This window comes from Micropterus salmoides, unplaced genomic scaffold (assembly GCF_014851395.1).
Source record: "Micropterus salmoides isolate LMB-PRFRI ecotype aquatic unplaced genomic scaffold, ASM1485139v1 Ms_hic_scaffold_13, whole genome shotgun sequence".
NCBI classification, from domain to species: Eukaryota; Metazoa; Chordata; class Actinopteri; order Centrarchiformes; family Centrarchidae; genus Micropterus; species Micropterus salmoides.
Window position 1 is genome coordinate 25,765,271 of NW_024040374.1, and position 143,554 is coordinate 25,908,824.

General features: G+C 41.1%; 7 protein-coding genes across 13 annotated transcripts; 3 read left to right on the forward strand and 4 right to left on the reverse strand.

Moving 5' to 3' along the window:
• Window positions 1-279: 279 nt before the first annotated feature.
• Window positions 280-17,898, reverse strand: nek1 (NIMA-related kinase 1). 4 transcript variants are annotated; one of them, XM_038716548.1, is made up of 36 exons: window positions 17,844-17,898; window positions 17,321-17,469; window positions 17,124-17,220; window positions 16,910-17,007; window positions 16,624-16,707; window positions 16,468-16,535; window positions 16,277-16,363; window positions 15,758-15,812; window positions 15,228-15,428; window positions 15,068-15,140; window positions 12,321-12,472; window positions 12,136-12,201; window positions 11,782-11,835; window positions 11,652-11,699; window positions 11,437-11,517; window positions 11,090-11,262; window positions 10,884-11,003; window positions 10,648-10,750; window positions 9,779-9,865; window positions 9,123-9,206; window positions 8,944-9,021; window positions 8,326-8,421; window positions 7,993-8,214; window positions 7,841-7,894; window positions 7,489-7,732; window positions 7,017-7,142; window positions 6,730-6,906; window positions 6,197-6,400; window positions 5,989-6,094; window positions 5,666-5,742; window positions 5,347-5,564; window positions 4,527-4,684; window positions 3,893-4,257; window positions 3,450-3,583; window positions 3,094-3,226; window positions 280-1,150 (listed from the first exon to the last, which is right to left on the reverse strand). In XM_038716548.1, exons 2-36 carry the CDS (start codon window positions 17,435-17,437, stop codon window positions 1,137-1,139), a joined length of 4,254 nt encoding a protein of 1,417 aa, XP_038572476.1. In that variant the 5' UTR covers window positions 17,438-17,469; window positions 17,844-17,898; the 3' UTR covers window positions 280-1,136. The 4 variants fall into 4 exon arrangements, with proteins under 4 accessions (XP_038572476.1, XP_038572477.1, XP_038572478.1 ...); XM_038716549.1 differs by lacking the exon at window positions 17,844-17,898 and adding an exon at window positions 17,628-17,720; XM_038716550.1 differs by lacking the exon at window positions 12,136-12,201.
• Window positions 17,899-18,490: 592 nt separating this feature from the next.
• On the forward strand, window positions 18,491-26,082 carry fbxl5 (F-box and leucine-rich repeat protein 5). Its single transcript, XM_038716553.1, has 11 exons — window positions 18,491-18,638; window positions 19,377-19,592; window positions 20,438-20,533; window positions 20,684-20,879; window positions 21,695-21,880; window positions 21,985-22,110; window positions 22,733-22,887; window positions 22,985-23,067; window positions 23,249-23,989; window positions 24,501-24,649; window positions 25,018-26,082. Exons 1-11 carry the CDS (start codon window positions 18,555-18,557, stop codon window positions 25,092-25,094), a joined length of 2,109 nt encoding a protein of 702 aa, XP_038572481.1. The 5' UTR covers window positions 18,491-18,554; the 3' UTR covers window positions 25,095-26,082.
• cc2d2a (coiled-coil and C2 domain containing 2A) lies at window positions 25,971-42,770 on the reverse strand. The gene is made up of 38 exons (XM_038716552.1): window positions 42,570-42,770; window positions 42,316-42,397; window positions 42,039-42,092; window positions 41,724-41,804; window positions 41,459-41,606; window positions 41,067-41,158; window positions 40,109-40,210; window positions 39,928-40,008; window positions 39,629-39,838; window positions 39,120-39,279; window positions 38,848-38,984; window positions 38,610-38,741; window positions 37,041-37,250; window positions 36,433-36,539; window positions 36,179-36,319; window positions 35,767-35,923; window positions 35,123-35,394; window positions 34,772-34,949; window positions 34,505-34,658; window positions 34,177-34,324; window positions 33,671-33,809; window positions 33,364-33,567; window positions 33,132-33,224; window positions 32,952-33,043; window positions 30,192-30,359; window positions 30,019-30,076; window positions 29,792-29,901; window positions 29,332-29,428; window positions 29,130-29,228; window positions 28,853-29,029; window positions 28,132-28,335; window positions 27,909-27,998; window positions 27,706-27,819; window positions 27,458-27,592; window positions 27,239-27,361; window positions 27,098-27,156; window positions 26,831-27,008; window positions 25,971-26,636 (listed from the first exon to the last, which is right to left on the reverse strand). The coding sequence occupies exons 3-38, from the start codon at window positions 42,042-42,044 to the stop codon at window positions 26,451-26,453; spliced, it is 4,842 nt and encodes a 1,613-aa protein (XP_038572480.1). The 5' UTR covers window positions 42,045-42,092; window positions 42,316-42,397; window positions 42,570-42,770; the 3' UTR covers window positions 25,971-26,450.
• A 741-nt stretch (window positions 42,771-43,511) lies between these two features.
• Window positions 43,512-48,778, reverse strand: LOC119901091 (complement C1q tumor necrosis factor-related protein 7). The gene is made up of 3 exons (XM_038716554.1): window positions 48,570-48,778; window positions 46,740-46,976; window positions 43,512-44,386 (listed from the first exon to the last, which is right to left on the reverse strand). The coding sequence occupies exons 2-3, from the start codon at window positions 46,966-46,968 to the stop codon at window positions 43,758-43,760; spliced, it is 858 nt and encodes a 285-aa protein (XP_038572482.1). The 5' UTR covers window positions 46,969-46,976; window positions 48,570-48,778; the 3' UTR covers window positions 43,512-43,757.
• A 1,062-nt stretch (window positions 48,779-49,840) lies between these two features.
• Window positions 49,841-68,007, reverse strand: cpeb2 (cytoplasmic polyadenylation element binding protein 2). 3 transcript variants are annotated; one of them, XM_038716555.1, is made up of 11 exons: window positions 66,045-68,007; window positions 64,250-64,519; window positions 60,573-60,663; window positions 58,295-58,345; window positions 56,889-56,912; window positions 55,016-55,189; window positions 54,814-54,903; window positions 54,467-54,585; window positions 54,247-54,361; window positions 53,836-54,017; window positions 49,841-53,540 (listed from the first exon to the last, which is right to left on the reverse strand). In XM_038716555.1, exons 1-11 carry the CDS (start codon window positions 66,990-66,992, stop codon window positions 53,313-53,315), a joined length of 2,292 nt encoding a protein of 763 aa, XP_038572483.1. In that variant the 5' UTR covers window positions 66,993-68,007; the 3' UTR covers window positions 49,841-53,312. The 3 variants fall into 3 exon arrangements, with proteins under 3 accessions (XP_038572483.1, XP_038572485.1, XP_038572486.1); XM_038716557.1 differs by lacking the exon at window positions 56,889-56,912; XM_038716558.1 differs by lacking the exons at window positions 56,889-56,912; window positions 58,295-58,345.
• Window positions 68,008-82,231: 14,224 nt separating this feature from the next.
• On the forward strand, window positions 82,232-93,600 carry ndnf (neuron-derived neurotrophic factor). Its single transcript, XM_038716559.1, has 4 exons — window positions 82,232-82,613; window positions 88,478-88,675; window positions 89,081-89,205; window positions 90,398-93,600. Exons 2-4 carry the CDS (start codon window positions 88,479-88,481, stop codon window positions 91,792-91,794), a joined length of 1,719 nt encoding a protein of 572 aa, XP_038572487.1. The 5' UTR covers window positions 82,232-82,613; window position 88,478; the 3' UTR covers window positions 91,795-93,600.
• A 7,457-nt stretch (window positions 93,601-101,057) lies between these two features.
• On the forward strand, window positions 101,058-133,159 carry prdm5 (PR domain containing 5). Of its 2 annotated transcripts, XM_038716560.1 has the most exons (16): window positions 101,058-101,309; window positions 102,061-102,144; window positions 102,713-102,835; window positions 104,255-104,423; window positions 104,571-104,748; window positions 105,281-105,373; window positions 105,503-105,624; window positions 106,328-106,407; window positions 108,417-108,501; window positions 108,594-108,751; window positions 109,199-109,292; window positions 112,192-112,352; window positions 115,188-115,281; window positions 124,392-124,477; window positions 129,577-129,681; window positions 131,627-133,159. In XM_038716560.1, the coding sequence occupies exons 1-16, from the start codon at window positions 101,211-101,213 to the stop codon at window positions 131,789-131,791; spliced, it is 1,896 nt and encodes a 631-aa protein (XP_038572488.1). In that variant the 5' UTR covers window positions 101,058-101,210; the 3' UTR covers window positions 131,792-133,159. The 2 variants fall into 2 exon arrangements, 1 of the variants encoding a protein (XP_038572488.1); XR_005444143.1 differs by lacking the exon at window positions 124,392-124,477 and having other exon boundaries at window positions 131,627-131,764.
• The last annotated feature ends 10,395 nt before the right edge of the window (window positions 133,160-143,554 follow it).

Consider the following 143,554-nt stretch of genomic DNA (forward strand, 5'->3'; position numbering starts at 1 on the left):
AAATCCTGATAGCTGACAGAAGAGCGAATGGTCAGTTGAAGGAAACAGTCTTGTGTCCTCACTATACAGTCTATGATCCTCACCAGTGGCACCACAGTCTGATGCTCTATGAAAAGCAGAATGCTTTTGTTTTCTATCACATCTTCACTTGAAGACTTTTATAAACATCTTTTTTAATGTAAAACAGATTATTTGCAAGCATTGATGTGTCCACGCTTAGCCATCATACCTTACAATGTACGTGGTGGTGAGGTAGAAAGAAATGGAAAATGAAAGTCCTCAGGTTCTTAAAAAAAGTGTTTATTTAATATAAAGATTTACAATATTTAATGTATAATCAAATAGGAATTGTTAACATCTGTACCATTGCGTAAATCGTCAGGACAATTCTCTGCGCAGAACATCAATCTGACCTGGCCCACTACATCACACCCACCACTCTAACGCCACAGTCTTGCTACAGTACCTTGGCGACATACATCAGTCTCACAGAAACATTATTTAATTTGGGTTAACTGAAACAGTAAGAAATGTGGAAAATGTATTAGATAATATTTAACTTCTTGTTTGGTCAAAAGAGTTGTAAGAAAAGGAGGTTCAAGTGGTTCTGAGTAGGTCATGGTACACGTGGTTTGAGGGTAACCTGGTTTACGTTTTGAAGCTATGGTTGAGTATTGTGTGACAATTAGAAAGAGAGTCCCTGAGAGGACCAGATCTTTGCCCACCAAAACGAAATGCCACTGTAGATTCCAACTGAGCCAACAACAAACTGAAACACAACCGGATTTATGTTATTAACCAGTGTGACAATACATGCGTTTCATTCATTTACAGACATAGACTTTCAGAAACATTTGACAGAACTTTGAAGTTAACTTTGGTTAATAAGAACATGTATTTGATAACACACTTTTGATGAACACTGGTGAGAAAATAGTGTCAGGTGCTGATAGTCAAAATTATGAAATACAGCCTAGAGTGTACTAGTTATTCATCATGCAAGTGTGCCTGAAACACTGTTAGATGTGGCTGCAACACTTCATGCATAGATCCTTCTGCAAATGATGTGCGTCATGGGAAGACATCAGATAGCTAGCAGATTGTCATAGCTTCCAGCAGCTCCGCTGCACGAAACATTATTCATCATTATCTAAAAAGAGAGAGAGAGGAAAGAGAGAATCATTTTGGGACATATAATTCATTGGAGAGGCAGAGGTCACTGGATAGACCATGTCTCTTAATAAGAAATTAAATACGAGAAGCAGATGACTCCAAAACGCAGTAACATGATAAAAACACACATGATGTTTAATCCCACTGGTGTTGTAGAGAACAGTCAGTCACACTAAAGCTTTAACTTAATTTAACCACATTTAACAACACAACAATCTTAAGCCGCAGTGTTGGTTATACGGTTCAGCACATGGGTCCAGATGAAACTACCTATTGGATAGATTGCCATTAAATTTAGTATAGACATTCAGGGCCCCTGAGAGTGAATCCTACGTACTTGGAGATATCCTGACTTTCTGATCCTGAGCTTTTGGAGGGATTTCCATGAAATTCATGTCACATTCATGTCCCTTTAAGGATGAATTGTAACTACTTTAGTGATCCTCTCATTTTCTATATTACTCTATTAATTAAACACCTGCAAAACTAATGACATTCCCATCAGCCTCAGAAGCACTTTGTGTTTAGGGCTAATAAGCAAATATTAGCGTTCTAAAAAGCTTAACTATGCTGATGTTGGCATTTAGCTCAAAGCACCACTGTGCCTTAGCTAGGGCTGGGCAATAGATTAATACTGATAATTATCACAATATAATTTTCCTTAATAACAATATAACAAATGTTCAATAAATGTTCGATTTATTTAATTTGAATCAAAAACGAAATGGCACAATTTTTCTCTTAAGATATTTATTTTGTTAAGGAAAAGGGACTGAAAAAAGATTTGACTTTATTTTACTGATGCATATTTGTTGAAAAAATGATTTGATCATAATTGTTTTGAATGTTCTATCTCAGATATGTTAAGCGACCCACTGTTCGTTATCAAGTGTTTGTTCTGACCATAAAGACCACAATTAACCGTCTGGTTTCTTCAACTTTCACTCAGGAGCACAAATCAGCCCTAAACAAAATAAATAATGGTTTGACATTTATGATGAACATTTATTTATCGTGATAACATTTATGGCTAAATCCCGCCCAGCCCTAAAATGGCTGTAGACTCTTAGTTTTGTTAACCTTATAGCTCAACATAAGATTTGGCAAACCACTGACCTTGCTTCCGTCTATAAGACAGATGTCAATCATATCTTTTCAGTTGACCTTGCTTTCTCCTTGATGCTTATTTTCCAAAACATAAATACAACCTGACATTTAATAGGTACAATTTCTTTGTTGACTATAGTGCATTATTACAGTGTATGGGTTTGTTCTTTGAGTATATTTTGACATATTTATGAGGCATCTAATAGTGTTACTGCTGTATGGATGGGAGCCATAAGATACACCTTTCACAGATCTTGTGATAGGTACTCCAGGGAGATATTTGCATCCTCGATGTCTTCTACTGAAGACAGTAAAAATAGAAAACAAAAGAATTGTCAAATAGAGATGTTCAGCGAGAACGTTTTTCTGAACACTGTTCCCATCCTGAAGGAAACCTGTCACACATAAAAGAAATATCCCCCCCACCATCTGCTGTGGCCCCAGTCTGACAACTGACTTGGCACAGAGCAAGAAAAAGCAGACAGAAAGTATTAAGGGTGTGTTTCAACATCTACTTCCCTTCACGACTTGGTAGCAATGTGAGGAAAGAGGATAGATAGATTACATTAAACACTCACTCACACAACTCTGTGCTGTGAGAAAACCACTGAGGACAATTCCAACACCGTTGCTGACAAGAACAATTAAAAGAGATATGCGTGTTTCTGTGGTTTACACAAGTGACTTATTACCAAAAGCCTAAAAAGTGACAAAAAATAAAGAGAAATCATCCATGCTTTTCAGAGCGACAGTGGAAATGATGAAAAGATAAACATATCTACAATCAACTAGGAACTAACTACTGTCACTAACCTTCTTGGTATGCGCCATCTGCCATCACTAGATGAAGGATGTTGGGATACAGATGCTGGTGCTCAGTTCCCAAAATGTTGAAGACCAAACTGGAGCCCAGGTCAATATTCTCATCTTCATCTTCATGTATAGCCTGTAATGCCCCCAAAACACACACACACACATTATTTATTTTATTTATATATATATATATATATATATATATATATATATATATATATATATATATATATATATATATATATATATATATATATATATATATATATATATATATATATATATATATATATAAAATCAATTGTTCAATAAGTCTTATGCATTTAACATTGACAGAGATACGAAATATGGCATACCTTAATCTTATTGTAAGCCTCAATGAACTTCTCAAAGCCCATCTGCTGCTCCAGGTCGAAGCGAAGTTCTTCCAGGCGACTGAAGATGCTGTCATGATGCACAGCCTCTCCGCCCTGGTCCTCTCCACTGCCATCTATGGTGCAGCATGATTTATCAGTTCTCATAATACTGAAGGTCCTTAGTTTGCAATAAGCACCTATTTATTACATGGCCACTTATTAAAAGGCATGAATCATCTGACATGAAATATTAATTTAAGATTTCTTATTTTACAAGCTGAAGTTGTTTCCAAGCTTTCTCAACACTACTGTGTAGCAAGATTAACAACCATGGCATGTAAGCAAAAGTGGTAAGTTAGTGTTTGGTCTTACATAACCCCCCCCCCCCCCAAAAATAACCCTTTAATACATATAAACATTATTTCACGTGACATTCCTCATACCTGAATGCCACTCTTCATTGAGCTGGCTGTTATTACTGTGGCTCTCCTCTCCCACACCATTGGTAAGCAGTTCCCCTGCTTCCTCATCACCAGGACTCCCATTTGAGCATTCCTCATCCTCGTCCTCCTCATCCTCGTCTTCCTCCTCATCCTCTTCTTCGTCATCATCATCATTGTCGTCGTCGTCGTTGTCATCTACAGCCATTCGAATGTTGTCCTGATTGATCTCGGCTGCTATCCTGTTGAATAGCTCTTGGTCTTCGCCCTCTGGTGGGTTTCCATTAAAGTCTCCTGCGCCAACCTCTTCTTGCAGCAGTCTCTCCATGGAGGCCCGGATGTCCCGCAGGTCTTCATCCTCATATGCACTACGGAACAGGGAATATTGTTATGACATCCAGTAGGCCATCAACTGGCTGTATTTACCTTTGCTCCGCAAAATGAAACATGAACATTTGCTAATGCGGTCTCTCAGGCCTAGAAAATGACTGACAGAATTAGGGTAAGGCAAGATATTGGTCACTGTTAAATTACCAGCCACCTTTAGACTGCAGCAGTTTATGATTTGCTAAAACAATACAATATGGCCCAAGTGCTTTAATTTTTGCTTGTGGGATTTCATCTGCATTTGCCTTACTCTTCAGTCTCTGACTGATCAGCATCTTTAGCTACGTCATCCAGGTCCTCGATTTCCAGGTTGTTGTCTGGGGCAACATTAACATCCCTAGTCACTGCAGAGTCCTGCTGAGGGCTGAAGAGACGACTGAGGTCTGGCAGAGAGCATGTCCGCAGCATCTGACAGCACAATGCAAACACAGCAACACGTACAATATTTTACAATATCTACACAGTGAGCAACTGCATGAAAAGAAGTCACAGCTGTGTTCAAAAAAATCTTGAGACAACCAATAAATAAAAATTCATATCTGTAATGGAGAGGCCAGTGGAATGGGCTCTGTGACACAAGAAATTTAGAAAATGTGATTTTCTTTATGTCAAGTAACTTTCAGAAAAGGCCTCAACAACAACATCCTAACAAAAAGCAAACTGACAAAATGTTCCACGTTTATATTCTATGTAACTCTTTGTGTATAAAACGATGAAGCAAGGGTTCTGCAGATCCCAAAGTCCCTGATGAAGGTTATGAAAGATATAGGTTGATGGATGCTCTTTCTGTCCTATCAGATCCACTGCAGGTTCAGACTATGTGATTTATGGCTCTGGCTCTTTTCCGGACCTCCACATTAATAAAGAAGACTGGAATCCAACCTAAAAATACCACACAAGCCTCCACATCACACCAGGCACAAGAACAAATGTGAATGTCCAGAACCCCTGCAACAGCCGTTCACCTGTTCGCAATCAATAATGTCATGGATCCCATACGATCATGTGATTAGACTATGCTATGTCATGTCACTGTTTTCTTTTTTAAGTAAAGCACAGCCAGTAATCACCTTGGGGTTGTTGGCGTCAAACATGCCTGTAGAGAGACCAATGAGGAGGGCGTCATGGTGTTTGGAGCGCAGGGGTGAGACAGAGCGCGAGCGAGAGGCCAGAGAGGAGGATGATTCATCCATGGAGGACTGGGCTGAGAGGACTGCAAGGGCAACAGTGCGTCGGTGGGCCGGGGAACACAACTTCATAAAAAGGGGCTCCTCGCACTGTGCTAAACCTGTTAAAGGGAGGGGCGGGATGGGAATAGATTTAATTAGGATGCTAATCACGCTGAAAAAAAAAATAAAGCATCTTTGACTCATTAAACATTAACCTCACCGGAAGATTCAGTTGGTTTTTCTGCACTCTTGTAAACCTCTTTTGTGCCTGCTGGTCTTGTGATACCCTCTGGTGGCCTACAAGAGAAATACACTCATAAATAATGTATTGTAATGTATTAAAAAATTTGTTGACTGAACCAGGAATAAAAATATTCCACATTTTATGTTTCTAATGGAGCTGTAACACAATGGTCTTGTTAACTTAAATACACTGGCTATATCTAGGTCAACTAAGTGAGTAAACAATGACTGACCCTTAATTTAAGTGTGAAAAGGTACAATTCTTTCTTAGTATAAATAGTTTAAAAGATCAATAGTCACATTGGCATTTGGGCTTCCAGCTCCCATGCCTGCTGCACAAGAGCAAGGGGACGTGAGGCCTGTTTAGGTGTCTCTTCCAAAACCACCGACTCCAGGTCTGCTGGATCTGAAAGAATTCAGACCAGATAGGATTGCATTATACTGAAAATATGATTAAAAATAAGGAGCTGAAATGTCTAATCAATATAAGGTTAAGTGTCATCCTAACCCTGAGTCTCAGTTAAGTTGGGTGGCAGCGTCACTCTTTCCACTACACCGGCAACAGACATTTCCTGACGTGAGGAATCAGTGGTGTCTGCACTCTCCTTCTGAACCTCTGTGCTCTGAACCACAGCAGATGGCGTTTGCTTACAGGGCAACACTTCTTTAGGTGTCTTCACAATCTCAGCAGCTGCTGGTTGGTCCGGCTTATCTGCGGCATATGTGGCATCATCAGTAAATATACTCCTACTCATTATAGTATCATAGGCAATCATATAGTGAAATTAAACCATCTAACAAGCCTCCTTCATGTCCACACAATGGCATATGTCTGTAAGCTTGCATGTTTTAGTCACATTTTGTTTGGCTTAGTTTGACAGTATCTTCCATCAAATGCGGAGAGGAGTGGCAAAAACAGTGACAAAACTCAAGATTGAAAATAGCTGAACAATTCTTTATGGTTGACACTATTTGTATGTCTGAGTACTGCTTGTACTTGGCCTCATTTGGATGGTAAGAAGATGAAGACTGAAGACCAACCAGTGCTAGAAAACTCTTCCTCAGAAATGGTGGCATTCTCCAGTTGCTGGGTGAGAGGCTGAAGCTCTGCCTCCTGAAGTACTCTGAGCACCTGAGAGTCTGGACTCACCCCCCACACCTTCCTAGGAGCTTCTTCCTGTAGCCCACAAATCTGTATGACTTCACCTGCAGTTTGCTCTGAGACACAGACAGAGACACAGACACATTTTTTTAGGTGCCCACTGCAGAGTGGTGTGATTTTCAGGAAATCTGCACATGTGTTGTCACTCAGGGAGAGGGTCACTCACCAATGGTGGTGATGCATGTCTGCTCTAGAGTTTGTTGGGCTACAGAGGGGACAAAGGGAACTCCTGCCTCCCACTTCTTCCTGTCTCCACCAGAAGATGGTCGATCTTCTGGAGACACTGAGGAGGCTGGTGAGAGAATGTTTGGGGGAAAAAAAAAATAATTTCATCAACTTTCTTCTGAAATCTTTAAAATAGAAGCAGTATGTATATAAATTCCTAGCAAAGCAAATTCAGTGAAAAATTTCTACAGCACAACAACTGGCATGAGGTATAAATATATTTTGTAAATATAACTTGTGATAATACATGTGCGTTAATAAAAATGCTTGCGAGTTTTGTCCTGCGATGGCTCCACTTCATTCATTCAAACCTTTATTTATCCAGGATAAATGAAACTCCTTGAGATTAAAAGTGGCAAGTGGCAGCAGCGTAGTTACAAATTTGTTTACACTTTTACACAAATTACACTTACTGATTGTTGTGGTTTCACAGGTTTCCTCCAAGGTTTGCTGAGCCACAGGAAGTACAGGCAGTTCTGCTGCATCCCACTTCTTCCGATCTCCGTTGGAAGATGGACGTTTCTCTGTGTCAGACTCGTTCTGCTGGGGTACAGGACTTGGTTCTGCAGGGGGTGGAAGTGACTCCTCCACCTCCTCCACTGGGCTCTGGGCTTTTAGGTTCTGGTTAAGTCTGCGCAGAATCTGCTTTTTCTCACTCTGTTAGGTGAAAAGGGTTAAGTAGTATTATCTTTCTAATTACTGAAAATGGGAAGAGCCAGTTTGGCACGTTGTTAATAAATGATTACTGACATCTCATACACCCACCTGGATGCCCGTAGAAGTCTCTGGCTCAGGCAAGCTTGTCTTTAGTGGAGTGGTCTGCCAAACACAAAATGCAAAATTGATATAGTTTAGGAATATATACTCAAAAAATACTATGACATAGGGTGTGATAGGCTTTGTAAATGTATACTAACTGCTCCAACTTGCTTCAGGGCAGCAGTCATGGATATAGCTGGGTTGGAGGGTTTGGATGCAGGCAGGGCTGGAGCTTTGGCAGCTGGGTCTGGCTGAACAGGACTTGGCTGTGGAAGAGGACTGTCAGAGGTAGATAATACTGCTGCTGCTGCTGCTGCTGCTACTGCCGACGACGCTACGCTCCCTGCTGCCATGCCAACCTTCAACCCCCGAGCTGCAAGCTTGCCCAACACACAAAAGATTAGACTTCACTTAAACTAATGCACCAGTAAGGCCATTTAATGATATTGACTGAAGAATATTAGCGGGGAGCAAAGAATGAAAGAGCTTACATGGTCCTCCCAAACTCTCTTTTCTCTCTCATATGCTTCTTTCCTCTTCTTCTCTAATTGCTCTTTCAGCACGGCAGCACGGGCATTTGCTTGGGCCTGGCAGGTACATATTCACACAAACAAAGAAGAATGAGGATACAGACAAACATTTTCTTGGGCCATAAACATAAGAGTTCCTACTCTGAAGGTTCAGTAAAGGTTAGCAGATATCATCTCAGTTGTTGTGGCATCTCATTAAAATAACTGTATTTATTCCTTATTTTCTTTACACCAGTTGCCAGGTAATTATAGAATTGATTATAGGATTGTACTGCTCGCCTACAGAGCTCATGCTGTTCAAGTATCTAGTGACACCTCTGACCTTCTAATCCTCATTAATCAACCAAAAGAGAAATTCACAGGCTGCGAGAGTCTGGAAGGAAGCCGTTGGTCATTCCTAAAATCCAGGCTTAGGCTTAGCTTGAATGACATCATCTTCCTCTTGTGCTGTTATTTTATTATCTGGTCAATTGTATCATTGTGTCAGTGGTTGGCGTGATCTTAGGTTACTATGGTCTTGTTATCATGTGAATGTTGCATATTGTAAAATGTAATGCTTAATTTTCAAGGCAGACTCACTTTTAAAGCCTCTATCTTCTTTTTCCTGAGCTCTGCCTCCTCACTGGACTCCTGGCTGTCAGAACCATCGCTGTCATACTGAAACACACACCAACAACAGCCAGGAGACAAAATGTCAGAGAAAACTGAAAACACTCATTAAAAGGGTGCTCTGAGAATCTGAGAGGGGAGGACTGAACCTTCTCTCCTCTTAGTCGGGCTTTGATCTGCTGACGCTCATTGAAGTTCTGCAAGCGGATCTGCCTCAGTCTTGACAAGTACTCCTGAGAAGAAATACAGCAGTGTTAGACACACCTGCACAGACACACACAGAGAAAGTAGAACACAGCATTGATACAATCGTACAAAAATGCATACATTACTTAAGCAGCACTTAAAACACAGTTTCACTTACAACACCAGTATGATGTTAGCACATGTATAATTATTATATTAACACCCATTCAGGCAGAATAAAAATAACACATTTTGCAGTTTATGATGTAATGTAAATATATATATTTATGTATTCCATTCAAAGCAAAAAAACTGCAATACACAACTCAAAACTGAGGTGGTGAAATGAGACATTATGCACAATAAACAAATAAAAACAATGGTATTTATTGTTGTGAATGACAGCAGCCATTATTGGGAGGCAAAATAAAGAGTAGAACAGCTTGGACTTGGAACACCACACGTTGTGCAAGGAGTGGGCATGGGTTTGAGTTGCTGGGTTGAATTATGGGCGAGTCAAAGGGTGTTTTGTGCAGACATGTGAAGGAAGACGAGCCAAGCCAGACGTGCTATGAGTGAGGTGGAGTGTGAGGCTGGGCGATCAAGCCTGGGCTCCTACCTCCTCCTCTTTGTTGGCTTTTGGTCTCCTGCACCGAACCGAACCAGCCCGGCTTCCATAGATTGCAGAAAGATTTTGCCGAGTACCCTGTTCACCATTCAATTTAACCACATTTTAGAAGGACGCAGCCCCTGAATCTAAGTGCCACAACAGTCATGAGCGAGGCCCGGGAGGCAACTTTGCTCTGATCAATATTTTTATATTAACACTGAATCAAATGACTACATATAAATTGAAAGTAGCCACTCATAGTAACGCAGCCCTGCATATTATTTCTAGCTTACTGTTTTGTTTTTACAGCAAACAGATTTATTTGATTCCAGTTGGTAAAGATAAAAACAGGCCAATAAATATTGGACTTCTGGGGTTCTTCTGCCCCCTAGTGGCCGGAAATCAATTCAGTTTTAAGATACAATTGTTTTAAAGTTGCATTCAATACCTTTTTACCACTAGCGGTCAGAAAAACTCTAAAACAGAGAGCAACACAGCTTTGATATACTATTACTTTATCCGGATGGATTTATGTGCATAGGAAACAATTGCTTACTCACACAGCCAGCAGAACCAAAGCAAAAGGGCATCAAATATGAGTCTTGCATATATATATATATATATATATATATATATATATATATAGCCCTACATGGAGCCATTTGATTCAATGTTTACATAAAAATTGCTTAAGGGAGCTTCAAGATTCATTATAGTTGCTAGAAAGACATCAGTGTCACTTTGTGCATAGAAAATCTATGCAAGGGGTCGTAATCACTATGATGGAGGAGCTTCAGTATTGAGGAATATACAGTATTTACAGGAATAAATACTCAATAGGTTACCCTTACAATTACAGTATAAGTCACACTACGTACCAGCTGTCCCTCAGCACGAACTTTGTTGAGCATGGCTTCTCTTCTCCTCTGTAAAAACTCCTCAACCTGATACGCGCGTTCACCAGCCATCTGACCACGGTGCCTGTAAACACAATACAGTAATTAAAACTCTTAGTCAATACTAGTTTTCACAATGTAAAAGAGAATGGACGTAAAAATTTCAGTCCAGATGTGTAGTGTTATTTGCTGATTAGGAGAGAAGCTGCTTGACTGACCTACTAAAATGGGCTTGTTTAGAAACGTGCTGCAGCCTCTGTAGTTCTCTCTTGATTGCATCAGAGTTTAGGAGTCGGGCGGGGCAGTTGGGCAGCACTGGGCCAGCAGCAGCCGGTACACTTTTTACGCACAGAGGCAAGGGTATTAAAACAATTCTCACACCACACACCAAAATCACTTAAAATACAGAGACATCTGGGTTTACCGAATGGGACTGCCTGGCCCCGCTGAGGATCCCTGCCTGCTGACGACTTGTGGTTTAGCCATTTGGTCCAGAGCGGCGTGGTAGTGTTCATATGAGCTTTTACTTGGGAGTGGGGCTGGAGTAGGACCCTGAACAGAGCTCAGGACAGCACCCTTTCCACCACCTACAAAACACTAAGTTCAGAAGACAAAGGTGGTTGTGAGTCCGAAGGAGGAGCTGTATGGCACAGAGTACAACTGATTTGTCATGTTATAACAATGCAATTCTAAAATATTGAAATACTTTGAATATAAAAAACGGCATGAGTAACACTTTGCATATTAAATAAGGAGATGGGCATCCAGTACCTTCCTCTCTGGGCTGCTACCTCCACTTGAACTCAAGACATGCTTCCAGCCTTGTTCTCTGGCTTGGTTTATACGATTGATCTGTTACAGAATACAGGTTCTTTCAGTTTTAGATGAAAACATACATCAACCATTTCCCTTTAATGCATACTACACTAAAGATTTGATACATAAAAGTACAGAAATAACCCACGAGGAACAAAATTAACACCCACCTTTTCCTTTTCATATCTCTTCATTTGGTCGGCTTTCAACAGGAGCATCTGAAGGCAACACAGATCAAGAAACTACTGAAAGTGTAACAACTATCAGGAACTCTACCAAGGGACTTAACAATGCACCCACCTGCTGTTTCCTTTCTTTCTCAAGCAACTCCATCCTTTTCTTTCTGATGCCGTCCTGCAGCATGAGGCAAAAGCACATCAATAAAAAGAAACCCGCTTTGAGGCAAGAGGCAGCAGGACTGTCTTGTCACTGAGCAGGTAGGTGAGGAGGGAAAGCTTGGTTAACAGTAGGCTACATCAGGCAATCCAAATGGCGGGAGTGGAAAATGGGAGTGTGTTTGGATCAATCATAATGATGGGGTGGGAACACTAACACATGCTGGTAGGAAGGGACCCTCATGTGTGAGTAAATGGGGAGAGAAAAGGGAGGGAAACCTCACAGTAAATTCAAGTTATGTGGGGCTCTCAGTTTTACCTCGTGTTTTTTCCTCTCTTCCTCCATTTGCCTCACTCTTCTCTTGGGGGCTCCTGGGAGAGGGGCCTGAGCAACATATGACACTGGGGTTCAGAGATCACACACACACACACACACACACACACACACACACACACACACACACACACACACCTCTACCAGTTTGTCATCAACAGTCCACTAACCGGTTTATGCTTTACTGCTGGTTTCCTCTCTGCAGGCTTTTTGGCTGCATCTGACACCTTCCTCACAGTTAAAGGCACTCCGTATTTACTGGCTGGTTTGGTTATTTTCTGGGCTGGGGCAAGTGGTATGGAGCCAGGGGCAGAACGCTTGGCTAGTCACACAGGTAAAAAAAAAAAAAAACATTTATCCAAGTCAGTATTCAACAGCAAATACAAACAAATAAACATGTGAAAAATACTGTATATTTTCCAGCAGTTCTAATCACTGGTCTCCACAGCACCATAAGTCAAGGAGCATTTATCATGAAAGCGCAATTTGGTAATGTTATTCACACTTTAGTTTAAATGCACTTGATGTTTCAAATCTCTGGCCTGCATTACAAAAGCATTAAATTAGAAGCACTGGAGGAATCGTAGCAGATTTTGAAGTCTCACCATTTAGGCCCTTCCAGCTGCTGGAGGAATTGCGTCTATAGAAAGCAATTCACTAACGGCTTGTTCTGGGCCTGCACCCAGCAAATACTTTCTGGCACAAGATTTACACAGAATTAGTGACTATATTCGGGACAGAAATTACTTTCAATTGGGAAGAATTCCTTTTTGGGCTTCTCTATTCAACATCTACAAATATTAAATCAAAAGATTTTTTGTAAAACTGACTGTGGCCGCTAGAAAAGCAACTGAAATGGCTGATGAAATCTTTGTAATGGAAAGAATCACCTCCTCCATGGGCTTTCAGGAAACTAAATTTGAGGGCATTTGGGAGAAGAGGAAAATGTATATTTCCCACCCCATATTCTATTTTTGTGTTATATAATTACACTGAAAAAAACTAAAAAGATGCTCTGTAAAGGTATCCAACTTATGGTGAGTGTAAATTGCTGTTATTATGTGATTCCATATAAAAGGTAAAAAAAAGTTAATGAAATAAAGTAAAAAAAAAATAAATTAGGATCCCTCTAAATTTTGGCCATAGTAACACTAACACTACTGGACTGCACACTTAAGGACACAGAGAAATAAAAAATACTTTTAACAACTTTTATTCCTGTGTCCTGGTGGTAACTGTTGACACATCTCTCCAAATATACATTTAATAATGTGTTTTCTCATCCTGTAAAATATTTTTGATGACTGATTCTGTATCCAATCAAATAAGATTTGGGGCAACTATCTAAACCAACCCATCACATAAAACAGCACTTCACCATTAGCTTGTGGGTCGTAGCAGCTAGCAGAGTTCACAGAAGGACGCGTTTGTTTGGATAGTTTGTGTACATTTCCAAAAGAGTGTGGTTTAGGTCTGGTTGATTCATTTCTCCCCCATCCTCCATCTATCTCCTGATCTAATGATAAGGGTGAGGGAAGGTGTGGGTTGAGGTCAACAGTGGTCTACACATCTGTGCTACGTCTAAGCTGTTAAGTCATCTAATCAAATCTGAGGAATTACTCAGGAATTGTAATGACTTTATACTCATTAAAAAAGTAATAATACTTAACTTATTACTGGATATTAAAAGTAATTAGTTAAGTAACTCGTTACATTACTATATTACTTTCACTTCCATTCCTAAAAAGTGATGGACAACCTGTTCAGCAGCTCATTTTAGAAATGAATCCACTTTACTGGAACAATAATTAACCTGAGGAGTCAGCCAAACTAAAAATATTACAGCCTCTCAAACCACATGATACTATACAGTACAGGCTGCGTATATATTTAAAAAAAACACAACAAAAACAAAACAAGTCTCCCCCAAATATTTGAGCAGCAAGGAGTACTCTTAACGCTAATGGCTGAAATAAAATTTTAAAAAGCAAGGCAAGCAATGTGCGTCTGTTTAACGCCACTCTCTCACAACGAGTGCATGCAGTAGCAGCCTCTCTACAAGTTTCACGTTGCTGCGCTGCTTTAGCAGATGTAGAATTTTTCACGGTTAAAGACCCAACACTCATAACTCATGACACATATACCATTTCCACAAAAATTATTTTACTGACGTTTAACAAGGACTTTAATACAGTGTATGTATAAAATATTACACTTTTACAAATCTGAACTGATTCTTTGCTTGTTTTTCAGTGTATTTAAAATAATGGATGCAATTTTCTTTCAACATACAAGGGTAAAGCCCCAGTGTGGAAAATGTTGGATTTGGTGGTTCCTAGTGGTAATAACAAAAAGGAAACTGCGGTGGACAGAATTGCACATAAGAGTTCCATGTGCACGGGTCAGGCTGCTTTAGGTGTGCCATGCTGTGCCAAGCGAAATACATACATTTGATGGCATACATTTCCACTACTGCCTCACAGCAGAGGATAGCTACGCTGAGCCGCGCTGCTGTGGTACTGCTTGGTAGCAGGGTTTCTGCTGTTGCAGCTTCACATTGAGCTTTCCTCTGGCAAAAAGGCGGGATGCTCAGAGAATCCTTAGCAGTGCTCTTTCTCAATAAAACTCAGAATCAACCAGATATAGACCTACTCTGCACGATTTGGTCAGCAAATCTGTTATATGAAATACTGAAAAGAGGGACAGTACAAACAGAAACAGCCACAGTGATCTGACAAGGGCTGCAGTCTCCAGGTTCTTACTGTGATTTGTGACTACTACACTTCCATCACGCCATTAAGGTGAACAACTTTATCTTACTGTGGTGTGTAGTGGAAAAACACTTGTGCTCGCAGCTGTTCACAGCATGGCTCGGCGTGACTGCCACCCCTACTATGAAAAATCCCTATAGGCTTACCTGGTGTCCCCTGCACCACATCCGCTTTAGGCTGCTTGTGAAGAAAAGTATGGCGGAATTCCTGAGCAATGATCTGGAATCGGTAGACAATAAATGTTTTTAAACTGAACAGGCTGCTTTATGTAATTTTAGTCTGTATCAAAGTGGCTGTGTGCTCCACCTGTGGTGTGAGGAACCTCTCTATCCTACAGGTCAGAAAAGGTTTGTCCAGTATGCTGCTGACCGAGGGCCTCTCTCGAGGGTTGCGTTTAAACAGCTGGGCCAAGAGAGAGCGCAGTTCTTGGGAGTAGTGAACAGACACGGGAGGGTATGAGCCGCGGATGATCTTCAGAACTAGGTTCTTCATGTTGCCAGCCTCAAACTGAGGAGAAATACACACAGAACATGTTTGTAACCACTGCAAAGAAATTACTGAGGGCAATCATAGTGGATCATAAGCAATGATGGAGTAAAGCAGGGGTTAGTAAGGGAGTGGCAGAAAGACTATGAAGACTATGATCAGAGTTACAGTTTTGATTATGAGACTCAAGAAAAAATGACAAATTCTTTGAAACTTAGTTTGTCAATCATTACACATACAGTACATACAGGGAGGAGATCAAAATCAGAATGGGAAAGAGCATCACAATGCTGCACAAGATACATTAAATCTACATTAATTAGTAAACAGCTCACACACAGAATACTTACTGCATGCTTAAGAGTACACATTTCATATAGGACACACCCTAGGGCCCAAATATCACTGCAGAGGGAGGGAAAGTAGGGAACGTGAGAGGAGAGAACATACAAATGAACAGGCAGGGAAAAGTTCTGGGGTAGTCAGTCACTTGCAAAGCTTTTCCTTTCTTTATCAGTAACTGGAGAAAAAAAAAAAGACTTAATTGCTTAAAAAACTCCATATGTAACATTGGGATGCTGCTAAAATTTACTTAATTTGTTGTGACTAAAGTGGCTTAGATTACATGTATACTTAAAATAGTTAAAGAGGAAATCAATACCAGCATCCTGCTGTAGCTACAGACAAGCAGGTTCATTCAATAAAGAGGAAACATGATACCTTTACATCATCCAGAAGCCACCACCTAATCCTGCATGACTCACAATTTGGCGGGACAAAACTTGTCTCCTGGATTACGATTAAATATTGATTTATACCAGAAATGAGACACACTAAAATCATGGTAATGCCGAACATCAAGTTAGTACCTCTTGTTGTTGTACGGTTTATTTTCGCAGATCTCTGGTGATAGGTAATATGGTGTTCCTATACATGTTCTTGCCAGTTCAACAGTGCTGAAAGTGAGAAGAGAATGGAAAGCAAATTATATTATGCTTCACTTTTCCCAAACCTTGCTTCATAGAGATCGACAGAGCTTCTCAGATGACATTTGACATACCTGTTCAGCACCCTGGCAATTCCAAAGTCTCCAAGCTGTACAGTCCCATCTTTTGTCAGAAATATGTTCTATATGGACATTATGAAAAGAAATGTCACTACATGGCAAATTAACTTCTTATTATCCCTGAGGAAAGATCTTCTGGAGAAGCAATACCTGCGACTTGATGTCCCTGTGGAGGATTTTTCGATCATGTACATGCTTCAGTGCCAAGCAAATCTGCACAAACCAATCTAAGATCTAGGAAAGGGAGAGGATGGTAAACCCACATTACATGGTATCACGTTCCTATCTACATCATTTGTAATTCTAATGGCTGAACAGCCCAATGAAAAAAAAACACATTAAAAGCAATATGACCAAATCATTCCACATGGTGTGCACTATTCACTGTCAACAGGCATGTCCTAAACCTTCATGATTGTAAGAGTTAGTGACTCACTTGCTCTTCTGAGAACAGTACTCCTTTCTGAGAGTTGATCTTCTTGAAGAGGTCTCCTCCCTCACAGTAGTCCATCACAATATACAGACAGCCCCCCTCTACAAAGAATTTGATATGGTATTCAGAAAAGTCATAATATATATTTTATTGTGTCAACTGCAAGAGAGTGCCTCTGAGGTTCTTAATGTCTAAAATCTTTGGACGGTGTGAATACCTTCAAAAGACTCCTTATACTGGACAATGTTGGGATGACTCATGTTGGCAAGTACTGCAACCTCTCTTCGAGATTCCTGCCTCTCTTTGCTTGACATCTGTCAGAATAAGAAACAGAGAATGTGAATGAGCAAGTTAGTAAAAAAAAAAGGTCACATGAACAGTTAAACTTGGGGAATATAATGCATAGGAGCTTACCCCAGATATGCCAATCTCCTTGATGACATATTGGTGTCCATCCTCTTTGGATTTCACAAGGACGGCCTTTCCAAATGACCCTTCCCCAATTTTCTTCACCTTTTCGTACTTGTCCATGCTAGTGGAATGACTGGCTCTTCATGCTGGGTCTGCAAAGAGATCAAGGAACATATTGCAAAGCTATGCTCGAGCTGATTAGGCTTTGATCATAAAGCTAAGAGTTTAATGACGGTAGTAATACTTCTGAAGCTATTGTATACAGTAATGTCAGCTCCATCAATGAGTGTTGTCAGAAAGAAAACGATACCTTGCTTCAGATGGGCTGTGATGCTGAGACAACACAGCTGATTTAGCAAGATAGCTAACGTTACCGTTAACTTTACATAGTAGCTAGACGAAGATAGAAGACCTCCCTACATAAAATATACGCCCCATGAATGCACGCAGCACTGAGTAATAAAATGAACGTAGCGCACTAGGTAGAGGTATGTAAACGTGATTAGGTGGCTGACACTTCGCTTACCATTAGTCTTTTTCGCTGCTGTCTCACAGAGGCTCTGGTACGTGTTACCGCCCTCGCGCTCTCTGTCTAACTACAGCTCTCTTTTTGCTGCATTTTGATTGGTCACCTTCACATTTGTCGATCGCCAATTGGTTTATATCACAGTCAATCATCACGGTGACTTGTGGTTGTCTCCACCCCCAAAAGAACTGTTGCTGTGGACATTTTCCATAGCAACCGCAAGCCAACCGTGGATCACGGAAGCCTTTTGAAGAATATCTAAGAACCAATATCAACAGAGTAAAAAATGTGGAAGTTTGATATAATGTAAACATGAAATATAAGAAAGAATAATAAGAGCATAGATGCAATATAATACAAAACGAATATGTGTGACCAAAACAGTACACATCAGGGCACCTACAGATGGCCTTGTAGCCATACACAAAGCACCTTATCAATATTTTCAAATCTAGGTGACTCTCAATCTAATGTGTCAAAACATGTTAGCTGATCTGGGTGTTCTGGGAGCGTATATGGGGCGTATCCCCTCGAATTACAGTGAAATTTATGTAATATTTTATTCAAACATTGATCCCAGATCAGTGCTTGAACTGTTTGCTCCGTGATAACCCAAATTTATAACGTATGGTCACATGACTGGCTCGCACACGCCTCTTTTTATCGCCGACTGAGCCGTACGCAGATGACGCACTGAGGCTCAGTGTGAAGATGGCTCCCTTTCCAGACGAGGTGGATGTTTTTACTGGCCCACACTGGCGAATGAAGCAGTTGGTGGGCCTATACTGTGAAAAGGTGAGCACAAATAAATGTGTGTCGCTAATGTGGAGGTTTACAAAGGAATATATGACTGTGTGTGGCTAACGGACGAGTGAACGCCAGCTAGCTAACAACAGCTAGCGTGTCCATAGGATTGACTTGAGTCGAAGCAGATTGAATAACGTTATCGGATGATAGCCTCACGACTACAGTGGTGTCGTTTTTGGTATTAGCACCGTGGCTCGACTTATGAACGTGAAGTTTGCGTTGCATGGAGCTACCTTACTTAGCCAGCACGTAATGTTATTGGGCTTCTCTTAATAAACTTTCAATGCGTTAACCCAGCGCAGGCTTGCTAACTGGGTTAGCTAAGTTAGCTTAACCAACCTGCAAGATAGCCTGTTATGCAACATGCTTTAAGTATCACAACGCAGTTTCTAAAAACTGTATGATATTTGAAATTTCCCGGCTATCTGTTAAAATTTCGCCACGTGCCAGATCATCTCAATTAACACTAACTAATGTACGGCGGGTGTGCTAACGGAGGCTAACGTTAACTACGTTATGTTACTGCTGTAATCTGAGCTGTCTGACTTTGCATTCTCTGTGGTAACGCAGCTATTGTGTTGGGAACTACAAAATATTGTGCACTGAATGTTACCAGCAGAAGAGCTAATTGTCATATATATGGTCATATGTAGCTTATGGATCTAAATCTAAACACAAATGACGTTACAGTTAATAATAAATGAGTTTTTCTTCTGTTTTTCACAGCTGTCAAAAACCAACTTCTCCAACAACAATGATTTTCGCTCATTTCTTCAGTCACTGTGCGCCACCTTTAAGGAGTTCAAGATGCATGAACAAATTGAGAATGAGTACATAATCGGCCTGTTGCAACAACGCTGCTGCACAGCGTACAATGTGCACTCTGACAACAAACTCTCAGAGATGTTGTCCCTCTTTGAAAAAGGGTTGCACAGCGTTAAGGTAAATATGCATTGATGTTTTAAAGAATAGTTTATTGTCATGCCATGGCCCTAAATTGCACTTAAAAAAACTGGCTCAGCAGAAAAAACCTAGGCTTTACTTAAAGGGAAAACACACATTCACTTCTGCAGAGCTCAGCTGATAGTTGATGCTCAATGGTGGAGCAACACTGTCATTAGATTAACTATTATGTTTGCCACACAAAGTTTGCAGTACCAACAACATCAGAATTGTTACTTTTCATATATACATGTATACATTAAATGTAGAGTAAATTTATGTTTAACCCTTTAGACAAATTGCAGCTGTTCTCATTAAAGTAGTTTTTGTCACTATTGTTATTAATTAAGAAAAGGGCCAGATGCAGAGAGAAGTCTGCTGAATTGTATAAAAAGGGCAGGGTTATTTTTGTGATCTGCTTATCAAGAGAGAAGAGTTCTCTCTCAGGCCATGCTCACACAAAAAAATGGGCTTTCCAGAAATATGCAATTGTGTAAATCTTATCTTCCGATCTGCCTTGGTCATTTTGTAAGATAGAAAGGAACTTTCAGTTGCTTTGAACTGCACTCTGTCCTAGGGTGTTTATTTTGTAGTTGGAGGACCTTATTTTGAATTCTCATCAGTTGTTGATTAGCCTGTGCAGAATATTAGGCCTGAGAAGGATATTAATCATGATTTCCATTTCTTATAATCTAGCGAATGAAAAATGAGCAGGTGGCTGCAGATTTGGTCATTCAGTTGTGAAAAGACTGAACTCCTAGATGTCATAGATGGGATTCTCAAGAAGTCTCAACAGCTCTGTTTTTAAGGGATTCCATGAATTAATCATTCTTGTGTGTTTTTAGAGTGAATATGAGCAGCTTAACTATGCCCAGCAGCTGAAGGAGAGACTAGAAGCTTTCACACAAGACTTTCTGCCCCACATGAAGGAAGAAGAAGAGGTATAAGATGTTCAAATGTCTTATGTTCATAAACAACAAAAGCGGAAACATAAAAAATAGACCTAAGAAAACATATTTAAAAACGCTTGTTCATACCGCAGTGAATTGCGCTGTTGCCAGCTGTTTATAAACTAAGGAGATTCGTTGCAGGTGTTTCAGCCTATGCTTATGCAGTACTTCACCTATGAGGAGCTCAAGGACATCAAGAAACAGGTGATAGCGCAACACTGCAGCCAGCAGCAATGGGACTGTGCCGCTGAGGTGCTGAAGGGCTTCAGTTTGTGGAGCCAGGCAGAGGAGCTGCAAAAAGCCTTTAAATACGCAGATCACGAGAAGACAGATTATGGTGAGTGAATATATTCCTCAATGTTAAAACAATTTTATGCAAGCAAGCTCAAAGTCAGAAGTAATTTGACGAAATGCTTCATGTTCCTCATACCTGAAGGGAGGTTCTTGCATTATGCAAGCCTTGAGTGAAGCATTAACGGTGTTCATTACCACCGCTGTGACAAGTTGAATTCAGGTTCTCAGTGTAGTGTCACAGCCGGTACATGAATGACTAGTTCTCCCATCTGTACTCTTTTAAATGTAGTTGCATTGAAACATCTGTCATACTAATCCAAACAGTATTAAAAATGGATGACAAATTTGATAGTTGTGTCATTTAACAAGTAAAATGACCATCCCAGCTTCCTAAAATGTGAAGATGTGTTAACTCTTTTCTTCATACCTTTTAAGTTTTTGAGTCAAAACAAACAATTAAAGGACATCACTTTGGGCTCTGGTTATTTGTGATGATATTTGTAATATTTTGGTCATTCTCTGAACAAAACTACTTAAAAAAAAACATTCATTGATTAAAAAATATATATTTGAAGCCCAACAGTATTGTCTAGGACTTACAGTGCAATAGGCTTTCTTCACTGCAGACACTTTGACATTGACTTTGTCATTGAAAAAAGGATTAATAATGGCTCCGTCCTATCTTTGTGTCCCAGTGAGTTGGGACAGTGCAGAGGCAGTTAAATGGAATCATCATTATGTTATTATTTACACCTGTGGTGACAAGTCATTAGCTTCAGGAAAAGAATCAATTGTCTTGGAAAGTGGATGGCATTTGTAGAAGGCGCATTTCATAAGCGGTTTTGCCCTTTTCCTCAGAACTGGAAAAGAACAGGAATTGTTCAGCCCACATCACCCAGCTTCCTACAGAAATCATGCTGAGGCTGTTCCACTATTTAAGCCCTGTAGATCTGTGCCGCTGTAGCCAAGTGTGCAGCTCTTGGTCAGAGCTGGCCAAGACCGGCTCTCTGTGGAGGCACCTCTATCCTGTACGCTGGGCCAGAGGTAGGTCGCTGATAGCTGGTGATTACCATAAGGAACAGAATATTGTTTACTAACCATGTAGTGGTGGTGCACTGCTGATAAACATTTGTGTCTCTCTAATGTAGGTGATTTTTATCGTGCCCCCCCTGGGGATCTGGACCAGGAGCCAAATGATGAGTGGGTAAAGAGTCGACAGAATGAGGGTCGGGCCTATCAGGAATGGGATGAGGATGCTGATGTAGATGAGTCTGGTGAGGTTTTGTCCTAAGTGACCATACTCAGTTAGTGATGAAAACACTAGCACTTGCAGTATGTATACTCATTATAGAAAGAAGCTAACAAAAAGGTATAATTGGGAATGTGCTATTGCTAGTTTGAAACCCCTTCAACTTGTATTTGGTAAAAATCGCCAGCGTGCCCTTAAAAACACAATGACCACTGTTTTTAATGCTCTGCAGTGTAAGACACATGTATTTGTTTTCACTGGTCAGCTGTAACAGAGTTTTATATTTAAAATTCCGCAGAAAAGTCTACATAAATGAATCTTCATTAACATCAAAAGACATGGGCTGCATTGAGATTGATTGATTGATTGAAAGAGCACAATAGTTTGGTTGATTGTCTTGTTTATATAGGTTAATAAAAGTGTAGCATGATAAAATCGTTTGGACTTTTAAGACTTTGCACTAAAGTCCATGAAAGTGTTACCTCCAGATTTGAGGCTGCACTCTGGCATGAAGGCAGTAAACAGTGTGCAGCATTAGCCATACACTGTGTCTAGCAGCCCATTCTTCAAAGATGATGAGTCAAATTAGTTATTTATCTAAACTGAGTAAACTGTGTCATCCTTGTTCTTGCTGGTTGTCTTTTCAGATGTGTCGAGCCATAGTCAGGGCTCCCTGGCAATTAGCACCGCTCAGCGAGAGAAAAGGTTTCTGAATGGCATTATCCAGAACCTCCTGCCAGCTGTGGGTCCATCTGTCAAATCCATTGTTCTTGCGTACAGTTCTACAGTGTCTAGTAAAATGGTATGCAGCTCAAATATGTATTTTGACACTGTTGGGCAATACCTGATTATGAGGTTTGTGTCAAGTCTGAACTGACATACTTTTGTCCTCTTTTCAGGTGCGCCAGATCCTCAGTCTCTGCCCCAATATTACTCACCTGGACCTGACCCAGACTGGTGTTACAGATTTTGCATTTGACAGGTAAATATTAAGTCATTACTAAAATATTAGTAAGTCATTTCTGATTATGCACAGTGGTCATGGGGTATCGTTGACAAAGGCTATGCACTGGGTCCACGTTAGTTTGAAATGTGCTCTGGACAGTTGTTTCTTTAACTCTGTACTCATCGGTACTATGTTCTTGCTATCCACCCTCTTTCAGCTGGTCATCTCTCGGAGCCTGTCTTTCTCTGGAGCACCTGGATTTGTCGGGGTGTGAGAAAATTACTGATCACACCCTGAAGAAACTGTCTTTTGGGCTGGGTGACCTCACACCTTTCACCTGCTTTGACAAACGCTCGGACCGACGCGCCAAGCTTCTGAAAAATTCCCCAATGCCCATCATGCTCATGGAAGAGAGAAACCTACATCCAGTGGGGCAGAAGCGGCAGGCCATCATTTTCAAGCAGGGTACTGGCCATTGGGGAGCTGCCTGCACCCCCACAGAAGTGTGGGTCCTGGACACCTCGGACCTTGCTGATATTGAAGATGCTGCAGAGTGGAGCCGTCGTGGTGGGATGTCTCTTCCTGAAGCAGAAAGCTTTGTCGAGGCACAGCTTGTGGGAGGCTCATGCTGTTGCAGGAGGAGCAGGAGGCGGGGGCACAGGACTGGTTCAAGTGCCTCATATTTGCATCAGCAGTATGCCATGTCTGGGGAAATGTTTTGTGGTCACTCCACCTGCTGCACTGGTGACATGGCCCTCAGGACTTTAAATGGGCCTGAATCAGGCACCACCACCACCACCACCACAAGCAGCACTGCAGAGTTTCGGACTAAATGCTCTTCATTTGGGAGCCTGCAGTGTCTGGAGCATGAAAACAGGACTGGCCAGTCAGAGGCAAAACGCACGCTGAGATTTCTCAGTCTCTCTGGATGTTATCAAGTCACAGATTTGGGTTTGAGGTAAAGATTATGCATCGCTGTTTTTCAAACCAACTACAAAAATGAACCAGCTTCATATGTAAACTAGCATGATTTTCACATACAAACCTGTGTTTACATGGATTTATTTGAGAGGTTAGTATCTTCAGAAACTGATGTGATGCAGTGAGTCATCGTAAATCAGCTAAAAAATGCCACAACATTTTGTCAGGTTGTTTTGATGCAGTTTCAAAACGGCAGTTAGTGGTAAGTGGCAAGTGTTGTTATTTTCAGTGCTAGCTGAAAACAGAAGATGTCATTTGTGCCAGCACTCTGCCACTTATGTTGGTAAACCTTTCTACCGAACACACTTTGGGTGAGATCCAGTATAAGTGTTGTAGTAATGCAGGTGTGCTCATTAAGTTATGTTTACATTAGTTATTACCTAAATACTGATTAAGGTTAAGACTGGATTGTCAGTGTTCATCTAGACATTCCCACTGCTGCCGTGCATGTCGCTGTGCCTGTAATGAGGTTGCACTGTGTGTTTCAGGGCTTTGTCTCAGCGTGGAGGGCTTCCTGTCCTGGAGCATCTTAACTTGTCTGGCTGCCTCTTCATCACCGAGAAGGGGCTGCAGGAGCTGGTGTCAGCCTGTCCTTCGCTCAATGATGAGCACTTCTATTACTGCGACAACATTAACGGTAACACTCAGAAGGGAAATTGTTAGGGGTCCCTTCCTCCGAAACACAAAAGTGTTCATGCTCATCTAGTAAGGTGCTTTGGAGATGGGCTCTGTTATGTAAATCTATCTATTGCAATGTGATAACTGTAACAAACATTACTAACCCCACCAGCATAGCATGTGTCCAAGTGTAAGTAACAGATGCTACTGAGGTGGAAGGTAAGTAGGCATTACAGTAGTCAGTATGATGCCTTCAGGTGTGTTTTTTTAAGTATTGGTGTAGATAGTGTGTATACTGTATAAGGAAGGGTACATGCATGTATGAGCTTTCACTTGTCCCATGGCATGCAGTTCATTAAATGACCACTGTGTGGCGTTTCTCTGCAGGTCCTCACGCAGACACTGCCAGCGGCTGCCAGAACCTGCAGTGTGGTTTCAGGGCCTGTTGTCGCTCCGGAGAGTGATCCTGCCTAGCAACGCTCTCCTGACACGTCACGTCTTCTTTTTATTGCACTTTATCCTGGGAATACCGGTTGCTGTATTTGTGTCACTTAAAAATGTTTCTGGATGAAACTGTAATTTTGCTCCTGTTATTTCCATTTCCATCTATATTAAATGGAAAAAATGTTTCAGAAAAGAAAAATGGAAAGGGGTGATAATGGATTTGAAGTGTCTGAAAATGTACATTCTGGTTCCTATTTTTATTTTGAAAACTTAAAAAACTAGGAGTGTAAACACCAAGTACTTTGTTTTCTGTAGTTAAACTTTGTTTGATTTTTTGACTTAAACTATGCTGATTTACATAAGTCTTCTTCTCCCTGTGCTGTGTTTAGTTGATTCATTTATAATCAGCAGTAGCATCAAAGTGATGTTTTATTTTTACCTTTAAACAAACTTTGTCAAGTATTGGAGGGTGACTTGGAAAATGAAACTGGATGTAATTGATCGCTGCCTCCCCTTCCATCAAAGCTGACTGTTGTGGACGGCTGTTATGTTGCTGATGGTTACAGGTCAGAATGATCTACATATAGTCCCAGTTGATGATCAGTTCACTGTCAGTGCCGCCATGAAGTTACTGACACACCAGTAGAGGATGTACAGACAGAATTGGTACATAACAACCATCCATGTCTTAAACATTTTGTGATACCGGATGTTCATAGTCAAACTTTTTGCTTTTATTCTCTTTAAAGCACTCCAATGTTGCGGGCAAGGAAATGGACCGATGTTCATGTAAGAGGGATTTTAATGCGCCCAACACTGAAGAGCTTTTAGAGAAGCTGAAAGGGGATTAAGAATAATGAACCTTAGATTGGGAGAAGCCTACTGTGTACTTCATCTTTGATCATTCTGCAACAGGATTTATTTGCTTGTTCGAAGGTCTTGCATAAGGAGTTCTATTGTAAATGTTAAATTCATAAACAGAACAATAAAAGTATCTTGGAGTTAAAAGCTCTAGTTCATTCAAATCATTTCTTAATTAACACAATTAAGTGAAGTAGAAATTGAAATGCTTGCAAACATATTTCAGTGTCAACACATTAAAAAAAAACTGGGAAACATTTAGATATAGAGCACAGTATTGTGAGCTATCAGTTAATTACATACATTTGTCCAACACAACTGCAATAAATCCTATTTTGGTGAAGATTATAATCCTGTTTTTATTGGTGTAGATTTTTAACTGTTTCTAGTGGTGGCGTCAACATAGATGAACAAAATATGTGAAACATTTGTTGCTGTGTATTGGATTGTTGTCATCAGCTTAAATAAAGCTAAAGCACACACTGTGATACACAGTGAGATGAATGTCTCTTGTGTCATGTGCGTACCAGTGAGGCCAGGTACACCCACACAGACAGGACATTATTAGGGTAGGGGTGCACATAGACGGCCAGGGCAAACTCCACGTTTGACGCCTGAACATTGTGAACTCCAGTGCTGTACACTGCCTCTATGATGGGCCGGATCTCAGAGAATGGCAGATGCAGGGGGAATCCTGAAATCTAAAAAGAAAAAAAGCCCTATAAGTGGGAATTTATGAGAGGAATTTATTATTAACGTGACACCATGTGCTTTGTGCCAGCTGGCTTTTTTCAGAGAAGAGAATAATATATCATTGAAATGATCCATGACCGATGACATCATTCAGTGAATCAGTCTAGTAACTTTTTTCCAGGCACTCCCATTTCAGACTTACCCTGTTGTCTCCCAGCAGGCTCTGCAACTCGTGGCGGTGCCCCTCAGCCACGTCCCGCCCCCCGCTCAGCTCCAGTTTGGGCAGGAACTGTTTCAGGGTGGTGGTGCAGTAGCGGTTCCAGCGGGTTGGGTGACGGGGGCGCCACTCCATGATCTTCTCCTTCAGCATCTTCTCAATTCTATGGAGAGTGAGATGGTAAATGCGTTTTGTCTGGTGTGGAACTGTAGCCAAACAAATCAACAGGACACAGTGTTAAAAGTAACTTGCCTGTCCTGAAGCTCTGCTGCAGCTACTTTGTTTGTGCGCTGATATACCAGCTCCTCTGGCTAAAGAAAATTAGATATGGAAGAAAATATTAAAAGACCACTGAACATATGACACGATTATCCACAAATGTTGAACACTCACTTGAACGCTTGACAGCCCTGGGTGAGGGAAGGACCGGGAGAAAAATGGCTTCCACAAGTTGGCTTTTGTGATGTCAAAACTCATCGTCATTGGTGACGTATACTGTTGAATGTTGAACCACACCTAAATAAAAATTCAGCAAAAAACTCAGTAATTTAGTGCCACATTATCAACTGGTAATTTGATGTCATGTAGTTGCTCTCTAATCGCTTCACTCACATTGTCAGCATTGATCAGGCAACCAACTGTTTGCAGTGGGCAGAAGGTGTCGTACTGTCCATAGTACTGCCCGCTGCTGGGATTCCAGATCAGGTAGCGGCTCTGCTCATAAGTCAAGACATATGCTGTGGGTCCCTAAGAAATAAAGAAAATCAAAAGTTTTTTCTTTTTTTCCTTTTTAATAAACCTCTCTGTAGGATCACCATATAACTGAAATCTCCACAGGTTTACAAACGCTTGTTACACACCTCTGGTATAGCGGTGCCAATAATAAGCAAGGCTTTCTTTCCCATAGACAGGAAGTAGTTGCACAACAGTACGGCGTGTTCTTCTTCATCTCCTGCAAGGAGGGTGAGGAATTGCTAAAAAGAAGAAGAGGAAACACAAGGCACTGTCACACGGGCATTTCTCTCCTCTCACAATCACAACACCTCAGAGAGGGTTTACTCACGTCACACGTCGTCCACAGGTCACACGCACCAGAAAACGAAACTCTGTCTGGCAGAGAGGGGATGAGCGAGACAAATCGGGCGACCAGGGCCTGTGTGAGGAAAATCTGAGTCAGTGTCACTACGGTATATCCAGTCAAATAAGAAATACAAGCAATTACTACCAAAGACAAGGGGAGTAACTGAGCAGCTTCTGTCTACATTCATTTCAATAAAGCAACTGACCGTGGCCTCCTGGGGGTTATTGGGGAATGCATCCAGTAACTCCTGTGGAGGGTTGAGTGGTCGAATATAACGCGTGATGAAGACCGTCTTCCCATTGAGGTCTATTATGGTGGTAATGCAGGGTCGGTCCGGGTAGCCCTGTGCTGCATCCCTCTCAAATTTCTCTGAAGCCAGCAGTAAACGCTCATCCTCTTGGCTGTCAAACTGCATAAAAAAGGTCAAAGGTTACAGCAGAGGAATACAGGTCAGCGCTATGAAAATGAAATCAACATGCCTTAAAAATGATGCGGCCATGAATGGGTGAATCAGGTGCACAAAAAAGGCTGAGTGTTACCTTCACTTCCTTAATCTATCACATGCGGCAGAGCAAAAGCAAATATGTGACACAAAACACAAGGAAAAATTAATATACTGATGCATAACCACCTACTTTTAAGGGCATGCGCAACTAACTGTTTGAAAACAAGGGATCCCATTTTCGCTACAGGGTGAGTAGAAGTAGTTTCTTGATATAGTCAAGTGACAAAATTCAGAATTTACCACTAAATTAAACCACTTTATAAACCCTGCTGTCCTCTGTCACTAGACTTGATCCATACTGTCCAGTCTTTTATGAAATAAAGCAAATGTAAACACACACATGAACTAAGACAAACTAGCACACAGTGATGCAGGCTGGGCGCTAAATAGCAGGCAGGATCAATCCTTAAGCATGACTTACCTTTTCCCTAATAGACTCTCCAGGCACCAGATGAGGTTCAATGGTGATGAACAGTGTGATAAATGCTCCCTCACTCAGGCTCCGCAGAGTGTCATAACCACCAATAGCGCCATGGCTCCGCTCCTTACTGTAGCCCAGCAACACTGCTGGTGTATTCAACTTGAATGTTCCATCAATCTGCTCGATGGAATTTTAAAAAAAGGGCAGTCAGTGTTTACTTTTCTGTTAGCAAGGCCACAACACCTGTCAATAAATCCACAACGACAAAGCCTCTCACCCTGGACTGAGAATAAATGGTGCTGAAAGGAATCTTGACAGAGCCCAGCCAGTGCTTCTCTACCTGAGTGTGTATTGATTTCCCTTTGTCTTTGTCATTCTGAGGAGCAAAAGGTGTTAGATAATGAAGCAATGAGCAAAATAATATGCAATTCAGCCTGTTCGGATACAATTATCGTGAGAGAAAATAATGTTTTACTCACCACTCCAGTTTCATAAACCACCTCATCAAATATGTTGATGAAGACTTCATCTTTGACTGATTGCAAACAAGCAGCGCTGTAGTCTCCATTTGGGGCACTTTAGAGAGGAACAGTTTTACATTTCAGCTTCTTTGTTAGTGTAACAATGTTAGGTGCACTTAGCTGCAGTATCTAGAAAGAGCTGTATGTTTTGAAGGTATGTAAGTTGGTAAAACTGATTTGAAATTGGCCACAAGTAGCACCCGATGACCGTAAAACACCAACAGCAAATGTAAAATAGCCTGGAGAGCCTTAGAATATTTTTTTCCTGGAGCCATTTCCAGTATTTTACTATGTGCTTACACTCCCCTCAATATTCTAAGAGCTGGGAGCTATTGCGTCAGCTTCAGGTAGAAACACATGCAAAGTGAACATTTACCACAAAAGACAAAAGTCAAGCCATGAAATACGCAGTTGTCACCTAAATGGTAGCTGCAGCTCCTCATTCCAGGAGGGGTTTGGTCCATCAGCTGTGGTTGTTTGAAGGACTGTGCGCTGGAAGGAAACCTCCACAAAGGGCCTCACTTGTACCTACATCACACCAATAACAAACACACACAAAAAAACCCAAAGACATCATTTAGATCACATGCCAATAAAGATCTGGCTGCCAATCAGCTTTAAAGTACAATTAAAGGTGTATTATACCTGGCTGAGGAGCCAATCACTGCCCTGGATGGCACTCTGTGACGACTGTCCTGGTTTACTAAAATAAAAACCCATTGACACAAAGTTCAACGTTCTGTCAGATCAGGTAAGGGTTAGGATTTTTACTCTTTCCTAAACTATTCTGAATTTGACGCGACACACTCGACACTCACTTGCTCTGGGGTCTGCGGATAGGGACATCGTAGGCCCGGATTATGTTGATCAGCAGTTTAATGTCGCCATCAGACAGATTCTGAGCCGTCACCTTCTTTCTTTCTATCCTCTGAGGTTTCAGCGGCCGCTTGGGTTCAGCCAGCTTGAAAAGGTTTAGTCCCAGAATCCTGATTGTCACAACAAACAGCTGTTATTATTCTGTCAACAACCTACAAGGGACTGCAACGTGTTCATTGAAACGGGTAAGTGAATGCAAATCATTTATTGAGAGATCAAAAACATTTTTATATTTTGTGTAAAAGTGTGGGAGACGATTATTAAAACAAACAGTACCCAGTCCATCCAGGTATTTGCGATTTTATGATCACAATAGTGATTCAACATTTTGATTTTCTCTTTCTGAAGTTTTTATGGCATAGTAAGTGCTGTTGAAAAATGGGACCACTAAGATGAAAAGTGGTTTAAACTGTGTTGCTTATTGTTTACTACTACCAGAAATATGCAGCATTAATTGTGGCTCAGAGGGTTTCCACAAAGAGGATTGCTTCACGTGTTTGAATAAAACAAATATACCTGGATATTATAGGCAAAAGTGGGCCAGTCCCATGGTGCCTTGCAAAGTGTTTTTCATATTTGAAGTTAGTAAAATGGAGGATAAGCACTTAACAGTGTTATTTAATGAGGAATAGATCCACTCTAGTGTTTATTCACACTTTGCAGTGAGCTGTCTTACAGTAGGGGAGAGCGAGGTGATTTGAGCCTGTGGGGAAGTTGAGCCACCTCTCGTTTCTCGGGAACCATAGACAAAATTGGTCATGTGAATACACATTATTGAAGAGTCGTCCATTTCACTCACTCTGTGATGGAGAGAGGCCCATGGAATAAGTGATAATCACATTTAAGATTAAAAAAAACTGTTTTTTGCCTTTCAAAGTGATTTTTTTTATGTTCAAGGAGTCCTGATTCTTGTGTCTGAACATTCACAGACAGGTTTGAGAAAATCTTACACATGTGTTAGTGCTTTAGGAAGTTACAATATGAGGCTATAGCATGACGTTACCCTTAAACTGCTGGATGACATAATTTTGTTAAAATGGCAGGGATGGGGTGATTTGAGCCAAAAGACCTGGGGGGAGTTGAGCCAGTTATTTTACTGTAATTTTCACTGAAATGATGTGACATTATGCATTTTAGACCAGAAACCATCATGTCATGCTTCTATAAATGGAAGACAGACAGGGCTTCAACTCCTATTGTGGGTTTGGACAGAGTAGTGGGAGAGGTACAGAATGGCAAGTCCATTCATCAGGTGGCACGGGACATGATAATAAACAGGTTGGCTTTAAAGCCATACATTGATAGGAAACAACTAGGAGACACAGCTGCAATGCTTCACAATTTAAATGCAATTAAAAGTTGGGAACTGGCATTTGAGTTTGCATGATGAAATGACATTGATATCCCTGACCCCCATGTGGCTCAACTCATTCTCTCCCTTGGCTCAACTTACCCTTCATATGAGGACACTATTTTTTGGAAAACAGTTTTATTTTAGATCCAAATTGATTACTCTCATGGATGCACCACACCCTAAAATATATGTACATATTTTAGTCGGAGACATTACTGTCATGTCCTCATTTTAAAGACACCTCAAGTAAAAACTGGCTTAAGTGACCCACTCTCCCCTATTATAGTAAGTAAAGATAGATTAATAACTTCCACATTAATTCTGTGTAGTTATAAGATAATATAATAATAATATAATAAGTATATATTATAACAGTATTATGAATGGTAATTGTGTTGTGTTATAATATTGGTAAGCAAAATATGTCAGGCACACATTTGTGGAATTAGTAAGGAAAAACTACTTAAATTCACCTTAAGATTTCACAAAACCAAATGGTTTCGTGAAATCCTCTCTGCAAAATCCTGAAAGGACTGAATAATACACAAGGTCTATCGTCACTACTATACAGGTACTCAGGGCTCAAACTAAATGGAGAAACAGAGACACAGTGGGTAGGAGAAAGAAACTCTAAGCACATACCCTGGACGTGCACCACTGTTAAAAACGCATAGCAAAGGAATAACAGAAAAATTTAACATAAAATATTATAACATTCACTTTCAATGATGAAAAGAATGAGCAAGGTAACACCCGGCAGCGTGATTGCCGTTGATGGACATTATTACATATGAATCTGTACAAATGCCATCAAGGACTAAAATTAACTTCGGATTTTCTGTTATCATGTCCACATGTTGGGAAGCGTGCTCTATAAAGCCTCCTTGAACGGTTCCAGAGGAGGGTATTACTCAGCCAGGGGAGTGCAGTGTTGAGTTCAAGATCAAACAGACCGAAGCAGCACCAGGCCAAGAAAGATACTTACATCAATCTGTGATTTATATAGGCCCTGTCACTCTTTCTGAGATGTTGATTTGGTTGCTGATCCCACAGTTCAAAGTGATCCAAGTTGTCTAACCTTTCCCTTAAAACCCGAGCTGGGAGTTCTCTTTGTAATATTTCAATTCTTTTTGACAAGAGGAACAAGCGTAGGATATACAGAGATGATACATGACAATACGGAAAGTAGCACTCTGTATATATGCTTCAGTTTCTATTACTACTAAGAAATAAATATTTTAACATAATGTGCATAACACAAACATGAAAAAATATCAGTTGTGAAAGATGGGAGTTAAAAGTGAGATGGGCTATTTAGTCATTTAATAATGCCTGGGGGAGGGTTTACCCAATGCTTGGTATCTCCTCTTCTATCACCAAGTCAGACAGGAGGTAGTGATGCTTGGCAAGAAGAAATCTGTTGATGACGGATTCTCGGATCTGTGGGAAAGCGCCAAGATTATTCTTGCAAACACTAACACTTGCAAACATGTAATACAAACATGTTTACATCAGATGGGCTACTCACCTTCTGAAGATATTTGGCCACTAAGGCTCGGTGTGAATCCAGATGTTCTTTAGTTTCAATTATCTCTCCTTCTTTCAGTCTATTCTCATACTCCTGAAATCATTTTTAATCAAAATGGTTGAACAAAAAAAGAGTTAGTTCACACAAAGCCAATGCATCCCCATTCTTCCATGTCCATAATATACAACAATATTTCCTAATATACAATATAGGAAATATTTGGAAGGCTGACCTGGAACACCTTATCAGTGACCTCCCTCTCCAGAGCGGGAACACACTTATAATTTCGAAACTCTGCAACTTCCTGGTTCCTGAGCCTGAGCAGGCGAAATCTTTTGGACCTCTCCAACTCTTCATCAGTCACAAAGTTAAACTCCTCCTGCAACTGTTCTAGACGGAAGTATTCTGGAGCTGTTACCTCTCCACTACTGGCCACCTGGCGAACCACAGGTACAAAGAAAGAAGCCGTGTTTTCATTGCAAAAATTAGAAACGGCCAAGTCCTCATTCTTATGCACAGTACTGTATTCTGATACCCACCTTAAGCAGCTGCATAATGGAGGCATTTTTCGGATCGTTGGGGTCCAGTCGTGACTGTGTGGCCCACTCTCCAATTCTTTTCATGTCATATAGTCCAGACGCTCCAATATACGTGACAGCATCAAGACGGCACAAGCCACTAAAAGACAGACAGAAAGTGTTTATTACAGTACTACTAAAAACAATTACCATTGGGTAGTTTGTTACATAGAAGGCACAAAGTTTAGAGACAGACAAAAAGGGCTAAGAAAGTGTTTTGCCATGTTTTAGCCCATAAACTACAGACTATTTCCCGTGAATTCTTAGACTTGGCGGCAGCTTATGTTGACATGACTGACACTTAACTTGCAGAGACTTGAACCTTCATTCAGACAGATGCATTCCAGTGTTTGTAGAAAGTGCTAACATCCATGTTTTGGCGAATGAATGAGCCTTGAGATTTATTTATGAGCCATGTTATCAGAAAATACAAACAATAAGCAATCTGATCTTTTAAGTGACATTACCTGTGTATGCCGCCAGGCTGTTGGGACACAGGAGGAGCGAGTGGTACGTCATCCTCCCCAATCCCCCAAGAAACACAGCACGACAGCTTCCCAGAGGTCAACAGGATCTGTTTGTTACTGCCGTCGGGCTCAAAGGAGAGGGGAACGTCTGATGAGGCACACACAGAGGATGAGACAGGAAGACAGGGACTGACATAACTAAGATGACAAGCCAACAAATGTGAGGGCTATGAATCACATTCAAATATAGATGTTTTCCTTGGACTGGGAATATATTTGTGAGTGACAGTGTTTCAGGTCAGAGCTGGAGTCAAATGAAGGGATTTACCACTTCCTACACCCTCATGGTCGAACATCACTCTCTGGTTGCTGCTAAACTCAAATTCCTCAAGGGGGGCGCTGCCCATCACAACTGAGGGTTCTGGCACTGGAACAAACACTTGAGCCAGGAGGGAGCACGATGAGCCAATCTCCTCAAATACCTACCCACACACACACACACACACACACACAAAATACAGTTCATGTAGTAATCTATCAAGCAGATGTGTGGATTAGACAAAGTGGCAGCACGCCAAATGTTTTTGGAGTTTACCTGCAAATTGATGCTTTGGGGACAGTTAACTATCTTGAGATTGAAAATCTGGCCAAAGTGGACTCTGAAATCAGTGTTCAGGGAGCGGCTGTCCGTTCTGGAAACTTCTTTGTCATTGTACAGGATCTTGGTGAAAAGAGAGCGCCTTGCAACATCCTCTCTTCGAGCTATTTCAGCCCTACAACAAGGAGTAAAAACACAGTGTAGTCTTTCCTTTCGGGCCATCATCTTACTTTTCTCAGTGGGTGAGATAAGTGGAAGAAAGTGAAACTGAATTGAAGTTTAATCTGACCCCTTTACTTGGTGTTTCTTTTTAAGAAACTCAGACTCTCTCTGTGTTTCTGCTCTTACCTGGGGCAGAGTTCACTGGCGGTGATGTTTCCAGATGCAGACAGCTCAGGGATCAGGATGGACTCTCCTGGTTTCCTGCGTATCCTGGAGGCTTTCTCCCTGACCTGCTGCTCTATATAGTCAAAGTCTGGCCTCTCTGGAGGCTCCGGTTTTGAGGGTCCTTCTTCAACTGCACCTTCCGATTCACTCACCTCCTGGTCTTCATCTTCTTCTTCTGTGTCATCCTGTGTCTGGCCTTTCTTCTTCTTTTTTCTCTTCTTTTTTTTGGCTTTCTGAAAACAGTGAATATAAGATGTGTGTGTATTTATATACGTGTATATTCACACATTCTTCATTTACTTATTGACTGATTTATTATTCTTCATGAGAGAAAATCTTATAGACAAGAAGATTCTACTTAACAGATCTGATGATGTTCAGGTGTACGCAAGCTAAATACATATTAAATAGGTAGATACTATAGCCTGACTGATGCTGGATGTTTGAGGCCTATATTGATATTTGGGAGGTTAGGAAATCATAAATTTTAAATCATAAACAGATAACATAAACAAATGTGCTACAGATCACTTAGATTTTTGGGGGGATTTTTTTTTATACATTTTAGAGTTGAAAAATCAACTTGTCAGTGCTCTAGTAGGTACCTGTTTCCTTCTCCAGAGCTTCCAATCCTCCAGCTGTTTCTTGTACTGTGTCAGCTTTCTCTGGTAGTCCTCCTCGCTCTCTGCCTCCAATTCTACAACTTCTGCCAAGATTTCATCTTCGTACTCTCGCTCATCTGATGCCCGGTCCACATTTTCTCTGAAAGTTGAAAAATAAATCACAGCACATTAATGACAAAAATACATGCATTATCCAGAAAGCTTTTGGTATGGGTAATAAGGAATGTGCACTCAGTTTACCAATAAACAAGATTTACATACATAGATTTGTAAATGAGTTTCTTCTGAAAGCACATCTCTGCACATAGTATTTAATTAAAGTTCTATGGAGTGGCACCAGCAAATGTATCATCACAGTCATGGTCCAATTGTCTAACTACACAAAGAGATTTACCTCCTGAGGTAGAGCTTGTATGGTGTGTTGGTAAACTTCTGAAAGTCTCTGAGGGCCTTTATCTCCTTCCACACTTTAACTATGTTCTTCAGCAGAGTCCTGTCTTTCTCCTGCTCACAGTCCCGCAGCTGCCGAGTGTTCCTGTGATAGTCAGGGGAAAAACATACTGCAGGAATATTGCTTGTCATGGTGCTTAAGGATAAATGTTCCTAAATTGAAGAGGGCTTAGAAGGAACACAGTGTCGGGAACTCACTTAACCTCCAGACTGTACTCAGATATCCTCTGCTGTATGGCTTGAGTGAGGCTCTGCCCGCCATGAACCTCAAGCATATTCCGCAGAGCACTCCTCAATCCATTCAACTACAGCACACAGGAAACACAAAACACACCAGATGTGTAAGTTCAAGTTCAAGTTCAAGTTTATTTATATAGCACAATTAAAAACAACACTAGTTTCTGTGCTTTCCACAATAGACAACAGATATACATGACAACAGTAGATTTTAAAAATAAAATAAATGTCACTACTCAACTCTGTTTGAAGGCCAATGAATAAAGATAGGTCTTTAGCAAGGATTTGAAAGTGTCAGGAGTTTGGGCATTTCTTATTTGAACAGGTAAAGTATTCCAAAGATTAGGAGCAGCTACTGAGAAGGCTCGGTCACCTTTAGTTTTTAACCTGGATCTGGGGACATCAAGGAGCATCTGATTGGATGACCTCAGTGCTTTGACCGGAGTGTGTACATGTAAAAGTTCTGATAAATAGTGGCTTTTTTGAATAATACAATAAAATTCTAAATGTATTCAGGAACGTAAGGAAGCTTCACAGAGTCGTTGAGACAGCTGGCTGATGACGTTTACCTTGTCAGTAAGGTGTCCAGTAAGATTATTGTGCTGTCTGGTGAGGTACTGATCATAGAGCTGAGCTAGACGGGCCCCTAGGACATGTTCACGACTGAACAGCGGGTGATGGGAGAAGATCAGCCCAGAAACATCAACGTCAAGCTGGTAGTCTCCCTCAGGGTCCGCCGCACCAGCGATATACAAATTTGCATATTTAGACTTCAGCGCCTAGGGGATAGAACAACATCATCCATCATGCTATTAATGCTCTGGTAAATAATTATCACAATGAAATATACTCAGTGATTGTGTTTTGCTTGCGTCTATTTAAGTATGTGTGAAAGCTTAAAGTAAGCATGAAATAGTTGACAAGATTGATAGCACCATCGGGGAGTGCTGTAACGAAAAGTCAATCATGACAACAGCGTACCCATAAACACCAAACTGAACTACAATGAATGCTCTTTTTTTCTAGATGATCACATATGGCAGCTGCGCCTGTCTCCAGAATAAAAAAAAACAAACATGTGAAGACAAGAGTTCTTTGATGATACTGACTAGACACACATTTGCTTCCCATTCTGACACCCCCAACCAGTGAACCACATATCAACACTGTTTTGGATCTGTGTAACCTGCCTTGTCAGTTTTTTCCAGGTTTACATATTTGTCATGTTTTGCCTCCATGGTCTGTCTCACCATTAAAATTTTTGGACATTAATCAATTTCGAAGTGTCAATAAAGACTACAATTAGCTGCTTCCAGTAAGGATAGAGATAAACCATGCAATCACATATTGTGTCATTGAACGCACACCTAACCATCATTTATGAATGAAATAGCTAAGCTAAAACATTTTACATGCGTTATCCCACATTTACAGAAAACACATAATGAAAAGACTGCACTCAACAATGTGATTCTGGCTTTTCCAAAAAGGTGTGCCGTCCCAATACCCACACTCTCTTTATCTGGGAGTAGTCAAGTGCCTACTTTTGTGACATATTTCCGGTAACTGCCACAGTGCCCAAGTGCCCGTTAAGACTGTAATATGTCTTGATCGAGCTCAGATATTTAATTGGTTTAATTTAATTCCCACATAATTAACAAATATATTTATAAGGTCAAGTATGCAGTATTACAGTTATTATCATATGCAAAAAAAGGCACAGTTAGGGGCTGCGGGGATTAGCTCTGATCACTGCTTCGAAACAGTATTAGGAGTTAAGTGCACTAGGTGTTTTTCTGACTTGCATTCTTCTTCAAAAGGTAACTCCACAGCTTGTAAGTCCACAATGTCCAGTTGAAGTTTTGTTGTAGCTGTATATTGTCTGTAGAGATGATATCACAGATGTGTCAGCGTCCACCTCTGCTCTATTCCCTGATAACAAACACCTCCCCCCTCCCTGTTCCTTTGTACCAAATGCCAAACTGCCCTTTTGCTTTTTTCAAAATGGCAAAGGGATTAGAGAACACTCAAGTCTGAGTATGCCACAACACTTTCAGTGTGTGAATGTGCACTGTGCTTTAGATGTAGCAAATGAAGGGAGTGATCAAAGTGAGAGTGACAGTGGGCGTGTGTCTGACCTTTCTGTACACAGTGTGCAGTGCGGGGTCCAGGTCCTCCTCCATGTGGAAGAGAGGGGGTCGAGTGGATGATTCCTTTATGGGGTTAGGCAGAGCCATGATCCTGCCGTCATCTCCAAACCACTTCTTTCCCTTTAATAAAATCATTATTAAAAAGATGTATTTTAAAGAATTCTTGGATAAAGGTTCAGAGTTAGAGTGACACTGTTGAGCTGTCTGGCATGCTGGTTCAGATTACCTCCTCCATTTTCAAAATGCGGTTCTCCAGAATGTTCTCATTGGTCAGGGATACAGGAGGCCTTTCACCTACATACAGACCCTCGTCCTCCAGATAACGGGGCTTCATGTTTTCAGGCAGTTTAATGGAGGCTGGGACTGTGACAATGATAAATAAAAGACAGTTAAATGAGTTTAAAGATAGCTAATGTCCTGAACAGAATATTAAAGATGACATTACAGTATCTGAAAGCTGTGGATCTTAATCAGATGGTTTTGTACATTGCAGAATACCTGTTCGAAAACTTGGCATGAAGAGGAGCTCACTTTCTCGCTGAACACGTTTTCTGTACCCAACATACTCTGCTCTCTTCACTTCCAGGAAGTCTTGGGACGACTGTCCAATGACGAATAAATCCTCCTCTTCATCTCGCACAAGAGGAGCGTCTTCACTCTTGGGTGGGACAAAGAATATGAGGCATTTGGAATATACTCAGTCTTTCGCAACTGCAGCTACAGAAGAGGTGGAAATAATCATAATACACACAGATCATTTCTTTCAATATTATTGTTGGTATCTTACAATTCAATTCAATTCAATTATTTATTGGCATGTCCCTCAGGTTGTGACACAGGGTCACATACTTGGTGGCAAGGTTGGCCGTATGTCCTTTTCCTATTCTTAATTTATTGTTATCCTGTTATTTATTATTACTCCCCTCATCTCATTATTGTGCATTTTTTGCTGCCATATGATTGTAACTGTAATACTGCATGCTACATCCTATATATATTTGTCTTACCTGCTCTACACTTTCATCTTGATCACCTTCATCTGCTTCAGCATCTTCAACTTCTTCTTCTCCTCCTTCTTCATCATCTCTGTCCTCAGCTGTTTTTTTCTGTTTTGGTCTTTTCCTGCTAACTTTCTCAGTCCCATCTTGTGGATCTGGCTCAAAGTCGAGTGTAAAGAAATCATAAGCCTCTTCAGCAGTTGGGAGGCCTTTTTCTGCCTATATTTGCAAAGAATAAATAAATGCATAAATACAACAACACAAATAATTTGTTCTTAAAATTATTGCAATCTTGTTTCCAGCCTTACTCGTCTCGCTGCTTCTCGAAACTTCACCCTGGTGCCGAGGGCCAGAGGGACCTCATGTCTTCCAGCTCTGTCTGGATCAACCTGTGAAACACTGAGTTAAACCAACACTACTGGATCGGATTACATGGGTACAATCATGGCTTGAGGACCCTGTGCAGCCACAGTTGATGTAGATGCTCACCTCTCTGTCAAACCTTGTGACAGTGTCTCTGTCTCTGAGGCTCTGTAGGCGACTGGCTGGCTTGAGAGAGTCCTCCTGTTCCTGAAGGCTCTCACCTTTAGACTGGAACACACGAGGCCATACTTAACACATCAATACTAGGACTGTACGATATTGGAAAAAATGGACACATTAATCAATCAATATAAAATGAATATATATAAATAAACCTTTTAGCAATAAATATTGCGTTATGACAAAATACAGGAATTTTCACCAGATGACTCCAGCTGCTCTCTTTGAAAAGAATTAAGCATCCTGAAAATATTGCGGGTGATTTGTAGGGAAAATGCATAGAAAATAAACAATCTGAAAAATGAGCGCAAACCATCCTTTCTTGAACTTCAATGCAGTAAATATATTTTTAACAAAGTGCTAAAAATAAAAATAAAAGAGCAGCTATACACCAGTCCTGACTGGTTTACAAAAGTCACTTTTCTTTTTGCAACCACTTCACTGTTTCAGTGGTTTTCTCCAGTTCCTCGCTTATTTTCAAGTTGTTGTCGACAGCTAACGGGGGCGGGGCCTGCTTTGGCTGTTTGATCAATATGTTGATTGGTGGGCCATTGTGGATGCAGAGCCTGCTTGTCACTCAATAGCAATAAACTCGGTTTCCATAAACCCTTTAATTAGAGTAAATTAGTTACATCAGACAGACTTCTCTTGTAGATTAGTCATGGAAAATGAGAACCGTGCGGATTTTCCTTTTGAATCAAGCAGCAAACAAGTTGAGGTGTTTGAGTTAATTCTGCAATGTGTCTATCATCTATCATCATTTGCAAAGACACATTTTTGGAATAGGATATCTTCCATCCATCCATCGTCATCCGCTTATCCTGCGTACAAGGTCGCGGAGATAGGATATCTTTTATTATCTTATTCAAATGCAAGTTTGTGCAAAATGAGAAGTTGGGTTTACCCTGGCTGCTCTTAGTTTCTCTTCCAAGAGCCGTGTCACAGAGTTGTCTAAATGCTGAGAGCCAGGAGTATGTTGAATTCTCGGGGGGAAACCTGAAAGGCAAAGCACATCATAAACAATATGTATTACGCAGTATTGTATTATTAATGACACCGACTATCTCAAACCAAATGCTGTCACAGAGTGCTTGGTCAGCCTCTTAGCTTTGTTATCTTATTCTTTGATACAATATTTCTCAATTTAACTAAATAAAGTGTTGTATGGCTTTGTTTTGTGAAGTTTAGTTCCTTTTATTAAATGCTACTCATAACGTACTAAAATGATGTCCAGCCCTAGAACAGCCAAAAAGCATAAGGGAGTGAGGCAACTTTAGAGAGAATATGGACACTAACTTCTCAGAGAACCAGTTGGAGGTCTTGACAAAACCTCAGAGTCAGCTGCTGTTTCAGCTGATCCCTCATCTTCACTGTGGTGCTGAATGGTGGAGATTTCCTCCACATCATCATCATGGGACTCTTGGGCTAAAGACTGCTCAAGCAGCTAAAATATGCCAAGAGATGGAACAATTATGTATACATATACTGTTAAAGCTTTTAAGTTGGTACTATAAAACAGTTATTAAAGAATGAAAATTGAGGATGCAAGAGGAAGATGTACCCTTTTCTTCCGCCCCTGTCTCTGAGCCCTTAAGGTACGTTTCAGTGTCTCTCCTGGGTCTTCCTCACTGCTCTGAGGTTCCTAGTGTAACACAGGCATACCATTAAGACAAACAGGAACAGCAAGACTGCACATGCAAACTGAACTTCTGTCCACGTTGCTATTTAGCACAGCCAATAAAGGGTTCACTGGCAGAGGGGAGAGAGTAGGAGATTGGTGTTGAGCAGCCAGCAGCACACACACACACACACACACACACACACACACAGGTGGGCATCTACAGCCTAGAGTTTAAGCTACAAAACACACACCAACCTTCATTGTAGTTTGTAGTTTCCCCTTACTCAATTTGGTAGATGGAACCAGAGCCTGTCGAGTATAATTAACGTAGATTTACTAAAGTGTTTTTTCTGTTGTTTTATCTGTGTTCCTGTGTTTCTGAGCCCCTCCTCCAAGTCATGTTGAGTCTTGTCAAGGAGGACTCTTGCTCAGTTTGTGGTGGATGATGAACTCTACAATGCTACTGTCAGTCCACGAAAACAACACAAGATATAATGTATATCTGTAACATTCGTTTAGGATGTAACTTCACCTGAACGTCGTCCTCATTTTTGTTTTTTACCAAAGTGTCTTGCAGGGCACGCCGTTTCTTTCGCAGTTTTTCTCTTAAGTCACTACAACAGAAATAGAGGCAGTCATTTTTAAACAAATAGTGCTAACGTTACCTTAGAAAGCTAAACATTTCGGAGACGTGGTATATAACCAAAGTCCTGATATAACGTTAGCTAGCAAGTGGTTAATGGCATGAACCAAGAAGGGGGACAGCTAACGTTAACGTTGTGTTACCTTGAGGAGGCCAGGGTGGCGAAGATAGTTTTCTTCACAATATTTGAGTTAGTGCAGAAAGTGACATAACCAAGTCTGAAATATATTCAGCTAACTCACAATAATGGATGTAACGTTAAGCTTGTGGCCACGTTTATAATTTCCGAGCGAGATATTTTTCTACACCGTTAGAACGCTGCCTAGTAACGAGATAAACTACTCCTCTACCTACCTTGAAAAGAAGCGCCGACGCAGCCAAACGCCTTTTCAGCCGTTGTGGATTTCCATTTGTCCGACGGACTGTCAATCAAATTTAGCGGCTGAACGGATCCTCCTACTACGGGGTCCGAGAAGCCACAAATGCGCCACACCAGTCCGGCATTTTCCCCTCTAGCTGTTGTTTTTGGCACTTATGCCTGTAAAAACATTAGGTGTGATCCGTTTTGACATTTCTTCTTATATCTTACACTACTTTGTCTCACGTTGTCTTGCTCTCTCAGGCCCTCTGATGCTGCTCTAATTAATGTCCCAAGGATGAACAGTAAAACATTTGGTGAAGCAGCTTTCTTATTCACCAATGGTTTGGAACAAGCTCCCATTACAAATAAGAGAAGCAACCTCTCTTTACAGCAGCTCAAGACCTACTTTTATGGTTTTACTTTTAACTGATCACACATATTGTATTTATTTCATACTGTAGTCCTGGCTGCTACCCTTACCCAGTTTTAATACATATGTTTTTGTGCTTGTGGATTTTTTACATGCTGCTGTATTATAGGTTTTATTTATTTATTTATGTACTTCTTTTTTACTTGTTCAAGTGCTCGTGATGTAAAGCACTTTGAGCTGCATTTTATGTATGAAAGGTGCTATATAAATAAAGATTATTATTGTTATTATTATTATTATTATTATTATTATGGTATACTTCACTTTTGCCATTTTGAAAAGAATAACCCAAGCTTTACATGTCAACAATGTTTATTTAAGTTATTATTGGTCCAACTTCCACCCCAAACAAATAAATCAGAAACGTATTCACGCTTTATTAAATTATAAGATTTCAAATCAGTAGACAGGTCTCTATGGTAATAATATAACTAGCAGTACAAACATATTGTATAAAAATATAGTTTGACCGTACCATATGTGTAATAAAATTATCCAAACAACAGTGACTAGCAGTTTCTGTTTTGTCTTTTCCAGGTTCTATGCATAGTCCTCTGCAAGTGTGTCAAAATAGTTTGTGTCTGCATAGAGAAGGAAGCCAGAGAACAAGCTGTCAGCCCAGCCTGGGTCTGCAAATAAACCATTCTGGTCATGGTAGAAGATCTCCATCCACACCTCATCCTCTGGGTTCAGGTACATCACAGTGGACCCAGATGCTACATCATGGTTCCCCGTGTTGGCATCGAAGGTTTTGATGCGATACTGGCCATTCTGCATCAGCGCAATGGCCAGGTGTTTGTTGGCCAGTGTAATGTCATAGGAGAAATAATAAATGCCTGGGTATGCACAGATGAACTTGCCCGTCTGTGGATTGTAGTGTCCGCCCTCATTAAACAGGACCTTGTTGAACTTTATGGGGATGTTCTCTGTGGGGTAGCTGCTGGTGATTCCCACAGAGAAGGCAGATTTAGGCAGCAGGCTGCCACACTTGCAGATTCCTGCAGTTCCACGTGGCCCTCTTTCGCCCTTGTCCCCTTTCTCTCCGTCACGGCCTGGAGGACCAAGTGGGCCCTTATCTCCGTTCTCTCCGGTAGGACCTCGTTTCCCTGCAGGGCCACGATCACCTCGGCCTCCAATCTTACCTGTTGGGCCCACTCTGCCCTTTAACCCTGAAATGGAAGAGTCATGCTGGGATCATAATTTCTGCACACTTATACACGATAGAATGATGGCGGGTTTTTTTGTTCAATTCTCTGCCATATCATCAGTTTCTGTTCCGCACTTGTTGAACCTAGCTATTAAAGGAACAGTCGATAGAAACATAAAAACCCCACGCAGTGTCAATTATTAAGTCACCCTTGAAACACAGCCACTTTGAAATTTGAACAGTTTTGGCTTGATTCATCCAAACAAACATACTGCACAGTAAATACCCTGGAGCTAGGGAACACTGTGAATCACACACTATGTGTTTGCGCAAGAACAATGCACTATTCTGAATATGTAGTTTCATGTTCAGATGAAGGTGTGTGACTGAATTCCTTTTTCCACTCAGAATGGAAAACAAGCACATGACTGACAGATTTACAGTGTTGTGGTTCAGACAGCTTTACCTACACAAAATTCTTGTCTTCTGCATAATCTCAATCAAGACATTTTTTTAGCAAACAGTGAACAACCGTGTTTTATTGTACAAACAACTTCTCAGGGCTGAGCTTAAATGGAAATGGCATGGATATTTATTCTTGACTTTGGGAACACAAAATGATCAAATATTCTGAATTTTAGCTTCACGTAAAAACAAAAATGAAGAATTAAGAATTAAGTGAGAAAAAACAGGGAATGACATGCAACAGAGGTCCCAAACTGTTTCATAGTCAGCATCTTAGCCACAGGGACATCCCACTTACAGTTGAAGGCACCAGAAAAAAGGCCAGCAAGTGGACTTTCAGTTTAGAATGGTTTTCTGTTGTTTGCTATTGCGTCTTAAGAAAATAAATGTATAGAAGTTCAGCACCCATTCGTTATGTTCTGCCCATGATGATCATGTTCTTTTGGGGGAGTCGGTGGCCTGATTACTTCAGTTTGTTGTCTATCTTTAAAGGAGCAATATGTAAGAATTGGCCACCTATTGAATTCATGCTCCAAACCAATAGGGGGCAGCATATCACCAGTGTAAACGCTAACTGTAGCTGCTGTTTAGCTCAGTTAGCCGTGCAGCTAGTGGTCCAAATCTTTGCTGACTCTACCTAGACTGGGATCTCAGAGCACCAGGTGTATGTTAGCATTTACACTGCTAGCACAGGAGCTTTGGACCCCTGGGAGGAGGACGTTCGTTGGTGGGGAGTGGTGCCAGAATAGGCACCAGATTGGGATCAGGGCGAGCAGGTGAGCCCTGGCATGCCCGGGAAGAACAAAGCCTCCAAGACCGACAGAGGCCAGTTTGGAAATACAGTACCAAGGCGATTAACAGCTACTCTGACTCTGGGCCGATGAAGACACTACGGGTTCAGAGAGAGAGACGTGAGGAGAGGAGCGAGAGGGAGGTCGTGTATCAGTCAGCGTTTTGGGTTTGGAACGAGATCTTGTGATATTAAACGTGACAATATTTCTTGACTAGGTGAAACGTGTCTCACGATGTCAGCATGAAAGATGTTAGCGCATTGTGGCGATCGGGCACACACCTGCGTCACACGTGAATCTTATTCCTTCAATTAGCACATACATTTCAAAGGCTTCTGGAGGCAGACAAAAAATATACTTCCCCGCACCAGTGGCAGGCAGTGAATAAAGTTAATTTCAGACCCTGTAAGCAACATTTCAAAATGCATCTGCATTGTTTTGCATTTTGTGACTTTTAGTCTAAAAGACAAATTTTCTAGTCACAGATTTTGTCACTGAAAATTTCTTTAAAATAGTGTTAAAATACTATCTCGTCTCATTCTCATGAACCCAATATGGTGTCTTGTCTCATGAGCTAAATGTATTGTCACACCCCTAGTCAGCGGCCATCTCTAGAGGCCTGAGAGGGGTTTACGGCGGCGTCAACTACAGGTGCCCGGAGCCAAACCCGGCAAGAAAACTACCTTGGTGTTGTTGAACTGGGGGAAGACTGGACGCTACACTAACACACTATTGCATCTTGAGATACAAAGTGGTATTACAAGACAGGACAGGCTGAAGTTAGCTAGTTTGCATGCTAACTTAAGAAGATATCTCTGCAACACAATAAATAGACATCTTTGACAAATGTCTGTTGAAATCTTAGTTCATTTGAATGTTTTAAACTAAAATTCTTACATATAGCTCCTTTAAGCCTGCATAGGTTGTCTGACACATCATTTCATAACCATGCTTCTAATGGTAATGTGTTTTTCTATGGAAGTAATTTGTTCATCGTCTCAACACCAGCTTCTGCTCATGCCATTTGTCAAATCTGTGCAAGCTTTTCTCTGGTGGTAGTGGAGTGGTTATATTTATTTACATGCACGCATCTGCATCCATTTAGGTTTTATATTATACCTGTTTCTCCCTTTTCTCCCTTTTCACCCTTCCTGCCATCTCTGCCATCTCTTCCTGGGATACCCACATTCCCATCTGCTCCCGGGGGCCCGCTGGGACCAGGTTTGCCAGGCTCTCCCGGTGACCCCGGGACACTGCAGATCAGACGTGGTGCTCCTTTCAGTTTGGTCTCAAGCAGCTGTCCAAAGATGCAGTGGCATAGGCAGACTACTCCCATCAACGCCCACATCTTCAAATCTATAAAAGCAAATAACAGTTACCAGAGAACTTCACTAACATCTTGCTTTTAGGACAGCTCGGATGTATTTAGTAGAATTTATAATAAGTAAAATAGTTTTGTGTTTGCAGATATTCAGAGCAAATTCTCAGTTTTCACAAAGCTATAAAACACTTACTGTGGTGTTGTCATGGGTGCAGGCAGACCAAAAGCATATCAGTGAATCTAATTCAAGTACAGCATGAGGCCATATGTGACTTTTGTAATGAGAAGCAATTGCTATTTGACTCTATCTCACACGCTGATGTTCTCATCCACCATGGAATTGCATGTGAGAGACCTCAAACGAAACCTTTGTCTCAGTTCCAAGTCTTCTTTTTTTCCCAAAACATTCCCAAGTTATGACATAACATCCAGCACAATTTCTGTCAGGGGAACCTAATCATGAAGCAATGGCACTTGAGCAGACAGAAACATTATTTTTATTTACATTGCACAAATAGAAAGACAGAGACACAGCCTCATCATGCAGAACTGTATTTCACTAACAGAAGAAAATCTTCAGCGGGTTTGACCAGTAGAATGTGTGGATTTTATTAATACACATGCTTGTTCTTTGCCCATGTGGGTGTGAGAAAGTGAGTTTTGCATCTGCTCTTCTGCTGGCTCTCTGGTCAGTGGGGGCGTCGGAACATTTGTGTCACCATTACAGAGGAGGCTCTTCTCCTTGTCTGTCTTCCAAAATAAGTGTGTCTTTTTTATTGCAACATGTTTCCCTTGGAATTACACTTGTCTGTCAGTGCAAGATGCAAATGAGTCAGACAAATGATGTGTGTACTATGGGACAATATACACAATGAGATAAACAGGAAGGACGGGCAGACACTTACACACAACGTGAACAAGCTGAGCCTGCTCTGCGAAACACACAAGGCCCCTTCATGTTATTAGTGGTGCATGTTTTTGATTTTGAGGGTAATGAACTGGTCAGGGAGCCAATGTGAGGTCCTATGAGAGAGAAACCCCGCCCGCCAATTCCGCTCTGCAGCAATGATGTCAGCATTAGTAAAACGACTATTATTAAAGAAATGGGGCCTTTCTTACACATACACGTGCATGCATGTGTGCATGATGTGCATACATGCAATTCATTACATTATAAGCTGCACCTGTAAAAAAGGAAATGAGTCACCATTCATTTAAAAATAAAACAAGTGGGTGTTAGTAATTGATCTCAGACATAAAGTACATTAATGACTCCTCAGGTGGCAGATGGTTTATAATTCCAAGTCGTCATGTTAAAAAAAGCTGAAAAAGAGCAAGACATTTTTAGACATCTAACTTCTTTCAGGGGGAGATTTTAGCATAAATATTTGGACAAATGTAACATAACACACAGTTAGAGGCCATGCATGGGTGCTCCTGTACACAAACACTGACACACACAGACAGGTATTTGCAAAGTTATTCAAGGTATTTTCTCAGCAAGGTCTATTGAAACGCTTAAAGACAACAGTATTTCTATCATTTGTGTTCATATTCTGAAAGATGAAAGATGTTCTGTGATATTTAACAAAGAGCGCAGACTGAGTTATATGAGTTTGTGTTCTTACCCCCCCAGTTGGCAGCTGTTCAACCCGAAAGCAGACCACAGTTCTCGGTGTTGAGTGTCTTCGTCTTATCTGCTCAGATTCCGGTCTCTGTGATGATTTGAACCCTTGGTTAACATGATATTCGTTTTTCTTCTGCTGCGCTCTCAGACATCTGCGTGCAGAGCTCAGCTGCTTCGTTGCTGACAGCGTCTTGTAGTGCAGCAGCAGCCCGCACTCACTTCCCCCCTCCCCTTATCCCCTCCCTTCTCTCTGCCTCATAAACTTCCCAAGGCAAACAACTATTATCCAGGCAAGCGCAGTCTGTGCACACAGGATCAGCTCCATTATGTCATGGATGAAGACTCTTTAAAAAGAGACTCCAAGTGTAGAAGTCAGCCGCTTGGATGCTGTCAAATAAGGCTGTTGTTCTATAAAAAATCTGATTAATAAATGGTCATGGTCATTTGTGCCTTATTAATCTGTGTTGATCTCACTTGTATTTATGACATTCACCCCTAGATGGGGCCAGATGTTATGTGTGGAGGTATGTTGGGGATTATTTACATGCCTCATGGTTTAGGTTGAGGCCACCTTTATAGACACCATCTGAAAAATTACCTTCACACTTTTCATAACAAGAGGTATTTTGTATAGTGGTTGAAAATATATAGGTACAAAAATAAAAAAAATACCGATTCTGCAGCCAATGCCCATTCTCTGACATTACTACATTGTTAATACCTAATACTAATGTCTGTAGTGTTTTGTTAATAATACATAATTTGACCACTTTGGACCTCAGACAGTTATTTCACAGAAACCATCTGAAAAGTTCAGAAGGGAAATGTCTGTTTGGTGGAACTGCTAACAACTCAGACATCTGAAACACTACAAGGGACACTAGGGTTCACAAGTCAGGTAAGGAGCGGCTGGTGTTATTGAGATTAGCATCCATTTTTATATGTAAAATATTAATCTGCAAAGTTACTGGTAACTACAGATGTCATATAATGTAGTAAAACTTAGTATACAGTAGCAGAAAAGGACTTCAAAACTGTACTTAAGTACAATACTTGAGTAAATGAATTAGTTAAATTCCACCACTAATTTAGTAAATGTTAAAAGATCTAAAAGGATCTTCCTATTGGTTATGGGAAAGCTTAATTAAAAATATTAATTAGTGATGATACTGACACGAAACAATGGATTATTATATCATGATGACTGCAATCATGATGTTTGTGTTTTGTTAGTTTTGTGTTTTATTTAAAACACATGCAGCAGCAGCCATGTTGTGTCCAAACAGAATGGGTCTTTATTCAGGAAGTGAAAGGGAAAAAAACAGATTGTAATCAACACCCCATTTAAATACAAAACCAACAAAAATAAAAATAAACATGATATTAATTTTTGCATATCAAAGAACCATTCAGTAATAATTACAATCCAAACCGCTCATAAACCACTTTTGTGAATCTATACACAAACTCTTGATTTAGAAATTAGTCACTTTAACAGTAAAATTACAAATATTTAGCTTTAAAAATAATTAAACTCAAAAGAATATATTAGCAATTAGCATTTTCAATTTATTTATAGTGTATTTCCACATAAAAATACAAAATAATACCAGTGACCTTTAAATATGAAAAATTATTCCAAGAATTCTGCTACTATTAAACGAAATAAAACGTGGGATAAAACAAGATGAAATGAAATAGAAATATGCATGAAAAAGTCTCTCCGTTTGTTAGCAAAACACTATCCAAAATAACTACAATCATTTACATCAGTACAAAGATATCTGGATTTAAAAATAGTTGCAATGAAAAAACGGGGTTTATTTTTCTGACAGTAAAAAATGACACTGTGGATCAGAAATTTGCAAAATATGCAATGAAAAAAATAAATCTGCATTAAAAAGGTTTACACTGTAGTTCTTACTTTATACAAACATTAGAAACAGTATTGCACATCACAACACAGATTCGAGGTTAGTCAGCCTTTCAAAATGTGTTATATTCAAGTTTCAGAGCATCTACGAGGACAGGCAGCTGTGGCCTCGATGCAACAGGGGAGAATCTCAAGTGTCATCCAAGAATAAAATAAAACCTTCAGGTTTCCTTCCTTCAAATGAATTGTGTATTAATGTGTATTAAAATAAGAATCAACTGTATATCAAAAACTTTGATGTTGTTACTAATGACATGATTCTTTGTCTTGAACAGAACGTTTGGACATAATTAGCATTTGGGGGGAAATTAATTGTATTATAGTCCTATTCAAATAGAAAAATACAATCAAATCAATTAGTTTTTTTTTGTCTACAAAAATAGTGAAATAAATATGATTTTTACAAAAACAAAGACACATACAGAACAAAGTAACAGCGTTCAACATAGGAAATAGAACCTCACAAAAACAACACGAGTCAAGTGTCACAGGTGACGATATTCAAACATGTTCGCATCATGAGAACTAAAGCCATGGGGGAGGGGGGGACGACGGGAGCTCTTTCTTTAATTTTCATCTCCGTCATGTTACGACTCCCCGTCCTCGCAACATCCAGACTACATTAGAATATATTAAAACATACTGGATTTCCTGCTCTACTCATACAGAATATAGATAACTTAAGACCACTGCTTCACGCTACATCTTAAATAAGTAATCATGAAAAAATAAAATTTAATAAATCATCTGTAGAATTATAAATAGGTGGATGTTTCAGAGAATCCACATCTGCACTGAAATCACTTAATGAGGGGGATAACAAATAAAATGAGTGGGGAGATATAGAAAAGTAGTGCATAATATATATATATATAAAAACATATTGAACGGCCAGAGATGGGTAAGTAGTTGACACAAACAAATTAATTTATATGAATCAACTGTAAGTAAATAAACTTAGAGTCTCAGTTTCATTAAGGTTTTGTAACAGTACACACTTGACGATACCGAGGAGCACACACCAGGGCATGGAACACAAAAAAACAACAACGACACGAGAGCGACACACTTGCACAGTACCAAACGGATGGCTTGGCCACCATCCTCACAGAAAGATTGTCCCTAAATGTTTTTAGTTTTTTGAGTAATTCAAGGGTCACTGTGGAAATCAAACAGACAAACAATACAAACAAAGAGAAGAAAGTTTCATCTTTAGCACGCCAAAGGCCAAGGCCGAGAGGATGTGGAGATAGTTTATCTTTCAGTAACCGAGCCAGAGTTCCCCTGGATTCACGCAGCTGCACCCACACAGCCTGACTCTTTCAACTAGTCACTAGGCAAGTTTAGCGAAGAGAACATGTTCAAAAGGATGCTTGAACACGAACTTCCACGCTGATCAAGTCTTTTGTTTGCATTTGGTCTGGGAGGCGGTGCTATATCAGATTAACCTTTGGAACTACACAAAGATGTGGGATAGGAAGGGTGAAGGCAGAGTCAATTTGATGTTTTACGTCTACATAACTAAACTAGAGCCTCAGTCTATACTAAAAACAGTCACACAGCACATGGACGACACAAACACAAACCACTGAACACCACTCTGCTTCTCAACAGGGTTTTTTTTTTTTTGCCATACAAGCCATCGTGTCACAAAATGATGGCGTCCACTAAGTCTACAGTAGAACCAATATCACTTTTTGTATTGTTAAGTATGTAAACGGATCAAACAACATATAGACATCATTGCATGCAAGCTGAATTTTTTTTTTACTTATTCATTCTTATGTGTCTGATATTTTTCCCTCTTAAGCATCTATAATAGATGGTCATGCTAGTCACTATAGACTTTAATGTGTTGTCTTTAATTATGATTTCAGTGGTTTGTTTTTTGTTTTTTTTCCTCAGTGTTTTTCTCTCTCACATCTACCCTGCATGCTATTTGTGTAACTAAACCTATTGTAATAACATGCACTTTCCATGGCTATGGGGGCCATAAGTGGTTGAGTGCATACTGTATTTCATTTTACATGATTCTGGTTTATAAATGGCATTAAATATAATACCCACACATTTATTCATATATATGTATATATATATAGCAGCAAAGCTTCTAAAATAGCTAAGTATAAATGTTGAATACAGTTAGCAGAAACCAGATTAAGTATTTTGAGGTATCACTTTATGGGTCAGTATGAGCGCAGAAATAACCCTATCATAATTTCTTTAATAAACCCTCTAAAAAGAAGAAAGAGCCCATGGGAACCTTAAAAAACAACTGTTTGTTTTGCGGCAGAAAAATGTGTCAATTTCTATCTTTTTGCTACCTTTGGTTAATGATCCGGAGCAGGCGTCAACATTAGAGAATCAAGGTTTTCCCAGAAACACGTGTGCACTACACACACTGTAGGGTGGTTAGCAGCAGACAAACAGACAGACAAGCTGCCCCCATGCAAAAACATTCCCATATCTACTTTAAATCTCACATACAAAAATAATAATAATAAAAAAACCTACAAAAATCAATCTCTTTTTAAATCTCCTCTTAGAAAAGATGAAAGTACCACAAAAGAGTTGTAGAGTTATCAGAGCCTGAGATGTGAGGGGGGTTTTGGTGAAAAACTGAGGCTTGTGGTGTTTGGCTGCTACAAAAGATATATAGATATATATATAGTATATACTGTATAGTTTTACGTACTCGATTATACTGATAGCTTAGGAGAGCAGGAGAGGCAGAGCGATGCTCTTTTTCCTGTTAGCCAGTGTTTAATTTCCCTTCCCTCTGACTGTGTCACCATGGCTGTGGTCGCATCTCTAGTTCCAGCGGAAGTGAATCTGGCGTGGGCGGTCGGCTCCTTCTTTGACCAGGGGCTTGTGAAACTCTCGTCCAGCGCGGGAGTGAATGTTGGCCCAGCAGAATTCGCAGTAGTACTGCAGACAGGTGACATTAGCACAGAAAAAGGGAGCAAATTTCCCTCCACAGCGTGCACCCTGACACTCATCACATAGCTGATCATCCAGGACGTAGGGCTTTACCTCCACCTGCATACACACATTTCAGAGAAGACACAGAAAGTGCATAAATGCATACAGTAAAATTTATAGTGTGTATGTTTATTAAAGGCAGAGTCTTATAGCAGTAGAGATGGGGAAGGAAACTAAGTCAATCAGACCTAATAAGCTTTCGCTCACCATAGCAACAAGCTGCTGCTTGTCTGTGGTGATACTGATGGTGCACACACAGACACACAGACACACACACTTCACAAATTGTGTGAATCCTAATGATGTCCACTACACACAAAACAGGGAATTGTTAATGAAAGCGAGGCTGTACCCGTTTGTCAATGTCTCCATGCTGCAGCTGGACGAATCTTGCGCTGATGGCAGCGATGTAACTTTGCTGATTGGAGAAGGCCACTCGCCCCGCCCCCTTAGGGTACTTGAGCTCAGGATCGGTGTCAATTCCCGCATAGCAGACTCCGCCATAGAGGCGATCCATAATCATGGCCAGCTCAACTAGTCAGAGGGTGAAAAGAAAGGTAGATAAAAATTCAGATGAGTGAAAGGATTAAGAAAAGATGTGGGAAGATGTGAGGAAGAACACAAGAGAGGGGGAGAAGCTGTTAAACTCTTTTTGTAGATGGAATTTGTATCTTGGATTGTATCTCACACCACACTCCTGCCTGAAGTTCTTCCTGAATAGAAAACTAATATGAAATTGCTCGAGGAAAAACAAAGTACTTACTTGCTCTCAGGGGACGAGGGACGCCTCCCACAAAGATGGTCTTGCGGGGATCAAGGGGCTGCGATCCGTCCATCACAAAATCACTGTCGCTCAGGTTCCAAGGTCGAATTTGTACCTAAAAGAAAGTCAAATCCAATTTTAAATCCACTCTCTCTTTATTCAGCAAAATATTAAATGACAGAACTGAACTTTCTGTGTGAGCTGGTGCTGTTTAACACACAGGTTTGTCCTTGATGGTGGGGCTGGAGACACACAAGTAGAGCTTCCCATCCTCCTCCATGCAGGCTTCAATTAGAGCCTGCACCGAGCTTTCCTCCTGGAAAAGCAGGAATGCGTATCCTAGAAAACACACACACACACATATCCACAGGTTCAGTGTGTGCATTAAAAACACATAAAGCCCGTTTAACAAATATGCTAATCAATAAGACATCTTTTGGATACTGACCAACACCAGTATTTAAACGATGACTTATTTTTTGGCATCATAGCTTCAAGCTCAATGTAAAAAAGTTAAGTATCCATTAAAGTATGTTTAATATAGATGCTCGCTGCTTTTGTCAATACCTTTAGGTGGAAAGTAGGATTTGCTCTCTGCTTTGTGTGGCCAGTCCACCACCAAGTGACCAAAGCGGCGGAAGCTTGAGGTTATTTCATCTGAGGGAAAGTGGAAAAACAACAGACAGCTGAAAGACTGCTGATAGAGTAGAGGAAGCAAAGGCAAGCAGTATAATGCAATCCTGAAAAACTGTGTTATAGTTGTCCTCACCTTCATCTATGTCAGGGGGCAAACCTCCCACAAACACCTTACGTGAGAAGCGCTCAATGCGTTCCCCGTTTTGGTGGGGGTAACAGTTGGGGGAGCCAAGGACTCCTGGGACACCATGGTTGCCGTGGCCGTCATCAAGGAGATTGTCATCAATAGGGAAAAGGGAGGAGCGGCCTGGTGGAGGAAAAAGGCAGTTAAGGCAACAGCAAATGTCAAGCATTCACACAAGCAGAAAAACAAATCACAAACATGTAGCCCTAAACCCAGTAAAATCTGCTGCTCCTTTATGGATTTTTTTTAAATCTCTGCTATGACAAGGACAACCCTAGAGGAGAGGCAGTCTATAAAATAATGTTTCTGTTACACTGAGTGGTTGCGACACAAAGCACCAGTCTAAACTGAGGAGCCATGAGCAGTGTGGCAGATAAAGCAGGTGTGGGAAGGCAGGCTGTGTGCAACAAAGCAGTTAATAACATCGCTGAGCAGTATGGAGCCCCAAAGTGTTCAATATTAAACAGATAAATAAGTAATCATAAAATAAATGGTCATGTTAATAAATTCTATCACATAAATAAATTAAATAATAATTTAGAAATTTATATATTTTTAATTATAATATAATTATTATTCTCAAAATAAGGTGTTCATATAATTTCATATTAGAAATGATTTTATATTATATATCTATGTTCAAAATTATCTTTTTCAAAAGTCATTTTTTATCTAATTGGCATTTTTCTGATTTCTAATTTTATATCACATTTGATTTCAGAACTTCACTTTTCATGACGGTTGTGTTACACGTCTGTCAAGCCAGTTTGTTGTAAGTTAGGCTTATTATTCATATTTAAAGTAAAGGAGAAGGGTCCAACTGTTGACCTGACGTATAAGGACCCCACGTATATGAGACAATGGAAAGAGAGTAGGGTCCCCGTATGTCACTTCCTTTTCACTAAAATGGAAGGTAACAGGATCTTCTAAAATCTGCTATAGGCTACACCTAACACACAGTGAAAAAAAAAAGAATATTTAGCTAATTCAAAAAAACATTACTTTAACGGATGCTTTAAAAATACTCGGTCTTAAGCAGAGAACTGTGAACATTTTCTAATCTGGTAAAATATGTAAACTAGCTAACACTGCTAACACTATCTTCTCACTTTGATACTAAATAACAATCTAACCCTACAAGCTGGCTTAGCTAGTTAGCCAGCTACCTTAGGTAGACTACTATAGCATTTCCAGCCATGTTAAGCTAAGGCTTAAAACTTTTTAGAGGTTTAGATACTCTGTCTGTGTAGTGTGTTTATTTACAGCAGCAGTTGATTTAAAATAACAGCATCATTTCTGCTCTAGCTCAAGCTAGCTTATGCAAGGCTGGGGGCATGTGAAAGGTGAGGGGGTGGAAAAGACACATTATGAAATAAAATCAAACTTCTGACAAAGGATATTTTGAAATAATAATATCTATAATTAAATAAAAGGATATCCAATAAAAATTTAATAAATATTCAATAATTATTTCATAATGTCTTTTCATTTATTTAATATTGAAGACTCCCATAGAGCAGTGGCACAACTGCCATAGTGCTTCAGATAAACATGACCAAACATGAACCCTTGACATCATGCATTTCTGAATACTAAAACAAATACTTTTTGTTATATTTTTTGATAGCCAACAATAATATATTGGGCAAAAACATGAATGTACAACAAAACTATAAAAAACAATCAATGTGCTACTAAACTAGACAATTTGAAGTCTGACTCCAGGATTAAGGTCTTAGTTTGTAGTCCATTCAAGCAATAAAGCATGCCACAAGAGAATAAGCCACAAGGAAAAAGACATGTTGTAGAAAACTGAATTTACCTCGACGTCTCCCATAGCTCCTGGCTGCATGTAGAAGAGTACAGAGGGCAAGTTTCAGCTGTGCGGACATTCCCAAAAAGTACATGTAACCTCTATGGACTTAAATCTGCAGCTATCTCATGATCTCTCTTTATCCAACCATATATCAATTTAATCAAATAAGCTGCCAATCACAAAAAGTCCACTAAATGGTTTACATCCTCCTGAGAACTAGAACAAGATATCGAGACAAAGAGTAAGCATCTGAAGTTGCACGTTTATGTTTAATTTACTACAATGCTGGTAAAACACATCAAATAAATATATAGAAATGCCCGCTGCCTCTACAGATGATGCATTCAAAGGCATTTCTCGGGTGATCAAAATAATTTCACTGCTCTCAAAACTCAACTTAAAACATAACTCACTCAACTGCAACTTAACTTTCTTTTCCCCATAAAGAGCGCCAGATGTAATAGAAACCCTTTGGAAACTTCACATATATGTTACATCACTGAAAAGCCCTGGATGTCCTCTGTCAGGAACAACAAGGCTCATCACAGCAACATGAGCCAAAACTGCCGCCGCCAACACAGCACAGAAATGAATTGCTGATTGCTGTGTCTCAGGAGGAAACAGCAAGCCCCAAAAACAATAAAAAGCATGCACGCAATTATTTGCAAATGCTGTCTGACCCAGATTTGGGTCCTATTGAGACTGTTATAAAACAAGATTTTTACTTTTGACACCAGCATGATGGGTGTCCACATGTGAGGTAGAAAAAGAGTCTGTAGGGCTACAATTATTTTAAGTGGCACTGAAAATTTGCATTTTTAAAGTCATGTTTGTGGTGCCTTCATAGTATTCAGATGACTTAGTATAACAATGGAAACACTCCTTATCATGTGGGTGCCATCAAAAAACATCAGTATGGTAGAGCTTGTGCTTGAATTAAGAAAACCTATTTAAATGAGCAAATAGTCACCAGTGGCAATTGGAAGTTTTGAAAATGCTACACTGATGATAACATTATAAAACATAAAATATAATGATCTTTATAGAGCCCAGAGTGGCACAACATAGACATTTTGATGACAAATTGCACTTTATTCAAATATACTGTATAGATTTGTTTAAAAAAAAGAAAAAAAAAGAAAGAAAACTATCTAACAAATACTGGTAGATATTCTTTCCCCTACAACAGCCCTACCACATGCCTATTGTGCCAGTGTGACCCTGGTGAGTGGGTCTAATGAGGCTAAAGAGTAACAGTGTAAATGTCTGGAAACACAGTTCCCATGATGCTTTCATTGTTACTGTGAGAACTGTGTCTCTATGCACATTCATGTAAAATTCACACATTAAAACAACTGGATGGAAATGCTGAACATTTGAAACTGAGGGAGATGGTGCTAAGAGATAATTACCATTGAGCATGAGTAGGCTGTCAGCCCCGGGGTTAGGGCATCCCACACGGCCTGACATGAGAAACACACACACACACACACACACACACACACACACACACACACACAAATAGGGATGAGACACAGAGCAGATGGAGAGGACAGGGTGAGGCCACGGTGTGTACATGGGAGCAAGAACACACACACACATATAACTACAGCGCCTGCCTGTAATGTGTTACAACAGGCTTCTCACATGTCAGTACAGACAGAGTGAGCAAAAGAAACAAAGCTCTCCTTATCCCCAAATATAGCCTGAGTCGACATTACGAGAAAACAGAGGGAACTTAGCAGAATGAAACACTTTGTTTTTAGTAGCAGTAATACTGTAAGAAACGGATTATTTCCTTCTCAGCTCTAAAAAGTGGAAAGGTTGTGACTTCACCATCTGTAATGTGCTGTGATCTTAAACTGTGATCTGACTGAAGCAGGAGCTGCATGACTGAAAGAATCATGTTTATGACATTAGGTTTTTTCAGGTTCAATGAAATATCACATCAACCTGCGATTATCTATTTACATTTTTATTTCAAGTAGGGCTGAAACAATTTGATTAATCAATTAGTTGAACTGAAAAATAATCTGCAATATCTTAGATAATTGAAAACAAAGCAAGCAATTTAAAAATGTCAAATTTGACTCTGGGGAATTATGATGGACATTTTTCTTTTTAGACCATAAGATGAAGCAAGATAAGAATTAGCATATTAATAAACAATGGAAATAATCATTAGTTGCATCCCTGTTTTCAGTCATATAGATAGTAAATTCAGAGTCAACTTTAGTCTCTTTTAACACATCTGTATGTATTGCCAACAGACAAGCACACTTTTTTTGTTTATATACAAATGTTAAGGCCCCTTTGTTTAAATTTTTAAAATGTGATTAAGGCATCATTTACATTATAGATAAAATGTTATTTGTGGAAAAAATAAAAAATTCAAGGGAAATAGACAGTGTATAGATTGTGTGTTGCTATTGAGCTATTAATTCTCACTATCAGGGCATGGTATTGCTGTCTGCCGGTGTCTTATTAAATGATTCCACAGTGTGGCCACAAAAGTCAGAAATGTTCAAATTCTACATCGTAGGTTTAAATGTTAAATAGCACTTGTAAGTAATTTATAGATGATACAAGTGTATATTATTACAGCTGGATTTTCAAAAAGTTGCAAGCTTCATTGGCTGTTTTATTTCTATTTAAAGCCAAAGACAAAAACTTTATTTGAATCATCAGCACTATAACACTACTCCTTTAAGTTTATGAGGTCCTGTATTTTGGGCCTGCTAGTCAGAATACTGTACAATGTTTTGTTAGCCTTGGCAATGCTATAAATGGCAGAGCCCACCCTTGCAAGCCCTCCTTCCCTCTCGTCTCCTCTCTTGGCTGTCATACACAGCGTGTGAAAGTGTGATCACATCTAAAATTAGTCCAGATCCCCCTCTCTTTGCTGTGCACACTGGCCCATGTCCTCTCCATCTGCTATGGCATGAAAAACAAGAAACTCGCCCAAGAAAGCAGGGCACAGGTTGAGTCCTGATTCAAGCCTAAGTCTTAATGGAGACTGCAGACAACCATTTCACATCTGCCAACAAATAACAACTGCATGGTTTGGTTTTACCAGTGTTGTTGTTTCTGTGTCACACTTTAAGTGTAGCCGGCCTGTGAGGCTGTAAATGAGATACAAGCAGCCGTCCCTGGGAGAGGAGGGTTAGGACGGTGCAGTTATTTGACACTGCTCCTCTGATGTCCAGCAGCTGAGCCCAGGAGGCCAGGACAGTGTCACACTACAGTACATTCTCTGCTTGCTTCTGCCAAACCATGAGGAATAATTCAAAAGAAATCCAGGACTATTTATACATCTGCTAGTTAAAAAAAAAAAGCCAAGTCCTGTGTGATTTGCGCATGGCTGCTGTGTCAGGCAATATCTGTTAGCAATTAGAGATATTCATAGCAAAGAACAGTTTCTCTCCCCTCCACTCTCTCCTGCTGTCCAGGTTAAGTAGCAACAGGATCAGAGCTGGAAGGTCATGTAAATGTGCAGCTGGTGGCAGAAGTATTAAGCTCTCAGCGGGGAGAAAATAAGCTGGTGTGTGGAAAAACAACACAGCTCTGGGAGCAAAGCGCCTGTCACTTCCCTGCACCGAGTAACCCTGCGCGATGTCAGGCCGCCTCACCGAACACGATCGCCTCCCTTTGACCCCCCAAACATAGATAGAAAGGGAAAGGCAATCTTACCTTTCATCGGATCCTGCTCAGCTCGCATGATGTCAATCAGAGAGCTCTCCAGGGAGTGCATGTTCAGACTGTCATACATTCTGGAGCGGTCCTGAGAAACACAGGTGTGAGGTTTTATATCAACCAATCTGAGATGACAAAACAAACACACGTCAAGATTGCGTGTCTAATTCCTCACGTTTCTAACACACTTCTGTGATTTAGCTTATAAACAATAAAGCCTCTGAAGATTGGGTACTTGGCTTAACATGTAAGAGATTTAAGAGAGTGAGTAGCTCACACTTGGATTAACATTCTTTCCGTATTTATTCACTTCAGGGGTCTGAAGGTATATTTGTGAGTGGTCTATAGGACGGATTCCCCAGGATCTCTGGCCTCGTTCCCAATGACAGACGGAGAGAGAATAGAAACCAAAACCAGGAGTAGCATTTGGCCAGAGAGCTGAGATGGAGGTTGAAATAGCAGAAACTATGAGTGACTCATATGGTAATATTCTGGTTTTATCATACCTACCATACCACCTTACCCAACATAGAGGAAAGGTCAATTCTTTATACTTTAATAGCGACAGACTGCAGTTTGCTTAATATGCTTTTGCCTTGCTTTCCCATTTATTTGTTTTGTGCAATACAGACAGTAATCCATAAAATGGAGAATGAAGAGTTGTATTAAATGGCAATGCATTGCATTACAGCTAAAATGTATTTTAATGGACAGTTTCCTAGGCAAGGAATATAATCCAGTTACTACAGTAACTTTACATCTACTTCATCACTGCATTACCTGTTTAAAAGATGTTGATAAAGGGGTCATTAGTTAAACCAAAACAGGTTGCCAGACACGGAAATTGGCTTCACATGCACTGCTAATCAGGAATAAAGAATTGTCATCTTTAAAGGGTGAATTCAACTAAAATACAAAAAGATTTATTTTCTCATTTGCCACTAACCAAGCAGTTCCACAGACCTCTCTGTTAACTCTCTTAACAGAGAGGTCTGTGTGTGGAATAATGGGGACATTGTTTCTTTTTCTTTTTTTTTTTTTTTAAATATCAACATCATGATAGGTTAACAGCAGAAAACTCATATTAGACATCTCACAAATAAATCCAAAACTATCTGTATAGCTTGATACCACTGAAGACAGATATATTTGTGGGAATTTGGCTGAACTGACCCCTTAAAAGAATAGCGCTGATTTGTCCACTGATACATTTGGTCAGTTTCGAGTTTTGAGTCATTTTCACATCAGGCCATGGTTTCCAAAAGGACTCAAATTAGTACGCCACCAATTTAGCATTGCACTCCTACAACAATGTCAGACTCACGATGGACAGTTTGAAAAAAAAAGAAAAAGACAATCTTTGCAGGAGAGATATTGTCTTTTTTATTCCATACATTCCTCTTCCTTGTCAAAACCTGCCACCTATATTACCAACACAATGAACCGTGACTAGATTAACTGTTTTATTGACTGCACAGATTTGTGTGTTGTGCTATTAGCGGCTAACGTAGCATCAAGCTGCTAGCCTCAAGCAGGGATGAGGAGTGGTCTACAGAGGTCCGGTGAGCGATCACTTGAGGCAATTTAACTTCAACTTTGCGCTGCTAAAAAAACCCCACAAGGCTTTAAACATCATCTGCATCATCGCAGTAGCACTCCCCAACACCTTCTAACAGACCTTGATGTGTAAAATTGGTGGAGTTAAGCATCCACGTTAAGTGTCCACAAAAAGGCTTTACTTTGTCTGCCTTCATGGATCGGGAGGAAATTGGAACACACAAAACGTATGGCTGTGGGAGTCACTGTGTTAGGTGCAAATTGTCTTTTACTTTAAGAATGTATAGTGTTAGCTGTATTGCTGTACAGTTTTAAGAAATGTCAAGATAGACATAATAGTCAGTGACTCTCTCCTGTCTTCCTCAGCCTACCTCTGTGTGATGTCTAACACATGAAACAGCAGATATGTGTCACTGACTGCCAAACATTAAACAGAAAGGAAGGAAGGAAAAGACTTGGAATCTGAAAAATTCTGGGTCCGAGACTGTTTATGGAAATTAACAATCCATGGAGTCAGGCCTGTTTCCTGGAATAGGAAGCGCTGTACTTCTTGGCAGTGATATCACTAATAATTTGAGCTCATAGCAACAGTAATACAATTTGGCGACACCATTATTTAGGTGATATCATTATTTTAGTCTGAATGAGTCACAGTAATGAATATATTTTCTGTTGGAGGTCATTAAAACATGCCATTATTCTTAGCATGAATGTATGTATTTAATTTAAGACACTATGGCAGTAACTTATTCACCAAGTGTGTTTTTATTAAGAAAAAACACTGAATTATAAACTGTACTCTGTTGTACAGTCAGTTTTCTCAGTAACACACCGTGCACAGTGCAGCAAGAGACAATCAGTGCAGTTTTTCTTACGTGACAACAGCGAAAGCCTTTATGCAGCCTCACCAGCCTGTGACTGACTGAACGTTTTTACATGTGAATTAAAACCCAATTTTAATCTAACTACCAACACTGTACACAGTAGTATAGAAACTATAAACTATAGATAAATTAAACATAAACAGTGAAAGACAATCCAGTTAGATGACTATAAGCGATATTTTTTCATACCTAATTACTACTTGTGTCTATTTGACACTAGTATATAATAATTTATGTATAGTTGAAGTGTATATCTTGCATAATATTGTGTAAAATTTTAAATCTTTGAATATGAAATGCATTAGGTTCAGCACAAATCTGTTTGTAACTCAAGCATCGTTTCGCTAGTGTGTGTTTTTTTAGCTAACTTCTGGTTTACTGCATTCAAAATATCGCTTAAATATACAAATACCAAGTCCAAAAAACACACAAAGAGACACAAACTGGACGTCAGCCACGGCTACAAATCAGATGTAAGTGAAATCACTAAAGAAAAAGCAGAGCGTCAGTATTGCTTTTGTCCCAGAAAATTCATGAATCTACTTTAGAAAAAGGCGATTTTGCTGATGGCCGTGTAGTAGAAAACAAAGGAAAATATGATCAAAACGTGACCTTGACTTGGCAGAGAAAAGTAAGAGGCACTAACAATTTTCAAAGAAAACACACAACTTGGTACATGTATCATGGAATACTTCTCATTTCTGGTTCCCTTAGATGTGCACAGAAAGAGCTTTAACGGTATTTGCACCTGAAATAGATCTCACCTACAAGATGTTAGTTTCCTGTAATGAATTCCACCCAGCCCCCGCTTTGTTACACCTTTAGTAAAATCTGCAGAGCAAATCAGTTCAAACTCCTCCCATCTGATTCAAATGCTAACCATGCTGGCCCTTTTATGGTAATTTACATCTGCAGCACACTGTTGTGTATGTCTAAAGAATCATTTGCTTTCAGCCTCTCTATTGATAAAAATAAAGAAAAAGACTGACAATTTCTATTTAATCAAGGGATCTCAACTCAAACACTCTCTCTCTCAAACACACACACACAGCTCTTCATCGCTCCCTTTGTCTAATCTCTTATTCAAATGATTGTGTATGCCTCTGTTACTAGTCCCACATTTAAAGCTGCTGATTCTCACACAATAACACAAAAACAAAAACCACCCACACACACACAAACATATACCAGACTGATTATCCTACAACAGCAGTAACAACCCAAAACATTTACCTGCAGGGGCAACAAAGTGTTGCTGTTGCTGTCTGTGCGAAACATGTTCTCCTCTATCCAGGACTTAGGCCCCAGTGATCCTCCAGAGCGTGGGAACTTGGGAGGAGCGATGACATTGCTCGAGAAGGGCTTCTTCATGGGCGAGGCCTGGCTTACCGAGCCAGGTAAGCCCATGCCACTCCCTCTGCGGTGGTCCCGTCCCCAGGACATCCCCCCGGAGCCCCAGCCATTCCCCTGGTGACCGCTCCACGGAGATGGCTTCACCATGGGCTGCAAACGCATCAAGGGGGCCAGAGAATGTGGAAAGTAAATTTTTGCATCTAAATATTATTTCCATTTCATCCTCTCTTGTCTTTCTATCCTTGCTTTTCTCCCTGTCAGCCACAGCCTAGCTTTATCTGCTCCTGTAACGGGTGGGCAGATAAGAAGATTTAAGGCTTTAAGACTAATACTAAGTATCCCGTGCGCTGCTACACCACCAGTGTAAGTTACACACACACTCTCTCTCTACCTGGACCGTGTGTCCACTCTTAATCACATCGTACATACAATCGCACCATGCTAATCTTGCGTGCTTTCCCGTGAAAATCTTACACAGAGGACAATCCCCTTTTCTCTTTGTATAATCTGCACACAGCTATGGAATGTCAGATAGTGGTGTGCCTGAAGAATTGTTTTTATTATCTAAAAAAAACACCACCAGGAAAATGAAAGTGCTGTTAAAGAAAATGGGAACTCCTGGAGAGGTTTCTTTAGAAACATGATGGACAGGAATTATGTATCTGTCTCTTGTATAAAAGAGCCATTGAGAAGAAAAAATTATTTTAACTAAACAAAAAAACAATAAATAAAAAAAGTAGTATTTCATTAAATGCGTCTCCTTTTAATGTGTAAATCCTTTGGATGTGTGTATGACAGCAGGGCCAACAGGGTTGTTTGTCTTTGGGGGTTTAATGGAAATACAGTGTATTTATATGGGACTCATAATCAAAGCAAGGGGTTAAAGGTCAGCCAAACAGCAGCACCACAGACGCGCGTTAAGCACACCCAGTCACGCACTTGCTCACACCCAGTGTGCAGATCACATGAGAAACCTGAAGCCAAAGGCTGCTAACCATAGGCCCCAACACTACGGCAGCTGAACCTTCATGTAAGCCTCTATTATTGTGACTGCTGGTCTTTCCTGGGTTCCTCTATCTGTCTGCCAACACACACACACACACACACATACAAAACCAAGGAAGCTGTCTGCATTTCACCCATATCCATTTAGGACACCGAACTCTGCAAGCCTTTATACTTCCACTGACTGAACCACAAGACAGGGATGGTCCAGTGCCATGTGACTGCATCTCACTGCCAGCTTCCAGGAGAGAACAACAGCTGGATTCAGTGATGCTCCCTTGTTCCCGTGTTCACCCCTCCCTTCCGTTGCCTCATGAGCAGTGACTTCAGCCTTTGCCGAGGACATGACAAATGCATTATGTAGTACAAAAAAAACTATTTGTCCTTCAAAGACTGTGGCTGCATAATACACACAGACAGAACTATTAAGACTGTGCTTTATCTCTGCAGCATCACAAGATGCCCCTAACCTGAGGACATCCTAGTAGTGGTCTTAACTTAAAATGATGGGAACCTAACATCGTGATTTAAATAGGCTTTAAAGATTGGAGCTTTGGGGGTTCTGGGGACTATGTTTGGTCATTAAAGGTGGAAATACAAACTAACAGAGAGATAAATAAGATAGAGCTCACGGGTCACCTTCGTGTGATTAATGCGCTTTGCAGCTCACCTGATGTTGGTTGTAGTTGTTCCTCTGCTGCAGGAAGGCGCCCTGCTGGGGATGCATCTGGGGACTGACCGGGGACCTGCGACTCTGCGCCTGCTGGGGGACGTTCATTTGGGGCGAGAAAGGACCGCTGAAGCCCTGCACATTAATCCCGGCGCACGGATTAGCTGACACCGGCGAAAAACTCGGGAAGAAGGCCGGGTTGATGGAGGAGGGGATACCTGGGTAGAAGCTGTTGTCAGAGTCCGTGTTGGGCATCTGGTTAATGGCGTTCGCGTGGATGGGGTTGATGGAGTTGGGTGCGGGAGGGGGCGAGGAGCTAGTCTGGACGGACCACGGGGTGCCGAACCCGGTGAGGGAAGGTGAAGACGAGCCTACGCTGGCGCTCTGCATCTCCTGGGTGGGGAGGTTCGGGAAAGCGGCGCCGAGACCTCCGGACAACATGTTGCCGGTGCTGCTGCTGCCATTGCCATTTATATGGTGGGCGATGGGGGAGTCCATCTGGATCTTGTTTGAATTTACGGAAGTGGGCGATGGCGACGCAGCATCGGCTTCAGCCTCTTCCACTGGAGAGCCGCAGGAGGCAGCAGCGCAGTGCTCGGGCTCAGACAAGGGCTGCCTCTGCGGCAGGTGACTGAAATGTCTCTGGGGTGGGGGCGACTCTGTGGGGCTAAAGTCAGTGTGCTGACTTAACTGCTGATGTATTTTTCGGCTGTGCTGAAGGTCACAGATAGACTGCGTCGGGAAAAAATTATCTCGATCGAAATCTGGAAAAGCTATGTTCTGGTTTAAATGGTTATAATCCGGCGTGAATGCGCTCTGCTTGCCTTCGTTGTTGTCGGGTTGGTTCGGTTGCTTCCCGGATTGGCTGACCGTTCGGCTGTTGCTGTCCTTTTCCTCAGCTGACAGGGGTAACTGCGTGGTTGTCACCCCGACAAGCTCATCCTGCATGTTCTGCTGATGCGCAGCAGCTGACAGGAACAGCGGGGACGCTCCTGAAGGGCGAACCGGGGCGCAACCGGCCGCAGGAATCCGGTAGGACGAGGCGTTGTAGGCTATCCGTCAGCCGGCTGGAAGATAGCTACCGAAATTGGCTTTAAATGAAGCAAATATATGCGTTTGAAAATATAGTTTCAACCTAATTTCTAAATGAGGTCTATTTTATAGGAAACTCTCTGTGAATAGGCTAGGCTAGAGGCAGACACGGAGAGGAGGGGGTCTGGCCTGTGCAAATAGTCGGCTCGTTCTAGTCGTAATCTCTGTTTTACTCGGTGATATTATCATCTATCTAAAGACCGAGCTATTTCGGCCTTTGAGTAGCCTAACCGAGCCTGCGTGGACCATTCCTGTCCTACCGTGCTACCCCCTCCCCTGGTTACCGGCTGTGCTGCTGCGGCAGAGGATTAAAGATCCGCGACAGAATCTACGTCACGGCCGCATCACGCCTCGGTGCGCCAGCCTCTTTCCTCGAGCCCGAGCTGCAAAGAGGACCGCATTGTTTACGTCATTTTTTCATTATTCATTAAGTGCAGTAGGCCTACACCCTCAGCAAACCCCGGGACGTAGGGTGAGTTACACAGTGAGCCTGATCACAGCGACAAATATCATTACTCCTCCTGTAGAGACTGCATCTCAGCAATGAGTCTGTAATGATCCTTTACTTACCATATAATACCATGCGCACAGTACAGGGCTGCATCTAGGCTGACATTATTAGAATGTTATATTTTGAATTAACTGACGCGACAATGCTTGTAGAAAGATTTCTTTGATTTTACTTCCCAATCAACCTCTAACAGAATCTATATTAATCACCTTACTCAAAGCCAGCCAAAGTCCTACTAGATCAGAATGAATGACGTCTCGGGAAGTCGCCATGACACATTGTGAGGAGAATCTGTCTCTTCAAAAATGTTTTCATTAAAACTTAAACATTAGGCCTACCAGACTACGCACTGTGGCACAGTTTTCCTCGGCTTGTGCCCATCAGTGCTCAGTCCACAAGCATTGCGCGTGCGTCTGCGCCGGCGTCACTTTACGCATGGACGCCAACAGCTAAATATAGTTTTCCATGTCAGCGCGTGTCAAGGGAGATGGATCTTCATAGTTTATAGTCTGCTCTGAACTCAGAGCTGACATGCAGCTCTACCATATGATCTGCCTCATAAATGGCCCCCACCAGCAGCACTACATGGCTACTGGCAAATCACATTTTAGCGTGGATGGGAAAGAATGATTGTGTTTGTGTGTCAGAGTCCAGAGTATGTCACCCTCTGACTGCTCATTTGTGTTTGAGGACTGATGAGAGAAACAACAGAGGGTTTTTCGGCTGATTCTCCCCTCAGCAGATGAATAGTAGATGTCTTGTGTTCACTTTAAAATACAAAACAAGTATCAGCTGGGAATTGGGGTGATGCAAATGAGCAACACTTCGGTTTCACTTTCCTGTTTGTACAAAAAGGACTTGATTAAAGCTGCAGCTATAGATGTTATTATGCTATTCCAGTGCCTTAAGTGTGAACCCTTATTTGTTGTATAACATCCACAGATCATCTCTCTTTCTCAAGATTGACGCTGAATAAATCATTGCAGTCTCTGTGTGTGAATGTGGTTTCTAATGAGGAAAACAGATACCACAGGAGCAAAGCAATGTGCATGATCAACCTACCATCTGGTCGTTACTAATGAAGAGGGCTTATCTCAGCACAAACTACACACAGCTTTCCGCTCTGCATTGTCACCTATACAATGCTTCTTTATTTTTAAAAACAAAAGCATCAGATTACAAAAACAATGGCAGCTTCATTATAACCTCATCTAAAACTCAGGTACTACTTTTAGACATAATGTTATAAAGTTTAGTTGCTATTAGTGCTGGGAGTCTAGTGTGTACACAGGAGGGTTTTGGATAACATGCATTACTATAGTTGCATTAAGTGGTGCTAAGAAGCATTTCCTGCATGTGCAAATGTTTTGGCAAGCTTTTGCTCAACATGAACCTGATCAGTGATTTTGGACTCCAATCACTGTTGCTGTGATGTCCTTCTCTCTTTTCACTGCACCTTCAGCTGTTTTGGGAAGTAAGACGACACCCCCTAGAAATTCCCCATCATAAGGTCCCAGATGAGACCGTCCCACCAGTTAGGGGGCAGGTGTGGTGGCCATGGATGGTGCTGAGTACTAGTGATTAGCCAGGCCCAGTAAGTGCTGGAGGGAGTTAAATGGGGCAGGCTGCCAGCTGCTGGTGTCTGATGAAGATGGTCTGGGGGAGGGAGTCATCCAGGGTGGGGTGGAGGCGGGGGTGGAGTTAAGAGGAGAGACAGAGAGAGAGAGGGGTGGGGGGTCCATTCTCTGACTCCCAGCTGCCCTGCCACATACAGAATGTGAAACATCCATCCAAAACCTGAGCACAGTTCTGCACATTTGCATTCACCTTTAGATTTAGCTGTATTCTCTGTGCATGCACGCTGGTGCGTATAGTGTACATGGGGAACAAATGTAAACATAAGAACACAAATATCAGCATGTGCATGAATATATTATCTGATCATGCACGTGGGTGTGTCATAGGATAAGTGTGAGAAATTAAGCACCCTTTATTTTAACAAGGTTACTGGTTATGTGGCTACTGTTGGTTATTAGGAAGCACCTGGCCCACTAAGCAATATCACATTTCACTGTGCTTGTATAGCTAGCTCTATTTAGGTCTCTGTCAGACTGAATGGCTGTCACACTGCAGCTGCAGTCGTCATAGCAACAGGTAATCTGCATTTCCTTTTGTGTGGTTGATAACCATGTTTGACTCTCTCTTAGTCTGTATGTTCGAAGGTTTGGGCAGAAAGCATTGATCAGCTCGTTTTGTTTGACAGACCTATCCATCAACCGTGATGACTCTATTCTGGGAGTCATGGGGTGTGTCCCGTCTCTTATAATACAATCTCAGCGTACAGGAAGTACGCCTCCTGTGTGCCACTCAACACTGGTTTTGCATTTCAAAGATGTCATCAGGCAGAGGTGCCACTGACCTACTTTCTCAGTAGAAACCACCAGATTCAAACAATGGCAGTAAAATCAGTTTTGTACAGTCTATATCAGGGGTTTTCAAAGTGTGAGTTGGGCCTCTCTAGGGGAGGCTCAGTGAATGGAAGTAAAACAATATTACATTAGTTATTAAAAGGAGATCACACAGAATAGCCTACATGTGTCAGAGTTCAGAGATACGGTAGTTTTTGGGAACTATTTTCTCCTGATCAGAGTCAGAAATGCCTTAGGACAGGCCTTTTTTAAAGCTATTTGGTGTAGTCAGAAGTTATGTCAAACTGCACTATTAGGCTATTTTGGCTCAAATGTTGATTGTTTATGAGATCAAATAATATAATCAGGATCACATAGGCATCCAGGAATTGAGTGAAACTTACCAAGTAAACTAAAGATGTGGTGGGAGGAGCGCAGTTTCCCAAGCTTTGTTTGAGGGGAGGCCCACAGTCTCAGACTTTGAAAACCCCTGCTCTATATCATTATACTATTGCTCATTTGTATGATATCAAACTACAAAAAAAACACGTGTTCTCATTCACCTGTAGTGGTTTCCACCTATGCAAACTGTTTTGGTTTAATTTGTCCAGGTTTTGAGATATCTCTCCCTGAGATTTCTGCCTCTATGATGTTGAATGGAATTTAGTTGGTGTTGCTCACAGCATTATAAAATGTCATTTTAGAATTAAACAGCAACATCTCTTCGCAGAATAAGCCCCTCCCGTTACTCTGGATAATTGAGAAGTCTGGCTAGTGCTGCTTTGAACGACTTCCTGCAGAAGAAATAGTCCCTAAGACTACTGTTCAAAGCAAGGTTGAATTATCCAGGGTAATGAGTACACTGATTCTGGAAAGTAATGTTGCTGAATTGTGCAATTAGTAAATTGATGACAAGTACAACCAAATCTATCTGCGTTTCAACATATCACTCAAGATAAATGGAAAAATATGCTTTTTTTGTAATTTGGGTGAACTGGCATTTTTACTTGTCATTGTTTTTCCATTCAGGCTTATACTGCCTGAGGTTGTAATTTTGCATGGCAGTCTGTAGTTTTAATGCCAGCTCATGGGACGGTTTTTGTTCAGATCTGCAACCAGCACGGCCCTCTTGAATGAGCAGTAGGTCGGTATCAGAGTGGCACATATTAGCATTTTATAGCCCACTGCAGAAGGCTTGCAGGACTGATTAGGTGGTTGGTTTCTCCGAGGCTGAAAGCCTGAGACCAGGCAGGCACATCTGTCACGCTTTGCACATATTAGATGTGTGGAAGGGTGTGATTCTCCTCGTCAGGCTGTATGTGACCTTACAGCAGTATAGTTAATTCAAAAGATAAATCCTCTGCTCAATTTACGATAGCTTTAATCATCTTTGATCAATTTTATCCCTTGTTCTTCGTCTCTCCTGACTAGTGCTCTTATCAGTAATCCTATTCCCAATATTCCCATGAGTGCGCTCTAGTAATTGTGTCCACATCACATCTGTCTACTCTCTCGACTTCTGCTTGTGTGTGTGTGGGTGTGTGTGTGTGAGAGAGAGAGAGAGAGAGAGAGAGAGAGAGAGATGGCATTATCTTAATGTCAGAGTAAATTTCCTTTGGTTGTTGCACAGAAGCCAGAGCAAACAGCAAAACATTCACATCAACAGATAACAGTCTCCAGCCTTCTGCTTTCCATAGGCCGTTTATTTGCCTACCCTCACATACGCAGGCTGTACAACAACAGGGGACTCAGACATATGGGGACGCCTGTAATGCTGTTTAAAGGAGAAAGAAAGAGGAAACCTGCTAAGCCACACACACAAGCACACAGGCAGCATGTTCCCTGATTCAGTCCATGAAAGCACCTGTCTGTAAGTATATTGCATTATTGAAGGTAATGTAATTAGGTGTGTGTGTGTCTCTCTCTGTCTGTGTACATGTGTGACTGTTTGTGCATGTGCATCTGCATGTGTGTCCCATACAATGTCAGAGGGCATCTCAAGTGTCCCCAGCACAGCGCTGCAGCTGGGATCAGAGGTCAACGATGACAGGTGTCCCTGTCCAGATGCCTTTTGGGAAGCCAGCAGGTGTAGGAAGAGCACGGATGTTAATGAAAACAGATTGATTATTTCTTACTGATCTTTATTCTTCCTTCACTGAAAGGGATCGTTAGCTAAAAGATAAATAAATAAAAAAGATTACATTTTTATTACCATGAATATTTGTTTCTTAAATCTCGGTATCAGTAATTCTCTGGCTCTTTTTATACCTCAGATGCTCTTAAAATGCAAATTCGTAACATTCATTGCCGAAAAATAATAATAATGCACTGAATAAAATTTAGTTGTACAGAAGTTCCAAACATCCCAAATGAACCCAAAGCTAATATTTGAAACTGTTGAACTGTTGCCTGTTCAAGGAACACAGATTTCATGCATTAGATAGATTGCATTAATTAGAAACTAACTAAAACACTCGTCAGTATTGTATGCCCTGATAATGTGCCCTTGATGATTAAACCTCAAATTATTATTATCATATCAAGCTCACAGCTTTACTATTTTTTGACTTACATCAAAGCCCATATGACCGAATATGAGAAAATAAGTTATTTTAAAAGTGCCTGTACTTTTCCATGTCAGCGCGTGTCAAGGGAGTCAAGGTGTCAAGGTGTCTGCTCTGAACTCAGAGCTGACATGCAGCTCTACCATATGATCTGCCTCATAAATGGCCCCCAACAGCAGCACTACATGGCTACTGGCAAATCACATTTTAGCGTGGATGGGAAAGAGTGAGTGTGTTTGTGTGTCAGAGTCCAGAGTACGTCACCCTCTGACTGCTCATTTGTGTTTGAGGACTGATGAGAGAAACAATAGAGGGTTTTCGCCTCATTCTCCCCTCAGCAGATGAATAGTAGATGTCTTGTGTTCACTTCAAAATACAAAACAAGTATCAGCTGGGAATTGGGGTGATGCAAATGAGCATCAGAGCTTCAGTTTCACTTTCTTGTTTGTATCTATCAAAACATTTGAAAAAAATATTTATACATGTAATATATATTTAGCAAAAGCACAGTGTGTCTTTAAATTGGCATCACATAGTCCTTCTGCCAGATTACATGTTTTTGTGTGGACAGTTTTGATTTGACATTTAAAAATTGAAGGACAAAATTATTATTAAAATGTATGCTTATTTTAGGTTTTCATTTGCATGTTTATGCTTTACAGAACCATTCTTCTCCTTTTTTTTCATAGCTGGTTCATTGTTATGGGGAGCTTTTGCTTTTTGTACTTTGTTGATATGGCAAAAATTGCATTCCTCAAAATAGCTTTATACTGCAAACACTGTGAGCATAGAGTATGTGAACCCAGGTAAAAGCGACTTCTGTGGAGCCCTCCACTCCACCTCTTTCCTACCCGAAGGATAACGCTATCTTCCTCATTTGAGCTGCTGAGGAGGTTGGAGCAGTACACATTACACATCACTGCCACTCAGTGGTAAGAATGGCTCCTGCATGACATGATAGGTATCTTCTCTCACCTCACATGTGAAAAGGCTTCCATCAACACTTTGAGATTTTAACGGTTTTAGATTATATTTTAGCGCAAGTAAATCTATCTGCGTTATAATTATCTGGAACAAGGTGTCATGACTACTCACCATTTCTGTTGCAGTAATCACTGGACCAACTTTATCTCTAACAATATCAGAGACTTGTTAGTAACACATAAGAAAGTGGTTGTACTGTGCAGCTGTTTGTGGCACAGCACATTCCTGCAAAAGAGCAATAATGCTCAGTGAAAATAAAATGGATAGAAAGTTACAATATATCATGCACAAATTCATTTTCTTTAAGCTGGTTGAACTGGTGTGAGAAAGGACAATGACAGTCTCCTGCAGAATACCAAAACCCAGTCAAGTATAGTTGCAGCTGGTATGAGACTGTGAGGCAAAGGCTGAACTCACATATCTTTGAAAATGATTGAATTGTGTATACTGCATATAAAATAGAATTGATTGTTTTCTTTGCCATCATATTCTACAGAACAGGCAAACAGATATATGTATCTGACATACAGGTGCTGAAGCAGGTGACAACCTGCTGTCTACCAGCCTACACCAGTCTCATTCTTAACTGCTGTCCCCCACACCGTATAGAAACCTGATAGTGTCCTGCAAGGTCTATTCAAATTAGCTTTCTTTCCCAACCATAGTTTAAAGGCGTGAAGTATCGTTCTCATCTCTCTTTTTTTGAAATTGTCCAAAATGTTCATTGTGACCGGTGCAACCTTGACTATCCTCCGTCCAGGTGACATGGAACATCAAATAAACCAAACAGGCTTTATCTGCTATATAGTAAACAGTCCCTTCCTCCCGGCCGACCCTCCTCTGGCTTTGTTGACTCGTCTGCAGCTCAGCTTGACACTTTATCCAATGAAGGCTCAGAGAAGGTTGGGGAAGGTGAATGGATACAGGCAGCTGGTCCAGATGGTGCCCTGAGCAGGTTTATTAGAGGGGTTTGTTTAAGATGCCGTGATAAAGCAAGTGAAAACTAACTTAGTGTTGCCGTAATTCAACCCTTGTCAGGTGTGCATGTCTTAGCTAATTCTGTTATGTTTAGATCTGTCCATCACTGTCAGAGACACAAACAGCACGTTTCATCTTTCGGGATTTGAGTACAAATACTGTATCTAAATCTATAGAAAGATCAAAGTTGCAACTATCCCTAAACCTAACCTTATTCTTTGAGAATGAGAATCTGTGGTCTGACAGACACAAACATTAGCCTAAGGGTTTCCCATGTATACATTTCTAATTTTGTATTTTTTTCCGTTGTGCTATGCAGTGCTGTAAAACAGTCTCGTCTTTTTCTTTTCTGTATCACAATGACACGCTCTGTCAACACATTACAGTACAAACAGTGAAAGCGTAACTGTGAATCCTGCCCAATCTCTTGCCATGTGTACATTTGTACTATTGAAATAGATTTTTGCCATACAGAAAAAGTGCAGCCATGTCATCAAAACTTTAGCCATAGTTTACATCAGTAAATACTTACAGAGGACACAGTTATATTGACAACATGGATAAACATTTTGACTATTTTGTGAGTGACAGTGACATAAAGACTTTTTCCGATGGCACTGACATGCTCACTGATAAATATTTACTTCTGAGAGGCAGAGTAAGGATTTTCAGCATATTTTTGCAGGTAATCCAATGTGTAGTGCTGTGTGTACAATCTGTTTCTCAATCCTCTTACTCTTTTGCAAATGTTAAGGATGGTTCGAGAAATCATACCAAAGTGAATGAGAAAAACTGTAACACTACAAATGTGATTCATCCATTGATAAAAAAGGGGAGAAATAAAAACATCATATGTACTGAATGTCTACAGTACAGTGGTAGCTTACAATACAACAATACAGTGCTTTAGTTATGTACAGACCAGAATAATGACAAAACATATCCACAGGTAAAGTAAGTATTATACTGGATTATATATGTGGGATATTTAAGCACATTTTGTTAGAGTCAAGTTAAGCTCTTCAGCCTCCAAGTGCCCATTTCTTTGCAACATCACACCTGGTGTGGTTTAGTATAGTTAACCTAGTCAGCAGTGGGAGGAAGCCAGAGCACCTAGAGAGAACCCACGTGGACAACATGCAAACTCCACACAGACAGGCCTGCAACGACCAAGGTTCAAACCCACGACCTTCTTACTGTGAGGTAACAGTGCTAACCACTGCACCACCCGCTGCCCAAGATTGCTTTCTATATAGACTATAGCCTACAGAAATGGCTGCAGTGTACATCTTTGGCCAGGAGGGAGCAGTGTTTCCATTCCTAATGCCTCAGATACTGCCTTAACAGACATGACATGATGGGAGCAAGGGAATGAATTCTTGGGGCCGCCCTAATACCACTTTGACTCTTATAATAAAGTCAACGAAACATCTTTTTATAATGCATTTAATTTATACGTTCTTCTGTCCAGTAAACTTGGGTTTAAGTTTCTCTCCAAGGGTTTGTGTACGTGTGTGTGTTTGTGCTCGTGCGCGTGTGTGATGGGTAAATTTGTTCATCTTTCATATCAGAGCTATAAACTTGGCTTGCTCCAGCAGAATGTGATATTGTTGCTGGAATGTTCTCTGAAAGGATTTTATGGTCTTTTCCTGTAAAGTCTCTTTTGGGACTAACTGAAAATCTTCCTCAACAGACAGTCAAGTCAGTTCTAGTATTTTTCTTGAAATTCCCCCTGACAACCACAGAACAAATCAAATAAAGTCTGAGCACCTCACTGGGCTTTCTCAAGTCCCTGTGATGATTGCAACGTTTTCTCCCCGCATGTTAGAAATCTGTGGGACACTGAGGTTAGACTGAGGTATCATCATTATTTACTCAACATTATGATGTGTTATGAAGTGCAAGTTGATGTCTCAGCGTTGTATTATTATAGAGCCTTTATGCTACAAATGCATCCACTTTTGGAATTCATGATTTACGTTTGATCTAAGTTGCCAGTTTGCTCTCTGTTTTTGATGGACCATAAAATATCACAGTAAATCCTGTGTCTTTGAAACTGTGGCAGAGAAATGAGAAACACAGGCTTTGCACTGTAGTGCCATACAATTGATCATCTCTCTGTTTACCAGATTATCTGAGGAAGTTGGAAATGCAAAACGTGCATTCAGAACTATTCTCTCTGTGTCTTTATGAACCTAATGTGCATGCGTGTGGAAAGATCAAACGTTTGTACTGGTATTTCAAATCTGCTCAACTATACTCCATGTCTGCATACACATAGGAGTTAATTATACAAGTTCTCTCTTTTTTGTGTCAAATAAGGCACAACCTATGATAAAGCCTTTCTGCAGATTTGCCTGCAGATTTGTATCCCAAAGTGCCTTGGGCTACATTTGTAGTGTGAATGAAATACTGGCAAGTATGTTATCCATGGGTCTTGCTCGTGTCAATGATCAGGTTAGTTGAAAGGGCGAACTTGTTAACAAACATTTGCCTACTTACACATCCAGCAGTTATGAGCAACATTCTAATTAATTTGGAGTCGCATCTGTGGCCGTCATCGATATTAACTCTCTGTTTTTGGTCTCTACTAACTCCTGAAGTAAATATTTGGCTCTTTAGCTGCTAAACGTCTGCTGTTGGCCACTGAGCAGGTAGTGTACAGTGGGTTTTTAGGGCTTTTTTTGCTCAAAAAGTATGTGTCGTAATGGCACAACGTAAGTGTTATTGCTCAATGCTCAACAATAGGGTTGGTCTGTTACATTATGTGGGTGTACCTTTATGTAATTGTGATATGCGGTCTTAGTTTTGTGTTTAAATAAAATAAAATAAAGCCTATAAAAATAACAATAGTAAAAAAATGATAAGATAAGGCACATACTGTTGTAATTCTTACGATTTCAGTCATGGTTTATTTAGCAACACTTGCGATTTCCATGGTGAAAGTGCAGCTACTATGTCAGAAATATAATAGGAGGGCAACTGGAATATGTGTTTACAGTGCGACCAATCTCACCTAGTAGGCTAGGTAGGCGATTTGAATCCTGAGAATTGAATGGCAGACTCCTCCACTAACAATGAACTCTACTATATAAAAAAGTAATTACAAAATGTAAACACATTGAGTGGCAAATTCAGAAAAATGACGACCATAAATCATTTTTAAAAATTGGGATTTCATTTCTTGAAAGATTATCACTTTAAATTTCTGTTTGGATAATATACATGTGAATGTCAGTTGTGCAATGTGTTACAGATGATGTAATGCTTTAGCTAGTTTGTCCTCCTCTTGTCTGTAGACAGAAAGCAGAGTGGGGAGAGCAGATCCTCCTCTACTTGTCTCTGCCTCCTCGCGGCTGTGTTTACAATGGGCATACCACGCCAGGAGCTGCTGCGCTCTAGAGTTTCACTAAAAAGGCCCGGGACAGACGCCTGTTTGAATCTGCCTCTGTGTGTGTGATTGTGAATCTAAACTTCGCTCTCTGTTTATGTCTCCCTGTCCCCTGAGTATTTTGGGCACCACTGACATGCCGCTCCCTCACTGGATAATAGGATAAAGTTGGACGCTGACACTGCTGCTCTCTTATTGGATAATGAAAGGAAGTTAGATGCTGCCACGACATGCGCTCTTCACTCGTGTCCTCTTTCATCTGGTTTCAATAGTGGCTTTTAGTCCTTCTATTAAGAACCAAAAGAGCTTTTGAAGAAACAGAGAGGATAAGTGAGTAAAAGGATGGCCCATAGACTAACTTGATCAAAGCTGAACCACTCATATCACTCAAATGCCCTGTACGTGTATCTGTATTTATCTCTGTAACGTACAAACCATAACCATACAAACTGAACAAAGCAGCAAAACCCTTCAAAATGGTTTCAAGTAACAAACACCTCAGGCCTGCCTTATCACTGCTCACAGGTTTATTTTGTATTAGCTGACAGAGGGATCTGTTGAAGACCAGGTGGGCACATGATAGGGTAAAACTCACACAGGATGTCCTTAACACAGCCTGGTTTCCCGTCACCATCCTTCCCTCCCTCATTCTTTCCCTTGAACTGCAACCTTCCTGCTGCCCTCCCACTCTATCTGGCTGATCACTTCTGGGATGATGCCTTCAGTGTCACCTGGTATGCAAACTACACATTTCGACCACAGTATCTATTAGAAAACATGGTAAGAGTGTAACATCCAGCTAGCCCAGAGTTCCCACATTGTTTCTCCTCCCTTCCCCCCCTCCAAGAAGAGACAACGGCGGAGTGGGGTGGGGTGAGGGGGTGATTGGGAGAGATGTTTACAGAGTGGATGTTTGCCTGGAGTGCACTCTTAGCTCGGCTAAGTTAATGATGAACTCAGTATTAGGTGGGTAGGCCGCTAAAAGGCAGACCTCTGCCTCCTTTTCTGCCGCTGTGACAGAAAGCCTCTCACAGTGTCAAAGGGATGCGAGGTGAGTGATGAAGATTACACCTCCCAGGCTCCGCTCAGCTCCATATGAATGCATTTCAGTCCAAAAAGATCTTACTTTCCATCCTCCCTGCATTAATGGATTACCTGAGCTGTTTGGGAAGTATAAGGAGATCAGTTAGGTGAGGCCACAGTCAGTGACATACTTATCCCCCAAAGCAAACAGACTAAGGCCAGTTAATGACCCGAAGCATGTATCTATTGTTCTGGACTGACCTGCAAACATCCCAAAGCCACAAAATGTTCTCAGAAATCATAAACTCACACAGATATTTACATAACTTTCAACTACTGACATTTTGATCATAGCTGATGTTAATGCACACAATCAGGGTGGAAAGCAAGGCCAGTGATATGGGTGACTTGATATCCAAAAAGCAAACAAGTAAGACCCACAATCTCCATGATTAACTCCAATAATAAACCATTAATTATAATTAAGTAGTTAATTGTGTTAAATCCCCATACTACATTATATTAGATTTTATTTGTCCAGGTATCTGTCTTCTACATGTCTCATTGTTCATTGCTCTTATTGCCCTTGCTCTCAGCATTTAAAAAGTATGGTAACACTTTATAATAAAGGCACAAAACATAGCATAGTACTGCTTAACTAATGCATGGATCATGGTGATTTAATGCATGAATGAACACAGAATGAATTCCAGTTGTTCACCTTTAACAAATGATCAAATCACTATGATGACTTTGATGACTGTGATTAGTTCATGCTTAATGGTTCATCCACAGTTGCTTCCTACATTCATTTACATGCCCCAAATGAGCTTGATGCAGGAAAAAGAAAGAAAGACACTTTGGTACCATGCGTTTGATCAGCCTCTCTGAAAGCATGGGTATTGTGACTTGATTTTACTTGAGGGGACACAAGACAGTGAAGTAATGATTAAGTAATGATGCACACTTTATGTATGCTCAGTTTATTGGGTGCTTCTTCATTTCTGTCCGTTCTCCCCCCGATTTATCAGATGAAAACAGCTAGATGTTTTTATGTCCACATAACTAGCAGATGTGAATGTACAGCATCTAACTGTGTAAGTGTGAAACAGGGCATTGCAAGATGAAAGCATATGCAGTTAAGTTGACTTTCTCAAATATAATAAAGCTCAAAAATGTACTAATTCTCTTCAGTAAATATGTTGAAATTAGCTTTTTTTTTTACTTGGATGTGAAGATGGATTAGTGCAGAGGTATTAGCATTACAGGAGCATTTTCCACCTCCTTATTCCCCTCCTCCCTCCATCTGTACTAAACTGTCCCTGGTGTGCATACATTTTCAGGATTCTGGCATGTAGCTGGGTCAGCGTGTGTGTGTGTGTGTGTGTGTGTGTCTGGGTTATTGTGAGTATACATGTCCCCAGAGTAGATTCGCTTTCACAGCTTGGTGGTGTGGCTAATAGCAGATTCAATTTGGCATCTATTTTAATCCTAAGGATGTGAAAGTCACAGCGGCACTAATCATGAACCTAGGCATCAATAACCCCAGCACACACAAATGTGTACCTGTGTGTAGGTTACATGTGCAAATACATCAGTAGTCCCTGTCTCGATGTTATAGAAAACAACATTAAAAAATAAAGTCCTACAGGATGTTATAAGCCTTTGTGCATTCTAACTGATGCTAAAAAGAAGATGTTATTGATGGGGCCTAAGCTCACTTTCCAACATCTTTGAAACGATTGTATTCTGTGCAGTCATTTGAGTCTTAGGTGATCCCTTTTGCTGAGCAAAACCTGTATGCAGAGGTTTTTTTTTTGCCATTTTTCATTTCACACACTACCACACTGTGTTCTCTGGGGCCTTGTAACAGCAGACGCTAGATGACGCTGTTGTACCAAATCTTGTCCAGCTTCTCTCTCCCTACAGTCTGCTGTCCAAATAATATCTTATTATTGATAATGAATGGCTAATCTCAGGCTTTGACATTTATAATCTTTATATATTTTCAAATACATTTTTCTCCCCCGAAAACACAGAGTATTTTATATATAGAACTTTACGTTTAAAGTGTACCTGCTCATGTATATATATATCTGCAACGCTGTTCTTCTATTCCATATTTATATATTTCTACATTTATTTATGATGACTGTATGTTTGTCTACGTGTAGCACCTTACCACCACAGCAAATTCCTCATATGTGTAAAACACTACTTGGCAATAAAGCTCCTTCAGATTCTGATTCTTCTGATTCTCTATATTATGTCATGAGTCGTTTTGTAAGTGTGTGTGTCACATTGTTCATATCTCATTTTAAGAGACTTTTCAACTGTGTCAATGTAAATAGCCTATGTCATATAATACAACGAATATTTTTATATATTTTTTATAATTGATGTTGAGCGTGGTTTAACTTGCAGCTTAAGATGCCATCTATCCAGATCCTGCAGGAAGCCGAATGCAACCTGCGGCCGTTCATGTGCGAAAATCTGCAGCTATATGACCTGAAAGACGGTCCTCCTGGGGAGGAAACGGCAGCATCCTCCAAATCTTGATTGCCTGCTCATCAGACGTGGACCCCAATCGAGCCATAAATTTGGGGCAATTCAGTTCCGAGACAGTCAGTGCCTCTTATCTTGGATAAATATTTGCTTCTCTGCGCTGCAGCCCGGGAACAAACAACACTAATGTCTCAGTGGGAATTTCCACAGTTGATCAGCAACTTTGCATTCATTTGTGCTACAATTGCGCGCTCATCTAAATTGCTCTGCAGAGGAAGTGCATTGTAATCGTGTTTTGCACACCCAAGTATCAGGGCCCATGATAAAACTTGCCTACGCGCTATAGCCCTGAGGGTTGCGTGACTTCTACAAGGCGCTACTGCCCAAAGTAATAATTTCAAGGGAGCATCAGAATAAACAGCAAGGAAATAATAAGTGTGAGGGGGAACCCCGCTGTCTTTAGATTTATGCTCTGGCTACATCAGACTGTCTACTTCTACTAATGTACTGTTACTAATGTAATTTTAAGTAAAGTTTAAAATAAATTTTTTGAATGTGAGAATATAAACTAAGATTTCAGGTGCTGATTGGTTGTTCTGTAGTCAATGGTTAAGAGTTTGGGGGCCAGTCAAACCTGTGAGCAAATTGACTGTTCCCTGCTTGTTTGTGTGTGTGTGTGTGTGTGTGTGTGTGTGAGTGGGCTGGTTCTGTGTCTTGGAGTCTTCCGACAGAGAGCGCAGGGAAGAAGTTCGCACCAGTTTTGCCTCCAATCCAGTGGAGGTTTCAATAGCAGCAGCGCGGCAGGGGAGGGACGCACTGCCAGCACTCAGGATACCCACTCACACACACTCCTGCCCACTAGAGACCAGTTAAATCCGCAAGAAAACTGCAAACACGCACCAGAGCAGTCGTCTAATCCGATTGATAGGCACCAACAATAGAAGTGAAAACTGAGGGAACTACCGGACACTGAGGACAACTTGAGTTTTGTTTTGTTTTTCTTTTAAATCGCTTTAGATATCAGGCACGTTTTGAATCTCGGTGATATCAGAGTGGTTTTGAGAGCAAGAAGCGCCATCCGTCAGACAACTTCGCTGTTTCATATTCTGAAAGGTAAGCCCGTCTCATGTAAAGATTGTACATTTTTCCGCATGGTAATGTAGCGGTACTTCTCATCCAGAGATTCTAGGAAATTATTCGATCCGAAAAAAAACTTCCTTCCTTTCTTGAACTTTTCCAAGGCTTTTTATTTCTTTATAACGTGCGTAAAGGCTCCATATAAATTCAGAGCCGGACTCCCCGAGTAAAGTGGCGCCTTTGAAACGTCTGCCAGAGAGAGAAAGTGTGAGAGGAAGAGGTTTTTGCGGTTTACAACTCCGGGAAGTCAAAAAGTTTCAAACACATTTCAGTCAAGCCCGCACTCGCATGCTCTTTTAATCTTCGGTTAGCCTATGTTAGTTTGGGCTGTACACGTAGCCTATATGCAGCTGCTGGTGAGGACCGTCAAACTGATGAACTTTAGGAAATCCTCTTGCTTTTGTGCCTCCCAAAGGTTCCCATGCTCCCAGGGGTGACACAGCACCCAATAAGGCTTTATCAATACGCGCAGTATTTGCTGACTGCCTGTGCGCAACGCTACATGTGGTATTCTCTACATCCACGCCTTTAGCTGCAAAGTGTAAACACACTGCACGGGTTTTGATTAGAGTGCAATTTGGATAAAAGTTCATGTCACTCGTGGGTGCTTTTACGCACCTGTGAGTGCCCAGACAGATATGACTGGAGCGCTTAATTTCCATATAATTGAAATTAGTAAAGTATTTGGCTCACCGCCGCCCCAGTTGCTTAAACGAAAACGATTCAAGGCAGATTAATGACAGTTTAGCTCACGTTGGAAGTTGTTTTTCCTCATCCGGTCCGTGTGAGAGCCGTGGATTTTCCTCTCAGTCAGTGTTTAATGAGAGACATACCCGGAGTGGGGATTTGAATAACTGTATTTAGTAGCAGGGTGAAGCCACACTGCCTCCCTTGTACTTTCTCAGGAGAATGAATCATGAACAAAAAAAAGTCTTAAAATGGGAAGGTCTGCGTCGCATACCGTAACTAAACCGTGATTTGCATATGAAAACTCTCTGGCTGAAAGAATTCAGCCAGTGTTGCGGTAGCCGTTCGCGACCAGAGAAGTGACAGTCTGCGGTGTATATACTGTCTCCTCCGCGCTGTCTTTTGTCACATACCCAGAGTCACTCCAGGAAGATTAAGGACGCAAGTTTTTTTATTTCCTTGTTAAATTATTCATCATATCCACACCCCGCTCCCAGTCCCCGGGCGCATTCATTTTGCAAAGCCCCTCATTATTCTCCCTCCTTGGACGGACACAAGCAGAGGCAGAGCGGCTCGCACTGGCTGCTGAACAGGCTTCCTGTGCTCCCCTTCTCTGCTTCCCCAAGCACGACATAACGGAGCATGATTGACTCATTTCCCACAGACTCAGCCAGACCCATGCATGTGTGCCCTGGATGATGGGCAGTGGGTGGGTGACTTTCCCATGGGGCATTTGCTCTTGTAATCTCTAATCACCCTTGCAGCCACAATGCCAGCACATCAGTCAGAGCCCCCCCACCCTCAATTCTATCTGAATGGTTTTTTTTTACGCAGAAAGCGGCCCCGCGACCTGACCCTCCTCATAGAGACATTCCAGGATGCAGCGCTAAATGCAAGCTCCAGAGATTGACTATAAAGAGGTGGGAGGGGAGGGTGAGAAGGAAAGGAAACTGGGCTCTCCTTTCCATCATGCTATTGTGCCAGCTTTGGTGGTTCTGCTGATGTGGAGAGCTCAGAAACTCAAACTGTGAGTGATGTTGTGGATGGCGAAGAGACAGGTCCCGAGTGATGATTTAGACTTACACACAGAGTGGAGCGGAGGAATGTGATGGTTTGGACACAAGCACGTACACACACAGACACACACAAGATAAAAATCTCTATTCTTGGATCCAAGCCCTTACCACAGTCTCTACCAATTCATTAATGAGCTGTTTAGCTGTCCAAGAGCACCAGACCTGCTTTGGTTTGGCCTGCCTGTAGCACAGGTCCCGGTCCTGTGTGGTTCCATCCTTGGCTCCCAGCCCCCATATACTCCACTCACTCCAATCCCCACTTTGGCCCTGAAGAGACAGCAATGATGGAGCTCGCTACCAAGGACCCACCATAAATCTGCCTTCAGACTTCCTTAAAGAAAACACACAGAGGCTTCAGGTCCTGCGAGCCCTGCCAGGCGTCTTGTTGGGTGGAATCCGAAATGTCTCTTTATTTGTGTTGAAATTAAACTGTCTTTTATTCCCTCCCGTTCTGTTAATGAGCTCCATGTGGCAGCAGGCAGGAGGCTTATCCGTCTTGACAAGGAGCTGGAGGGAAGGAGAGAGAGACCGGTTTAACAAAGTGAGGGGAGAAAGGGGAGGTCAGGGGCAGTTTGGTGCACACACGCACACACACACACACACACACACACAACCGGGCAGGGATGCGTACATGTGTTTTGCTCCACCTCCATACATGGAAATAATGTGCTTATAATCAGTGTGTTCCTGTTGGAAACACACACGTGCGCACAGAGTTGATCAGGTGGATGAAAGTTGTGGCTGAATAATTGCATGTAACTGATTTTTGTCTTTAATCATGACTGGATTGTGAAAGATTTTAATTATGCAGTTGATGGATGTCTCTGAAGAAACATTGTGTCCATCTGGGAGATGTAAAACATAGTGTGAACATTTTGTTTTGGCTTTGCACATGATTTGCTCGTAATGCCCCTAAATTAGAGCAGGGTCAAAGCTGTTATAGCAGCAATTCAAGTGAAGGGATGCCATTCCTCAGATCACACAGGAATGGAGAGGGGGTGTGGGTAATTCTTTGGTTTTTTTTTGTGTCTGAGTTTGATACTGTAGATGTGTCAAAGACAGCCATGGGAAAGAAGATCATCACAATTTCCTCCGTTGGTGAAACCATTGCAAGCTGCATTTGTCCTTTAATCCTATTACACAGCTTCCACAGCTTGTCACTTAGAATATACAGGATGTTTTCCACCCAAAATGCTTAGCAAATTGCAAAAAAATTTAAATAAAAAAAACTGTAAATATATATAAACTGTATAAATAAACTGATAAAAGAAAGCTGACACGATTGCGGGTGACCTTGCCTTAAAATGATTCGTTCCCCACATTGCGATCATACATTCTTCCCCGTTCTAATTAAACATTACACTTTATTTGTTCCAGATGCAGCCTTTTTTGATGTTATTTTGGTAAGGGAACTCTGTGGCATGAGAATGGTGCCGGCCCGCATGTAAAAGCAGATCCAGTGCAGCCTGGCTGTGTGACCATGTTGACTCTGTGCTGGTCCATGCAACCGCAGTGACCCAACGCAACTGCTCTAATATTCAGATGTCATCCCTCTGCAATATATATTGTCAATACAGACTGAGTGGTTCTGTGCATGTGGGAGAAGAGTAGGAAGGTTCAGTCATAGGGTTTAAATCAGTGGTGTCACATGTGAGGAGCCCACTGAAGGCACACATCAAATGTGGTAATGGCAGTGGTGATAAATCCCTTACTGAATGAATGATAGCAGACATTACACGTAATGACATCAGTGTGGTGGGCAGAGCGGCCGGGGCTGGAGCCCTCGCTGTGTCTGTGTGATGTTTGGGGATGTTGGAATGAAAGACAGCTCTGAGCAACTCTGTGCATACCACCTCAGCGCTGTCTTGAGTATTAATAGACATGTCTTTGTTCGAACTGACACGCTTCTGAAGTGGAATGAGACAAGTTGAGGCGATAAGGATCTCCGCTCTCTGTGTGAGTCAAACCTCAAAGTACCACTTAGGCAGCTTTTCTTTTGCTCTCTGAAGTTTGGCGGTACGACGGGAGGCTGGGCTCAGACAACGGCCGAGATGGAGACACTGACAGGAGCTGTCGAGGGCGTTTTTCCCTGCTCGTGCTTTTAAAGGACAATAATGTAGAAATGAAGCTGTGTTTATAGTGTGAAGCTTCGTCCAGGCCTGAGTCCTCTGGTTTCACTTATCTGGCTCTGTTTATAGGAGGCAATGGGCAAGGAGAGACTGAGATGTAAAGAGAGAGTGAGAGTGAAGTTAAAAGGCTATATTGTTTGTGTACAAGTGTGAAAAAGAAGGCTTAATTGTTGGTTAAAAAAAAAACTGATCAGGGGAACGAGACAAGGGAGGGTGAGCAGGGAAAGGGAGAGGGAGAGGGGTCATTAAAAGGACAGCATCTCGCTTGCAGTAAATGGCAGTAAAGTATCTGGCTAATCTGCCATCATTACGCTGATTAAATCACCAGGGATTTGGCGTTCCCATCAGCCGCAATCAATGGGGCAAAATCAATAGACAGGCGATACGTGAGAGGCTTTCAGCCACGGTCAGCTGCACCTATTCCTGAGCCACAGCTCCGTCTGTGGACTGCATATCACTGCATCAATAAAACTTAAATGACATGGATTGGGGGATTTTTATGTTAAGCGTTTTATGAAATAGTGTTGTTACGTAGAGTTGCGAGCAATGTTTTTTCCTTCACACTGTTTCTGTGCGGCCTGGAGTGCTCATTCGCTCTCCCTCTACTTTGTGTCTCTCTCTCATTGAATCACTCAAAGACGGTGTCTGTGGTGTCACCCAGTTTTAATGCTAAATGTTAATTAAGGTTAATACTAAAAGGAATAGATGGCAAGCAAACACATTTTTACACAAAATAAAATGTGCAGAGGAAAAAAATTAAAGCAGAACCCGACCAACAACACTGTAATGTCTGTTGCCAAAGCTTAGTGTTGCCAAATAGAACTCATTAAGAGCAGTTTTGTGGTTAAGCTAATGCCAGAATGAAAGGGAAGATAGGAAAAAGCCTAAACAGACATTTTGGACACATTGTAACTGATATGAAGACGAATGACATTAAAGAAATAGCTCAACATTTTAAGAAATACACTGATTTGTTTTCTTGTTGAGTTAAATATAAGATTAGCTTATCTTCTTATAGCATAAAGACTGGAAACAGTGGGTTTTTCCACCTACCGGCACGTCTAAAAGGGACTACAGATAGAAAAATAGCCTCTTGGCTATCTCTGGTACATTTACACATATATTTATTGATGCCCACTGGCCCTGTTAAATAAACCAATAGGCCTAAATATAAAGTATTTTCTTTCTGTGTAAAGGAATCGTTTGACATCATGGGAAATATGCATATTCAAGTTCTTGTTAAATTAAAAGATTGATACCACTCTCATGTCTGTAAGTTAAATATTAAACTACAACCAGCAGTGGATTAGCTTAGCTTAACATAGGATATAGACTGAAATAGAGAGGGTAACAGCTATCCCTGCTTCTTTCCAAAGGTGAAATAAATGATATTTATGTTTGATTTTAAAGGAATATTTTGACATTTTGGGAAATATGTGTATTTTCTTTGTTGCTGGGAGATAGGTAAGAAATTTGGTACCATTCTTGTGTCTGTACAATGACTATGAAGCTGTAGACAGGAGTCTGTTAGCTTAGCTTAGCATAAAGACTACAAGCAGGGGGAAACAGCGAGCCTGAAAAACCCGCCTTACAGCACTTCCAAAACTCGCTAATCATGTTATGTTATATCCCGGTTGTTTAATTTATAGAAAAAGTAAATGCAGAAATCACAAGTTGTGGTTGGGGAGAGTTATGTGCTGAACTATTAATTGGGAAAGAGCTGTGTTTTCTCCTCGGACAGCGCCAGCCACCCTTTTTCCAGCCTTAATGCTAAGCTAAGCTAGTCTGTAGCTTCATATCTAGTTCTCGAAAAAAAAAAAAAGAGCGTTTTCCAAAACAATTCGAACAACTCCTTTAAAGTCAAACATAGCTATGATAAAACTCTATGAGGGATGTGCTGTATATTACACTGTTAATGAAACTGAAGTCATTTTTCTGTGTCTTTCAGAATGAGGCAGTGTAAAGGTTGGAGTGGGGTGCTGCTGGTGCTGTTTTTTTTGCTGGGAACTTTGGCCCAGAAGCTGCCTACGAGAGACGAAGGCCTCTTCCAGATGCAGATCAGAGACAAGTCACTGTTCCACGACTCCTCCGTCATCCCAGATGGAGCTGAGATCAGTGGCTACCTGTTCAGGGACACACCCAAAAGGTAAGAAAAACAATAACTGGATGAATTACATAATCCTAATGATAAGAACCGTCTATATGTTCTTATGAGTGCAAGAAGGAGCCATTCCACATTCTGCTGCTGATTGAGCCAACAATCACTGAACAAAACTTGCTGATGGCCACTTACTGTAAATTGATAGGAAACATCAGATGCTGCTCTGTAACATGAGCTATTATGTAATGCAAAAACTAAATAATAAATGAGAAAGTTGTGTTTGTGTAACTGAGTGTCTGTTAGGTCAGAATCAAGAGAGACCAAGGTCAGTAGCACAATAACATCACTGCATGCTACAGTCTGCTCATGCATTTACCCCACACACTATTTTGGATAACGTCAAAATGAAGCAATGTCAATATCAGTCCCTTTAACCTATTATTTTCACAGGTACTACTTTGTGGTGGAAGAAGACAACACACCCCTGTCTGTGACTGTGACACCTTGTGATGCTCCTCTGGAGTGGAAACTCACTCTGCAGGAGCTGCCAGAAGAGGCCAGTGGAGAGGGATCAGGTATAATTGACATCAGGCAGCAGTGGAAGAGGTTAATGACACGTTATGTGGAAATATCACTATCCCCCCCACACACAGAATTAACCTACGCAGTGATGTTAGGCTTTGTGTTTTTGTGGGTTTTAATTAAGTCACAGTCGTAGTGTCTAGTCTGACCACTTATAATGTCTGACTCGGCCCAGCCTGACGTCTATAATTTCAGAGAACAGCTCCACTCTAGTCAACCAACTGAATCAAAGCCATTACATCCCTTTACTTAAGCTATCTTGGTCTTCTTAAGGTAAATCCTGCTGCACTCTGTCTGTCTGTCTTCCTTCCCCTTTTCCGTTCCTTCTTTCTATCCCCCACCCCCACCCCACCCACCTTTTCTGCCTCACATTACAACTTTCTCCATCTGGAGGGTGTCCTTTCAGCACAGGAGATCTTGCCAGATGACCAAAGCGGTGGTTTAGAGCGTAGACGTGTGATGTGAGCATATATTTGAATATCAATACATGAGCACCTGCATGTGTGTCTGTGCTCTTGTCAAATCAAATATTACAAAATGATTTATTGGGTTGTTACACAGTTGAAGACACGTACCTTGACTCAAGTGAAAATAATTCATCTGTAAGTAGAAGAATAATGACAGATTTGCACTCAACACACGCAGAGTGTTTGGTCTGACTTCATGAGTAGAAGTCTGACTTCACGAGATGATCATTGAACCACCGAATTTCTTTCTGTCTTTGCAGCTCTTTTTGCTAAATGTCTCTAGTGGGAGTAGATCTTTGAGCATTAATTTTTAGTACACCGCTGAGCACACTCTCTGGTTTACAAACATAATATTATGCTTGGGCTGTCTCTCTCACGTAGAAGCTACAAGGCGCGTCTTTGTAGCACAGCTTCCCTTGAAAGGCCAAGTGAATGCTGGCCTGTGATCTTTGGGGATGTTTGGAGTGAAAACATGGCTGCCATGTGAGGGGGTTAATCGTCCATGAGGCTTGCAGAGCTTCATCATAACCTCACAGCATCAACACATTTCAACATTTTTAGTATGGGTAGAAATAATTTTTCATCAAAGCCAAAAATGAAATAAAGAAAAATATTGTAAAGGTCGTGACAGCCAAACTCTGTCAAAATGTGTAATAGCAATTTGGATACAGTGTCAGTCAAAGAGCTTATGTTGTGCCTACTTGTTTTTGTTTTCCAGGAGAGCCTGAACCTCTGGACCAGCAGAAACAGCAGGTGACTGTAGATGAGGGAACGGAGCTCTTTACCTACAAGGGTAATGATGTGGAGTCCTATGTGGCCACCAGCACACCCTCTGGCCTGTATCAGCTGGAGCTGCTGTCCACAGAGAAAGACAGCAACTTCAAGATGTACGCCACCACAACTCCAGAGTCTGACCAGCCCTACCCAGAACTGCCCTATGACCCTCGTGTGGATGTGACCACACTTGGCCGTACCACTGTCACCCTGGCCTGGAAGCCGACACCAACGGGCTCTCTGATGGGCCAGCCTGTCCAGTATTGTGTAGTCATCAACAAAGAGCACAATTTCAAGAGCATGTGTGCCGCTGAAGCTAAGATCACCGCTGATGATGCCTTCATGCTGGCTCCAAAGCCTGGTAGAGACTTTAGCCTGTTTGACTTTGCACACTTTGGTTTTGTTCCCTCTGACGTTGGTTTTGGCAAGGACAGAGGCCTCACAAGTAACAAGATCTCACGGGCGTACACAGCCAAGCCCAAAGCATCAGACATTCAGAAAGTGTGTATTGGCAATAAAAACCTTTTCACTGTGTCAGACCTGAAGCCGGACACACAGTACTACTTTGATGTGTTTGCTGTGAATTCTGCCACCAACACCAGCACAGCGTACGTGGGAACATTTGCTCGCACTAAAGAGGAGGCTCGTCAGAAGACAGTTGAACTGAAGGACGGCAAAGTATCGGATGTTTTCATCAAGAGAAAGGGCAGCAAGTTTCTTCGCTTTGCTCCTGTGTCTTCCCATCAGAGGGTCACTCTTTTTGTCCACACATGTCTGGACTCTGTGCAGGTGCAGGTGAGGCGCGATGGCAAGTTGCTGCTCTCCCAGAACGTGGAGGGGGTAAGGCAGTTCCAGCTGCGGGGAAAGCCAAAAGCCAAGTACCTAATCCGTTTGCGTGGCAGCAGGAAAGGGGCCTCCACTTTGAAGGTGCTAGCCACCACACGACCCAGCAGCAAGCAGCCCTTTCCTTCGCTTCCAGAGGATACGCGCATCAAGGCCTTTGACAAGCTGCGCACCTGCTCTTCCGTCACCGTGGCCTGGCTGGGCACACAGGACCGCAACAAATACTGCATTTACCGCAAGGAGGTGGCTGACAATTACGGCGAAGAGCAGCGACGCCGGGAACAAAACCAGTGTGCCGGACCAGAGACCCGCAGGAAGTCAGAAAAGGTCCTGTGCAAGTACTTCCACAGCCCAAACCTGCAGAAAGCTGTGACTACAGAGACCATCACAGGTCTGGAGCAAGGCAAGACCTACCTGCTGGACGTTTACGTAGTGGGACACAGTGGTCACTCAGTGAAATACCAGAGCAAACTGGTGAAAACAAGGAAATACTGCTAAATGACTCTGCAAAGAATAAATCTATTATAAATATATATATTAAATAAGTTTATTTAACTCTAAGTGATATTCTACTAAGGAGTGTATACAGACTGACTACTCACACAGCAGATGGGCCTGTGGCAGTGACTGAACTGTTTGTAGAGAGAGATATCAACCTGTATATTTATGTTTACATTTCATTGTGGCACCTCTGGGTGGCCCATAGCGTGAGGTGCTTTGTTACCAGGCTTGTCGTCTTGACATCATGTTGCCACTGGGGAGGCAGAACTTCAAAGAAGATCATCTTTCATCTTATATGTTTCTTTGTCGCTGCATGACATTTGCTTTGGTCGGTCATATTTGTGTGTTCCTTCAGTTTCAAACCACATTGACCGGAGGAGATACAGTAGCTACCCGCATTGTATAGATCTCTCACTGCATATTCGCTGCGTGTTTTAGGAAGAACTTAAATTATTTTATACTTTTTGTCTCTCTTTTTGATTGTCTGTTTTTATTGATGACAATAATAACTGTTAAGAGGAAATTCCAGTTTTATGAGGAAGATGACATAGTTCAGACATTCCCTTATGTATCCCAGCCAGTGTTTGCTCTAGAGCCCACCTTGTAAATGTGTTCTGTGCTGGAGATCTGTGTTATTATCACTGTATCACTGTGTGTGTGTGTCACATGTACAGAGTTGTCCTGCCAATATTCATGTACATAAACACTAAATATAGAACAAGTAATCCCTCTGTCACTCTGGGTGTCATGTTCTTTTGCCAAGTAGTTAACATCACAGTCATGGCTCCGAGATGAAAGAGCGCACTGCGTGTTGTGCTTATAGACTCAGACACTTAAATTAGGATTGCATAAGCAGAACTTGATACTCGTGATTTGAAATGATAACTTGATCCCAAAAAATCATTTGTGACCAGAAAAGACCGACAGAGGATGAATTATTCACTGGAACTAACTTTTAAGACCTCTTTTTCCATATCACACAAGCGGTGCCTAAGCTCCGCTAGAAAAATATTACCTCTTGGCACAATCGTTTGCAATCAAATCAGTGTCTCATTAACGTACATTCTCATTGATGGACAATAATAAATCAGTGCATCTTAGCATACTAATGAGTGTATTTCTTTGTCTCTGCTGGAGAACCATTCATATTTTTGATATTGAGGAATTTTTGGAGCCCACTTAGTACTGCTTGTGTGCAAGAAAGTCACGGCAGAAATTGAAAGTTTGTTTTAGCCCAGGGAGTACAGACCTTTAGTTTCACATGGTCCCTTTGTAATCTTTGCTTTTAAATGAAAACAGTTACACTTTATATGGTGTTGCCGCTCTGTACACTGATCTCTTCGATGATGAAATACAAATGTGGCTACACAGGTTGTTGTCGATTAGGAAATTTGCATTTCATACATGAAATGATGGATGATCTCAGTGTGTGGGAGGAACAGGTCTGAAGATTCAGGACCTTCCTGAATGAAATAACTCTTACCATGATTTGTTCATATAATATTTGTGTCTAATACAACAAAGCATTTTGTGTTTATTTTCTTTTTTGTGTGACACTATGTAACTTAAGAGAGAAGAAATAATATAATTTCCCTGTGGAATCTACAAATTTAAAGTTGAATTTCTAAGCAATAAAACACACCATTGCTCACTTGAATACTGGTTATGACCAGCAGCTTAGCAAATGGACTTTATGATGGCAATCTTTCAATAGATTTTGCTGTGTGACTTTGTATTATTTTTTCACTTGTGCTACTGCCACAGTGTTTTAGCACTGTCATAAATTAACATTTTAATAAACACGATATGTTTACTTTTGTGATGAAGCCATTGAATTGTTAAGAGTATTTTAAGAACGTTAACTTAAGAGTGATAAAGTCAGCTGTCTAATTCTGTAGCATCACCTACACAGCAACATCTATCTACAGTTTGCTAACATTAGCTAACATTAGCCACCATGAGCTAGTGGTCACACAAACTAAGTAAGTCTGTGGTAGTAAAACCTATTGCCCAGAAATTCAACTTTTAATTTGTAAGAGAAAGAAGTACTTATTTCTTCTTTTAAAAGTCACATAGTCTGGTAAAACAGAACAATTTTTGCACTTAATTTCTGTATAATTCAAAACAAAACAGGTTGAAGCTAAACAGGCCACCATCGCTAAAGCAATCTTTCTGTTCACCTACCCTTATTTAAGTGCATACACTTTAAAAAACAAGCTTCAAATTTGGGAGAATTGGGTGACTTGCAATACTATTTAACCATTAGACCCAGTTAACCACAAATAAGCAAAGAGAAAAGCCAGGCACACATCAGTGCACATATCCACACGTTCCAATTAAGAGTAGTCTCAGGTGAATGGAAATGTTCTCTCTGTTGTGGCCAAGAAAAGCAGCTGTTGCTCTTGAATTGCCATGTTTCCATCTCGACCCTGATTCTGGGTAGCTGCACTCCCGATTCATCGCCACAACTCACTGTCAATCAAGCACTCCTGGTCAGAGGAAATGCAGGGAGGCTCCACCTGGCTTCCATTAACTTGCCGTTGCCTTGGAATAACGTGGAGGAGCTTCCAGAGAGTTGTGGGAGTGTCATGGATATCCCTGTAAATTGCCACTAATAAAGCTGGCTAGCTCGGCTCAAACACTATCCTGCATGTGTGAATAAGATCTGCTGTGAAGTCCTTGGCTTCTTTAAAAATAATAATCTCCTGCTCTCTGGTCAACTCAAGAAGTCTAGGATGGAAAATAAAATGTACAGACACTTCTATTTTGCCAGTGTGCCTCAGAAGATCTCCTCACAAACACTCATGCAAACATACATATACAGAGAAACCTTTATCCACGAGAGCTAACCATCTGCAGGGCTGTCCATGTTTATCTTTTGCGTGGTAATGAGCGCAGGGCTTTGATGTATGAGTTTTGTATATATGTGTGTACATGGAGCAGGGTAAGGACTGGAGACAGACATGTAGTGCTCGGATAAATGGTGGAGTAATCACAGCAGCGCACGGAAGACCTGGCTCTAATTCCTGGCTTGGCTAGTTTGACTTGCCATCAGATTGGACTCTACTCATGTGAGCTGTCAGTTAAGACCATCTTAAGCATATAAAACAGCCTCATAAAACCTCAATTAAACAGACATTTTAAATGCTGTGGTTGACTAAATTATACTGTCAGAAAATCCAAGATGATTTGATACATTTTGCTTCTATTTTGAAAAGGGAGATTTGTCTGGTCTCCAAAGGGTCAGAGATCTCTTTAGAGGCTTTAAAGAAATAGTTCAACATTTTGGGATAATGAGATGAGAAGATTGCTACCAATACTGTTACTGTACTGCAAATATGAAGATAGGGAAACAGCTAACAAGGCTCTGTCCAGAGGCAACCACACTTTTCTACCAGAACCTCTAAAGCTTGCTAATTAACACTTTACATTTTGTTGGTTTAATTTGTACAAAAACTGTAAGAACAACATGTTTTGGTTTTACAGGGGTTGACAAATGAGATATAATGTTTACATTTGTGAGCTTTAAAAAGCTGGACCTTTATACAGGGTCGTGGCAAATTGTTTCCCCTTGTTGCCAGCATTTGTTATAAGCTAAGCTAACCAGCTGCTAGCGGTAACATATATAGCCTAGAACACAGACATGAGAGTCAGATCACTTTTTTCAGTTATCCTTGGCAAGAAAGCAAATAAATGTCAAAATATTAATTTAAAGAAAAAATTATCACTATGTGATGAAATAGCAACATTTGAACAAGCCATCCAGAATTTCCCCTTAGACTGATTCGACACTGGGAAATAAAAATGATCTTCATTACACTGTTCAGTTTTGAACAGTGAAGCTTACCTATAGCCCTACATATTGTCTGTGGTTGAGCAGTAGCATTTCAGTGAAGCGTGCAGGACCAGGGATGCTGTCAGCCAATCAGTGTAGTGGCTCATGAATAATGTGATTATCAATAGTTAAACAATTCGGGAAATATGCTTACTCACATTCTCGATAAGAGGACTGATACCATGTGCTTTATGTCTGTCTGCTAGGAGTCAGTTAGCTTATCTTAGCATTAAAAGCTAACCTGACTCTGTGCAGTGGTAAAAAAAAAACAAAAAACAAACCTGCCAACGAGCACCCTGAAGCTGACCAATTAACACATTTAATCTCATCTGTTTAATCTTGTCATTTTTACACTTTGTATTTTTGTTAATTATTGAGCTCTAGAGGTGCTGGTGGGCTGATGTTTTTTTTTTTTTGTTTTTTTTTACCTTTGGACAGAAATAAGCTGGCTGTTTCCGACACCTTCCAGTCTTTATGCTAAGCTACGCATACCCGTCTCCTGGCAGTAAATTTATATTAACAGACAGATATGAGAGTGATAGCAGTCTTCTCATCTAACTCTTTGCAAGAAAGCAAATAAGCGCATTTCCCAAAATGTTGAGCTTTTCTTTTAAGTTAATGACCCTCACACTGCCAATTTCATTGGGGAAAAAAAGTTTTTTTGTGAAACTGAACATGTTTTGGAGAAATAATGACACAGATGTGCTTTATAGACCTGGAGGAGTTGTAATTTGTAATATAATTGCAACTCCATTGGAGTGTGTTTTGTGTATGCTGCACTTGCTGCTCAACTTTGAGTGTAACTGCTGTGGCAGAGAAAAGCACTAAAACGTTGTGTGTCTTGCCATCTTTTGGGTTGGTAATATACTAGAGAGCGGTTAAATTAAATTATTCACTGGTGCCACTGTCTTAGAAATCTCCAAAGTAAACAGTGTGAAATGGATGTATGACGCTTTGAAATCTCACACACGCACACAGAGACGGAGCCCCAGCTGTGAAGTAAAGAGGAGCAGACCATGAAAGTGATTCCACTTCTGCAGCTCCGGGGATAGATCATTGTTGAGGCTCAGGTCCAAACCAGCTCTACATAGCTCTAATTTAGCAGAGGGCCAGGCAAAAATCGGAGGCTTCATTCCAAACCCATCCTGACCAAGAGCCCATTCCCAGGAAGGGTGGAGAGGGACCAAGGGCCCTTGGGCATTGCTCGTCTCAGCCGATCTCCATTAGGATAACTCAAGTAGTGAAAAAAAACAATGACTGGCTCCTAAACATGACTTTGATTTAATCCCGCTGTATATTTAACTCTAAGGTCAGTTTTATTATCATATACAGATATGAACTATCCTGTACACATGACATACATTTGAGGATCCTGTTCTCATACATATGGCTTTAAATGTAATTCTGTGTGTGTCGAGGTGTCTATTTGTGTGTATGTATTAGCTTTGTGCACATGAAAAGCCTTGTGTGTTTGCGTATTTATGTACTCACTGCCATCACTCACTCTTGCTGCATAGGGGTGGTCCCCCCGCTCTCTTGTGCTCATGAAATCACTTCTAAGTGCCTGTAATTTCTCACGCTTCATCAGTACTGTAATTTCAAAAGACTCCGTCTGAAGACCCTCCTTCAGTGGCGACCTGGGGTTGTCAAATGAAAACATCATTTATCCAGTGACCTCGGAGCTTCAGGAAATGGTTTGTTGGCTATTCAGCGACAGCCTTGAAATAGGGAGCTGTGGTGAGGGACTGCGGGGGTTTGTGAAACATGAAACAAAAGGTGGTCTGGCCCCTCAATCTACAGTATCAGGTTTGAGAGATTTCAGAAAAATGCACACATCCATTTGGAAAATCTTGTATGGAACCATTTGTATGTTTGCCAAACTGAGGTTTTCCTCCAGTGAAAATATTTACTTTGAAAAAAAAGAAACTCTGAAAGTATTTATTTCAATGCAATCCTCTCCTTCACCATGTCCTAAATGTGGTTTCTGTAGTTTTTGGCCATCAGAGACTCAACTGGCAGTCCAGCCACTGAGTGGCTCAGTTCCATCGCTGGGTACTTTTAGGTTTAAAGTCTTGGTCCGGTGGGATCAGTGATCCATATATCTTTGTTTAGTTTAAAAAAATTTCATCATGGTAGATTTTTAGGTTCTCAATAAATCATTGTCTGCTTGTGCTGCTTGGCCCATGTGCAGGCTTTGTCATCACTTTAAAGGGCATTCATGGAAACATTCTTTCACTCATACATGTCTGTATGAGTGAAAGATGTTTAGGAAGAAAGCCTTCATGATTTGCGCTCCCACTGCATTGAGTAGCCAAGCTTTTCCATAAAAGAGCTGCTAATGACTTTAGTGAATTTTATCTCCTTCGATCTTACTTTTAAGTGTGCTCCAATGCCAAAAGAGATGTCGGTCTGTTGGTCAGTCTGTCTGCAACTATCGCACTGTAATATCTTAACAACTATTTGATGGATTGTCGTGAAATTTTTTACATTCATGGTCCCCAGAGGATGAATCCTAATGACATTGGTGATCCCCTTAATTTTCCTCTAGTGCCACCATGAGGATGAAATTTGTTTTAAGTGAAATGTCTAAACAGCTATTGAATGGATTGCAATGAAATTTAGTACATACAGTCAGGTTCCTTTCAGGATTAATGAATTAATTAATCCCTTAACTTTCCATCTAGCATCATTGTCAGGTCAAAATTTCAATTACAACCTGCAATTAGCCTCAGCTGTAATTGATTTAGTGCTAATTAGAAAATATTAGCATGCTATCATGCTTAACTAATAAGGTGAGCAGCATCATAGCAGCAACATAAACATGCTAGTTTTGTCATTGTGAACATGTTAGCTGATGTTCTGATAATTCACTGATAACTCCAATTACAGGATTGTGTTTAGATTGTCCTAGATCTAAAATGTGATGCCCCAATTCGCCTCAATTTGGTTTCAGTCATTAGTGAGAAGTCCTACACCCCCACGCACCACAAAAGCTAGAGTTATCTATTCAGACCAGCACAGACTCTCCATGATCTTAAATGGGCAAATCGGGATTATCATTCTGCTTGCTGGCATCTTGTAATGGGGTCCTGGCATTAGCAGAAGAGCTTTCTGTGTGTGTTTCTGTGTGTCTTTTGTACAGGTGTTGGAGATCAGAGCTGGTGGGGATAACCCTGGGATCTTAGTGAAAGCTGAGTGAAAGTTAATGGGATGGAAGGTCCTTAGAGGGCACAGAGGAAAAAAGGGGTCATGACATTTAATCGTCTTGCCCCGACAGACCAAGGCACTGACAGAGAGGTCAGGGGGGACAGAAATGGACCAGGGAGGACATGGGTGGGGCAGACACACACAAAGGCACTCTCAGTGCAGTGATCAAACTTGTCACCCAATAAGTCTCCCTGTAACCCCCTATGGCTTAACTTTCTGAAATACACCTGGAACGTGACCCCAGGCCACTGATGACACGATCTCAAATACAATAGGGATTTTTGAAGCCTAATCCCTTTAAAAATAGCAGTCTGTATAGTCTCACATAGACACTCGAGCAGACCAGCTCATTGACTCCGAGGTAAACACATGCATCATGATTCAGTCTTTGCAGTAATTATCAACCAACGTTGGTCATCTGGACCAATCATGAAGCAGTTCGGCGTAGAGCCACAACACAACAGGAACCATTGACATAAACACGGGCCATAAACGCAGTAAACAAAACCAACACAACACTGACAGACTGCTGATTAAAGGAGGAAGATGTTTTTACTGAAGAGGTGTTCAAAAACAGAATACAGACAAACAGTCAGTGATTAAAGATGATGCTAATCTCTCTGTGCAGGGTGAAAGTCAACAAATCAAGGTGAGTAGAGATATATTTGTGTATAATCTATATATGTTGAAACCACATCCACTGCTCAGCCATTAGAGCAAGTTTTTATCCTTAGTCAAGGATCTGGCTTTACTTTGAGCACTTTTGTTGAAATGTCAAGATTGACAAATTTCACTAATCTAAAGCTTCTAAAGAAGAATATGTAAGATTTAATCTGTCTATTTTAAATAAAAATAAAACACACAATAAATTAATAATTTAATTAATAATTTAAACCTCAGATATATATTTAAACGAGTACATGAGCAAGACCACCGTTATTATTCTGCTTTTTGGGGAAAAAGTAGTAGGACTAATGTGGAAATAATCAGATTGTGTGATGTGGAACTGACAATTCTTACATGTATTGTATTACACACACATTACACATTTAATTAAGATGTCTACAAATTATGAAAAAGGTCAACTGAAATGTAATCTCAACATGATGTGAATATTTAAATGATAAGAAAAGAGCAACAACAATGTTCTTTAGAACTACTAAACAAAGGTTCAGTAGCACGGCTTAGGTTATGGGTTTTTTATAATTCATTTGGAGCCTTACATAAGTTTGAATACCAGCCATGTCAAAGTAGTAATAATATACTCAATATGGTACCAGTCACCATGGGAATAGTATGATACTCCTGATTTATGTTTCACCCTGGAAGGTTTGGTTCAGATGGTTCCTGAGTAGCCAGCGTCAGGCCAGAAGAACCATCCGTCCCAGTGTCCCTTGATTGGAGGTAAATTGTGGTTTCTGGCATGCTGAGCTGACTGTTTTAAACCGAAAGGGTCAGTCAAACCTCTGGTCTACTGCTTGTTGGTACAGTGTGGCTTCTGAATAATAGAACACATAAATTCAAGCCAAAACACACAGCTATTACAATATTCTGAGGTTTTAGAGGTTAATGGTGAATGAGGGAAATGATGGTGAGTGTTTTTTTCAGAGCTATGTAAAATACATGCATTATCAGTGTAGAGTAGGAAATTTAGCTTCTGTAACAATTTACCATGGAATGGAACGCAAGGATTAATGGATCTGTTTTTGCAATGATAATCATCCATTTTCTAACATATTCAGTGAAATATGCATGTGAGCTCCTCGTGTGATATAATGCCAATGGTGATAACTTTTCAAAATATTCAGATTATCAATCATCATTTTACCTTGGCTTGTCAGGGGCTCTTTATGTGAGGCCTTAAATTCAAGTGGGTGGTCAGATGGCCGAACAGTGTTAAATTCCTACATATTTAACCCATTCTAAGCCAATAAATCAATGATGCTGACACAGTCAGTGAATATGGTATAGGCTCACAGAATAGTTTTTATATATTTTATAATATTTTGTGGGACACTATCTTATGGTATTTACCAAAGATACAAAAGTGCTGCATCTTTGTAACTCGAACTACAAGTTTTTACGTCTGTTCCTACAGTATTACTGTCCTTACAGTGTTGCTGGCTGGGAGAGCAGCCTGAATGAAACACAGGCTGGAGTGTTGCACGACAGACAAGGTAGCTTCTGGTTACAAACTTTGGACCAATCAGGACGCCGCTTTGCTTTCCAGCAGCAGGAGCAACAGAAGTTCAACCTTGGACCACTGCACGGAGAAACTATCTGCTCTAAATTCACACTGACAATGCTTATTCACTTCCGCTGACATATCTGATAGCCAACTAATTGTCATTGAAGGAAACGTTTCCGAGTAATGACAATGTTGGGTATGTATGTGCCAGACAGATTCTCTCTGAAATCGTCAAACGTCCAGGATGGAATCGGTCTTTACACGGCGAGGCGAGTGAAAAAGGTTTGTTGTTTCTGACTGGGCAACTTTGTGACTGAGTTTACACGCGGGAAGCGTTGAAAGTTACTTTTTTTAAAAAGCTAAGCGTTGTACATAGGGTTTCTGTTCGCCGTATTCCTTATAGTCTGTCAAAATCTCAGTCTCAACCCAAGGCTGCTCTGACGTGAAGTGCCACGTAGCTACAGGGAATCCAGTTGTTTCTCTCGTTCACTACATGACAATGTCTTCATGTCGGCAAACAAGGCTCGCGGGGCTGTTTAGGGAACCAACGCAGTAACTTGCATAGATACTTAACATGCATGTTAGCTAAAAGCTCTCAGCTGTTAACGTCATTTAGCAAAACTGCATACATTTCCTGCTGTCAGGTATATAGGGAAGGCGAATGAAGTTGTGAAATGTTTCAGAGCAAGTATAGTAGGGATGTATTTCGCGTTCAGGAAGACATTGTCATTTGAAACGGAGGTAAAGCAGGTTTAGGATAAAGATGAATAAAACAGGACACATTTTGCCCACGCCCCCTGGATATTTGGCACTTCTGGAAGGTCAAAAGGAAAAATGTCCAGTACTGAAGGATGCATTCACATGTTACATTAAACAGTAGGCGTGCCCACTAGCTCTCCAACTTTTGCCCACAGTGCAGAAATCATGATTTGGAAAGTTCATGTATGGCGTTTTAATGTAATTCATTTTGGCTGCCAGTTTGCTTTTACAATGGCATCATGTATGACAAACGATCCCTCTGTTTGTTTTGAAGGGAGAAAAGTTTGGCCCTTTTGCGGGTGAGAAAAAGCTGCCTAGTGAGCTGGATGAAAGCTCGGACACCAGGCTTATGTGGGAGGTGAATGCACATACATTTTCATATTTTTACACCGCTCCACACATTTAAAGCTTTTAGAACTCAAAGGTGTAGGTGGTTAAAACAGGTTAAAGCAAGACTTTGTCTGGTGAACCAAATGTGCGTTTGATGTCATTCACAGGTGACTTTATGTTGTTTTTAGTTAAGAGGTGCATAATGCACAGCACAATAGCACTAGCCTCACACCTGTAAAAGCGGCATTTAATACGTCATGTGGTAATTAAACAGTGCAGTAAATGTGCACAAAACACATCCTTTCTCATATGACAGCTGTGATAGAAAGAGACAGCTGCGTGCTATGTTCCCAGCTTTTCTTTGATAAAGACAACATTTAATTACATTGCAGATCAATAACTATGGTAACCACTGAAATAAATGCTATGATGTAGTTATCTGTAGCTGCCACATTGTGAGGCACAAGCGTGTGTACATGTTCATATGTAAGGTCAACACACTTTGATGCACAGAATACAAAGCATAAAACCGACAAGAAAAGAAGAAGAGCCAGTCGTTCACTTCTGACAATTCATGCAGTTATTCTTTTTTCCAGGTCCGTGGCAGTAAAGGAGATGTACTGTATATTCTGGATGCTAGTAACCCACGCTATGCCAACTGGCTGCGGTTTGTCCATCAGGCGCCTTCACAAGAGCAGAAGAACTTGGCAGCCATTCAGGTATATTTCCTCACAGTGGACAAGCAAAGCCTGAGGCTTACCTAAAAAGAAAGACAATGATACATATAACAGGAAATCTGTCAGGGCCAGCTGTAAAGTCACTTTTCAGCGGACAACCATCGAAGCAAGATCTGAAATGTCACCTTTTTTTTTTTTAATAGTAGTGCAGGTAAAAAAATGTCAGTGTTTCATTGTGTTTGTTCAGTAAGACAGATGACCACGTGAGTTTACCTTTACAGATGACACGAATATTAAATATGTTGCAGTGCTGTTGAGAGAGTGAACATGGTGGCTAAAACATGGAAGAGTGACACATCTGCACACCTTCAAACTGAACTTTAGAAAGACATTTCATTGAGAATCATGATTATTTTTTTAAATGATATAAATAGGTTACGGGTGAAGAGGGAAAATCCGTTAGATGAAATATCACGTCACATTTATGTCGCATTACAAATCACTTTGGCTTAAACTCTCTATGTAGCCAGATGTCTGAACTGTTTTGTAAAGTGTAGTGTAAATTTCATGTAAAATTGGGCAAGCAGATACATTTTCTTCTTCTGTACATATCTCAGTGCGTTTAGGATCCATACAGTTGAACTGGAAGAGGGATTTATACAATAGCAGCAGTTTTTCTAGTTATTGCAGCAACTGGGAATGATTCTCATCTCTCAATTTGTCCAAAAGACTACAAGAACATTTTTAAAGGTTATTATATTGACAAATTATGCATCAACAACAGTAGCTAGGCCTACGGCTACTTAAGAATTTTTCAAAACACAACCTCTTAAAGCATACAAACACACACTCACACACGCGATCTGGGAAATTTCACCTCTTGCACTCCTGTATAAAAGATAAAAGAGATTGTTTTCTCATCATGGATGAAAAATAGAAGTGGAATGAAGAGGAGATGAACATTTCGAGTCTCGAGGCCAAGTTCCTGCCATTAATACACGAATGCTCAAAGTTGATTGGTCATTTAAAGGTCATCCATGTGTGTTAAAGCTCTGTGTTCCATCAACAGTGACATTTATTGTGTGGCTTTCCTCTTCTTAATCATTATTTATGTATATTTAGAATCCCATAGTTAAAACAAAATGACGGTTTGATTTTATCAGCATGACCTTTAAGGACAAGAAAGTTAATGATGACATTTTTAAGGGTTTGAGATTTTAACCTGTGGCCTCAATCAGGCTTAACCGACTGTTGTCTCGGTGTAATGAGTTCAACCCTCAGCCAGCCTCAGTGGTTACTGAGTGTACATTACCATAAGTGGTTATAACTGTATTTTTAGCAAGAATGCTTTTCTCATCAGCTACATTCTTCTCAAATGTTTCAAGTACAGTTCTGCCAGTGCTCCATGGCATCGTTATTTTTGTGTGATTACTAGATTATAACCATGTTGTTGTCTCTTAGGATGGAGAGAACATCTTTTACCTGGCTGTGGATGACATAGAAACAGACACAGAGCTCCTAATAGGCTACCTGGACAGTGATATGGAGGAAGAGGAGGAAGATGAAGAAGAGGAGGTCATCAAAGATGAAGACGAAAACAGTAAAGATGCCAAACATCTCGTTGAAATGGGTACAGTGGAGCTATATTACCTTATTTGTAATCCCCAACATATATAATTAATTTATCATATGTACATTTCAAAGAAAATCACACCAAAAGGACTGTATATTTGCCTTTTAGATCTCTGCTCATTGTATGTTTGTCACATCTCTACAGAACTAGTAATAAAAAAGGAGGACCACCCCTGCCTGCTGTGTGAGAGCAGTTTTCCCAGTGAGGAGATCCTGGCTGCCCACCTCCAGAGTCTGCACCAGAGGCCCAGCACAGAGGAGAAGGACTTCAAATGCAGGAACTGTGGCAAGAAGTTCCCCATCAAACAGGCTCTGCAGCGCCAGTGGGTTTTCTGTTCCATCACTTAACTGATTGTAGTGTAGTTTTATTTCACATTTAACTGTTCTAATAAAAATATCCACTTACCAGCACTTTTAGCTCATTAATTAACATGTTAAAAATCTTGTGTGTTTAATCTTTCCTGGACTGTAGTCGTCACCGTGGCTAGCAGAGACTTCAGGAAGTCACTGTGCATGTGAGGTGCTAGTAGGTGAATATTTTGTTTTGGAAGGAGCCAGGCTAGCTGTTTCCCCGTTTCCTGTCTTTGTGCTAAGCTAAGCTAACTGACGGCTGACTTCATATCAAATGGATAGACATGGCAGTGGTATAGATCTTCTTGTCAAGAAATCGAATGCCTTTATTTCCCAAAGTTTAAAGTATTCCTTTAATTCAATTTTATTAGAAATAAGTTTTTGTGTGTTGTAAATTAATTTATCCTGTATATCTGCTGGACAATTTACTTTTCTTCAGCCACCACCTTAATTTGTTTCACCGATTTGCTGCCTAATTTGTTTTTATTTTGTATCCTTCCCCAGTGTTTTGCATTGTTCTGAGTCACTGGATCCATCAGTTGACTCTAAAGCGCACCAGTGCTCCCTCTGCCACAACACGTTCAGCTCCGAATCTAGGTAACACACATGGCCCAAAGGAAATTTAAAACCTGTATGTACTATCTACAATGAACACATGCCACTTATTTCCTAAGACGCACATTTATACAGAGTTCATTCTTCTCCTTCTGTATCCTGCATGTACAGCTTTGAACAACACAAGGAGGCCTGTAAAGGAGATGCCAGGTTCATCTGTAAAGCAGAGAGCTGTGGCAAAAGATTCAAGAGCAAGGATGCTCTGAAGAAACATAAAGGAAATGTTCACACAGGTTGGCATCTCTGTCACTCCCTGAATGTCTCTGTGATTTTCTCAGTCTTTCTCTCTGTAGCACACACATATTCGCAATGCACTGCACTTTTCTTTTTTCAAAAACAGCATGTACTGAAGTTAATCGTCCATTAGCAGCCTCCGCACTAAAGGAACTGCTGTAACATTGCTTGACCTCGATCAGTTAGAATCTGCAATGTTGAGACCCATCTCTAATTACTTGCGCTACATAATTGCTGACCTGTGTGTTCTGGGGCGGCTCACTCCTTTGGATAATTGGACTTCCATAGCTATTTATGATGGGATGTAGGGCAGCGGGGATCTATGCAGCCTTACACATGATTCAAATATCAACCCGAGATTAAGACATTCATCTCAGAGGCTGATGGAATTGAGATCTGGGCCTTTATGTTTTACCAATGTGGTCGGGACAAGGAGGGGGTGGGTGGGTGGGGTGGGTGTGTGTGTATATGTGTGGTCGAGGGGGGAAGTGGCTCAGACTCGTCAGATGTGGGGCATGTGATTCACATGGGGTAAGGGGGGGGGCTCTATGGTGGGGTCATTGGGCCTATGGTGAGGAGTTCAGTGTCTAGTAAAATGTTTGGTATTTGTCTGTTGCCGTGTGGTGCTTGTTGGTATAATTGACGACCAAACAAAGTTAGGTTTGGTCATTATTCGTCCTTTTTCCCCCCCTTTTTTTATAGGGAGTGCACGCCGGAAACTCACATGCACTATTTGCAACAGGAAATGCTCCTCCTCTCTGAATCTACAAGAACACAGAAAGGTGAGGCTCTGCAACATCTTCTGTACAGCTCAAATGATCCCAACCAGATACTTTGCATTTGTGAGGATTTACTTAGCTTAACGCTGTTTTGCATGATCCATTTTTACAGTGATGTCACTTTTTTGCTGTTTCTTGCTGCACAGTGGAATCCGTCACACGCCACTGTTTCTATAACCCAGGCTAACCTCTTAATCTTGCAAGCCTCTGAGTTCACTTTGTTTGGTTATTCCTTCTCCACATGAAGGTGTCTTTATGATCAAGTTGTTACAAATGTATTCTGGGTGACAAAGAGCCGAGAGGTGGTTTCTTTTTCACTAGCTCATCCCACAAGTCTTGTGAAATTTAAGAGGTTCTGTTGGCAGACAATAAGGTTTTAACCTTGGCGTCAGGATTCTCACTATTACTGATGACAGATTTGAACTGGGCTGGTAAAATACTATTTTAAAATGTTTTAATACAAATGGATATTTGTTTTGGTACTCCGAATTGTCAGCCTGTGTTTATGAACGCTTTTTACATTCGCTGTATAGAAATCTGAGTGAATAGTTCTTTCCAGGTTACACTCCTCCCCTGTTGTGTACAAAGTAGGCTAATATGTCCTCCATTTAAATATGTAATTTCAATGCAACGACATACAATTCATTTAATTGCATTAAATAATTAGCCAGCATACATGAGGCGGGTGTAGTAAAATCCAAGATTTTAAGTTGATCTTTGCTCACAATCTGAAGCTGCTTTTGTACTTTCCCTTGAACAATCTATGCTTGTTTGTGTAGAGATTAAAATATTTTAATTGGACATGGGAACTCCTGTTTATCTGTTGATATTAAAGTATTTGCAGTTAACTGGGACATTCAACACCAAATTAAAGGTTTAATCAGGATTAACAGTTTTTTTCCACATATGGATTAATCAGTTCACTGGAAGCTGTTTCCTGCTTCAGGTCAGGACGATGCTATGGATGATGTTGGGCAGTTGTCGCGAAACAAACTGTCTTATAGGTGAATGTTAATGAAGAACGTTAGTGTGTCATTCATTAACTAACATTCTTCATTAATGATCCCAGCTGGTAATTTCATTTTCTCTTCTTTCTCGACATCTATCATCCAGATTAATCAGCAAGCATTAATCCATCTCTGTCACCTTATTCATCATCACTTCCAAACTGTCCAACATTTAAAGTCACCTGGAAGTTGCGACACAGTTCTGCAGTGCATCATTTAGCCTACTTCACTTGTCTATGAGTCGTAATTCTCCAGTTTCAGATCTCAAGGGTATTTTAAAATAGGCGTATGTAATATTCCTATGTGGCCTCCTTATGTGTGTATGTGCCAGTTCAGCTATCATTTGGCGCATAGAATTCACAGTCATGCACTATTATCTAAACCATTGTCTGTTATAAAATTGGAGATTTGAAAGGCAGAATATGTTTCTATAGATTTAGGTCAGCGTTACTTTCGATTGTGACTGAATTAGTTTTTTTCCATTTAATAAAGATGTCCTATTTAAACACAATGTGTGATAATAAATAAGGCACATTTCTGGCCAAAACATATCTGGTGTATTCTTATAGCTTCAGTCAAAGACATTGGGGCATTAAGTATTATTCTTGCAAAAGAGTTATCAAACTTTCCATAATGACACGTTAGCTCCAAAGCAGCTTAAAACTGCCATTATCATCATTTAGCTGAACAAGCTTTTGCAGTAGCTGCTGTCACAAGAGGAGCTGCTTTGCATTAGCATATGCTATTGTAGCTGTACGCCGGGGAACTATTGAATGTGCAATTATGGGAGCTATGCTCTGAAGCAGAAAGGGATTGAAACTTTTCATCACTTTAATTGCTTTTCTGTCTGTACACATCAGTCTAATGAAAGTGGACAAGATTTAGTTTCTGTAGAGCATCGCAGGCCGTGATCCTTCAACTTTGACATGCACTTTACCCTAATTTTTTAAAAATTATCAGCAAGAACAAATCGTGAACGCTCTGTTTTTTACTCTTTTGTTGCAGGTACATGAAATATTTGACTGCCACGCATGTGACAAGAAGTTCATTTCTACAAATCAGCTAAAACGCCATATGATCACGCACTCAGGTAAGAAAACGGTGCATTAAATAACTCCCTCAACGTTTTGCGTTAACGCTGTTTACCAGAATGCATCATCGTCTTAATCTTTCAATGATTAGAGAAGCGACCATATACCTGTGAGATCTGTAGCCGTTCGTTTAAGCGTCTGGACCAGGTGACGGCTCATAAGATCATCCACAGCGAGGACAAACCATACAAATGTAAGCTGTGTGGGAAAGAGTTTGCTCACCGCAACGTCTACAAGAATCACAAGAAGGTGAGCAGCTGTAATTAGTCTTTCACAGGAGTGGATATTATATCATTATATCTAGCTGATTGGTGTTTGCAGACAAGAGATATTAATTGAGAGGCAGAGTTACTTCAAAGCTACACTTATTAGTGAGGCTGTAATCAATCAGGGTCTCGTTGGTGGCAGTTATCTGTGGGGTCTCTGGACTGCTCCACCCCTGAGGTCCCCCATGTTTACTTTTGGGATTGGGGTGTCACTCAGATAGATGGGGGGGCAGAAAAACAGAAACACTTTGAACTTAAAGCCCCTTAAGCTGCTTGGCTTCATCAAGTCAACAAACCAAATCAGCTACGGAGCCTTTTGCGTGATCTTCTCACATCAATATAAGAAGCTTCATCAATATCCACAGTGAGGCAGGAGGCAGCTCTGCTGACACATTATAAACATGCTGCTGCTGCTCTGCTCCCTCTGCAGACCCACTCTGAGGAAAGACCCTTCCAGTGTGAGGAGTGCAAAGCGCTGTTCCGCACCCCCTTCTCTCTACAGCGTCACTTACTCATCCACAACAGTAAGTATGAGTGTGAGTGTCCCTGTGTGTCCTTGTGACCCTGCCCACAATGAATACATATACCCATAAGTAGAGCTGCAACTAGAAAAATTTACAGAAATAGATGTACAGCTAAAACAAGGACATCAAAGCTAAAAAAGATAAAACTAATGATATAATATTATGTACATATGAATTGGTGAAAAAATATCAGACATTGTCTTTATACAAGTCAGGTGTTCTTTCTATTATAAACAAATACAAATAGTGCAAAGGAATAAATATTGAATGGGTACTAGATTATTTTATATACATGAAGTGGGTGGTTATTTAGAGTATATGCATGTATGCATGTGTATATATAGTACATACAACTTGCAGGATTTATAGTTGGATGATATGCACAAGAATGTGTTATGTCTTGCCATTGCAGCCATACCTGTAAGTTTAAAAGTGAAAAAAGTATTGAAAGTTCATGTTATTTTTTTCTCATCATTGTTTTGTATTTAATATTTTTCAAATTTAGATTTCAAGTTAAAAATGCCAAAATAAATCAAGTTACTGTTAATAATATTTTACACATGTAGTCCAATTGCTAAATGAGCCCTGTGAAATCTGAAGTTGTTTTTGAAGAGAGATTACCTCGGAATAGATATAGATCACTATCCCTCCTGTATTTTGAGCAACCGGTCTAAACCAGCCTGGCATGGTTGTTAGGTGATATGTTCAGTGGCCTTCAACTCATTCTTACTCCTGTGGATACTTCCATTAATAATAGAAATCATAACCCTATCAACAATCTCACTGAGGGGACATTAGAAAGCATTTAGGCTGACCCTGGGTGCTGTGGCCCAGCAGAAACCGTCTCCCTAGAAAGTCGAGCTGAAGTCCAGCCATGGCAGGATGCAAGGCTGCTCCTTGAATTGAGCCAGATAACAAAGAGATTGTAAAGCTCAAGGCATTTCCTGCCGCTGTCTCAGGAGGCAGGCTATATAATACCAGGACCCGTATTATATATCAAGTTCTAGACAGAATGTGGAGCGGGAGGATCGGGTGTGTGATTTCACTGTAGGTGAGAGAATAGACATGCCATTGAATAATTGTGACTGTTTTTCAGAGTTAATGTTAGGGCACCACGTTAGCGTTCTAGCGATTGTCTCACTGTGATAAAATGAAGCACAGCTGTTGTAGCATTTTCAGGTGAAATCAAATTCTTTCCAAACTCAATGGGCCTCATGCGAGGACATTTTCATATTCTTATCCTGAAGCTCTCGCTTGTTCTAAGTTGTATTCAGCAAACTCTCTTAACTGGGCAAACTTGTCCTTGTTTCAACTTGATGAAAGGCAGCTGTTCACAAGGATGGACATTTGTGAGATTTGATCATTAGCATAATCAGTGCTCACAAATTGCTATAGAAGGTTACGGTCTGCAGGTATGTTTCATTCACAAAAATCACCAGTCACCAGGAGTAAAAAAAGAGACTTCCACACAATGTAACTGTCAGTATGGTAGTAGTAGTATTAGGGGACATTAAACAATTAGCTGGAAAATATTAATACAGCTGCCACTATACAGAAAGTGGTGTGATACTGTCAGGTGTTATAATGGAGGATGATCCTCGAAAGCGCTTAGACCTACATATCCTCAGGCAGCTGTCGGGAGTGTGAGAATTTTCCTAACAGCTGCTGAACTTGAATCATAAAATAAAAAATATAAAAACAGAGGACGTCACACCTGTCAGTGAATTGGCAAACCAAGATTCATTTTGGATTAAATTTATTTTAGGCATTTAATTTTATTTTAGTTGATTTCGAGAACATATTTAAACTCCAGATTCTTTCAGATTAAAGCAATATGACTTTTAAACCAAACTTTTTTTTTTTTTTCAAAGAAAGGCAGACCATCTGTACATGAATCGTATGACAGGTCTAGACCGCTTCTGGGTTTTGTTCGAGAAAACTGGTGCATCTAGTTCTCATAAATCACTCGTACATGTCATTTAAGAACAAATCTGTTAATATGTGTGGTTCCTGCCTAATGGAACATGCACAGCACATGAATGCAGGGTAAAATGTCAGTTGTGGAAGGTGTTTTAAGACCCAGAGAACAATCCTGTGTGTATGTGAAGTATAAATTACTATCTGTTGTTCATATCCGCGTAGCCGCACGCGTGGTCTAATACCAGACTGAAGCCCTGTTCCAAGTGATAATGAAATATTTATGTTAGGAGGTCGTTGACATTAATTATCATCAAGTGAATGTCTCGACTTGATTAAAAACACAATGGACCTTCGCTTTCACTGGTGTTCCATTTTATTGAGCTGACCATCATCGGCCTTGGTAATTGGAGAATGAGCACAAGCTTGTAACCATTTGCTCCTGCCAAACACGCACACTCGCTCTCTCCACACCAAAAAAATTGAATGATCTCCATATAATGGAAACAACTACTCTTCAACAATAGAGGCTGTTGTATGGAGGCAGAAAGCAGAGGCGTGAAGGAAAACATCAGGCTGCACCCGGAACAGCTGAGATTGTGCCCCCACGTACTGAGTACTGTCTGTCTGCCATTCTAGCGCTTGTCAGTGGAATGATTAATAAAATAAGGCATGTTTTTTACAGAACTATTTGACGTTCAGATGAAACATATGGCAGAGTAGTTAGTTTTAAAGTTTCCCCCAGGATTTCAGCTACAAATACACAATAAAGGACGACTTCTGTAAAAACCAGGCTTTTCTAAAGACCATTGTTTGGGGTTGTCTGGTGCAATGAAAAACCCCTCTTTGTATTTTTCTGCCCACACAATCGCCCCGTTCAAATTGGTTCCCCTCTTGCTGTGCGTGATGACTGTGTGTTCACCGTCACAACAATAGATAACTGGAAATGGCACTTACAAAAGTTCCCCTATCCTCATTACAGGTGAGAGGACATTCAAGTGTGACCAGTGCGACGCCACGTTCAAGAGGAAGGACACGCTCAACGTCCACATCCAGGTGGTCCACGACGGCCATAAGAAGTATAAGTGCGACCTGTGTGAGAAGGCCTTTGTCACGCCTTCTGTCCTCAAGAGCCACAAGAAGGTGAATGAAAAGACAGACAACGTCAGTCATAGACGGCGATTGCATGTCTGCAAGGGCTGTCAGTTTGCTCCGAAATTTAGTTCAAGCTACATTTTTGTTGTGTTTATTTGAAATCCACACAGTTCAAACATAACAGTTAGAAAATAATTATCTTGATTGATAAAATGATCTTGGAGTCCTGCATGTAACTTCAGATAGGTACTAAGAATGTACTTCCTCTGCATTTTGAGATAAAGCTAAAAGTAATGGAAGCATTCCACTGAATTGCAGTTTTAAATCAGATTATCCATCATAAATCTTCAGCTATCACACTAGATTTAAAAGGGGCAAAATGACAGCCCAACCATCCACTTTACCAAAATGTTTCACTTGTTTCACGTGCAGTCTCACTTCTCTTCTCACGAAAGTGATGCAGCTAACTGCAGTAATATCTTGGACTGTCAAACCTGGTGGGGACATCCATCTTGACCATTGCTGCCCATGAAGGCTTGAAAATCAATTCCTATGTTGATTAGAAATGGCAGTTAGTCCATTAGCTCCGCAGGGTTTCAAAGCCCCAAACAGATCTCTCTGCAGATTATGAGCCCTAAATCTGACAACGTCCGGTGTGGTTATGGATCAAGATTGAAACCAAACAGATTCTTGGCACACGGCAAAAGAAAATGTCTTGGAGGTTGTCTCAGAACAGTAGGGCTGAAGACTGGCATCTTGGACTGTCTCGCTGCTTATGGGGTCTGGAGGCTGCTGAGAGATCTGGCCTTGATCAAAGCCATGTTGCTGAGGAGACGACAACTTGCTGGCTGTGTTTACATGCACAAAGAGTAACCTTGCTTTTGGCCATACTGTTGTTGAGGTCTTATTTAATGTACACTTTGGCACTCGGCAACGGTTTGTTTGAGCAAACTTTGGCCCCCTGAATAATCACAAATAGCTCTCAGGGCCATGTTTCATTAGTATCAAAATATAAATGTAGCTCTGTGCACCGTGTCTGATTTTGCACATGTGATGAAAATCAAAACATCAGATCCAGGATTCTAATTTACCTAATTACCTTACCTAATTTTGTGCAGAGCTGCAAGTAATGATTATTTCCATTATAAACCTATATAATCTGGCTTTTTATCAATCAAATAATTGTTCAGTGTTTGAAATAGATTTTTTTTTTTTACAATTGTTAAAAATACCAAGGTGACACACAATTTTGTCACCTGAACCAGGATAATTTTAATAAGTTTTAAGAAAAAGAAAAAATAATTTCAGATTCAAGTCGACCCTGGATGACTTGTTGTTGTTGCTTTTTCTTCCTTTCCAACTCACAGGACAGACGTATAACATTGTGTCTTTCTTGTTTGCCTGAACTTTAGTCATATGTGCTGTTGCAGCAGTTGCTTGTGTAAATGAACAGTAATGTCATCCATTTCTGGCAGAACAGGCCAAAGTTATTCATGGAGCGCTCTTGTGTTACAGTCAATGCTTTCTCCTCAGTGAGGATGGATTTGTGTTATACGAGAGGGTGTGTGTGTCAGCATGTATGTGCATGTATTGTATATTTTGCACATTGTACAAGGTAGTCTCATCTCCATCAGGGGTTGGAAGAATTCACTCCTGGCTGAAAATTACAGGGTTGGTTTTTGAGTAGTTACAGACATACAGATCATTTATATATAAAAACTCTGAATAATTGCCTACAACTCCCAATAAATTCCACATTTGGGACGTGATGCTCCCAAGTGAAATTGCTAGTGTTCCTTGTGGCTGTCTGATTAAGAAGTTATAATACCAGTGTTGTTTTCTCTGTGTACAAACACCTAACTAAATAATGCAACACTATTCCATCTGGGACACATATGTTCATATATGTGGATGTGTTTGTGCATGATAATGTGTGAGTGAGCGTGAGTGTGTATGCATGCGTTTGTTGATGTGCGTGCGTGCGCGCGCGCGTGTGTGTCTATAAGCACGTGTGTCTGTGTGTGGATGGAGCCTTTGTAACGAAACACCCGAGGTGTCAGAGGGACACAGTGGGGTGACGGAGGAAAGGATGGGGGCCCAGAGAGGAGGTGTTCCTGTATTGTTGTACTGCTGTTGAAACTGTCGCTCTGAGTTTGAGCCTTTCATACTCACGATTATTCTCGGGAATTTGCAACAGGCCAGGAAGAGGAATTCAGAACGTACTTTTCAACAAGGAGAGAGGGATAAGGAGGGGAGTGAGGGGGAAGGGGTGGAGGAAAATGTAGAGGAGGTAGGACACTCTTTCCACATGCTCCTCTTCCCTGTTTGCATGTGCAGCCCTTATGAGCCCACAGAGTTCAACACTGGACTGCTGGGAGGTGAAGGGGGAGGAAGAAGAGGGAGGAGGAGGATGAGGAGATGAATGCGTACGTGCACCCTGGCCTTCAGTCCCCTGGGCTTTGGACCCTGGCAAATCTGCATCGTCTGTGTTCTTTGATCCTACCTTCAGGGCAGTTCAGTGAATCCACTGTCATGTGAACATGTTCATCTCCATTCACTACCTCTAGTTAGTGGTGCATTATAGGAGACAATTGTGTTGTTACTTCTTTACCCATCAGTGCAGTTTAAAAAAAATCCTTTATGTTTATGCTATTATGTTTGTCTGAATGGTTGTTTGAAGACGCAGCATGATAAAGTTAAATTTTCTATGTTTGATAATGTTCTGATGAGTATCTGATAAGTATGATGTTCTGACATTGAAGCCCTGCTATCACAGTAGATCACATTTTACCTTGTAATGTAGGAAGGATGTGAGGAATAATGTTACAAATGTTTTTCTTAACATCAACCATGTGTGTTTTTTTTAAATAATTTGTCTGCCAGACACACACGGGGGAGAAGGAGAAGATCTGCCCATACTGCGGACAAAAGTTTGCCAGCAACGGCACGCTAAGGGTCCACATCCGCAGCCATACAGGTCAGTGGCCCTCCGCAGTTCAATGCTTTGTGAAATCAACCTTCCATCAGCTGCCATTAACATCACCCACTAGAGTGGAAGATGATTTTGTAGTATTAGTGATAGAAGAGCTGCTACCTGACTCTTTTCTCTTTTTTTGTGTATGCCAGTGTGGAGGCAGACCGATGACAACAATAGGGCAGACAGGCAGAAAAAGCAAAGCTTTTCCTCACACATTTAGACATCTAGAGGCTACTTTGTGTTAGTGTCTGTTTGGATGTAATTATTTTAAACTCAAAGTCGCTACATGTATAGTTATCTCTCCTATCATCCTACCATTCTTCCGTTCAGCATTACTTTCCCCCGCTGAAATCTCAGTTAACACAGAAGCAGCAGTAGCTGTTGTTTAGGAACAGTTTAGGATTTTTGTGATGATCAAGAAATGTGCCGTTCGAAGTCAACATACAGTGAATGTACAGTTGTGTTCAAAACAATGGCAGTGTGTTGAAAAAAAGTGACAAAGGCCCAAATCCTTAAAAAAGCTTTTATTTCTATACACGCAAATGCATTGGGAACACTGCACATTTTATTTCAAATCAAAACATGATGAAAAAAATCATCGAATTTGTCATTACTTCACAGAAAGTGAGGAAAAAGGAATATTAGGCTATTCAAAAAAATAGCAGTGTCTGCACATTTCTTTACAAACTCAAACATTTACTGTATAAACTGAAAAATGCTTGAAGATTTATCTTTCCTGTCAATCACTGAACTAGTATTTAGTTGTATGACCACTGTTTCTCAGAACTGCTTCACATCTGTGTTGCATGGAGTCAGCCAACTTCTGGCACCTGTGAACAGGTATTCCAGCCCAGGACTATTGGACTACATTCCTAAATTCCTTGGCATTTCTTGGTTTCGCCTACAGCATTTTTGATGTCACCCCACAAGATTTCTATTGGATTAAGGTCCGGGGATTGGGCTGGCCACTCCATAACGTTAATCTTGTTGGTCTGGAACCAAGATGTTGCTCGCTTACTGGTGTGTTTAGGGTCGTTGTCTTGTTGAAACAACCATTTCAAGGGCTTTTCCTCTTCAGCATAAGGCAACATGACCTCTTCTAGTATTTTGATGTATTCAAACTGGTCCATTATCCCTGGTATGCGATAAACAGGCCCGACACCGTAGTATGAGAAACATAACCATATCATAATGCTTGCGCCACCGTGGTTTAGTGTACGGTGGCTTGAATTCAGTGTTTGGGGGTCGTCTGACAAACTGTCTGCGGCCCCTAGACCCAAAAAGAACAATCTTGCTTTCATCAGTCCACAAAATGTTGTGCCATTTCTCTTTAGGCCAGTAAATGTGTTCTTTGGCAAATTGTAACCTCTTCAGCACATGTCGTTTTTGCAACAATTGGACTTTGCGGGGGCTTCTGGCTGATAGCTTGGCTTCGCATAGGTGTCTTCTAATTGTTACAGTACTCACAGGTAACTTCAGACCTTCTTTAATCACCCTGGAGCTGATCCACATTAGCCAGGTAGCTTGCAAGCTATGTAGGTGATGTGCACACTTTTTAATACCACCTGTAAAGCTCTGATTGGTCACCAGTTTGTCCAACTAGAGGAACAAGCTGTCAGTGGAACTGAACATTAATTAATTAATAATATCGAACATGTGGGTGGTGATTAAAGGTCTGGAACCACGCTACTAAATATCAACACTTTGTCTTTAATGTCATTTGCATTTTGTTTGATGCTCCGCTCTTACCACCTTTACACCATGTGCACACTGCACAGGTCACATTTTAATATCAGAAAATTCCTACACAGTGTAGCGTGGCTTGCTCCAGTCTTTGCACTGCCACAAAAATAGAGCCCTGGATGTTCATTAAACTGCCTTAAACTGGAAAGCTACACATTCCTGTGCGTTTCCTTACCAACAGCCTGGTGCAAAGACCTGGCACGGCCACACACACACACTTCTTGGCCTGTAAACTCTTTCACTCACTCTTTCTTTCTCTCTCTCTGTCTCTCCTCTCTCCTGGCTGTCTCCCCCTTTTCCTCACTCTGACTGAACTTCATCTCTTCTTCTCTCTCATGTTGTCTTCTGATTGTCCTGTTGTTTTTTGGGGAGTGAATACGTCACTTTAGTCTGCTTGCTTTCTAGCATCAGACTCGCCCACTGACAGGCTTTCTTTCTGAAAAATGGCAGTTTCCTATAAAACATATTAAACCTCCTCACATGTCTTGATCTTCTGATTTTCCTATTGAATCCACGTAGAGCCATGTCAACATTACCAGCCCACATAGACCTCCCCTAACAAATCAATATGTAATATAATCAGTGGTTAAATCATGCTTCAATCAGCTTCTTGTGCTCTTGGATTCCATACGTCCCATCAAATTACAAATGTTTTCTTCTAGCCTCTCAAACCTTCCTGTCAGGTTTTGACAAGATTATTGTGGCAGCATGTGTGTGTATATTTGAGTGGTGGCAGGACGATGGTCCTTTGACAAGCCAACCACACTTCATCAACAGCTTCCTTTAGATATGTGTGTGCGCGAGCTGTGTATGTGTGTATGTTTTCGTACATGTGTATGTATGAAGGACAAACCAACAGAAGGAGAGAATGTATTCCAGTGCGGCCCTTTCTGATTGTATTTATATAGAATAAACAAAAGAGAGGAATGCTGGGGGAGGGGTGGGAGCCGAGGGGACACCTCAGAGAAAGAAAGGAGTAAAGAGAGAAAAGACCACTCCAAGAAAGCATCCAGCCGGATGACCCTTGACCCTGACTGGCTGTAAATCTGTCCCCTCATTCTATAGACTGGGGTTTTTTTTGTTTGTTGTGTTTTTGTGTGAGGGGAAAAATAAGCTTTGGTGAAAAGTGTGAGTCTTTCCCTGAGCGACAATCCTGACAAGACTCATCTTGTTCTCAAACAGACAAGAGTAATGTAGACTGTGTGATACATGTGGAATGTGTACATCATAAAACGACCCTGTTAATTTAAGTGAAACTTTAAAGATGGCTTTTTCTGACAGAAACCTCTTGAAGAAGTCTACCAGCTGCGGTAAAGACCTTTAAATCGACAGCTTCTCTGGATGGCAGACAGGAAAGCTTGATCTTGTTTGTCTTCCTGCTTCACAGGAACAAGTCAGCTTTGATTATTTACCTGCTAAACACAGAGGACTTTGTAAGGATTCCTTGGAGACTTCCTTCCCCTATCATTTTACCATCTAACACTAGAGAGCATTATAGGAGAAATGGGTAAAGTGATAAATAGATTAGAGCGAAATGTTTAAAACATCGACCTCAGTGTTGAGTAGCTGGCATATGACATGTACTGTATATTTGGCTTGGATTCTGTTTCAATTTGATTTGGTTAGAACATCGTGTTGAGCTCAAACAAATTAGTTGTAGTGCCACAGAAGCAGGCGTCTTCTCAGAGAGCGGCCTTTATGAGTACAAGCCATAAAATGTGAGCTGTCAAAAACTTGGACGAGGATGTTGAAAATGTTGTGGAACTCAGTAGTCATGATGGATGTTTCTATCATTTTCTAAATCATTCGTTTTGGCCCTGTTATGGTACAAATGTGTCCCTCTCCACATCACAGCTCAGTGAGAGTAGATTTTCCCACCATGTGTGCCATGATGTGGTAAATAACCGTAGTGGGGTCATGAAAATTATTTGTGCCAAGGGAAATCTTGACAGAACCCAGTGCCTCGGTGTCATACTGACATCATAGGACATGTTTGGGCACAGTGATCAGTGTAAACCCATGATTTATGTTACAACAAATTCATGTGGCATTTCAAACCTTGAATAAAAGAGATAAAACATGAGACAGAATATCACAAAAAGACACCACCATTATAATGTGTCAATTCTACAGAGATGGTGTATATTAAAGCCATTATGTGTTAAATTCAGCTGGGGTTATCCTCACATGAATGGGAAGAAAGCAACACATAGATGCGCCAGTTGTCACTGAGGTTGTCCCGTTTTTCTTCAAACATAAGCTTATGTTATCAGAATAATTTGAAGATGCTATAATCATGATGTATGAGATCATGATAGATGAATCAAGATGTACACTTGATTGTACACAGACCGACTGGCTCAAAATTTGCAAGGTGCTGCGTCAGCCAGTCAAATACACATAATCACTGGTAGCGTTGTTACTCAAACTGGGCTTCCTGGATAGTAATTCGTGTCTCATCAGTACAGCCTCCTTACATTGTTTTAACGTACGGCTGAATGCCCACTTATTCTCAAGTCAAGCGCCCAAAATCACAGGATTTGCCGATAATGCAGCTCAGTGGTGTCTTTTGTTAGACCCTGCCTGCCTAGTAAATTCTCACGGCTTTCAAATTGGTAGTCCTTAGAGTGACATCATCAGGGTAATTTCTTTCAGACTTTCTAAAGCTCCCTCCAGAGCCACAGCTCTAAGGTTGAGATTAGTAATGTACAATGAGCCCATTTAATGTACTTGTCAGAAAAGGGGCCAGTGGCAACTTCACTGCACCTATACTGACAAATCAACAAGCCCAAGCTCTCACTGGTCCAGGTCACTGGGTTATCATTATTGTCAACCCCCTATATTCTGTTATTATCAGATTATATACAGTATATAATATATGTAGACCAAAGCCCAGTGTCTGGTTTTCCTCGGACTTAGAGTAAGTGGCTGGTCTAACTTTTGGACTACAGATGACAAGTAGCTACCTCACTTAATTAAAGGCTTACGTAACAGTTGTGTACCATGTGAAGCATTTTAACATCAGTAAATCATTGCCATCTAAATATTGAAATGTTTGCATAATTACACACATGGCCAGTGCCAGAAAACTTTCTATAAAACATTCTATTTGCATTTCCAGTTATGTCTTTGACATTGAATTGCTGTAATAGAGATTGCACTGAGGCACAAAATAATACCACTGTTCTCTGTGTAAATATGGGTTTGTAAGTGGGACAACAATCGATATTCAAAAACAATATACAGTGCAATACATTCAATAGTTTTCTTTTCAGAAAAGGAAAATAGAAAAAACATGTGAAGCAACTTGTTCTTGGAAAACAGCGTCTTCATTTTTTAAACACGCACTGGACAGAGGATACTAATTGTTTCGATCATGGTGACATTTGTTATGTAAATTATACACAGCCATATTTTGATATTTTAAACAGCTACACATTGCAGCTTTAAGTGATTTCACGACAGAACATCTACCATCAAATGGACATCTGGTAGAACTCTGCAATCGCTGAACCTATTTACGTACAGATGATTTTGTTTGTATTGACTGTGGTCATGGATACAATCTCATCAAGTAAATCACCACCTACTGAATTATTGTCTGTCCCTGTGAGTGCCTCGCCATCGCAGCTTTAACTCTTAATTTGGGTGCTGTGCAGATGCTTAATTTGAATTAAGGATTGTGTTTTGAGATGCGTGAAAGGAGTTTGGATCAGCTGTGTGTGTGGTAAAGCGAGTCTGTCTGATGGGCAAGTTCAAGGGAATTATTTGGGGAAGTGGAGAAATCTACCGAGACCCTGGCTTTAATGGAAAGGTCAAGTTGTTGGGCGTTGCTACGGCTCATCAAAGGCAATCTCTTATCATCGTCTGATATCACATTACCTCCGTGGCCCCTGTCGGCATGTGACGCAGGGCAGTGAGAAGGACAGTGGAGGGCCACTCTCTGGCTGAACTGGAGGAAGCCAGGAATTAATTTCTGACGGACAGCGCTAATGTCTTTCAGACCGGAGCCCCGAAGCTACAAAGCGCTCTCCATAACATGAACGCTGTGCGGCAGGCAAAACGACAAAGCCGACCATCTGCTAACCAGACACACGGCCGTACGCACACATATACAACACACAAGGGGTGCCAAACGGATCGATTAGCAGACAAGGAGTGTGAGGGCCACAGCAGGGGCCGGGGGAGACACCCAGGGTCAAAGAGATGGTGTACTGTTTCAGCACATGCTAAATCAGTTACCATCGCCGAACACATAAAGCCCTGGCTCAGTGCTGCAGCCACCCTTCATAATCCCCAAACAATCTGGCTCAATCTGGAGAATAAGTGGAGGGTTTCTAGTTACAGTAACACTCAGCAGAACAGACACTAAGCCTCTTGCACGAATAACAGAGACCGACGTTGCAAGAATGTTACTACTTAGGCTTCCAAGTATCATTTGTTTGTTTCCTGTTTTGCTAAGGGATTGAGTTGCTCTTGTTTTGCTCTGAGCAGGTTTAACCAGTGGAGAAGCCATGACTTTTGGAAAAAGTAGTCTTGAGTACAATGTGTGATCTATAAGTGACCATATTTATGAATGACCTCTTTTAGAATATCGAATACCATCATTTTCCTCTGTTTGCATTTTCCAGATGAGCCACCTTTTTTACACAGTCTATGTGAGCCACACATGTCCAGAACCGGAGAGAGTGTAGGTTAAGTATGGGAATTGGCGTGCACTTATTGCAAGCCTCAGTGTTCACAGGGTGTGGTTGTCTGCGCTGTGTACTGACAATAGCCAGCTCCTGGGAGAGATGTGATCCAAGCCACAGAAGTACACTGGCACAGTGTGCTCCTAGTACTATTAGCACACTAATGCCTTCCCCAGGACTCCCCAAGGCTAGCGTTAGGCCTTAACCTGATACCACACATGCTACATAAGACATAGGATTTGCTCTCCTTTTACTTAAAACACATCTGGGATTCAGATTTTCCTGTTTGTCAACAAAAGGCCTCCTAGAGGCTGAAATTGCACAGAAGGGGATTTTGGGACAGAATGCTGAGCTGCCCTCTGCACATGCTTCAGTATGTGTAATCAGTCCACATATGTCACGTTAACCCTTTCCACACCAACGTGAGGTTACACGTTTTATTACTTTATGTCACAGCGCTCCTCCTTGTGCACCTCTGAAGCCCTCTTGTGGGGAGTTTATGGTGGGTTTAGACCCTGACTTGTACCTCTGACAGCTGTCGTAGCTTCTCTGTTGGAAGACAGGATTTGCGGGATATGAAAGATTTTAATGTAACCATTGTAATGCTTCAACAGTTGAAAGTTGGAACAATACAAATGTGTAATGTCAAAGTAGTAGCCAGACCCCACAAATGGATACATGAGTTCATCTGGCTAAAAAAAACCCAGCAGCAATATTTAAATTAAATAATTTAAATGCAAAATATGCTCACAAAGCATTTGTTTCTGCCAAGATAAATACTCTTGAACACTTGCAACATAACTTTTAATGAAATAACATTTAAAAATGTGTACCTAAATCAGGCCTTTCCTTATTTACTATAAGGAACAGATGGGAAACATTCCCTCCACACACAGTTGTGTTTATAGCAGTGGGATAATATTACTTCTCATATATTCCCTAGATGGATTTTCTGTTTTAATAAGCATCTTTGCATTTTGAATCCCAAGGAAACACAGCTAATTAACCTTATTACTTAAAGGGGCGCAACATCTCCCCCATCAATAAAATGACTTGCTTGCCTGTTCAACAATTAGCCACTAAAGAGAGATTACTTTACTATGAAGCAGATAAGAAATTATTTTTTATTTTTAGCAGTGCTTCATTAAGAGAGAGTAATTTCTTATAGCATGAGGAAGGGGACTTAAGGAAATATAGAGCTTTTTAAGTTTGATTCCCTGCTCTTTTTCAGATTTCTAGACACGGGAGGTGTATTTAGTTTGCACTAGCTTCCTGATTAAGTGTACATCCATGAAATAAATTAAGAAATTACTGAATCCAGAACTGTTTCTCTGCAGTTTTATACTATATTTTCCTGTCTGAGACTTACATTTCAGTGCAGTGCTATAGGTTACGTCATATCCCTTCTATAGATTTAGTAATCAGCTCTGGTGCTCTTATCTGGCCTGTGGATCAGCACACAGTAAACAGATCCATGTGTTAGTGAACTGTTTGACTGGCAGCCTGTCACTTTCTCTTTGTCATCATCGGTCTGTGCTCAGATAGGATCTGTAGGAGTTTGGCTGGACTGCTTTTGATCCTACTGGGATAAGCCACATTGCCTCTGATGTGCTCCTAAACTGTTGGCCAGTTGAAGCTCATATAGCGAGCCATAAAGTGTAGCCAATATAAGCTCTTGTTCTGCAGTGGAAAGTCAATGTGCATCAGAAATGAATGGCTCTGAGTGAGAGATATCTGGTCTACCAGTAGCTAGGTTAATTGTGTGTTAGAGCAGGTGAGGAAGAACACTTATAGGAAGGGAGAGGACAGAGGCAGCAATCCATGACACACCTAAAGCCTAGTTCACACTACATGATTTTAAGCCCGATTTGCAAGTCCCGAGCTCGCTCGGCTGTGATCTGGAGCAAATCAGAAATCGATCTGCGCTTGCCAATCATTACGTGTGACCTGCTCGTTGACGCCAGCCAGATATCTAGCATGCTAAACACCTGGACGACTCGACATCCACATCCAGCCAATGAGAGCAGGCAGCTGGCAGAGCAGGAAACTACTTTTTCACTACAAAACACTTTTTTTACTCACCACCAAATATTTCTGTAGCACAGACAATCCCTGCTACCAGCATGTGCTAATCCATTCTTTCACTCATATTCTTTACAATAATAAACAACCCCTGTTTCATGTGTAGTTTTGCATCATTTGCTGTGTCACTTTTCCCGCGTGGTTTGGAGACCAGCCATCGAAGTCATTGTGAGCTGGAGTAGTGACCCTGTCGCCAAACTGTCACATAGTGTGAAAACCACAATGACTTCAAGACTCAGTCACAAGACAGCAAGTCATGTAGTCTAAACAGCACAGCAATCTGCCAACGCTGAAAGTCGTGTAGTCTGCACGAGCCATAAACCATCCGTGAAGCAGGACATCATGCTTTTCAGCATGGCCAAGATACAGAAATCTTCTACAGTGCAGGAGTCTGTTTATGCTGGTCATGTTTAAGAGTTATATTCATATTATATGGAATATGTTATATCAGTTAATATGTGTGTATGGCATACATGAGCAAATGTGCTAGAAAAGTGTGACTGAAAGACTTCCTGTCTCCTGTTTGGCGCCTGTACGGTACAACATCAGTTTCATATGTGAATGTCATACACACTAATGACTTTCGTTCCCTAGGTGAGCGTCCATACCAGTGCCCGTACTGTGACAAAGCGTTCAGCAAGAACGATGGCCTGAAGATGCACATCCGCACACACACTCGTGTAAGTTTTCCCCCATTCTGTGCTCCTGTTTGGAAGGATACTTTACATACGTTCACATCTACATACTTATTGTGTGTGTATAAACTATCTTGTATTCTCTATTGCAACTTCTCATGTTATACTGTAAATGCTCCGTATTTGTATATGCACCACTCAAAGCGCTTTTACACTGCATTCACACACTGAGCCTAAGTGCTCAAACAGAAACTAACATTCACACACATTCATACACTGGTGGCAATTCGGGGTTCAGTATCTTGCCCAAGGCAAGGACACTTCGACATGCAGCCTGGAGGAGCCGGGGATTGAACCGCTGACCTTCCGAATAACAGGCAACCCGCTCTACTTCCTGAGCTGCCAGTGTATTGTATCATCAAGTACAATCATAATTTAAGTAGTTAAACTTTATTGGATTCATGTTGATGGTTTGGATGTATTAATTGCTCTGGTGCATCAAATCAGGCGCTCCCTAATAATCCCTGGTAAACTGACCAATCACGGCCATTTGGTTCGAGCACATTGTGATTAGACGATCTCTGCTTCCTGTGGCTTGAAGTGTGATGATTTTTCTATGTGTAGATGTGTCCTTTTTATTTTGTTACAAGCCATAGTGGCATTATTATATATTTACTTAAGTAATGGAAAGTAATGGCATTGTTAACCAGACAGAGCATTACCAAATGCACTGCAGCCCTTTTACACAAAGACATTTTGACATGTCACAGTAGGGAAAGCACAGTTGTAACAATAATACAATTTATGATGGCTAAATTCGATATTTTATTATATAAACTGCAGATGGGAGTTTTAACTTTTTGGTACTAGAATAATAAAATCTATTGCTTTTTTAGTCCACTAGAAAACTTAACAGGACCATATAGAGGACTGAAAAAGTGATCTGAACAAACAGAGTAGTGTATCTTTTTAGATAAACAGATGTTGACAAAGTTTGACTTTAGGAACCTAATTGGAAGTTGGAAAAAGGTAATAAATTGCAATATATCTCAATATATTTAAAATCGCAATAAAATCGAATCGCAACATAAATATCGTGATAATATCGTATCGTGGGGCCTCTGGGGATTCCCACCCCTATCACTGTCACACTGTCACGGCTTACCGGGACACTTGAATAGAATGCTTTTCCTACTATGACCAAATGTCTGCAATGAAAAAAGGCCCATTAACACCTTATTACACAGTTTTTAGTGTTTTGTCATATTCCACAATGCAAAGTGAGCGCAGTGAATATATGTAGAGAGGGAGAAAGGGATACTAATTCAGTGTCAGGTGTCCCACTGACTTTATCATTCAATCTTGAGCAATACGCTTCAGCTTCTCTGTTTAGCCTTTGTCTGAATTGCTGAGTGTGCATGAAGAAATTCTCTCACACCTCGCCTATTGAGTAAAGTCCTGTCTCCTCTGTGTCTAACATGTGACGCTCCCTACCCATTTAATCATGAGGTGGCGCCCACGTTTGCGGGTTGTTTCATAAATCATCTAGTAATGCTAATGACACAGGCTGAAGAAAATCAATGCAGTGTGGCAATGCAGTACGTTCAGATGCAGACATCACAGGAAGCATTGTTTTGATGGCCTGACCATGTAAATGTAAAGTGAGTCAGGTCATCATGAGGTAATTTCCTGGGTTGGGACCTGGCGTCACATCTCGACCCATTGAAGTTCTCCACCAAAGCGACACTTTTCATGAGCTCTTTGTGAGCATCTGGAAGTGTATGTTAGTACCACTTTTGATAAATGAGACTTAATATGTGTTTCATTGTAGATTTCCATCATCAATTTATGCAACTATGACTGTGACAGTTGGGGCCTGTCAACACTGGTCATTTCAAATATTTGTCCACTTTTAATGCTGTCCAGAGCACAGTGCTCTTACAGTGTGTTGATAATGGCGGTATCCTGCCCAGGTTGACGTCTCTCAGTAAAAACAGGCAGGTATAATTTTCTAGTGAGCTGCTTGATTAAACTGACTGATGTTTCGTTCCCAATGTTCCCAGCTCTGCCTTTGCTCACAGCGCTCTGAAATATGGGCTGAACAGTTACAAACAGCAGAGCCAGATGAAGTCACTGTTGAGCAAAACAAATATCATTTGGCTGAAAGAGCCGCAGCTCACTGCTAATGTACAGACGATTTGAGATGGATGCGTTTGGAGTTTGTGTTTTTATACCACAAACCACAGCATCGGCAAACTAAAATGGAACACCGCTGACATTTTGGATATTAAGCGTTTTTTTAATAATATTGTTTTGATCTCTGACACAAATGGATGAGGTTGTATGTTGCATAATTACAGACACACTTTTCATGTAAAAGGTTCCATCTTTAGTTCTTAGACATGATGAAGGCTTTTTCACTAAGACACTCAGAGGGGCGTTTGAGGTTGAACTTTATAATAAAGATTGACTGTTAGTGGCAGTGCTGTCACTGTCACAGATCAAATTAAAATGAATAAGAACTAATAGTCGCACCCATACTCCAACATCCTTTAATATTGTTTTGGATGTTTATAAAATTGCTGCGTTAAAATGATTCAACAGCAGACACACTATCATGTTCAACTTGTCTAATACATATAACACACACAGTTCTGCATTTGGATCAAAAGCACTGTGTACAGATACAGACATTACAAACAGCTAACTGCTGTGATAAACAGTAATCAGAGCTGATGCTGCGCACGCTGCCCTGGATGTGTTGACACGGCAGCTAATGGAAAAGACTTCACTGAATGTAATTACATGCCTCTGTGTCTCTTCACCAAACCACTTCACCTGCGGCTCATAAACCAGAAACGACCCGCTCAACAACATGTTTCTCCTTCATCACTTTCTAAAGGTTTGTCTTTAGATGATCTAATATGATGTAATGTGAGTCCACGTCTCTGCGCCACTCTTCTTCAACAAACTTTGTAAAACACTGGAAACCGTTTTGTCCAAGCTATATTCAAAGCGAATATCAAAAATCTAAAAACTAAGTGGACTAAATGTTAGCTGACATTAGTCACTTTCACAGTGAAGGCCTCCTGCTATCACATTACAATGCACTTTTTATTGTCAAAGGAAGTGGCTTGGTATCAGCAGTGGTTTTTATGTAGCCACATTAGCTCGCCACAGAAAATGACCAGAGCAGAACAGAAAACTATTTAATCGGTCACATCTGGTTAATACTTCATTAGCTTGTTGAGGTCAGTATAGCCGCCGGTACAATGCAGTGGATCAAATCTGTGTGTGCTTAATTTTATAACGCAGCAACCAGCCTCACCTTTATCCACAATTTTTCCATCTATGGTGTCAAATCCATAATGCTTCCACGCATTACTTCTCAAACAGTTTGGTGTCATGATTCAAAACAGATAGGACAAAGATAGATCAGAGCCCCCTTCCCAATGGAAACACAAGGCAATGTAAATATTGTATATTTTTTTCCCCACATTCAAACAATAGCAAATGCAAAGTCCCAGCCATTGTTAGTGGTGGTTGCTTTTCCCCCCCTCTTTGCGTAGTCCACATCATTTAGACCATTTGGACTATGAGTTGTTTGCTGATTTCTGACTGCACCCTGAAGCCTCATAGAGCATAACGACTTCCTGCTGGCATGCTGCTTTACAAATACCAACAAATTTAACATGACACAAGGTTCTTTTCGAGTAAACAAACCAACTCGTTGCGTTTATAGATGTGCTCTTTTGTTGAGAGTGGTCAGATTCAGAGGAAATTTCAGGTCAAAGGTCAAAGGGTGAACAGCTGCTGAAGAGTGAAGGTCACCAGGTACAGATGTTGGATGTTACCGGGGTCATAGTGATGCATTCTGGGTACACCACATCACCTAAGTCCATTCATGTGTTTCCTGACCTTTGAACTTTGATCCCTCGTAGTTTTTTTTTCCTTTGTCATACAAGAACTATTCATCCCTCATGGAAAAAGTGATCCTTGTTAAAGTAGACGATTTAAGTGGAAATTTGCATCAGTCTGTTTCGTCGAGGCGGGTTTCTCACACACACACTCACAGATTTATTTCCATTGTTGCCCTTTCTTCAGTCACATGCACACAAACCGTTGCATACTTAAAGCCGCTCAGACACATGCACCACATCCAGTGAACCTGATCTTTACCTCCTTTTGTATCCTGTGTCAGTGGGCACTCCTTGCCCCGCCCACACGATAGCGCCTTTCCCAGGACCCTCACTTCCTGCATTCACCCTGTTTCCATGACAACTAAGCTTTAAATGGGTAGAGCCTGTGCTATCAGCCAGTACTGTCAAAAACAGCTTCCCAAAGAGTGACACTGGGAAACAGCTCCCACTATCTCCACGCTTCTCACTTCTCCTCAAGTCTTTTAGGTGTCACCGCTGTTTCCACTCAGACTGTAGGACACACCTACCCTTCAGGGCTGTCCACCCTGCTGTACACACACACACGCACACACACTTGGAGCTTTTTTGGTTAAAAACACACTCACAGCGAGATAGCTGCTTTGACTGACACTGAGACAGGCCTCCAAAAGGTGCAGAGGAAATGTTCTTTGGTAAACTGATGAGGTGTGGAGACAGAGGAGTGATATTCTACAGCCCCAGAGTGCCAGTGCACTGATACATGTTCAAAGGGATTTTCTGTGCTGTGTTATCCTTACTCTTTTGAGGAATCCATGTGTTTTTGATGGCCACTACGCCGGTCATTTCCTCCCTACTGCAGGGGCTGTACAATCTTTCATTTCATATCTTCATAAACTCACAGGGAGAACAACCGGGGTGTGAAGTCAGAGGGTATCAGTGTGTGAGCGTGAATGTGTGTATGTGCGTGTCACTGGGATATTTCCACATCTTCTTGCATTTTCCACTGTGCTGTGCCTGTCTGTTTTTCTCTCTGCATGTGTGTGTGTGTGTGCGCGCGTACACGTGTGCGTCATTACACGTGTGCGTCATTACACGTGTGTACGCCGTGATGGACAGAAATCTTCCTCCAGGTTTTGTCCACATGTGACCACACTGGGGAAGTATTGTTGTAGGTATTGTTCTGCTGCACACTGACAGATCAAGTGCCCTCTTCTAAATGCGGTGTGTGTGTCTGTTTCGCTGCAGGAGAAGCCGTATAAATGCAGCGAGTGTAACAAAGCCTTCAGCCAGAAAAGAGGACTGGACGAGCACATGAGGACCCACACAGGAGAGAAACCTTTCCAATGTGATGTGAGTGTCCAGCCACCTCCACAGCACCTCTATACTAGCCACTGTCTCCCTTTGATTCTTGCACATGTTTGTCTGTGTGTATATGTGATGGAGCAAGGCCAGATGTGGGGAAGAGTTGTGGAGGGGGGCTTAGTAAGAGGCAGATAGTAATCTTGCTTCTCTGGAGGGGCCAAGTGGGCTGATCTCACGTAAACACATTGAGAGGATCAGAGGGAGAAATTACCCTCTGCTTATAATACTGTCGGCGTAATAATTATTCTCAGAGACTGGGGAGGGAACATGCGACGGAAGATGTTGTTAGGAACAAACTTTTAGATGCTGCGTTTTATCGCCATTTCTGAAATTTGGACTCACAGGGCAATTTAGTTGACGTCTTCTATTTTTTGTTTAGAAAGCCACAGTTGTATCTTGGGGGTCTCTAAAATTTTAAAAATCCTGTCTAACTCTCCAAACTTTTTAATCTGAGAAATAAATATTAAGTTAAAATAATATAATAATAGTTACTTGGGCATACTTTTGAAGTTACCAGTTTTCCAAAATGTAAACAAATATCAGCAAAACAAACAAACAAAAAAAAACGGGGTACAAGTTGTAACCCAGAGCATCCAAATCCAAAACATTGTGGAAACTATAGTTCCAAACTTTGTTGACATAAGGCTCAGATATGTTCTATGTTGAAAACCTCCATTCAACATTCAACAAAACACTTGCAGAGGCAAAGATGTCTCAATTTTGTCTGCGGGGGTCCACTGTGTCAGACTTTAAAAACCTTTGTACTTGACAGCTCAGTCATGGACAATAGTCTGAGATCGTAACTCTAGAATCCAAATATCTCTTTAGTCTTTGATGAACATTAAAAACAATCTTGCGTCTAATCCATTACCCAACTCTGGCTTCTCAGATTCTCGTTTGAGCTTCAGCACCCTAATAAGCCTCAAGCCGTGGCATCTCCTTGGGTCCTAATCCCCGGAGAATGGTCTATAGTTGTTTTTTAAGACCACAGAATCAGTATCCCATTCACTCTCAGTGAGGCATCACCAGAGAGTGTCTCCCAGTGATGTCCCACATTCATCTGGATTCTTTTTCCCAGCTGTGGAAGAGTGATTTTCATGTAAATAAGTCTACGCTAAAATATTAAAGATAATAGAAATAACATGTGGATTTTATTTTGGGGTGCATTTTGAGTGAGACAAAGGAATCGCGCAGTTCCAGGAACATTTTCCAGACAAGCTAGAGGGGCTCTGTAAGCAGCGTCTGTCATAACAGCATTAAAAATGTTGTAGAAGCATCCAGTAACATCTGGGTTACGATGAGACGAGGAGGCCCCTCTCTCATCAGCTCCTGTCACTGTTTCACTTTATAAAGTTGCTAATATTGTATTTGTTGATGGTTTGAACTTTATTTAATTCCATTTGGATAGTAAAGCTAGAACATGATAGCACATCAATACGAGTCTCTGACTTACCTGGAAAAACGAATGATAGACTGCACGATTATAAACAGAACTACTCTGGACCATACAATATTTTTACAATGATTGTGTTTAAACCAAAAATAATTTCATTCATATGTTGCAGGATTTTTTTTTTCCCATTTACCACAGATGTAAACTGCTTTCATTGCACTGAAGTTCTTCACAGATGGAGTGAGGACACATGCTGTGATTCTTGAAGCAGTATGTTAAACTGCAGCTGAACACCAGCCAGTGGCGGATTATAATGATTGATAGAGGACGATGGAGTCATTTGTACAGTGTAAAATGGCTCATTTCTGATGGATGTTAAGTTGCATGCATTCCCTCTCACGATTGTTGGGGGGGAAAAAAAAGAGTATCTGTGTTTCCGGCTGTGTGTGTGTTTGGGCAAACAAACTTCAATAAAGTGTGTTTATTTGTTGTAATTTCTACTATTAAAATCCTGTATCTGGGTGTGTGTTTGTTTTCTAGGTGTGCGACCTGTCATTCAGCTTGAAGAAGATGCTCAGCAGGCATAAGCTCACACACAACCCTAACCGGCCCATGGCAGAATGCCAGCTGTGCCATAAGAAGTTCACCAGGAACGACTACCTCAAAGTACATATGGAGAATGTCCACGGGGAAACAGAGAGCTAGAGCCAATTATGGAACTACTGGCTGAAAATGATATCTGATTCCTCAGATAAAGTTCAGCCTCATGCTTCACTTCATGCAACCAGCATGGGCTGTACATACTGTATACACAGATGGATAGATAGCAGGAATGTTGTTATTAAAGAAACATACATGTAGGATATGGAAAACATTTGGACGAGTATTTCAAAACTGAAACATAGGCAGTGCATTTTTTTATTTCTTTGCCACAATGTTTAGATATTGTTTTGGATATTTGAACAACAAAAATCAGCAAAAAAACAAACAAACAAACAAAAAAAACTCAATGTTTGAGCTGCATCCAGAGCCGCTGATTCTGCACACAGAAATGTCAGACATTTCACTTCTAGTCTCTGAATTCTAACCAGTGGTACTGTTCATACTGTTACAGCCTGACCCCTTCCACTGTACTGACCAACTGTCTGAATACTTACTGTACATCTGTGGCCAGATGTGTCAAAAACACCTGTGACCAAAGACCTTTTAGTGCATTTCTTTGTTACCTCTATGCTTTCTACATGTTTCTGCCTTTCTGTTACATTTTGCACATGTTCTTTGCTGTCCAAACATGTTTAATATTTAGACTCTATCGAGCCCCAAGAGCATACTTCAAAACCGTGTTGCATGTTTATTATTTCAAAAAAGAAGTATTAAAACAGGATGGTCGAACAGGAGATGGAGAGGTGGAGCCAGAGAATATAAACATACTGTCTTCTTTTTCAGAGCTACTACGTGCACTCATTTTTAAAGCATTATGAATGGCCCCAGGAAAACTTGCAAGGTTCCTGGTTCTTGTCTTGTAATGTGGGATAGCTGATTGGAAGTGAACAATGAAATTTGAAGATTTATATTATTATTATTTCTGTTTTTAGGTATAACCTGGTAGACAAATTTAAAACTGTTTTGCACCTACATTATTAACTTAAGATTAATGAGTTCACCTATCCCTTCCTTTCCCGTGGCCTTTTGGTGCTTAAAGTGTGATACTGTTTCTGCGTCCCGAATTGTATTAGGGACAAAAAAAAACATCCAAAGTACTGTGTGTGAGTGTGTGTGACTTTTGTAATGAATTGTGGAGTATGTTTTCACATGAATGATCCAGGGTTATTGTGCCGTACAGTATGTGTTTACTTCTTCTTTATTAATCATTGTTCAAAACTGTATTCCATGTATTTCAATAGAAGATCAATTCTGTACTGTTTTATATCAAGACCAATTTGCTCCCTCATTTACTGCCCCCTTTGATTAATGCACAGTTCCTTCTGTTTATTCTGCCTTTGTAGACTGCGAAGCGTCACTTCACACGTTTGTATTTTGAAATGTATAAAACCTCATCACCTACCAAACATCCATTTCCTCCGCTTGTTCTCATTATGTGTTTGTGAACTGTTGACATTGGGAGGGGGGTGGCACAAGGAAACGCTTTGAGAGTTGATTAAAAGTGTTCAGTTCTCGTTGTTAATCTAACCCCTATTCTTGGGTTGGCAGTCTGCTGGGAGTGAGGGCTAATTAAGGGTTTTTTTTTTCTTTCTGAGGCCACAGTCACCGCTTGCCTGATCTGTAAAGCCACACACTAAAGAGGTCCTCTGATGGTTTCTCTCTGTGGATGCGGGGACTCTTTCTCACGTCCCTCCCCTGCAGAGGCTCTCTGGTATCTCAGAATTTAACTCTGTGAGAATCGCATGAGCCGTGGACTGAAATGGGAGAGCTGCGAGTCATTCTCATTGTCGCTCTTTGAAGTTTGTTAAACGGGCTGCTGTTCAAACTCAATAAATCTTGCACGTGTGGTTTGGCATCCTAAAAACACAACTATTACAGTACGTCCATCTTCACGTCTGAGCGTGTGCTGTTTGTTTAACAATTAACTAATTACTGGTATGCATGTTAGATTACATTTCAGCTTTATCGCTGGCAGCATCGAAATTAAAAACTGCATGATGTCTCCGCGCTCCTATCGGCCTTCATCAGGGAGTGTAAGTGATGACTCTCACGTCACAGGCCAGGTTAACCTGCTGTCCCCCTATGGAGCTTGGCTCACCGCGTGGAAAGCGCAGGGCGTGGCTCGAGTCACCTAGTGCCGTTGAGGCCCGCGCTGCCCGCGGAGCTCATGTTGCCCAATGCCTACTTGTTAGTGGTGAAGTCTCCAGGCCATACTGACGCACTCTGAATACAGTGGCATTTATGTTGCATCTTGTAAACAGTAGTAGTAGTAGGGATTTCCAACAGTGGGATATTCTTGCCTGCCACATGTCTGTCCTGAACTGGCTGACAGGTCAGACTGGGTGTTGACATATCTCTGCTTTAGATTACCTCTCTGCTCTCCGTGTCTAACGATGTGTCTTGCCTGTCTGTCACCATCCAGGTCTCTGGTTTTCCATTTTCGTCCAGCAACGTTTGATTTTTCTCATGGGACTTTCCCAGTGACCCAGTGATCTTGTCCTCCACTTTTTTTCTTTTTCCCCCCGTGTGCATCCCTGCCTGCATGTGTCTCTCCCTTCCTGCTGGGTGTATCACACCGAAGCTCCCAGTCAATATGTTTCTAATTACATGTTTTTACTGGAAGCCCCAGTTTCCTGTGTTGCCTTCCCATTTGCGAGTGTGGCCAGACTGTTCCCCGACCAGCGTCCACAGAGCCAAACGCCAGCCCCGCCCACTGCACAGGAGTATTATTACCACGCAGGCTCGGGTTTATGGCAAACCGCTGTCACGTTAGGAATGACACGGACACGCTTGTTGTCTGACTTATGTGTTTGGCCAGCGTTGCCACAGCAACAGGTAGCCTTCCCCTCCACTTCCCTTGACCAGAGTAATGTGGAATGTGTGTGCCCAGCGGAGAGTGGCACGCTGGAGAATTTTAATACGAGAGGGCAGGGTGTGTTTGGGTATTCTGGGTCAGCCTTTCACCAGTGATGGATGTTCCCTTAAAGCCACATTTCCATGGAAACAGACTGTGGCACTTGGGTACCTAAAAAGCCTTGACACTGAAAACCAGCAAAAGGTCAAACGCTTGACACGAGGCCATAGGGCCTGAGCCGAAAAACCTGCCTGTCTGAGGAAAACACACATGCACACCGTTCTCACGATATTTCTGTCTTGTATACTGATTTACAAGGTGGTTCTAATTTAATCTTCAGACTGCACTCCAGGCAAGAGAGTGACATATCAGGTCAAGTAGACAGGGATTATCATTACAAGGAAATTGGGAGAGGACACAGCTACTCCCCACCTCAAATCCACACAGCCTAAAACTTCATTTTTACACCATCATTTAAGAGCGACAACAAGAAATGCAAGAATTGTCTTGTCTAAAGAAAATTATAATTTTTCATTAGTAATGGAATATGGAATTTCTGGTGTAATAAGCTCGTATAATCAGTACTTAGATGTGCAATACTTAGACAATAGATCAATGTGTACTGTGAATCACAGACTCAATCTGTAGTTCCCCACAGCACTTTGTAAGGTTTTTAGCTCCTTTAAGCTCATTGTTTTGGTTTTACTGTAGACACAGTTAGCGGCTAGCTAGTGAACATAGTGGCGCATTTAGCATCTAAAAAGCCAGATATTTCCCTCTGGAGTTGGTGGAGACCAGACTAGACCTTAAAGGAGAGTGAATATTGGCCAGAAACACAGCTCCATGTTAATGCTAATGTTGCTATGTGTCTGCTAGATGTGTAAATAGACAAAGCACCGTCGTCAATGTTGTGTTCACAGCTGGTTTCCGCTAAATGCAAATAGCCAAAAAAAATCAGTTAATGATGGTTTGAATGACTATATAATGTCTCAAACAAAACATAATTTCAATTATTGAGAAAAACAATGTCAATTTTTGTTTCTCATGTGGACCCTGTAAAATCAAAATAGATGTATATTGATGGGGAAACAGCATACCCTGATTGTTTATGTTTAAACTCCCTGCAGGAAATGGAGCCACATTTGAAGCACTGGTGCACAATGGTGCCTTGGACACAGACTCATGAGAAAGGCGAGAACTCAGCAATATACAGAAGCTAAAAGCTGGCCAGGAAACGCTCCAGAAGAATGATGGAGAATTGTCTCCTTTTCCCAGTTTTGTCCTCTTTGGGAGGTTAAACCATGCACTATGCCAAGTATAGCTGCTAATTCCAATAAACAAGAATGTCGACATTTTCTAACTGTGAAGAAATACAGGAGATGAAAGGCACTGCTGTGAATTACAGGAGGCTCATTCTGAAGGGATGGAGGGTTACAGACATCAGTCAGTGTGCCGGTCCACCGGTGGAGCATTAGTGTTGGTCACTTCTGTCAGCACGCTGTTGCTGTGTGCCGTCAATCCTCAGCCTCATAAGGAACAACAGTGTTGTCCTCGCTTCATACACACTGGGCCGACATCTCGTGTCTCTTTTCGTGGCCATACGTTGTTGCAACACAACGGCGGGTAACGTAACAGATACAAAAGTCAGACAGGGCTGGTCACTTGCAATCTGTGATCTCATAAAATGCAGCCTGCAGGGGTAAAAGAAACAATGCTGGTGTTGTGCTCCAGTTCAGCTGTCTGAGCAGAAATTCAACTTGGCAGAAAAAAACAACAAAACAACAAATCCAATAAGATTTTGACCTTTGCCAAGGTTCAGTGTGACCCACAAAGGGAAACATGACTATGATGAGCTGCCAGAAACCAAATTCAACCCATTCTTTTTATTAGTCTGAATATTTGAAAGTGCTGTGTAAAAGCCTGCCTCTGCTGCCGCCAGACTTGTCTTTCTGGTTCTTTCCTTCCCAACAGAGTGCTGCTCAGGGATTTATTGTTAGGTGATTGGTGATGACAGAGAAGACTCAACCAGTCTAGCCAAAACATTTGTGCAAATGTGATGATAGATACGCCATAATTCCTCTTTTCTCTTCAGTCAGGCTGTTGCTCATCCTCCCCCTCCCTGTGCTGTTGTTGTGTCAGCGCCCATAATCTTGCCGTTTTGATAGACCTGCGTTACACACACGACCCAACACAAATAACACCAAAACCCCCTGCTGGGCTGGAGAACCAGGGGTAATGACTGCACATGTTTCAATGCAAGAACACACACAGAGAACACTGAGAGGAGGATTCACTCTGCACAGACCGAAGCAGAGTGAAATGAAATTATTAAACTCTGCTTAAAAACGTTTGAAGTAAATTTGAAACATTGGCACGTTGGATGAAAGAAAAAGCCAATTTCAATACATGCAAAATATCTTTTTTTCAATCATGCTGAATTTACATATTTTGAACAGCAGTGAGCAATCTGTGGAATTAAATGTAACCAGTGACATAACATTGGCCTTATTGTCCCCACTCATGCTACATTTCTGTTTTGAATTTTGTACCATGTTTGAAATGGGAGTCCTGTGTGAGTTTGGAGAAACCAAATACCACAGCGAGGGTCTGTTTCCTGTCAGAGAAGCAGGAGAAGCAACACTGAGATACACACCTTTCATGTGCTGATTTAGGTTTCGGTCCAGAGAACAGTCGAACACACACACCAAGAAACACACACGTGCACACAGCTGAACATGCACAGGCACGCTAACTTCATGGAGAAAGGCCTCCAGTGTCTGTGGCCCTTCTGAAAAGTGTGAGGTTTCTGTCTGGGCCCTCTGAATTAGCCACGCTAAAGCTGTTAGACCACACACACACAGGCAGGCACACACACGTACGTACGTGCACTGAATGATAATTCCCCTCCCATACAGGACATCATGCAAGGGGAGTGACTGTTGTCAGAGTGAACAGCTGCTCGAGCCAAAACACATCTATCTTCCACAGGAAGTTATTGGTCAAACAAATGTAATGAATCTGTTGTTCTTGTCTTGTTGACTTTGACAATATCTGTCTCCCCCCTCACACACACACAGCCTCGATACACATACACAGTGTTCACTTTCTCTTCTTCACACAGAAACAGTAGAGGGGAAAGCGAATCAAGGTCATGGATCTCTTGTGTGAAAGAAGGCTGGTATACTCCCACGCCCATTTGGCTTCAGCGGTTAAGTGAAATAAAAATTCAAGAAAGCCACACAAAGAAAGAAATGTTCAAGTAATTCTGGACAAATCTAACTTTTTTTTAAATGTTTGTGACTAACAATAGCATTTTAACATTATCCAGGAGTGGAGTTGATTAGCTTGTCATGATGGTTTTGGGTTTGTCAATTAAGTAACAGTTCTGTTTTATCCTAAGCGTGAAGGAGCTATAAAATAAATGTCTATATTTTATGTCTGACACTAACAAAACAAAGCATTTTCATTGTAGATCACAATTATAAGAGACATCTGTAAAACTGTTGACAGGACACCTTGAACTGCAAACTAGGTAAATTATGACTTTTCATATTATTCTAAAAAGTTGTAAAAAAGACTTCCAAGTGTGTGACGTCATCCCATTGTAAAGTGGCCGAGTGGTTACGCATGGGCGGAGCCAGCGGGACAAACACCACGGATTGTTTTTTGTGCTTGGCAAGCAATTTTCATTTAAGTGAGCGGGCAACCTCTTCGAGTCAGGTAGTCTAGTTCTTATAATACATTCATGCTGGGGACCCTACTCTTTTTCCATTGCCGTTGGACCAGGTTGTGGCAGATACTCAAGCTAATAGGGCCACTAACTGTAGCACGACTACCGCCATGTAGTCCTCACACTCTGCAGGTGTACCACGCCCCCACAGAGCCACGAGGAGAGCTCAGTCTGTCATGCTACATTTGTAAAAAAAAAAAAAAAGATGGCACACATGTACGACATCAGACGATGCTCTGCCTTGCTGCCTCTGGGCTGCCATCAGAAGCAAATGATTTATAGGGGCCCGTGTTCATTTTCACTAGTTGGAGAGCTGATAAAATAAGGAAGTGCTGATACCTGCTCCCCTGAGTCGTGTTCTGTAAGACATCAGCCTTGATCCCATAACTCCAGGAGCCCAGTCCTGTCATGCTGAAGAATGAGTGAGTCTGACCCGGGTTATGGAGCAGTCAGAGCCTTCAGATTCTCATAAATTACACCTTGTTAGAAATAAAATCATGCCCACAGAGCGAAACAGGGAGATGAACGGTCCAGCTTGTGTTCACTACTGTGAAAATCAAGACAGAAAATAATGTTTTTGTCTGCAGATACAGTACAGTTGTATTGACTTTTAAAGACAATACCTGCACAAAAGAGAGAACAAAGCAGCTTTTTTATATATAAAAATGTCCAGATAGTGAATGTAGACAGACCTCATTTACTTTCTCAAGTTTCAGCTTGTGTTGGATCGTAGACAGTTTACCTCCATGTCCTTGAACGAGTCTTTGATGCGCCAACCCTCAGTCTTTGTGCCTCAGTAGCAGACAATGATGTTTGTGTAGGACTTTCCGCTTGTTTCTCCTGGCAAATGTGGGCAACCCGTATATTTAACCTTTGCACCAAACCTTTACAGTGGTTTCTCTCACATCTGCCTTCCTTTAAATCCAGCACACAGTTTAAACTGATACCATCACAAGGTTATTCATGAGACCGCTCACACTGTGAAGCACTATCTGAGAGCCATTGTGCTGTAAGTCACTTCAAACCCTCTGTTCTTCACGGCAAATGAGCGAGGCCACTCTTAAGCTCCATTAAGCAGAGGGGCAGTTATTTACTGCATTTGTTTTCTTTTCTTCAGCTCTGGTCACAGGTGCAGGCTGAGCTTGGAGACCTCAGGGCAGCCAACCACTGCACACTGCAGTCTCTGTGGAGAAAATAATGAACCTTCCTCTTGGTCTGACTGGGTGAATGGATGTCAGATCACTTATGGGACGTTGATATGGACCATTTGAATGGGATTTGTGCTCTCAATGTAGTCCTATGTGCTGAGATGAGGCTCAAAAGGATGAAGCAATTTTCAAAAATAGTTTTTTCCCCCATAAAAAGCAGCATTAGACTGTTGGAAGGAGCATTTTTAGGTTTTGCTCTTTCAGGATTAGCATCCTGTTCATACTGTATATTTTGGATTTTAAAGTTTGAAAAAAGACAAGACTTCAAGAATGTTTCCAGAAAAACTATAGTTGTCGTTTTTACCCTTAGACATTTGTACGCATTTAACAAATTAAACTATAAAGTATTAATAAGTACGCTTTAGAGGTGCTGGTATACAGATTTTGTTAACTTCGCTCAAAGCTAGGCTAGCCCTGGTGTCCTGTCTTAAAGCTAACCTAACTGCGGCTCGCTGAAGATGTAAATATCGTACAGACGTGAGAACGGTATCAATCTTTTCATCTAGTTCTCGGCAAGAAAGCAAATAAATGCATGTCCCAAAACTATTGTTTTTGACATAGCTAGTTTACACATAAGAAGTCTTTCACTTACACGATGATAACAATACGCTCAAAATTAAGCCTTTTTTTTTTTTAAATATCTGCTTTAACAATTTCTTATCAGAGAAAGAACTTTTTCTTTTATTCATGATGTATTCTTTTCATGAGTGCGCCGCGTAAGACATATGTTTGCGATATTCTTCTCCTCTTCAAAGCTTTCCAAGGTTTTCAGTAGCCTCAGCTTTTGCCGTTTACATCTCTGGAAGTCATAAGCAACCTAAAACGTAGTTTATTCCTATGTCATTGAGTTTTCAAAACAAATTGTAATTCTAGATAGCAGAGGCATAAAGACTGGTTACTATGTCAGGCTGCTTTGCGTTGTTACAGGAACAGGATGCTTCGGAGGGGCCTTGTTTGGAGTTGGTGTTTCGTGAGGAGCTGGTGTTTAGAGATGTGAGCACGCTCTAGCCCAGGTCACCTCTGCAATGGCTTTTGATTCTCTTTCTTTGTTCTCCAATCAGAAACGTGTTTCAGTTTGAGTTTCATTAAAAGCATGTCCTGACATTGGATCCATCTCTTTGTATACCCGCCGAACAGGAACAGTGTGCGACCTAACTGGAAGCAGATCATCCTACCCTTCATCAATGGACTGGGCTTGTATGCGTGTTTGAGTGTGTGTGGTGTGTGGGTACACACCTATGTTGTTGTGTGCAGTGTATGTTACAGCATGTAACGCATCTGTGCTTGTGAAACACTACAGCCCAAAGTGTCACTCTCTCTGCAAACGTCTCACATGGCCTGACACCAACATTTATTCTCTGTGCATGACATCATTTACCCTTTAGACGTATTAATGATTATTTCATTCTCTCCTCCTGCCAAGGGAACGCCCTCGCCTCTTACAGGGCAGAGCAGCACACTTAGCATAGATTTTCCACAGGAAACAGTGGCTCTGTTGCCGCGTGCTCAGCCAACAAGTGTCAAGTGTCTGACAAAGATCTTTGAGATTTCAATGCTTTGTTTACAGATGCTAGTATGCTGTCACACATGCCACAAGGCATCTCATCCATGTCAACTTAAAATAGGTTTCACTTTTTTGACCTTACAAAAGGAGCCCCTCAGAACAAACAAGGTGTTAAAGACTTGCAGCAAATTGCCACTATTTTGATCTCCCTTTATTCTCCACCTATTGAGAAAACTGATCCCGTAACATCAGGGGGAGGAATGTGCCCATGAATGCATTCATTAGTCCAGAGCTGTTGTGCAGGAGCTTCAGGCCTCCTGGGAAAGGGAAAGTGAGTAGAGAAATGTCTATGCAGCACATGTAGGGAAGGGCTTCCAGATGTGACATGTCAGCATCAACGACACTCAATGACGAGGTGGGGATATTTGGGGTGGGAGTGGGGGGGTTGAGTGACTGACAGGCTCTCAGCATGAACGGGGATACCACTCAAGGAGAGAAACAGAAAAATAATCATCTCTTCAAGGCCAACTTGTGTTTGTATCTCCGGACACTTTTGGGGAAGGTTGTGTTTACGTGGGAATGACTGCGCGCAGGTTTGTGCATGTTTGTGTGACAACTTATGCCTTGTACCCAACATGAGAATGGGTGTGTGGGAAAGAAAAAAAAATCACAAAAGAGCTGCGCATTTATGAGCTTGAGCTTGTGCATGAGCTTGTGCATGAGCTTGTGCATGAGCTTGTGCATGGGACGTGCCAACAAGGACGTCAACATTGGTTCTCTGTTCAACGCCGACATTTTTATGTCCTACGTGTATGGTTTAGGTTAGGGAAAGCATGATTATGAATAAAATTTGGTCATGGTATGGTTAGGGTTAGGCAACAAAAACACTTGATCACAGTTAGGGAAAGATTGTGGTTATAGTTAATAAAAATGCAAACGTTAAAGATATTATCCTTAAGATTCTCATGAAACCCCCTTTTTGAAACAATTTATGGTTGACATTTTTTTTAGCAATAGCCATTTAAATAATTTATATTCTGTAATTACTTACAGAATTGTTAGTAACACTGTCAGTCATTCCCACTTTTAATTCAAATTGTATTCACATCTTTCTAGTGAAACATTGGGTGGCTTTTATTGTGAAGCAGTCACAGGAAATGCAACGTATTTGCACTGTGAACAGACAGGTGTACCCCAGTTTATCTTCTGTTGTATTTCAACAAACAGTGCTGAGCCTGTGACAGGAGGCAAACTCCAGTGTCCTGCATGCTCCTTGACGTCAATACCGTTAGTTTCCGCCTCGCCACATAAAGTGCACATAACTTCCTACACTGGGACTGAACGTTGGCAAGGGATGGCAAATCATAAGGTGCAGAATCATCCATAATGAAGGTAATTCGTAGGATTCTGGCCTGGTGAATACATGCATCTTTGTGTGTTCATTGCTGCACGGATAAAGCAAAGTGCAGTATGTGTGTTTGTGCATACCATCACCGGGTCTGTCGGCCACATGGAATGTACAGTACAACCAGAAAGGGGAAGCCCAGCTGGAGAACCCGAGGCTGCTGAATTCCTAAAGTGAAGAACATTTTCCAGCCAATCTTGGCGATGACACACCTTCAGTGGGGTTCAAACACATCTGGAGGAAGGCTGAGTTCTTTAGTACCTCATCCAACTCAGTCACCAGGTCGGCTTCATTACCTCAGAAGCACGGCTTGTATTCAAGCTTATTCAGGGTAAATGGACAATAGAAGGCCGATCAGACCCACAGTTTGCTGCTGGGCACAAAGTCACTCTCTCAAGCATCGAGCCATATGTCAGCCAGATGCTGCTGGCCTCAGTCCCCTTCAAAGAAACAATTAGGCACAATTATCGCAACATATAAATGAATTTCATCCATGATTAAAATGTTTGGGGAAGGAGGCGAGCAGGACGCACAGCCAGGTGGTTGTAATCTCGATGGTGGTCGCAGTGGGGCTTCGCTCAAAGAGGGCAAAAGAAAGAAAAACCTGGTGAGCTGTTTATTCAGGCACTTGTTTGGTCTGGTCAAGTGCTCCCAACCCATCGACCCCCCCAACTCGCTGCTTGTTCACCCCACCAGCAAAGGCATCTGTCGCTTAATACCACTTTAATGAAGGTCATTCATTTTAATGGAGCCTCATTTCAAACTCCAGTAATTAAAGCTTGCTGGTGCACTTGACTGGGAGGCTGTTGAGACAGTGTTAGTGCCAGTTCTCCAAATAAACAGTCCCACTGCAAGCCAATGGGCGTCTAAGCACCATAATCCAGCCCATAGTCGGCCAGCTCACAGTCATGGAAAGAGGAGAAAGCGGTTCAGCTCAGAGGAGAAATCGAAACCATGTTAAAGAGATGAAAACCACATTTAGTTAAGTGGAAAGAAGGATGACAGGTGGCTCAAGCATGTTCAGAGGATAACAGAACAATCACGTATAATTGGGTTTGAAAGGTTGAGAACACAAGGAGGAACTGAGGAGTGATACAGTGAGAT

Coding starts and splice junctions, on each gene's coding strand:
- nek1 (XM_038716548.1), bottom strand. CDS start 17,437: ATGGACAAGTACGAAAAGGTGAAGAAAATTGGGGAAGGGTCATTTGGA. Junction 11,700..11,781: donor AGAAAGAAAGGAAACAGCAG/GTGGGTGCATTG, acceptor TGTTGCCTTCAG/ATGCTCCTGTTGAAAGCCGA. Junction 11,518..11,651: donor AGAGATATGAAAAGGAAAAG/GTGGGTGTTAAT, acceptor ATTCTGTAACAG/ATCAATCGTATAAACCAAGC.
- fbxl5 (XM_038716553.1), top strand. CDS start 18,555: ATGGCTCCCTTTCCAGACGAGGTGGATGTTTTTACTGGCCCACACTGG. Junction 22,888..22,984: donor CTACAGTGTCTAGTAAAATG/GTATGCAGCTCA, acceptor TCCTCTTTTCAG/GTGCGCCAGATCCTCAGTCT. Junction 24,650..25,017: donor TTACTGCGACAACATTAACG/GTAACACTCAGA, acceptor GTTTCTCTGCAG/GTCCTCACGCAGACACTGCC.
- cc2d2a (XM_038716552.1), bottom strand. Junction 38,985..39,119: donor CATGCCAAGTTTTCGAACAG/GTATTCTGCAAT, acceptor TCATTGTCACAG/TCCCAGCCTCCATTAAACTG. Junction 37,251..38,609: donor TGCACACTGTGTACAGAAAG/GTCAGACACACG, acceptor TCTATCCCCTAG/GCGCTGAAGTCTAAATATGC.
- LOC119901091 (XM_038716554.1), bottom strand. CDS start 46,968: ATGTGGGCGTTGATGGGAGTAGTCTGCCTATGCCACTGCATCTTTGGA. Junction 44,387..46,739: donor GGGAGAAAAGGGAGAAACAG/GTATAATATAAA, acceptor CTTCCATTTCAG/GGTTAAAGGGCAGAGTGGGC.
- cpeb2 (XM_038716555.1), bottom strand. CDS start 66,992: ATGCAGGATGAGCTTGTCGGGGTGACAACCACGCAGTTACCCCTGTCA. Junction 54,586..54,813: donor ATCCTACTTTCCACCTAAAG/GTATTGACAAAA, acceptor TGTGTTTTCTAG/GATACGCATTCCTGCTTTTC. Junction 54,362..54,466: donor CCACCATCAAGGACAAACCT/GTGTGTTAAACA, acceptor ACTTTCTTTTAG/GTACAAATTCGACCTTGGAA.
- ndnf (XM_038716559.1), top strand. CDS start 88,479: ATGAGGCAGTGTAAAGGTTGGAGTGGGGTGCTGCTGGTGCTGTTTTTT. Junction 88,676..89,080: donor TTCAGGGACACACCCAAAAG/GTAAGAAAAACA, acceptor TTATTTTCACAG/GTACTACTTTGTGGTGGAAG. Junction 89,206..90,397: donor GGCCAGTGGAGAGGGATCAG/GTATAATTGACA, acceptor TTTGTTTTCCAG/GAGAGCCTGAACCTCTGGAC.
- prdm5 (XM_038716560.1), top strand. CDS start 101,211: ATGACAATGTTGGGTATGTATGTGCCAGACAGATTCTCTCTGAAATCG. Junction 106,408..108,416: donor ATCTACAAGAACACAGAAAG/GTGAGGCTCTGC, acceptor CTTTTGTTGCAG/GTACATGAAATATTTGACTG. Junction 108,752..109,198: donor TCTACAAGAATCACAAGAAG/GTGAGCAGCTGT, acceptor CTCCCTCTGCAG/ACCCACTCTGAGGAAAGACC.